Here is a 144179-nt window from a genome sequence, read left to right as displayed (position 1 = left end):
TAATCATCTCAAGTTCATTATATATTCAACATATTGTATTAATTTCCAAAAGTAAGTTATATAACAAAGTTAGTAAAATATATTTTATTAAGTTATTTTTGACTTAATATTTTTAGTTCCGATGCTATATTATCAGAAGTAATGCAAACAACTAATATTATACATCAAAGACAAAGTGAATTAGGACACCGTCTTCCACTTGGTTCATATCTTGCACTACCAATACAGCGAATTATGAGATATCATTTACTACTCAAGGTACCATGGCTATTTTACACAAAAATGTATGAGTGATTGATATGTCGAATAGATTAAGAAACGCTGTGAAACAATATGCTTTAAATAATTGTATTTTGTTTGTGTTATTAAAATAGGGTTTATAATGCTTAATTTTTGAAAATATTTAAATAGTTTTATAATATTATATGACAATATTTTTATTTTAGAAACTAGCGACATGTACTTTAGATAATGCAACTGAACATGAATTAATAATAAAAGCTTATAATAAAATGATTCTCCTCGTAAAAATCATTGATGAAACTAAAAATAAATATGAAAAAACTGGCCGTATAGAGAAGATACAATTAATGATAAAATATTGGAAGGATAAAACAAACGTAATATATTGCGTATAAAAAATAATTACATATTATATGAATAAAATAATCTTTATACACATAATAAATCATCTTTCGTTATAGATATAATAATACGAGTATAAAATTATAATACAATTTAAATCAACTGTAAAAATGTATTGTTCTCCATAGGTCGAGCTACCTAACAATTGTTTTGAATTGCATGCCGAAGGTGATTTAATGATCATGGGAACGAAAAAAAAAATGCATGTGATTCTATTGAACAATATGTTATTGATTGCCAAGAAACAAAAATGTGAACTGCTGAAAGCTCATATTTTGGTAATTTTTTTCATAGCCAAATTATTAACAACAATTTTAAAAATATTTCTTTTAGAATCGGAACATAATTGTTATTGAAAATGTAAAAAGAAGTCCACTCAGTTTTCGTGTATTATCCAATGCTGAACCTAAATTTTCGTATACATTACAGGTAAAAAAAAAAAAAAAAATCATTATTAACTATTTATAATTAAATTTGATTGTTGGAAATAAGCATAAGTATTTTTTCTACTTTTATATATATGGACATTTGTTTGTGTTAGTAAAATTATACAAGTTATATAGTATTTATAGATAATATGAAGTTATTGAGTCCTTAAAAATTTCGGAAAAAGGATTTACATTATAATAAAAGAAAATACCTGGTTCTAACGTAAATTAAAACTTAGAAATACGATGTTTATGTTTAAAATGTTTCATTTATTTAAATCAACAAATTGTAAATTTGATGAATTAATTTTTAATTAATTTTTTAATTAATTCTTAATTGAATATAATAATATGTAGTCAGGGATGGATCTAAAAATATGAAATGTGGTAAGGGGTTAATTTGTATTTACAGAAAGACAAAATACATTATTTTACTAAATACATACACACATATATAATATATTTTAAAATGATAAAATATGAAAAATTAATAAGTTCTTTTAATCAATCTTAAATTAAGGACATACATATTAATTATTTATTAGATAATTAAATAATATATTACACGTAAAATGGGGGGATAAAACCCCTTAGTCCTCTCCCTTTGGAAACTCGCTTGTATGTAGTTAATTTAGTTTAAAAGCAAATTTTTGTTTTACTTATCTTTTTATTATTTCTAGCAGCTGATAAATATATTAATTTAATATTCCTCCTTACAAAATTTTCAATTATACAATCAGAATTTGTTTTAAATAATAAGTAAAATTTTTTCATTTTATTTCAAAATTATTTTTTTATTATTTTTTTTATGGGCTTTAAAAATACTTACTGGTAATATTGAATACTCTAAGTATAACAAGAAGAATTCGATAGTATGTTTATAGTACTAGAACAATTTTTTTTTATCTTATATGTTGAGTTTTTCAATTTTTGTAGAAACTAAAATCAAGAATATATCAAAATAATATAAGTCACAATTTCAAAAGGCTCCGTCGAACAAGGTCCAAGAAGTTTATGCTCAATATCGGCATAAATCTTATGCTAAAGTTTTTACTTCTGATGATTCTCCACTAGATATCGTTTCAGATATAATATATATAATTTATTTCTAATTTAAATTCTGTAATTGTTTCTTTAATATCCATCCTAACCGAGGTTTATACAAAATGTTATTTCCATTGGTAATAATATTTCACTCATTGTCCTACAATTGTTCACCATATTATATCTATACATTTTGTTAATATGCAAATAAGCTAATTTCATAATAAATTATTATATAATATTATTCGCTTAATAGTATATATTATTTATTTTTTAAGCTGTAATAGTCTTGTACTGAAGCTATATAAATAAAAATAAAATAATTAGTCAAAATGCATTCGTATAGAAATTGATTAATAGCTGATTTAAAGTATTAATTTTTAAAATATTAAATATATTTAAACAGAATCTAATTTTTATATTTTATTATAATTTAGTTCTTGATTCTAATAAAATATATAATAATAATTTGTTCCAACTAGACAATTTATGTTCAATTTGATTCGCATTCAGTGTTATATTTTGATAAAATTCAATAAATTCAAAATATTATTATTATCGAAAATTAATCTATGAGTCACACAATTACTATTTAAGGGGTCGTATATAGGAAATTATAATAAAAGTTAAGACTTAGAGTGGTTTTCCTTAATGATTATGGTATGTTTCAAACTATTTTACGAATATCGATAAAATGGAGTATCGTTTTCGTAAATTGATTTAACTCTCTAAATATTATGACATTATTCTAATTATGATTAAACTTCTATTACTATTTTGGGATTTAAAATGTGGTTTGGAGTAATCCGTTTAAAACATCTACATTCACTATTTACTATAGTTTTTAGTTAATATATGGTTATATTTTATCAAGAACTTGGGTAGTTTTGCGTCATTTATCAGTTCAATTAACATGTCTATCTTTGCATTAGATATTCGTATTTTAATTAATTTAACGTATAATATATATATGTGTACAAAATGTATAAAATACTCACTCACAGGCTGATCGCTATAAATCAATAATGACAAAACGTATAAACTTGAAATTTGAAACACTATTTCTTTTAATATTCTAGATATGCTGTACAGCATATTACAGTGCTATAAGAAGACGATTAAACTTTTTTTGTCTTTAAGCTGATTTATTTTGAATTAGAATCGGATTTCCCTGCCAATTTGTAATTTTTAACAAACGATAATTTCAAACTTAATATAATGTTTTCATTCGTAGTATCATGTTTTTTTTTTTTTTTTGTTATGCATGTGACAAAATTATCATAATATATCGAACCCAGAGGCGTTCTCAGGAACTTTTATTGGGGGGGGGATATGAATATTTATTCAAAGGTGTTTACATCTAATATCAATATAATCACAATATAATATTAGATTACTGTAACCGTGGTCTGTAATCTGTTATCTGTTATCTGTATACCAATAATTGCATATTATTAATTTATTTAATTTTCTTATCAGTTAATCGTGAAAATCCATTTCACCTAAAAAAAAAAGGTCATGGGGGGACCCCCCCCCCCTAACCCCCCCCCCCCCGTGAGAACGCCCATGATCGAACCAATCGCATTATTAGTTTAAACAAATGCATGACATACATGTTATGTGAACTCGTATTCAAGTCTTCTTTTTCTTCTTTCTTTTTTTCCCTCATATTCAAGTATAGCAATAATTTTTAGTATTTTTAATGAACATTTAGTTTTAGTTTTGCTCAAAACGTAATTTTACGAACAATTGAGTTTGAAATAGTGCAAATATTTTCTGACGCTCCTCTGCGCTTAATTAAAACACTTAATTATATAATCAAATTACTTTAAACCAATATTAACTGTAGTTAACTATTGCTTGATAATTATTACTATTACTAATAATAACTACTACTAAATAAATAAATCACTAAATTGTTAGGTAATAATTATTTATTTATATGTAATTTAATTTAACTTATCATAACACTAATTCTGCAATCAAACTACTTCGAATCAATATTAATTATTCGAACTAATGTTATAATATATAATAAGTTAAATTAATTGTATTAAAGCTACAATTAGAGGTATTGAAAACGTGAATTAATACGTACGTGAATACGAAGTCCGTGTACACTTGAATGAAACATTGGTATTCATTTTTTTAAGAGTTATTTGCGTATTCACGGATATTTGTGCAGTGCTGTATTATATATGTTATATATTGTTAAAAATATGTCCAATGTTTACATTAAATTTGCAGTAGATTTTATATACCTATAATGACTAATTATTAAGTACAACACTAAAATTCATGAATACGTAAATATACGTATACACATGTATATAGATTTTTTACGTATACGGTTATAGATTAATGAATGTTAATCACGTAAATTCGTATTTATGTGTAATAGGGAGCTCTAGTTCAAAAGTAGTTAATACCTACTAAACAAATCTTTCACTAAATTACAAGATATTAATAATTTATTTAATTTTACTTAGTTATTATCTATGAACTATTAACTAAAAGATTTAGTATATGACCGTGATACAACTCGATCATATTTTCTTTATTATATATTTTCCGTCCTTTTTCAATCCGGACATCATCAGCTTGTAATCAATTTCCAACTGGTTTCAACGTTTAAATGCGTAAAAAAAATGTAAAACAAAAAATTATTCAATAAATTAACACACTCAAAAAATTTTAAATAAAATTCAAATTATGTACTAGCTTATTTATATTCATAAACGTAACGAATTACCTTTGTTTTATCAATGTGTTTTATACAACGGAACTTTGTTACATTACTGGACACCCTAATTTTTTTGTTTTTTTTTTTTTCAAAATCCTTTACAAGTCTAATCAACACCATGTAATATGCTATAAATAAATGATAAGGCCATTACAATGTAATTAATAAACTTATTAATAAACTTGTTTTTAATACATTGTTTTACAGGTGAATTTAATGGAGGAAAAAGTATTTTGGGTTAAAATGTTAAAAAATATGAATGCAGATGTCTTGAAACTTTCACAAATTGGTTTAGCTGAATTGATGGATGAATACTTTAACATAGTAGGTGAATACTTAGAAATATTGAAATAAATATTTAAAATAGCTTATTATAATAGTGTTTGTAAATTAACAAAAAAAAAATAGATAAGCAAATAATTATTTTTATATATTGAATTGTTTATTGTGATTTTAAATTCAATATTTTTTGTTTATATTTTTCAAATTATTCCTCATCTTACATGTACACGAAACCGAATAATTATTAATTAATTTTATAAAATATAGATTTTATTGCAATTTAAAACTTTGTATGAAAAATGTTTGTAAACTTAAATATTATTTTAAAATTATTTCTATTGAAAAATGTTTGAATCATTTAATCTTAAGTTGAATACGTTTTAACATACTTATTTATAACTCTGTTGAAAAAAAATTATTTTTCATCAATGGATATTATCATTTTAGTACTTATATTAATATTTAAGTATAAATTAAATGCTACACAGGCATTGTATATATAACTTTTTAACATAACTGGAGACACTTTTGAAAAGTTTTTCAAGTAAAAATAAATAACATTTAGTCAACTATGTCTAATATGGATGTAGAAATAATGATTTATATAGTCTGTAACATGTACCTTTAGACTATAATAATAAATTGCTTTTCATGAGCAATACTCAACAGTATTCCATAATGATTACATTTTTAGATCTCATGCATTATCCGTTTAAGGGTTAAGTTTGTTTGAATCTTGAAAAATATAAGTAGACCGAACAACTGGTTTTAGAGCTTGAAAAAAGTACTGGTGTCTAAATAACGAGTATTGTTTACCAATTAGGACGTGATAGATTTACTGATACCAAATAATGAGTCATTGATACCATATGTGTTTGGAAGTTTAAAGAATCCTTACGATTTCCTGTTGACTGGCTCTTTTTATATACATCACAGTTATAAAAATAATACTAATTAATTTTCTTAGAATATAATAAAATAAAGAATATTAAATTCGAATCCTACATACGAGTAATACTACATAATTTTCTCACGAATAATTCTAACACAATACAACTAACAATATCGGTATACATAGTAAAAAAAATTTATTTAAAGCTCCGAAAGCAATGATAATATGACATAATGAAACATTATTAAAATTACTTCAGATTGTAGACATCAGTAGATATATTTTACTAATTGATATTTAATTGAATTAATACATAATCTTAAAATTTTGGGATGTGTTTAAATATAATGCTGTTAATATAAAAAATATATTAATTTTATTAGTATTAACATATTAACTGTATTGATTCATCTCTACATTCGATCCCATAAATAGGTACGTTATATAATATGTATATATATTATGTATTAACCCCACGCAAAAACAGTTGATGTAATTATGTTAAGTATAATTATTGTTTGATGTTTAGTATAGTATTGGTTAATATTATTCAGGTTATTACTATAATACTATTGATGAGGCTAGAAATATATGATTTATGCCTATACAATTATTTCACATAAAAGATTTCTATTAAGTTTTTTTTTTTTACTATTACACATGTATAGTGATGAAAAGGAAGAAAATCATGGTAGATATAAAAACAGATTATTAATCTTTTGTTAGAGTATTCTAGTATCGTGTTATTAAATAAAAGGACGGATTTTATAATTGTGTTTGGGAGTTTTTTCAACACTTTTGTACCTATAATACAGTGCCGCAAAAACCGGGTGTGCAAAGTGTGCCACGCACATGGGCCCCAAGGTTTACATACATTTGGCCGCCCCCCCCCCCCCTAGTCACAGCCGAAAATAAACTACATTTTACAAATACACAACTATTTAATAATATTATATTATTATTTTATAATAAAAAGAAACTTTTTTTAAAATTCAGGTAAGGATGTTATAATATTTTAAAGTAATATAATCAGTAGTGCATTTAAGGGGGGAACGAAAGGGGTAAATTCCCCAAGCGGCAAATTTTTGGAAGCCAAAAAATATTTTTACTTTTATTATTGATGTGTTCATGTTTATTTTATTGTATATAATTAATAATAAATGTATTATATTTAATCTAATGAAAAACCTTGTATTGTTAATCATTTTGCATATAATAAGTGTTGATTCCGTTTTCTATGTTTAATATATATATAAATATTTTTAAGAAAGGAATATTCACTTTTAAGATTTAAAAATTAGGTTAACGTTAGGATATGTATTACTATAAAATTATCTAATTCAATATCGCAAGACAATTGATTTGTGATTTGTTTCATAAAAATAATTTTTTATTGCTTAACTTTGAATTTATTTATGTATATATTTATTTTATTTTTTTTTGGTAAGGGGGGAGGGTGGAAAAATTATTTTGCAGCGGGGCGCGTATATATTAAATGCGCCACTGAATATAATATTTATTTAACAATGAGTCCATCGAGTATTTGAGTAGGCATACAACATACCTATCTAAACTACTTAAATAAATTTACGACATAAATATTTAGTGAAATATAACATACAACAGTAGTAGGTATTTAATTTGATATATTTACATATATCATACAATAACTGATGTGAAACGTGTTTTAAAACCTAAAAAAATTGATATTTATAAATAAGTATAAATATATAAATATATATAAATAAGACGTACAACAAAAATAAATCCTAGGAAGGGGCCTAATATGATTACTGCACACGGACCTCCTATTTTGTAGTTGCGGCACTGTTATAATTAGGTACAAATTTAATACTTAATATTGTATTCACGTAGAATACAAGACAGACAACGTACAAGGGGTAATATTTTTTCGACAAACGTATTTCCCGATCGTAATCATAACGATTTGATAGCGATAGGTAAAACACAAAATCCAATACAACCTTTAACCACCGTTTCTGTGCCACGAAATGAAAATGTAAGCACGAACAAACGAAATTCGACTTGTCCTTTTGATTTCGACAAGACGATTCATCGTCTAAACGGTGGACAGGTGAGGCGAGTCTGCGCGGTCTCGCGAAACGCACTCGAAACCCCGGAACAGCGTAACGACCATATTCGCCCCCTCCCGCCCGATAACATTACGGATTAGTTCGAGAAACAACAGCAATTGTTCACGAGCTACGTACTAAAGTGCACCTTACGGTGCAGTGGCGTAACTGGGAAAAAATAATTTATTAACCATGATCAAATCCTATGCCCCCTTAGTTATCTTATAACATGTTAAATAATATAATACCTTTTTTCTTAACTTATGATAACGCAAATATTTGTATTGTTGGATTATCTTGGAGGGGACAAAACGATTTGTTCAATACTTAACGCTAAGACTTAAACAATTAATTACACTTGCCCCTTCCCCCCACTACAACGCCACTGTCCCGGTGAAATAACCTAACGCGCGCGCGCGTCTCTTTGTTCGGGTCGCGCGTGAAAAACGCACGCGAAGCGTCCACGGGGGCGTTGCACCGGCCGCGGCGAAGAACGAGCGCGAAACGTGGTAGTGGCGGTCGGGTTCTGCGAGACATGGTGGAGGAGACACGCGGCGGCGCGTCTCTCTCGGTCGGGTCCCCCGGCAATCACCGCAGCCGCCGCCGCCGCCGCCGCCGCCGACTGGATAAGCGCTTACCGTCGTCAAATCGGTGCAGTGCGTTCAGTCCAGTGTTGGTTTTGCGCGCGCACGGCGTTCTCACACGTAGTATACACACGCGCGCCCGCCGTCGTCCGTCAATAGTAATACGATTTTTGTATCAGCCGTCGTCGTCGTCGTCGTCGTCGTCCTTCCGCTGTTCCGTACACCGGCGATCGTCCGCGGCACGTTCGTAAACGATATCGGTCGACGCGCGTTACATCAGCGCGCCCGCTAACACCGTCGTAACAACATTGGTGCGTTGTATTAAATTTTCACGTCGATCGAGCGCGCGCGCGCGCCCAAACACCGCGGTCTTCGGGGGGGGCGCGTATAATTGTGTTGCACCGTTAACAGTGGTGTTCGCGCGAGAAACACGATCAAGTATAGACGCCGTCCCTCGCGTATTTTCTTTTTTTCTTTTCCCGAACCCGCCGCCGAACGGTCGTCCTCCTCTCGCCGTGCCCACCAAAGGCGCGCGGCCGTTATGCGCAGCCAGCGATCGTGATCACCGCCGCGGAACCATCGACTCGCACTGGACGCGGGTGCGCATGCAGATTAACCGACACGTGCCGCCCCAGCAGCCGTCTCCGACCCTTGACCGTCGAGGTCCATGCGACCTTTTCGCACGCACGCACCACACGAACGCCACTAAGATCTCGTAAGTACAAACGACGTTATGATATCCTCGTTCCTTTGCCCCGCACGCAACGGGCCGACAACGCGCTGATGTCTCGCATTGGTTATTGCTGTTATTGCTCTTTTCGTTGTTGTTGTTCTTGTTGTCGGTGGTGCCGCCGTCGTTGTCGTGTCGGTTCGCGCGACTCGTCGTCATCGCTACGGCCGTAATCGTCGCCGCGCTCGGCGATGTTATAGTGTGGACGATAATCAGAACACGCGGTTACGCCACACAGAAACTCTCTCCTACCATCACTGCAAATAATGGATCCGTGTGAAACTATTTTATTTTCTCCGGGAAAAAAAATTAAATAAATAAAAAAAAAAAAACCACCAGTTAATCATATTATATATTTTATTTGTTGCTCGTATTTCTTTTACACTACATTATTAGGTGTTATGCGCGTGTACGCATTCCATATTTTCCCCGTGTACGAGTGGACGCGCGATCAGTCCGCATACACAGAGGTCTTTAACTCCTTGGTCGGGTTTTAGTGTACGCGAAACGAACGTCCGCGGCTACGGCCGAGAATCGAGAGTCTAACCTGCAGCCCGTATAACAATAATATTATAGCGATGTGTATGTTTGTACACGATCGGGGAAACTCACTAGGTACGTAAATTATATTTCCGTTAACATCTGCGAGAGTGACGTTTTCGAATTTCGATTACATCCTCCCGTTTGTTGTACGCGCTTTTCTCAGAGACCATTAGTTCGGTTCATGGGACCGCGGAACACGTTGTGATATTATGTTGTATCGTTATTAAGAAAATTAAGAACAACAACTTCAAAAAAATAATAATGATTACAGTTCTTCACGATACACAATGTTAATGGTCTGGCGAAATGTAGCGGACAAGACAAAATTGAAATTTTATTCGTTTTTAATACGCCGATTTCGGTTTGTTAAAAACGGGTTTCGATTTATTACTTTTAACTGTCCGTTTAAACATCGTTTTAATTTGATTTAATAGCGCGTTAGCCGTAATTTGTATGTAATTCTTTGCCAACGATAAAATCTTCTCTCGCTTAACTATCGATCGTTATTTAACCTTAAACATAGACCGTTTTTTCCTTCCATAGAATTATCCTCGACAACTGAAAATATTTGTAAAAACAATAGCAATAATCAGTAATACTCATATTCTTATATACGCTGCAGTAGTTTGTAATACGCAATCCACGAATTTAAAGTTTGATGCTGTCTTTTACGGTTGGGTCGTAAAAAACTTGCAGTGATATTGTATTTTTGTTCTTTTTTTCTTCCATCGTGTCATGGTACCTATACTCTAACATTAATTAGAATTCAATGCAACACGCTAGAGCCATAGTAGCAGTCTATCCGTTATAAATCAACTCATTAGATTTCATGACTGGTCGCCCTCAGAGTGTATTGAAGCGAGTTAACGGTGCCGTTATTATGAAGTCACCCGATGGCAACGGATACCACCGTGGCACCGTCACCGTCGTGTGTTTGATATTGTGCAACAAGAATCAATTTCAATTTTTAAACACTGTAATCAAAACGATAGTGAAACTATATGAGTATATAATGTAGACTGAACACAATTGAATTTTAAATGACATTGAACGAGTTACAAAAATGTTAGTACGTATTAATAATACTGTCGACAAAAAAAAATCACGTCAGGTCAATGTAAACTGTTAAATGTTAATTATTTGTATTTATTGATATATTTTAGATCTATTAATAGTTTAGACGTATCTTTTATTCTCATTTTCCATTTTCATAGTAAAAAAAAAAACATTTTATAATTAGTCCAAATTAAATATGATCGTCGTCAACAGTTAAACAGTTTAAGTTAATATTGGTAAATAAAATAGGTACGGTAATTAATATTCTTAAAATTATGTACATCGATGTATTGTGTATTAAAATTAAATTAAAAATTAATTATTTTCTTTTTAGATTTTCTCTTTTTGAGGGAAAATAAACTTCTAGTTAAAACAATATGTATTATGTAACATAACAGCAAATATTTTTAATCTTAAACTTATATATTTTCATCAAGGCATTTTTTGATTTATTTTTTACCAAAAGCTATTTGCATCTAATCGAAATTTGTTACTTAGCAACGAGCTACAATTAATTTTACTTTTCGACCTTATATAACACCTATATAAAATTAAAAATTAAATTTGTTCGCTCAATATAATTGATAAATCGTTTTAATGATGTAAAAAAGAAAAAAAAAAGTTTTTAAAAAATTATAGAATTACTCAAATAACGCTTAATCAAGTAGGTATCAAACATAGCTTTGCATTTTTAAGTACTAATTATACGCAAATAAGGTCGTTCATATTATATTACATTAATCTTGTTTGTTTTAAATATAATGCGCAGTATTTTTAAATGTTTGCATTTTATTTATATGCATATTGTGTACATGAACCCCCTCATTACGTAGTAAATTTTATTATCATTTATTAACATCTACAAATTCCTATCGTGTGATAAATACAAATTTTGGCTGGCAAATCGCCATGGATTATTGAAAAAAAAAAAAATGAGTCTGATGTTTATGCTGGTTTTGTCTCATCGAACACTCGTTGGAAACGCAATAACAGGTATACGAGTTTACCACTAATTCTACCCCGATATTCAATCGCGTATACGCACGAGTTGTTTTAATGAACCAGTGCGTTTATGCTGCTGCTGCTGCTGCAGGGGCAACCTACACGTGTACACGTATGTAAAGATAGACGAAACTGCGAGAGGAGCCCACGTCATTTATTTTATTAATGCCGTTTAGCTACAAGATTGTTCATTGCATAAACATTACCTAATCGCACTATGTAATACTTCTCGAGATGTAAATCAACTCCAAGTTGCACTTTGATCTTAACGGAGAAGTTATTACAATATTATTAAAATAAAAATACTTGTACAAATGTTATATGCAATACCTAACATTAAATTAGTGTAAACTAACTGCAAAATTTTGCAGTATTATATTTTATGTACCAAAAAGCCAAAATCGCGGGGATGACAAATCTTACAATAGTTGAGCTGTTGTATACATGAAATGCTATAATTTTCATTTTCGGCAAATGTATTCAAACACCATTAAATGTATGTTGTATGTATTATTATGTTATGAGAACGTATGTGTGTATAATTTACGAATATGGTCACTGGTCGAACTATTAGTGGATTATTGTTTATTGTTTGATTATTGTTTAATAGTTTAGAATTATTCAACATTTCCTCGTTATTCATCGTGATCAGTCAGAAAATTTTGCTCGTTTGGAACTGATTGCAATTTTGAAATATTGATTTGGAATCGACAGGATTTATGATGTGTATTTTTTCTACTTAATGTCCTTTCTGTTATTAAATTTATTTATCTAATTTAGTTAATAGTATTCTGGATTTCTTTGAATCGTTATTTTAGTTTCATTTTTATTTTTAAAATAATATTTATTTGTTTTTCAATTGAAAATTAAAATTATACGTAGCGATTTTTCTTTAAATCATGGTTTGTTTCATAATATTATTTAATCAATATTCAAAGATTTTTACTTTTATGATGATTTATGATAATTCTATAAAATGTCAAGTCTAATACTATATTTTTGTATTATACTAAAATATTTCATTATAATAGTATCCTTAATGCATATCATTACTTATAAATACTATATAGCATAGCATAGACTTATATTAATATTTATTCTAATAGGCATTTATAACCATTGATATAACTATAAACTAATATATTTATATCAGAAATATTAGATACTTGTTTGTAATATATTATATAACTTTCTCGTAATTTTGAACAAAATTAAATTTACACAATTAAATGAAACCATGATAACATTCAATTTTTATTCCGAGAAGTTTTAAGAATTTTATATATAAGTTATAGCCATAGCTTATAAATAATTTTAAAAATATAAGTATACTACAAAATATATAAACGCTGTTGGTGAAAATAGTGATGAATTTAACGTAGCTATGCTAGAGGTTTTCCTAAACCTTGCAAAGTTCTTAAAACTAATTGTTCATTAATTAGTTTTGCTAGAAGACTTTAAGGTCATGATCAAATGTGAAGTTTATCATAGTGTTCATCAGCAATTCGTCTTAATATCCACCAATTAGGTATCTAGAAATTTTCATATTACGTTAATTTACAACATTCTAAAGTCTAATTATTCTCGCTGTAGACAATAGTTTCCTTGCGTTTTTATACATTTTTTTATACTTTCTTTTTTTATGGTTATATAGTTCGCAATACTTTGAACTCTATCTGTATTTGATTATAATATTGTTGAACCAATTAATAAAGTTATTGATTTTTAACTTATTTTTTATTTATTATACACAACCGTCGTATATTTTCCGTGTATGTTAATATGTTTGTCACTTTTATTATAAGAAATAGTAAAAATATAAAATAAGCAGTTAGGGTGTAATGCAATAAAAAAATACGTAGGGGGAAATTTATTTAAAAATTTTAAATTTCTAATATCGGTTATCATTTTATTAAAAATTAAAAATTTATACTTGTAAATGAAAACGTAATTTGTTATAAAATAAATTTAATACGCAAAATAGAAACAAACATTTAAAAAATATAAAATTTAGAATTTTCAATACAAATTTTAAATTTTAAAACATTACCATAATAGCATATAATGTTAAGTTACTACTAAATAATATGATTTACTCACAAAAAATGTATTTTTAATACTTAAATAAATTGTTGTTTGTATGAATATATTGTAACCTTAATATTAAGTAATTTCATCACTATAAACAACATTGTGATCTAATTCTTCGTTTGTAATTAAATGTTATTTAAACTTTTATCCTAAAAAAAAAAAACTTTTTATTTTATTTATTTAGTTGTAAGCGGATGTGAACCCTTTAACTTACTTAACATATAAATGTTTTTAATATTTTTAATATGTGTTTATTGATTAATTTAGTTTAAATATTTTCTTCAAATACCTAATTAATTCATATGATATAAGTAGGTACTGCATTATTTTTTAGTTACTACATATTGACAATCGTTGTATGATTTAAATAAGGAGACGTTTTCTTTTTTTAGTAATAATGAAAGTGATTCAGATTTAAGTTTCGTTTCGATGTTTGGTCAACCATTTAAGTAAAAGTTAAATCTTCTAATTGGATTATTTACAACTTATAATTGTCTTTAGACACTATCTTAGTCTATTTTTTTTTAAATGAATTACAGCTATAATATGTATTTTTCAATACCGAACTTAAATATTATTTTAACGGCCGTTTTAGTTTTATAAATTTTTATTAAAATAGTCATAAATTGCCGTGACCTGTTAAAGGTGAAGGTTTGATTAAAAAATGACTCAAGTGAAATATTATTTAAATACGGACTACTTTAAACAACAAAAATTATATGATATAAAAACGAAAGGTTTATATATAAGTTCATAATTAATTCTAAAAGAAATAGGATCACAAGTAAAAAAAAAAAAATATTTAAAATAATTACAATTTTTTTTGAAAAAGAAAAATTAATTTACGTGTTGATTAATATACCTACTCAACATACTTTACATTATAAATGTTTTTATTTTTAAAATCTAGTTATATGAATAAAATATTTAATTTAGAATTTTATATGATTTTTGAAAATAAAAATATATTTCTGTTGATACTAGACTATAAGTACTAGATACTATTAGTAAACATGTATATCAAATATATAATTTCTAAATAATAAACTAAATATATTCAAATTTCAAAAATCATTCATGATTTTTTTGATGAGGTTGGGTCAAATATTATAAGCATCCTTTGTTTGGATCCTATGTTAACAATACCATTCTCCAAATATTTTACATTTTAATGACAGTGTATGTGATTGTAAATTTTAATTACAGTCTTATAAAACAATGGTGAATTACTTGCTTATGTATTGTAATACTTAATATCTAATTGTATATTACATGGTATGTTCAATATGCCGACGCACTTGTATTTATTTTCAATAATTTAAATACAATTTTTGGATAACAGTGTTCATATAATTTGTAACCATACAATGCTGACTTTTCGAGAATAATATTTCAAACACAATCTAATAAAAATCGAAAGATATTCCTATTGCTATACTGATGTGTATATAATGATGTCATTATATTTTCTATATATATATGTAATTTTTTTTTTTTGTAATTATTGTCATAAATTATTATTGTTTTGTATACAACACTATGATGTAAACATTTCACATGTATTTACTATATTTACTATCATTTTTATTTGGTGACCTATTTATTAGTGATCGTTACAACTTTTACTTTCTATGTATATTTTTATTAACCAGCTGGTTTTAATACTTTAATTTTTTATAAATTATGGTTTAACTTTTTTACAATTTAAAGTAAGCATATTTCGATAGTTATTTATATGGTATAACTATGAAGGTATTTTAAGTTGATATTTAATGCAATAACGGTACCTCCCACATTCACCAATATGTGCATACTGACGTATGACGTCTAATAAGTTCTATGACAATGATATTGTTATAACTATAATGTTACGTTAGTTCATTGAAAATCTGTACAAAGTCTGTAGAGGTAGTGTTATTAACGTCAAGGCAAATATTGTATGCTGTGAGGGTATGAAACGTATAAAAATCTAGGTACTTTTACAATTTTATAGTAACTTTTTCGGTGTAAATATCCTTGAAATCTGCACAACCTTATTTACTGATTTATTTATGATTTTGTTATTAAATAATAAAAACTTGGTTGAAAACAGGTTGGTAATTAGCGCTTCTCTGAAAATCCAGTTGCCGTCCGCAAAGTGTATCACAAATTAATAATGATTAAAATTATGAGGTGTCTTCCTCGTATAGTACATTCGGCGTTATGTTTTTTTCTGCTTTATGAATAACGCGAATTGAAAGCGTGCCATGTTTAATGTGTCGCGCGATTATTTCTGTTCATACAAAACACGCGTGCCTTGACTTCATCTGCAAACTGTTGTTAATAATTATTCATAGCTGTTAATGTACCTATATTAGAACGCAACAGGAATTTGCAGGACGAAGGTGATTAGCAGGCACTTACACGTCAGCACACATAATAACATAGCAAGATTTTGTTGGACCCAAACGCATTTTTTCGCCCAAGAACTTGTCGATATGGTTCAGCGAGTACCTATAGTTTGCTTACCATATACCTGGTCAAACTGCAGTCGAAGGTTGGTGATCAACCTTACCCGTCGAGGATATCGTCAAAGACGATTCAGTAATAATTGTTCTGGGATTACCGCGTTCGTGTGCATTATACCTGAACAACTACATTCTGCGAATTTCAATCTGAATTTATATACTTACGATTACGTTGACTCATACATGATTTTACGCTTTCAACCTTTGTCCGCCAAATATAATTCAAGTGTAATATTACGTATCGTACCCAGCAGTCGTCGAATCGTATCACATGTATAAACATACATCACACAATAACCCAATGTAATTTTTTGTTTTAAGTTTTTTATACGATTAAAGAATTTTCCGTCTGTTATGAAACCAAAGTATCGCGAATAAAAATTTCAAAATAATTTCTAAATTAATTCATTATTGAGATTTTTTGTTGCGTGTCGAAATAATGCAGAAACTATATAACAGTTGTAAGAAGAGAGCGTTGAAATAAAGCGTTTTATAAAGCATTAGCGGTTTCGATGCACTTATAATGTTTCTGAATTAAAATTCAAGCCAGGAAATTTTTGTGAAAATTAAGAAATACATCAATAAATATCGCAGTAAGTAATTGAATTATACAAATATGTACAACGTACTTTAAAGTTTAAACAATCATTTGTCTAAAAACCGTTTAATTAATTTTATGTATACTGGAAATATTTAAATGTTTTATGTCATACATTTTTATTTATTTAATGTGGTTAGAGGGGGAGGGTAAGAAATACCTACGCTTCGGACGCAATTTCTGGAAAAGTATAAAAATTAAAAATTTGCATTTTATGTTAAAAATATATCGATTAATGTTGTATATTTTATTTACAAAAACTTCAACGTTCTATATATTAGTTGAAGCAATTGTTAAAAATAATGCCTACATAATAATTAAAATATTTTTAAATTAAAAATACACAAGGGTGCATTTAGAAGTTTTCCTCCGAGCGCAATATTTGATTGCTACGACACCGGTGGTTAAGATAATGATATATTATTTATTTTACAAGTCACGAAGTATTAACTATCCAGATTCGAGTCTGTTTATCAGTAAGGCATTAAGAACATTTTTTTTGTTTTGAAATCGTATGGGTAATTAAAATGAAATTAGATCATAATATTAAGTACTAATTAACGTCTGTACCGTTTTAGTTATCGGCGCAGACTAACATAATACATACGCGTGTACGCATAATATATCATCGTGTGTAGATGAGTACTGCGTATAATTCCCATCATAGATATTGTTTTATTTTATTGGTGTTATATTATTCTGTTCACACGAAAAAAATAAATAAATTCTAGATGGGTTTGCCTAACCTTTTGTATGAGCGGTATTAATATTACGATCATACAGTGTGAAGTTCGACGAAATTTTTACGTACCAACATCGTAATGCATAATAGTATACATACAGTATTGGCCTTCGAGGTGCGCCATTAAAAGATACAAATGTATCCTTGATCTGAATTAGTATCCTGTACTTATGTTACCGGTATGATGTAATGAATTTTTTTTTTTTTTGATACGATACATACGTCGTCCGTGTTTATCTTACAATATATTATTTTGTGTCGTTGCATTGATGGAAGTGGCAATAGTGTCGGCCATCGAATTGGTTACATAACCTTAAACGATCGTTCTGGATATATTACGATATAAGGAGAGGAAAAACACATCAACAGATCCGTCTGTAGACTTCGCATACAATCGGAAGCACAATGGGCTCATATGGCAGAACGGATAACGACCGCCTTCAAACGTGCGTGACTTGCTTGGATCATTTTATCTTGATCTTGTTTAGTAGACAATTATTACATATTATATAGTGGTTAGTACGTATATTATAATGATAGCTGCAGTATCATTATTGCAGAGCCCGGGTTTTCGTACACGTACCCAATTTATTTATTTAATATGTCATAATCCGTCAATTTCGATTATCGAATATGCGTTCCGAGTGATATAAAAACGAATTTATAAGTCTATTTCATTTTTTCCATAACATTTTTTTTTTAATACAGGGTATAATGTATAATATAAATGATACATATATGTATACGAAGTTTTTCTACAGTAATTCAATGATCTCGATTATCTTTACAAGTCTTGAAAATGTATTTAATTGATACGAGTTTCTAAATTTAAAAAACCGTATATCTCTACTCAGTTTTTCTGTTTATCCAAAAATTATAAAATGTCGATTGATGTTTTTAGATTTAAGCTGTGTTTATTTATTTACTGTTTATAGGGGATATAAAATAATTTAATACATTTTGACTTTTGCAGCAAATATAATAACTACAAAAAAAAAAAAAAAATTATGACGCAGAAAAATAATTTCATAATTTATTTGATATGGAAAGTTTTCTACATTGTTAGTGTAAAATTCCTTCCAATTATATTTGCAGCAGAATGAAAATGTTTTTTTTTTTTAATTGCTTGAAATAGTTGAGGTCAAAATATTAATAATTTATCTTCATAAATTTGAAAATTGATTTTACTCGTATGTATGATTAATGTTAGTATAGCGCGTAAATGAATATTTAAACAAAATCAATTAGTGTATTAGGGTTGAAACTTGTGTTTTTTATTCTATACAATTGTTTGACAATACAGTAGTCACTCGATAATTCGAAAAACTCCATAAATTGAACTAAACGCTTAATCTTCTAAGAAAACCTCTATAATTAGATGAAAATACATGTATTCCAGTCCCCTCGATAATTCGAAATGTCTGTTGGTGGAACTCTCTCTACAATTCAAATTTTTTTTCCAGAACTTAATTAATAATAATTATTAATTATTATAATTCGAATTTGCTTTAACGCGGTTATACGTATGTTCATATGTATGAAGTATATTCATATGTATATCTATTTGACGTGCTCGCAATGAAATTTATAACGATGGCAATTAAATATTATCGTAGTTTATAAATTTTATCGTACCTTACCTACCTAATCTGGACTTTAATCGTATCATTTTACCATATTTATGTCAAAATTGCGAAAAATTTTCGAGCATTCTGAAATGGACGAAAAAGGATGCGATACAATTTTCAATGCTATCAGTAAGTTAAATAACGTTATGGATCAGATTGTGGCCAACAATTTAACACAAAAAAAAAGAACAGATTTCTTTAAAATGTAAAATATAATAATATAATAAATAAATGTTACTTAACAAATTAAAAATATAATATATATTATATATAATAAATTAATGTAAATTAATAAATGTAATATAACATATAATTTTTCACCTCTCTTTAATTCGAATTAATTTTTTTCCTTCGATTATTCGGACACTCGATAAATTGAAAACCTTTATAAATCGAATTTTTAGCTCAGTCCCCTGAATTTTGAATTATCGAGTGACTACTGTAGCACTAAAGAAAATGTAACCAGGTTTTTTGAGAGTTACATCATCACAACTTATACTCAAATTTTAATAATTGTATGTTTTATATTCATGTACACAGTGAAATAAAAATCCATAGAAAGTGATCCCTAATTATTAGTATATATTCGTGTTTTATTCGAATGAAGTTTGTACTATGGTGAAATATTTTTTAAATGTGTATAAAAAGTGTTGTTTAATGATAACTTGGCTGTAAGCTATATTTGAACTGATATAATATTATAGATACTGTTTAGTATTGGAGTCTCGGTGGGTGGAGTGACTATATCTGTTAAATCATGTATTCATGTTATGCTTGCTGATAAAGATTAGAAAATACTAAACCATTATGTTAAAATAGCTAAAGCATTTGTAATGTAAAAATAAGAAGTTTAGGAGCGTTTATGTAGATTTTTTCTATTACCAATTCTATATGATGTTGCCAGACTTCGATTCCTACAACCATGTGAAATCTAATTTTCGTAAGGAATAATTATAGCTGTATAATACATAATTTGTTGATCATATATTTACTAGAAAAATATTTGTTTAAACGCAAAGGTATTGAAGTAATGGAGTCTTAGAAATTTAGAGATTGGTACATCATCGTTGGTATTATAATTTGAACATTACTTCTATTTATTTATTTCAGCTTGACAATTGTTAAAAATATAATTTATTATAAAATACAATACCTGTTAGAAACAGGTGAAAATACATTTCCTTTCATTAGATTTATTAAAATTATCACGAATAGAAAACAATTTTCTAAGAAGTTAAATGTCACGATGAAACTTTAGCATTTACTATTGAATTGTAAAATTATTTAATAAACCGCCTTAAATATAAAAATACATTTCAGTTAAAACAATAAATGTATTACTTGCACAGATTACAATATTTATGTTACTGCATTGAAAAGAAAACGTTAAAATATTGAATTTTTGAAATCTATATATTCTTAAGTTACATGTAAGAAATTAATTAATTTATATTAACTCAAACTTACCTACCCTCAGCTCAATTATTATGCTTAAAGGGGAGTTTGCAAACATATTATTAGTTATTACTATTATTATCGTTGTATGTAACTATTTGTTTAAATAAATTATTATTTTTTTTATTATATAAGTTAATTATGTTTAGTGTTTTACCATATCGGCTATATTATGTGTTGCACATTTATTTGTAAAATTACAATCATTATACCGAGCATGTTTTATAATCCTAATGTATATAGATAACAGCTCATTATACGTAAATAAATATTTGACTCGTTACGCATGATGTTATGGTTCTCAAAAGAAATTGTGGTTTCATCTAAATATCATCTCGGATGAGTCCAGTGCGTATAATCTTTTGCGTATAGAACATGACGTGCAATTTATATACCTAGTACATAATGTTATGTGGATTCAGTTATACGGGCATCTTTACGAGGTACCAAAATGTATAGTGAGTGAGTGAGAGAGAACAAATAATGTAGAGAGGAAGAGAGGAAGGGGCTAGAGAAAGAGTACGGATAGACAGAGAATAAGAGAGAGAAAAATCAGTTCACAGTGAAAGTTTTGTCCTCCAGTCCTGTACACACACTACCACTGTATATATATATATATATATATATATATATATGTATTTATATATACACACATGTATACGTATATGTGTGCACACTCTTTACCGCATATATACTCATACACACATACGTCGAGTGCGAACTATATGGAATTATTCCGATATAAGACCAGAATGGCACGCGTGATAGCTGACGCGTAACACTATTGTTCAGCGGTCCTGATGTAATCATCTCGCGGCAACGTATATGTGTATAATATACACCACTTTCGTTTAAAAAAAAAAATAATAATAACAATAATACTTTCTCAATGCCACCGCACTTCTTAACTAAAAATAAGCAAATATATACATAGTAATAGATATACAGATGTATTTATGTTTAGAATGACAACAACATTTGCGTTTACAGCCTCACCATCTACTGTTGCATGTCGTTATTGTCGACGGAACCACCCATGGTCTTCCTACTCAACGTTTTCGGTTTAACGTCAATAATTCCATGAAATGTTACGAAAAAATAAATTTATGTGTCATAACATCAAAGTTCACTAAGAAAATATTGTTTTTAAAGCTGTCTTATTCGTATAACTGTCATTAAAAATAGAATTATCCATATACCTCCATATATTAAATGTATTATCACGTCTAATAGTATAATTCGATAGGTAAAAAAAATTACCGAAAATTTTATTGGTTCTATCTTCCCTATTATAATATTATATTTTTTATTTAAAAATTTCTGTATAGATAAGTACTTATACAAAAGAGAAGAGAAAAATATTATGAAACCCCGATTTAAAAAATTATGAATTTAAAAAAAAAAAAACAACAACTTTACATCCACAATTATTTTACATAATAGTGCAATGTATTATTTAAATATATATTTTATAACAACTCATTGAATACTTATGTTGAAATACTAATAACAAATAGAATTTTGAAAAAAATAAATATATTGACATGTATTGTAATACAGACAATTAAAAAAATTATTTGTAATAGTGAAGATTTTAACGAATGTAAAAAACATTGACGAAAATGCTGGATTGGTCAAAAAGTATTATATCATTAGAAATTTTAATAGTTGAAGGTATAATCATTTTTTTAATTACTCAAAATTGATTAGCTAATTAAGTACAGTATTATATGTTTAAAAAAATAATTTACTGTATTACAGTAATACATGCATTTTATATATTATTATAAATTATTAGTACAGTTATACATATTTTATATTAAGTGTTTTATGAATTTAAATAGCTCGGATCCGGTAATGAGTAATAATACGATTTCTCGTTTATATAATATATTATAAAGATGTTATATTATTGTTTAATAATACATATTATATCTGCTTAAGTATTAAGCATAACAAGTATATAGTATATTTATATATACTCGTGTTATATACTCACATGTGTGTGAAAGTGTAACCATATTTTTTAAGGATCTTCATCGATTCGTGAAGTTTGTGGTCACCTATATATTTTTACTTGGAATCTAAAATTTCTCGTGCTATTAAATTAAAAAAATAATAACGTCATGTTTTAACAAATTTAATTTTTCATTAATAAAAAAAAAACCGTTTTTCTAAAGTTTTAATTTAATGAATTAATTACGAACCGAAATTGTTAAAATAGGCACATATTTTTTTTTATATTAATTATTTCAATCTAATACTACATGTGAATATAAATGATTAGTAACATTTCGAATCATACATATAAATTATAATTACAATTTCTAGAATATCGGATTTATAGAAATCATCAACGATTATAGTTTTTAATGTATTGTACCAACAAAGTATATGTTAAATTGAAAAATAATTTTAAATTCTCGAATGATTTCTTTTTTTAATTCACGAAATCGTCATAAACCAATTTCTAATATTTTATGTGAAAAATAAATAAATGTTATTATGATGTTTTAGTTTAAACGTCGTTTGTATACAACAACTAAATGTTTTATTGAAGTTCAATCGGTAGCGCACGCAGAGGGGGTTAAGGGGTTGTAATCCCCCCCTCCCCGAAATTTTCTCCGATGTCTAGGTTAAAATTTACAAATTTTACAAGTTTGAAATATGAAAAGCTAGTATTGAATACCTAGTATCATTGATTATACAATAGTCTATTATATTATCAATGATATTATTTAAGTCAAAATATATTAAGGATTTGCATAATTTTGTTAATTGTAAAATGTATTATGATGTTACATGTATGTGAATTCTGGGATTTTAATTAAGTCGTAATCAGTGCATTTAAAAATATATTTAAAGTGAAACTTTGCATATGATAAATAATACTCATTCTTCTTATATTACCGTATAGTTATATGTATTACATTATCTTATCAAAGTATTACATTTATATTATACGTTCAGTAATTATTTTTCATTGCAAGTTAATATGTTTCATTGTTGTTATTTGGTACATATATGTTATAAATTAATAATTTTTAAAAATTACAGTAAAAAGTATTGGTTATCAAATGAAAATATAGATATTAACATTTGAAAATTGCTGACATTTTATTATTTGATATCATAAACTAAAATGTGAAAGTCTTTTGTTTTAAATTAAATAGTAAAATATGATTATATCAAAACTGTATCTGAAACCGACAGAAAGGCAAAGAAGTGAAAATTACTATCATACATTATTATAAAATTAATGATAAAAAAAAGGTGTGTATGTTCAATATTCATGCATAAACATATATTCTATGTAGGTGTATGTAGTGTCAGTAGAGGTATATAAATATAATACATGATATATTTATATAGTTATATATTGTATTATATATTGTACGGAAATCAACGAGTATATGTTTTATGGTTTTGTAAGGTAATACGCACATGGAACATTATCTTCTGGAATTGATGAAACGCACCCATAGCTAAGAAGTTGACTAATTATGACGAATGGATGTCTTGTAATTATTTTATATAGACGATTCATATATTATGTGCATGTACATTTTAATTGATACGTTGAGGATGCGAAGAATGTTGTTTAGTGTTTGTATAACTTTAAAATATTGAAAGCGTTCTCACTTTCTTTTACATACACGTGGTTAATGAGTTCATAAATAAACATAGTGGCATAATAATAAATATTGTTCATATCCATTTAATATGTTATAATTAACTGTATACGCTCAAAATTAATTTTTATTCATAATTTTATAGATATTAATTGATCGAAAGACATGACGTTCCATTAAAATGTTAAAAATGTAAAAAAAAAAATGAACTCAGTTTAATAATATTTATGTATCTGCCTTTTCACATGTATTACTATTTATTATTAATTAAATGTAACTTTATGACTAATCAAGTTACTGTCGTGTGAAAAATGTGAAAGTGCCTTTTGATTATGTGTAGATTATCACAAATCGTTAGGACTATTATGATCGCCATGTTCAAAGTATAATTTTCATCTTGCACAGAGTAAACCGCAGGTACATTAACTTTGACGAGTGTAAACATATTTTTTGTCAATAACAAACCTCTGTAGTTACTACTGTGTGCTGTATATAATTCATAATAAAGACCATAGGGTGCACTCTGTGTCGATAGTTCATAATTTTAAAAATAACCATAACAATAAAGGTTAAATCAATTACTTGGGATTATTAAGTAGTTTTGACGTAGCAATTATGTTTAAAAAAATATTTTTAACCATACCTAATTTAATTTTAAATATTTACTGTATCTGCGTATATTTTTAAAATATTTTGATATCAAAAATATTTAATATTCATACAATATATACAGTATTTCGATAAAATTAGAAAAGTTTTCTTTCACCTAAATTAATAAAAATAAATAAATTAAATGCATTATAATTACGTATAGGTATATTTCGAAAGTAGTAGAGTAGAAGTAATAGAATGATACTGCATGAAAAAAATTCAAAATATATGTACTTATATCTTTACTAAGATTTAGTTCATGGCATATACGTATATATTAATATAAATTATTAATTTTTTATTTTTTTTATTTTGCCTTTGTCATAAACATTACAGAAAATTACAAATTATTAAAAGATAATAATAATGTTCGAATAGTTATAATAACTGAAATGTGTTAGCTCAATGAAATGAAATGCTTATTACGTGTTTAATGTCGTTTTGAATAATAAAAGAAATAAACAATGTTGTCAAATTTTCCATTTCGACATTATTATGTTATACATAGGGTTCGGGATTTATTGTACACAAATTTTAGGATATATGCACTTAACTGAAATATGTAACTAATTTTTTTAAAACATTAATTTAATTTTTTTTAATTAAATTTTTTAAATTTTAATGCAGACATTTTTTTTTAGTTATTTATTGACAAGAATAACTCTATAAGTACTATAATACTAGGCACTTTGTATGGTTGAATTTTCTTCATAATTTTCTCCTATAATGAAAAAGAGGTTAAAATCATAAAAAACTAACTTTTAGACTAAATTGTCTTTACATAAAACATAAAAATGATTAAATGTGCTATAAATAACTATTAAATTTTAAAAATCTGTCTAATATGCATTTTGCCTAAAAAACAGCAAATTTGTGTAATTCAGATTGCAGTTCGTTATATCATAAAACAAATGTATGTCGTACTCAGATTATTTTACAGTCATTATTAAAGAATATGCAAATGCAAAAATTCCCGAACCCTAGTTTTATGCATTCAGATTAATTTATAAGCGTCTAATCGTTTGCAAATTGTAAGAATGTATATTGTATTTGTTTTGCGCTTGTAGATCAGGATGGATGATAATACAGTACCAACAATTAAGTAATGACAGTACCTAAATTATTATTATTATTTTTATTATTATAACTATATTATTATGTACCAATGTAACGTATGTATCGTGATACATACGTTACATTGGTACATAAATAATTTTGGGTCAGTATGAAATGATAGGGACGCCCAGAGAGAGGCCAGTGTGATACATTGCTATCCTAAACTTTTTCATGTTAGCTACAAAATTAAAAGTTTTTTTTTACATAAAGCCGGTCCCGACTTAAATCGGTTATATTTTATTATGTTTTTTTTAACTAATAGTGAAGTTTTATACATAATAAATTCGTCTTGATTTTTATTATAATACTAATGATTATTATGAAATATGGGTAGATGAAAGATGCAGTGGTAAATTTTCTCATAGCTAATATTTAAAATTTTTTTTTGCTCCCTCTGAGCTATTGCTGCGGACGTCCCTGTGAAATAAGATTAGTTTTTAGAATAATCATGAATGTAAAGCATTTGTTAATTTTAGATGAAGCAATTAGTGTTACGGAAGATTGGGAGACCTGTTTAGAACAAAATGTATAAACTCTTAAATTACCATTAAATTGATGAGTAAATTAATAATTATAGTAATATAATTATATTTGATAATTAATAATTATATATTTTGTATAACGTATTTAATAAATAAAAACCTATTTTTACAAGATCGCTACACTTTTTCAATAATGTAGTTATAAATATTTACAAATTAATAAATCATTTTTTTTTCTTATACAATGAGTTGAGTGTTCGTCGTAAATAATTTTTATCACTCCGAAAAATACTGTTAATAATTAAATTTATTAATTCATTATTAAGATCTATGGTTTATTGATTAAATTATTGGGTATGTGAACGTATGTACTTTTAACCGAAGGTTTTCCACCAAATATGAAATACTATTATTCCATGAATATTAATAATTATCAGTGACGAGTGCAATTTTTTTGCTTATGTACCAATATACCATTTTAACCTTGGTCGCTGGATAAAACTATACCGTAGTATAATTTTACACACTAAACACTTTAGAGTACGGAATTTTTTTTCGTTTGTTATGGATATTATCGTTTAAGATTTTGAGAAAAGCAAAATAAGAAAAGTATTAGCTTAGGGTTTATAATGATGTTTAATATATCCGATAATACTACCTTCGGGTTAATGAATAACATATGAACATGTTTACCCAGAAACTGCTTTTTACACAGCAAACAGATATTCAAAACCATTTATTTTTCGATTTTTTTCAAAATTGTCCAAAGCATGTGGTAAAATTGAAAATAAAAACATGAAAACAATGTTGAATTTTCTCCGCAACCACCATGTTCTTTGTATTTCTTTTGATGAAAAATTAGTGATTTTATGTCTTATGGCTTGACTATTGATCATGTGCAAGTATTGTGTTTAAGAATATAACCATTAACCATAATTTACTAACCATAACTAAAATATATGTTATATGGATAAGCTATATTTTATCTTGTGTTTAGAACTGTTTTTAAAATGTAATGATTTATCTTTGTTTTCAAATGCATCCTACAAATAAATGCAGTTAATACCAGAAATGTAATCGACTATAGTTAGAGAAATATTATACATCTCGATGCTCGTGCAAGCACTGCACTGCATTGCAAGGTATAACCCGTTTCGTACGACTAGAAATTCGTTTCGGAACCTTTATAATAAAATATTGGAATCCGTCAAACGACAACGCGAACGCGTATTATGTACACAGGTAATTATCGCAATAGACATCAATTTCATAATAACTAGCGAAAAACCGTTCAAATTTTCTGTAATGGACCATAACGTCGTGGTCACTACGTCACTACAATAATAATAATAATATATAATATATAATATGCACACAACGCACGCATACATATAATTCACGATTGCGCTCAATCACATACACACACATTCACTGGCGCTGTATGTACGCATGTTTCACAAAAAGAGATTAAAGTCACGCGCACACACACACACACACACACACACACACACAAAAACACACATATAAGTACACACATATACAACGGGTCCACCCGTGTATTGTAAAAATGTGGTAATTGGGCTACGATGACGGCAACTGCGTGTGCTCGAAACTGGTAGCGTTTTTCGCCTTCTCTTTTTCTCACAAAAACATTCTTTCTCCGTTGCTCCTTGTTCGATTCCGATATAATATTATGTACGAATATATAGTATATACACGTTGCTCTCTTATATGCGGTCAGACTAGTCAAGGTTGTAATGGTCACACCCAAGTATATTGCAAATGCAATAATAATAACATAATATGATAATATAGAAACAGGTTTTTCGACTACATTGATTAAAACGGGTCCTTATTACATATATAATTTTGGTTTTGTGATTTTGGCCATTGTCAGAGCTGTGTCTTTTAGATTTGGTGCTCAGGACAAAATTAAAAATATTTGCCCCCTATTTTATTTATAATTAATCATAAATCATAATTTTATAAATTTTTGGCACCCCTTGAAGCTATGCGCCCGGGGTGTATGCTCCCTAGGCCCCCCCACGGCATGTCTCTGGCCATTGTTAGCGTCATATATCTCATGTGCTCATTAGTGCGCGATCTGAATATTATACATATAGTTTCAGTTGACGATTTTGAACGCTACAAAAACGTTTTTTGAACTTCTAGGGGTTTTTTCATAGATAAAATATTACACAGACACAACTAATGATCGTCTAACGATCATGTGTACTACATTGTTATGTACTGCGTTTATGTGCGTCTGGACTGGCGTAATTTGCGGTGGGCAGACGTAATAACGTTCTTCGGCATTTAACTAATACTATTACCATAATATATACCGTCTAATTAAGTATTGGCATACTAGTATAGGTTTGTGCAGTGGTTTGAACCATCAATGACAATAATGGTATTGTAATAGTGTTTTCGTTCCGTTTTGAAATGGAAATGGTGTTTTAATTAATATATGCGTTTAGTCCACATTTTTGGGTGGTAATCTCATGATCTGGTAGCATGGTAACATAATTTATTATCAATATTATCGATGATGACAGTGCTATTTTTATCAACGCGTAGGTTGAACGAGTTCGAAAAATCCACTTGGTGAACCTTACCTACGTACAAGTTTCAACGGTAATATTTTGATGTTTCTTCTCCGAAGAATACTATGCGTTTTTGTAATTAATACATTGTATTTAATTGTGATTATAAGTATTTTAGTTATTCAGCGATTTGATTTGATTCCTCGGATAATGATTAACAATTTTTTCCCTATTGAACAGAAATTTCTTACTCTTAAATATCAATATTTAATTGTTTATTTAAATCGTTATTACATATACAAGGTATTGAATGTTAAATAAACAACATTTTTTCATTTATCTATCTACTCATGAGAGAATATTTAATGATTTATAGTTGATATATATATATATATATAAATTAAAAGTAATGCTTATAGATGATGATTTATATTTTGATCCTTTGTTTTTAATATTATTTTTTTTAATGAGTCTTTCTTCTATACTTTTATTTATAAAGTTGATATTATAAATTAAAATAATGTTTTGTTAAAAGGAAATAGAATTTCAATTTGTATTATATATTATTTTGATTCATGCTTACTCACATACAATGAAATGTATTATTCTATCCGATGATAAGATTTATTAATTAATTTTTTTATATTTGTTTCAGACTGAAATGAGACGTCTCAAAATTATATTCATTTGTAAGCTGACAATATGTAAGTTAATTTAAAAATATATTATTATTTTAAATGCATTATTTTTGTATACATGTATAATTTATGTAATAATGCGTAAATATTGTTGAATACATTTTAATGGTAATTTTATTAAACACGTTGAATAAAACTCAACTATATTAGACTATAATTGTTTAGGAAAATTAAAATTATAAAAATTATTATTAAGTACCAAAAATTATTAATCAATGACATTTGAGTGGATTTATTTATTATGAAGAGTTATATTGTACATACAAATATCTGTCGATAATTATAAGGGATTAAAGTTGCAATCGTTCCGTAACAACTTACCAAATGGTAATTATGGTTTTTCGGTGCATTTTAAATGTATCATATTTCTTAAAGGCCTCAGTATACATCTCACTAATAGGAAGAACCTTGAAAAACGTATTGGTATGATTGTGAAAGTCATTCGAGGGCGTTGTCTGTTTTGAAGTTATTTTTTGTACCTAACTGAAAAGTGGGAATCAAATGGTATATATCTTGAGCAATATCGAGTTTTCTCTATCTCGATTATTACATTTTATACTTGTCGAGACAAAGAAGAGAACTGCGCTGAATATGTAGGTCCCTATAATATCAATCTTATGGTTGATGTTTAAATTTTTTATAAACATTTTGTTATATAATATTAAAAAAATATTTTTTTTTGCATAGACAGATATTAACTAACTTTAAAGTCTGTAGTTATTTTTAACTAGTATTTTACCGGTAACTAATTATTATATCATATTATGGTCATTGGTTAAATTTACATATCATATGTTTGTAATCAATGATCTGGTTTATAAATCACAAACAAATACGTTCGTGACTATGAGCTACATTATGAACAGGTTGACGCAATCACATAGACACCGTAGGCTATTGTCCTCGTTCGTGTGTGTAGAGTTGGTATATTATACAGTCTATGGAGTCATAAGCGATTTATTTAACTGCCTTGCATTTACACGAATTTACCCGAAAAACATATTTTATAAAATCCTCCGGGAAAAATTAAAACAATAATACAAAAATTTGTAATGGGCTAAACCGAACCTTAACATTAATTTGAATAACAAGTAAATATAATAATTTTATAAATAGTTTTAAATCAACTGATCCATGTTAACGCATAAAAATTATTGTAGTTGGCATCTGCATGTATTATATATTTATTTATTAGCTGGGTAGTTAATTTCAATAGTTATATAAATAAGTTACAAATAGATTATGGAAAGTTAAAAATGTCATAATTAATAAATTTTGATTGATTTACTTTAGAACTTAATGCGGCAGAAAAATATATAAAAGGTTGATGTTACTCTGATACATAAAAGTAGAAATTTAATTATATTACGTTACACTATATAAGAGTATATTGAGTATGAGACATTTATAAAAATTGTAATATAAAATGACATGTTGCAAAATATCGTTAAAAAACTTCACGTCGTATACGTAATATTTACTCCTATATAGTACATAGTACATTATATTTATATTTATTTATAGATGTATGGGAATATGTATTATAATATTTTGTATTTTATATTTATGCACCAATGAGATAAAAAATTTTCCATTACTTAAAATTAAAAAAAAGTGTCCTTGAAAAACTTTTTTATTTATATTTTACAAAGCGAGCCAGGCTTTTATTAACAACAAAAATCGTACAAAAGAATTCGTATTAAACATAATGCATTTTTTATGTATATAATTTATTAAAAAACGATTCAAATCAGGTTTGATAACTACTATTTAAGATGTGGTTCTTTATGATACTCGAATCTTGATTAATCAATGTAAATTACTATTTCCTAAGACCTCTAAATATGTATTTCTATATAATTAAACAATGTATGTTCTAATAGCTTGAAAATATTTACATTTTAAAAATAACTATGTATTTGTTAATTTAAATGCTAACACTAAAATAATGAATATTTTATATTAATCGTTTATAATGTAATAGAAGTATGTACACCGGATTGAAATAATTGATTTATTAATTGCCTCCGTTGTTACTTTAAGAATTTAAAAATATAACATGTTAATACAATTTTGTTATTCTCTATTACTAAATTTATATAATAACTCAAATCTGAATTGATAATTTCTTTATAAATTTATCATCTTTAAAGATCATACTTTTTGATTAATTATTAATTATTAATTAATTATTAATTATTCTATTTACCATTAATTTATGCCGATCATGAAATTTAGTCGTTTTTAAAAAAAATGTTGATTCTTTTTTTTAAATTATTAACTATACATTTAGTAATTGCAACTATTTTTACCATACTTTTTAAGATTTATGTATAAAAATCGTTTAGTTTAATTTTGCTTATCAGTCTCAAGTTGGTGCGGCTTAATGAAAAAGAGTTGAAATGAAAGAGTTTAAAAATGTAAAAACAAATCATGATAAAAGCTTATCGCTTATTTTACAACAGTTTAAATATATTAAATCGTTCATTGATTTGTTTAATGTTTTAGTTTCGTACTGTCAATACAATAATTTAATACTAATGCCAATAATACACTCATACAGTGTACATAGTAAACATCCATGGTTACATGAATTTATCGATCACCTTATGAAAGTCAATTGATTAGAAACTTTCCGCTGACGTTACAAATCAATAAGTGTTTACAGATACTATTTGGCAAGATTTGTACAAAGTGAAAATAATAAAAGAAACGTATTAATTAGATACTAATCAATACAAGAATAAATAATTCGGAAACAATCAAACACCAAATGCCGAGTTTTAATACCAACATCAAAATAAGGTTACATCTTCGTAGGTACCGAAATAGTTGTGGTTTCAATTACTCTTAAATTTTTTGTTTCATTCAATTATTTAACTTGTCACCAAGTAACATATCGTGGAAATAGACACCCAAGAATATTATTATTTTTAACATTTATATATGGCTATTATGACATTCAATAACAAATGTATACGCGTAAAATATTGACGAAGATTATCTTAAAAATGTGTTTATAATTGATGAATTAAAGGAATTTGAATAATGTTTATGAATATTTGTATGGCATTCACTAAGGAATTTCGAACTTATTTTATAGTTACTGTCCATTATCGTAGTATCATAAAAATAGAGTTTGATTTACTTTTTATTAATTTTTTACTAATAAATTACAAGTAAAAATAAAAAAGTAAAAAATACATGTATAGTGTTTATATGGTTTCGTTCATTAAACAAAAATTTAAAAATTTGATAATTTATCATACTCATATACTTTGATATCATCTTGAAAAAAATGATTACCCAAAGCAGATACAACATATCAATTTATTACTTTTGCCAATATAAAAATACTAACTTAAAAATAAATAACACGTTTTAACTTTTGAAGTATGTTAATATTAGTGAATTGGGTGAAATATTTGAAAAATTGAATGTGCTTGTTGTTGAAAAAATGGTTAATGTTCGAAAATATATTATACATATTATAGTGTAATGGTATTCGTTTTTTTTCCTTCAAGCAATATATTTCTACTGCTCGAGTTACTTCAGGCAATGGTATAAAGTCTTCTTAACGTATGAGGAAAAAAAATATTATAACTATTTGAGGAGTATTATAATTTGTATACGTGCTACTCGTATAATATGCGCACACATTTGGCATATCAAGTGCATTCACTTTGATTGAGAATCAAGGATAAATATTTTCTTTATAATTTTTTTGTGATAAAAATAGCTATAGTAATTGTTTTGTTATGATCATTTTTTAGTAAAAAAATATTTCAAACCTGTGACGCGTACATGTTTTTATTCTTTCAGTGTCGTCCTTTTCAGTCCTTTTTAAACATATAAAAGAGTTACGTCACTGTTGCCTGAACAGAGTTTTTTGGTATCTACCTATTATAATTACACGTTTATTGACGTGTGCTTATGTCGCAATATTACTGTCGCGGTAGTCCAAGAAACACACTGATATATCCCGTGAAATGAGCAAGTATGTATGAGTGTTTAGGCGTTTCCCAGTCAAGAGCATACAAATTTTTTAAAACTGATTCGTTGCAATACACTATCGTATAAATTAAAATATCGAATAAATAAAATAAATAAATAACATTAAATATCAACAATCGAAAACATTTACCACTGTTGCACTATATTATATATTTTATTCGCATCAAATGCTTAATTAAACTCCATCGAGAACCGTATAATTAGGTTCTTTTTCGATTATTTCTCTTATAATCCGTTATTGGCAAAACTAGGAGAGGGGGTGATTAGGAAGTATTAAACCCAACTAACACCCAAATTAGTACTTCGAGATTTTTTCCATATAATGTTTTGAATCAATACATAAATTTAAATAAAAATATAAAATAATTCTCTATATTTCTTATTGTTTTCGTTTAAATTTATTAAATATATGTTTCTTATATCACAATAATTCACTGCAGTATAAATTGAGCTGACTGATTAACCACAGTATCGGCATATTAAGATATATATATATATATATATTGAGAACATTAGTTTTGGAGTGGACCGATGTTATTACTATGATATAATTTTTATAATTGGTATTATTATTAGCAGTAGCCAATGAACGTATATTAAAACTTTTGAATACTAATAGTTTTTTGTTTTGAATTTTGTGCTTTGTGAATTTGTGAATACTAACTTTAAAAGCTTAATATATAATTATAGATATTAATAATTCTATAAGTCTTGATATAATTGAAAATGGTTAAACTATTATAAATAACTAAAAATTAGCTAATAAAACTAAAACTAGCTATTATGTAAAAAAGATCAGTAATTTTCCAAAATTATAAATAATTTTACGTTACGGTAGATAATTAAAAAATATCTATTTGTATAATATTCTGCAGGGTTTATAGTTATTTTTATTGTTTAGTAACCATAAATTCGATCATTGCAGATTACAGCACAAATATTGATGATTACTTATTGTGATTACTATTATGTTTACAATTATGTCGATTTATTGGCACATACGATTTTATCAATATTATACAATAACTTGCAGACACTGAGATGTAATAATGTGTTATACAGTTTAGAGAAACTAAAATTGGCTGTCCGAATAATGTATGAAAAATGATTCAGTGAAATCGAAATATCGTTATCAATCTAATATTTAAAATGCATTCATCATAATTGTTTGAGCTACATCATGTATATATAATGTATTACATTACATTATTATTAATCTGTACCAGAGCCATGCCCCCATGTGGGGGGGGGGGCAGGTAGAATAAGCCCCGGGAACATGATTTAGAGGGGCACCAAATTTTTTTTTTTATAATATTTTAAACTTTTACATAAATAAAATATACGATAAAGATTATTTCGTTTTTGTAATTATTTTGGACCATTACAAATTTTTTCTGAACAAATTTCCGACTGTGTTCGAGTAATAATAATAATTAGTCACTATAACGGAGTAATACCTAACTATTTTGTTTAATAATTACAATTACATTCAGCTTTAGTTTTTTGTCAAATTAATGTTCAAAATACGTTATAAAAAAAAAAAAAAAAATAGTTAAATTAAACAGGAATGTAATGCATTATGATTAATGATAAATAGAGGGTGAATATTTTTCATTTTGCCCTGGGCGCTAAATATTAACGGCATGGCTCTGATCTGCACAATTCGATAATTATGTCTACAATCATTTTACGTGTTATACTTCCTCAATTTTAAAAGTCAAATATGTCTTGAAAACTAAATAAGACATTTTTTTTCTTTTTTTTCGGTTTTAAAGGCCATCAAGGCTCATTACCACAACTTATACTTGCTTCTATCTGTCTCTATCTCTGTCTCTAAGTAAAAGTCATTTGAAATGATTATATAATTTAAATTAATTGAAACATTTTAATTTGTGTATCGTATCAACAAACAGATGATTTTATCTATACAGGTGTTTGAATACATACAATGTATCATTCATTGATTAGCTATTTAAATGAGGTATAAAACTATATAATTTCATTGTCTTTATTTACTGTAAACTAGCAAATCGTCGAAAAGCACTCTGTGTATAAATAAATCAAACCACATCATAATCAATCATTAAATAATTTGGAATTCAATAAAACTACTTTTCTGTTACTATGTTATATTTAAGCATGGATATAAAACTAAAATTAAGGATGGGATCATTTTTTCGGAAAAACAAAAAGGTAATATTACTTTGCACAATACACAATTAGAAAAAATTAAAGTAAATTCAATAATTAAAATTAGAATTTTATTAATAATCGTTAATTTTTAAAATTAAATAACTAAATTTAACATCCTTTGTTATACTGCTTACACATATTAATTTATAAATAAACACGAAAGACCTTGATGTTTTTTTTTTTTTTGGATTGGATTGGTCATGACTTTCGTGGTCCTTGAGGACCCGTACCGGGTTGCATTTACATGTGTCGCAAGAAAGGTGTGATTATTGTTGGATAAAAACTTTGTTTATCAATTTTTATGTTATAATTTCATTATTTTTAAAGTATTCAAACAAACATATCCAATGAAAATATAGAAAGCCATCTTGATTGTCATATTTGTAAAACATGATATACAATGAAGTTTAATTAATGACATTCATGTATTTTAATTACAGGTTTACTAACATGGTCCATATTTGTAGCAGATTTAGATGCACTACGAGGGTCGGCTGTTGTACTTCAAGCAAGAACGAAAGCAGACAAAAAAAATTCGGTGCGTATATAGTGTCTATTTAGAAATGTCGAGGTTCTTCAGATAGACGCCATTAGAATAAAAAAAAAAAAACTCGAAATCATATTCGGCAGTATAGTCGTGCTTATAGTTAAGCAATGAAACGTAATCATTATCTATTTAAAAACAACCTATTGTTGTGATAGGCGTGTAACTTGCCTTATCTGGATGAATTATTTAACCTATGAAAAATTTTAACAATTTTAATTCCGTTTAAAAAAAAGTGCATATGGAAATCTAGTCTAATGATATCATGTTATGAGTATATTATTACTACTTTAAAATATATTTTAACAAAAATACCCTAAATATTATATTTGATAGAACATTTAAACATATTTATATACCTACATATTAATCTACTATAGTCTACAGTTTAATTTGACTAAACTAATGATTATTTGGACCTTATAAGGTATAAGTATACTTTACTCTTGACATAATCGAAAATAAAATGTTTATATAAAGTCCAATAAAAATAATTTTCTTTGCAATTTTTCCTCACTCAAAAACCTTTAAAATTATTAGTAATTCAAATTTGCTCCACTTGGAACTTAAACATTTGAGATTCTACCGTTACCTTGTATTAACTTGTAAAGGCTTGTAATATTCAGTAAACAATGATTTATTACGATGCACATTGATTCAATTAATTTTACTCGTTTTCTACTAAACCCAAAGCAAACCTCATGGGTTCGTTTTTAAAGGTTCAAAATTGTACGCACTTTATTCTATAATATTCATTATGTGATTCACAGAAATTTTATATTACGTTCATGCTATTCATGATCAGTGTAACAAATTAATTAATTCGGTGTTGATCCATGTTGTTGTCATCGTACTTATATATCTGCAGTTTACAGCATAGATATTACTCTTATTTTGCATAAGAGTGTAAAATGTAAAAAAAATTAAAAATTAAAAATAAAAACAATTGATTTTCAAACGGTAACTGCGAGTTGTCCATATTATGATTATAATGTTATAATCAGAGCTCATAACTTATAGCTCTAAAAAAAGTAGTTATAAGCGGTATAAAATGCTCTTAAAAATATTCATATAAGCGCTTAAACATGCACTAAAAATACAAAAAAAATGTATCATGTGAAAAAACACAATTTTCACTTATTAAAAAAAAACATATCATGTATAAAAAAAAATGTAAACTCCTATTATTAAAATTCCGATCGCGTCGCTATATGTACAAATAAATACCTGTACATAATTTAAACCAAAAGAAGAAAAATTAGTTAATTAACATGAATTAATTACAAATATAAAAATTAATACTACTATAATTACTTTAATCATTAAGAAAAAATATTTTAAATGCTAAAAAACTGAAAAAGACTTAAAAAAGTAAAATAAATAATAAAAAAAAAAATAACACTTATACTTTGAAATATGCAAAAATATACAACATAAAATTTCGCATTTAGCTTCTTAGTTATCTAAAACAAATATATAGCTCATTTAGATATTTCTAGGACTTCTCAAAAAAAAAAATGTAAATGCTATAAGTTATGAACCCTGGTTATGATATTTAACCGTTAACACTTAGTGGTCCAAAAACGGGATCGCTTTTAACGTGTACAACTCGTCCAAGTGTATAATTATATGCGTTTTTGTGCACGAACCTGTGCAGGACCTGGATGAAGCAGCGGTTGAGTTGGACGAAAATGGGGAACAAATTGTCGAACTGAACGTGACTACGACTACCAAGCCCACGTTGACGGGCATACCGCAGATCGACTACGTGCACGACCCAAATCTGCCCAGAGAACTCAACGGGTACAACTTGTCAGAATATCCGTTCTTGAACTCGGTGCCCGAGGAGATCGAATTCAAATGCGACGGGTTGCACGATGGATTTTATGCTAGCGTGCCCCATAAATGTCAGGTAAATTATCGATTCTGTGCGTTGTACCATGAACCGACGATGACGTTATTATTGAGTCTTGAGAGTAGTAGGAGTTAGGAGTGTTGGAGCTTATCAGAAAAAATTAAAATATCTTATTTTCACCTCTCGGACGAGGCAGAAAATACAAATATGTATCATGATTTCCCTCTTCCCTAAAATGTTACCCTATCAAATAATAGCGTGTGAAACAATTTTCAAGCGAGTGCGAAATGTGCACGTACTTTAACGCGTTCATGTTTTCGTTGAGCTCTGGTAAACTTCTCTCGGAACGGACTATTTTTTTCCATCTTTGGCTGCAAAGCCGGCGTAAACTTATTTGACAAATCTGTTATAAATGTACCAATACGAATTGTACAATTTATAAATAACTATCGTCTGATTAAATGACCGGGGGATAGAAGAATATAGTGGTCCATATTAAAAACCTTATCGGATGTAATGGGAAGCTAGTTGTTTCAACGGAAAAACAATAATATCGATGTGTCGATGTACAACAATTATATATTTTGTTAAATGTCACAAACAATATTATATCTGATCCTAATACTGTTTTGTTGAAATATGCGTCACTGCAGCTCTACCATCATTGTCTGTTCGGCACGAGGTTCGACTTCCTGTGCGCCAACTACACCGCTTTCGATCAAAAGACATTCATTTGCCATTTCGTGTCCCAGGTGGATTGTCCAAATTCGGCCAAGTACTTCAACAGGTAATTTATGATAATTACGTATTTACAATAGTTATATCATCGTATCATAACCGCGACGACCACTGCGTCGGACGTACATCCCACATGAACGTTTTAATATTATACGTACATAGTATTGTATGTTGCATAGTATCGAACTATTTATCGTACTGTGGTTAAATTATGAACTATGAGACGTCGAATTATTATGTGTGGTCTGCGTATATGAATTTCTTAAATATACATGTATACGTTTTTTTTATTGTTATTATTTTTTTTTTTTTTTTGTATATACTTATTTTATTAAGAAAACGTGTAAGACCAAAAATACCACAGTTTAATCATACTAAAAAGAATAATTTTTTTTATACATATCATTATGAAAGATTAATGTAGGTACAACTCAATATCAACAGGCCATCAAGATTTTTAGTGGCTTTTGATAAACTCCTTTGTCTGTTACGATCTCATCAATCATGAGTTCTCTAAAGTTAATACTCTTTCATCGGCTTGTGATGTACAACCCCTTGTATTCTATCTAAACGCCTGTAATATTTTTTTAGGTTTGATTTGTTAAAGAGCAGCCTTCCTAAATCACAGTTTACTAATCAATTTAAAAATCGACTCACATTCAACTTATGTATATATCATACATTTTTACACTATTACATTATTAATAATTTTTTTATATAATTGTACAAACGTTATTTTTAACATAAATATTTTATAAAAATTAAAAATTGTTTAAATAATTTTTAACTAAGAAGGGGAGCAAAATGATAAGTTTGCCTCCTTAATATTTTTTCTTGAGAAACAACTGCCCCCTTGCGCCCCTCCAAATTCCGCCTATGCTCATTAGCTTTATTCATTTACTTACTTATTTATTTATTTAATACTTATTAAAAACTAACATTTCGTACGAATATACTGTAATATACAATAACAATGTGCAGAAATGAAGCGTTGTACAAAGCGGCCGAGACGACGACACTATCGACGACCACTACGTCCACATCGACAACTCCTGCTCCACCACCTCCGCAACAACAGCAGTTTTACCAGCCACAACAACAGCAACAACAGCCGTTCTACCCGCAGTATCAGCAGCAACCACAACAGCAGCAGCAAATGCCGTATGAAGGACGAAGGGCCATGCCACCCGGATTCGCTCAGGGCCGGAAACGCAGGCCCACATACAGAAGACGTAGGCCCGTGTATGAGTATTATTATGTAGACGACTATGACGACCAACAGGATTACTACGACGACAGCGTCGAACACATGCCGGTAGCAAAAAAACCCATCAGGAAACATTCTAGGTTCAACAGTGAGTGTTTTGTTATAAATATCATTATTGAATCACGGGTAATCCTCAAAGTGGCAATCGTCCCGCTTGTATACACACGACTTGTAGCTGTATATAATGTGCAGAACAGGTAACCTGCATTTTCGTTTTTGGTTTCGTCTTTTAGGTATTTTTTGGACTATTTACTATTATATGTACAACCAGCGATACGATAATATTAATATGCCTTTATTTATATATACTCATCGCGTGCAATTAAAAAACTTAAAACTTTAAAGAAACTAAACAGTTTGACGGTGAGCGTGCAAAACCGATAGGTTGACGAGTTATTTGAAATTCTTCAATAGATAGATCTAGTTAGTATATTAGTACAATACATATTTGATGGTATTATTTTACTGAAATGAAATACAAAATGTAAAATTATACAACGTACAGAACCTATTGTAATGATGTTTCTAACTGTTGTAACGTGATTAAAACCCACCGCGGATATCGACGCGTCGAATTATTATTATTCCCCTATTGTATAACACGCTATAACATAACAAGCCTGTCGCTATTACAAACATGTCCAATGAGATGTTTTCGAACGCATTAATAACAATATGCAATGTAGTTAAATTAAATATCACGCGCGAATACTATGTTCATTGACACAAGTGAGTAGTCGTCGTGAGTGTTTTATTAATTTTATTTTACTTTTTAAATTTTATTCTTTTTAATATTTTTAATAATTTTCTATTACCTGCCTGTATATTGTACAAGATACACATACACAAACATTTTTAAAGACGCTGTCTGTCGTTATACATACATTTCGCTGGAAACTGAATTAATTTGAAAAAAACATTTGTTTTTTAAAAAGTCTTATGAGTTACGTAGAAAAAAATCAAAATAGTTGTTATCTAATGACCTGGCCTAATGAGGATTTAATTTAAAAAAAAAAATTGTGAAACGTACAATATCCATAATTTAATATATACCTTTATATTTCTATTTTTAATAATATAAAAACGTATAATTGTCGTACGAATCGATTTGAAAGTCAGTGTTGTCTATATATTATATGAATAAATTATACTATTGCGTACACTTGAACATTTTCGATGCAAGGTCATAAAAAAAATTTATCTGACTAATAGAGTTGTATTTGTAGCGAATAGTTTCAAATTGACATAATAAAATTACAAATCCACACGGCATAATGAAATGCATGATTTCTCTTAAAAATGTTTAGGCGTAAGAGAAGATTGAAAACTCAAACTCGTTTCCTATATATAAATTATTAATAATGTGTCCCTCCCATTCGCCGTAGAAAATGTTATTCGGTGATCTAAAACCGTTTTAATAATATATCGAAAGTCTTTCACGCTCTGTCCGTATAAAAGTATTACAATAATGTATTATGTACATGTAGTACGTTTTTGTTATAACAAGTAAATGCCGTGTACCGCAGGATATGCGTTGTACATATTCGAAGTACAATCTTCTATGCGTATATACGTCATACGATGAGTGCATCCTTTCGGTGCAGTGCAGTCACAACACAACCAATTGAAAAACTATAGAAATTTCAAACAAAACGCAATTGAAAAATGGGGGGTACGTGATAAGAAAAAAAAATTGTACAAATAGAAAGTTTGAAGTATAAGATTTTTTTTTGTTATTTTTTAAAAACTATATCGTCCAAATAGCGGCATTGACGAGCAATGCATATATGAAGTCGTTCTTGTAAGTTTTCCATCACTCTAGTTAGCATATCGAGTGGAATCACCTCAATTTCTTGACGAACAGCTTTTTTCAGTTCTTCAATAGTTCTAGATCAATGTTTAAAATGACTTTTTCACATTCCTAGTCATAGTTTATTGTGCTTTATCCTCAGTAAGCATAGTGGGGCTTAATTTTTTTTGAAGATGGTGGCGTTAATTATTATTGTAATTTCCAATCGGTAATGCGAGATGTTGGAAAACTTTTTACATCCGAAAATGGAAGAATGAGATATTAATAATGACTTATAATTTCAACCAAATGGAGCTACAACTCATACGGCCCCGTCGTTCTTACGCCATTTTGTAAAATTTTGTAATAATGTTACATAGCCTTCTCGCTCTCCCGATTTGAGCCCATGTGATGATTTCTTATGGGAGTACCTTAAATGTTCATACGTCAACCTAGAATCATTGAAGAATTAAAGGAGGCTATCTAACAAGAAATCGTCGTTATTCTACTTGATATGTTAGCTAGAGTGATGGAAAACTTTCGAGAACAACATCATACGTACATAGCTCGTTAAGGCTATCATTTGGACGGTATCATTTTTAAAAAAATAACAAAAAAAAACCTTTTTCTTTTATTAATGTTTAATTTTTTTGTTACATAATAAACCTAACCTTTTTTTTTTTAATTATCCTCGGAAATGTGGGAGTCCATTATACCCTTACGTATTCTATGTGTTTATTAATCAAGAATATATAATCAAAGGTTTCTCGATATTTCAATCGGTTACATGTTTTCTCGATAGTACAACTGCAATTAAAATAAAATAATCGGTGAACGTGTACCAGTACATAAGTGTTAGACGAGTGAGTTATCTTATATAAACAAAACATAAATTCGAAAGACGAATGGTGTCCTGTTAAGATTTTGCCTATTTGTATTACACAAAAACACAACCTTCCGGTGTTAATTGAGTTTAACGTTTCAGACTACAAGCCGACGGATCTGGAAGCGGATTACCAGGAGAGCAGTTCTTCCGAATCGGATGCGCAGCCAAACGGTAATTTCAAACAAAACAGAGGACAGCAGCACCAGCAACAGCATCAAAAACAACCACAGCAACAGCAACAGCAGTACCAATCGCCGCAGCAACAGCCGCAGCAGCAGCAGCAGCAGCAGCAGCAGGCTACGGTAGTGACGAAAAACGTGTCGAACCAAATAGGATCGGTGTACGACAAGCCTAGGGCTCCACCAAAGATCCGTCGGCCGGTGCCGATCACCGAACGGGAGCGGTACGATTACACTTCCGCGTCAAAAACGGGCCAACAGCCAGTGGCCGCTGCTTCGCCGTCCACGACCCCCTCGACTACGACCACGACAACCACTACCACCACCACCACCACCACCACCGAAGCTCCGCCTGCAAAGTCCGTGGCATCCAAAGGCGCCAAGGAGCTGCAACGGCCGGTGATCGAAGAACCAGTCGAGTATTACGACGATGAAGAGGAAGAGATGGCCGAAGACGAGTACGCATTAGAACCGGAAGCGCCGGTAGCCATCAAGCCCGCGGCCGTTGTCAAACCCGAGCCACCAGTAAAGCCGGCCAAAGCGACCGCTCGGACGTCCGTGGTGACGACGGTCGATTACGACACGGTGGATCGCAGCGGCCGGCGGCCGACGTCGGTTACGGCCGCGCGACCCAAAGCCAATAATAAAGTGCTGGCCCCGGCACAGCCGCTACCGGTCGCGGCGCGCATGAGGCCGGCCGTGACTGCGTCAGCGGCGGCGGACGACTACGAGGACGAACTACCGGCCGCGGCCACGCGGAAGTCCATCGCCGCGGCGACCAAACAACGCGCGTCCGGTCCGTTCTTGGTCAGGCCTCAGAAACCGGGCAAAGTCCGGTCACCAGCCATGGCCGCTGCGGTCGTGGACGACGGAGAAGAAGAACCCGCGGTCTACCAGCAGCCGCAACGGCAGTCACAGAGGGTCAGCGTCCGGCAAGTGATGGCCGGGCCGCACAGGTACAGATCTCCGCAGCAGCAGCAGCAGCAGCCCGTGGACCAACCTCGCGCGCAGTACAGCAACAAAAACGTGAGGGCGGTACCGGCGGCTAACCGGAGGCCAATGCGACCCGTCTACGAGTACGCGGACGAGTACTACGACGAGTAAACATAGCGATAATATAATAATAATAGAATAATAAACGTGCGCACGACGACGGTCGCGGCCAGCGATGCGATGGCGTTACGAATAGCTATTAGCTGCAGCCTGCGGCCACTGTCGTCGGACGACGGGGAAAAAAAAAGGCTCATGTGTAATATTAAATATTAATAATGATAATGTATCATCGTGTCGGACACGTGGCGATACTATTATCATCTGTAGACATAAACGAAATATCATTATTATAATTATTATTATTATTAAATAATTAATTATTACAATATATTATATACATATATTTATATATATATAGTATGTTTGTATGTGTATAAATATATATATACACACGTTATTATGTGAAAAGTAAATGATTTTGTGTAATAAATATAGTATAACATTAAATTTTATTCCTCCATTATATATTTTTATATTACAATACATGTAATGTAAAAATATTGTATATAATTTCGAAGACAGTACGACATATACCGCGGTATACTACGTTATGTGTAATTGTATCATTTTTTCGTCTAGCCACCGCGGTGCACCCGTAACGGTGAAAGATTTAAAGTGATACGTGATTAATGAATATAATAATCATTCGTCCACGTCACAAAGTAGACACTATTTTTAAAGTGCAGACGTAACGAAATCATCGATGGACGAGTTACGCAAAATAATATGTAGAATTTCGATTGCTTGAAATCCAAAGAGTGAAGTTATGATTTGACTTGTAAAGAGTTTCACTGAAGGTATAAAAAACTATAGTTAGACGTCGTAACTATACAAAGCGCAAAGGGATATTTGCTGTTTGCAGATGGTTTAATAGGATGAAGTTATAATAATAGTTCTATATATAATTATAACCTATTATCTTTTCTTTAACCAGTACAAATTACTAAAATATATAAAATAATTCTTTGAATACCTAATACCAAAATAATAATATAATACTTTGAAAAAATATAACTGAAATATTCCGTATTTTATTATAACAATTTATTTTATACATATAATCTCGCTAATAACAACTTTAAACAAACAAATTTAAAATTTAATTTTTTTATCAACAAAGAATTTCTTAATCTTGAATTTTAGAATTATAACTAAGGTTCAGATTTGAAGACTATATATAATCAATAAAAAAAAGCAATTAAAATGTGAAAAAGGCATTACATTTATATGAAAAAGAAATTAAAAAAATGATTACAAAATTAAATAGACTAACTAGTTGGTATTAAATAAAAAATATATTATCATGTACTCAGGTAAGCTATCTTCAGTAAAACATTGACGATTTTGGCTTAAAATATTTTTTTACATAGAAAATTATCTTTCTATGTCCACCGAAATTATTGAGGCGTACTTCATACATAAATAATTATGACTAGGTATCATAAATAAGATTACTGTTAGCGACCTTTCACAACTTAAAAGGCCAACAATTGTCGCGGCCCACCGAGTTTTCCTCGGTAACTCGCCGGGCCAATCCACCACTGCCGAGCCCTAATTATTACCCATTATTATATTTATTTTATAAGTGTTCATTATATTTAGTTTATAGTACTAGTATAACACCATTTATTTGGACTAATTAATATCAAGTGTTGTCCGGATGAACAAATATTTAGGTAACTGAATTATGAGACATTAAAAGTATAATTTAACATTTGTGACAATATACAAATAACTAATTTCATAAATATGAGAAGGGACAAGCTATAAATATTTTAAAATTAAAAAAAGAAAAAATTGATTTGGTTTTTACTTGAGTTATTACATATGTTTGAAAAATTATAATATTTAAGTAATCTTCGTTTTTTTTAGAGGAGCTAAGTCCTTCAATGTCCTTAATTGTGACAATTGAGTGGTGTTCGATTCGTCGTGCCCTCAAACCATTTAAACGCCAAATGCAACGCATCAAAATCTTTAGAACGATACACTCCTTATTAAACTTCGGTGAGGCCTTTGTCAATTTAATTTTTCTCTCCTTCAGTATCATCTTCAAATACAGACTTATATACTTTATACCTTACATCGCGCCACCTGCTCTCTATCCAGCCACAATCCGGGTGACGATAACACCGTTTCGGCAAACACTCACCTCCCGCGTACACCGGATAGAAGTAGGGACAGCTGCCGGAACCGGTGACAAACTGAGTGACTTTACATCGATCTTTTGCTGGGACTGTCGTTTTTCAAACTACATCACAATCAATTTGCTGGACACCATCACCAGTAAGCTTTCCTGACAACCGTCCGTTCGTTCGAATGATAGTTTTTCCACAACCGTCTGTTGTAATTATAATGTAATAATAAATTATTATAATCTGTTGATCGCAACTATCCGGTCTCCATGTTTTTGACAATGCAATTTATTTTTTATCATTATTTAACTTTGAAACTTTTATTGTCAATATAAAGTTACCAATATCTAATGCATCAAAAAATATATTTTTTTGTACATTATTTTCAACAACATTTTGAAAATCCGAAAAATTATTACTAGTATGTACAGGTGCTCAATTATCATTACTAGTATAAGTACAGTAGTCACTCGATAATTCGAAATTCGGGGGACCGAGTTAAAAATTCGATTTATAGAGGTTTTCGATTTACCGAGTGTTCGAATAATCGAAGGAAAAAAATTAATAAATAAAATACATTGTACGATATATACATATATATATATATAACGTTTATTTTGACATTAACTTATCATAAATATAATTATGTACATTTTAAAATTTTTAATTGATATTTATTTATTACACATACATAGTATTATATTTTATATACATATTACATATTAAAGAAATCTGTTTTTTTTTTTTGTGAAAAATTGTTGGTCGCAATCTGGTCCATAGCATTGTCTAACTTAATAATAGCATTAAAAATTGTATCGCATCTTTTTTCGTCCATTTCAGATTGTTCAAAAAATTGACGTAATCCTGACATAAACAATTTTGCTTCTTTTAACGATATGACAGGAACCTCCGCCTCCTCTTCCTCGTCATCATTGTCAGAATTGTGCTGATTGACTGAAGTGGATTGAATAATTTCCTCGTCAGTAAAAGTACCAGCAGTTGCGACATTATCGTCAAAGTGAACAAATTCTTCAAATGATACGGGAACTTCTAGTCTGTTCCATGTGCTAAGCAGAACTTCAACCTCCTCACTTTGAACAGGAATACCTTCACCAATTTTCTGTCCATCCTTAATAAAACCACAAGTTCTGAAGCAATTCACGATGGTTTGTGCACTAACATTTTCCCATGCTTTGAGTACCATTTTCATAGCAGTGAGTATAGAAATTTTACATGGAACATCACCCATGCACGCCAACACTTCTCGAACAATTTCCTTTCGATACATCATTTTAAAAATTTTTATTATTCCTTGGTCTAGTGGTTGGAAAGTTGATGTAGTGTTGGGAGGTAAAAAATTAATTTTTATATTTTCAAGATGAGGAATATTATTGTGTGAAATTCGAATTATAGAGATTCGTGAAAAAAAAATTCGAATTGTAGAGTGTGCCTCACCGACAGACATTTCGAATTATCGAGGGGACCGGAATACATGTATTTTTTTCTAATTATAGAGGTTTTCTCATGGGACTTAGCGTTTAGTTCGATTTATGGAGTTTTTCGAATTATCGAGGTTCGAATTATCGAGTGACTACTGTAGTACTTACATTTTATTCATTATTTCCTTTGGAATGTTCAGCACGATTAATTTTATTTGCAAACAATTACCACATTAATGATCTTTGCGTACTGATAAAACAATCACGTTTTTTGTGTAATGCAATCGGTTCAGAATCATTTTTAGAACTTGACATGGTAAAATAGTTATCTGAGTGCATGGCAGTGCGCCGGCCAATTCCAGCAATGCCAGTGTATCTTTACACGAACTAATTCGTCCGGTTATTCTAACCCATATTTCTCTATTTCCTCTTAAGATAAACTTTTCAAATTTAAAACACAGATTAATCTCGAGTATCTTAGGACGCTATAAAAAAATGAGCCCTTAATATTGTACCATTTCAAAATGGGAGAATTTCAAAATTTGCAATTTTGTTACTGACTCTTTCACTCACTGATCATCAAAATTATAAGACACTTCCCGTATAGGTAGAAACGTGTAATTTGGTACAAAGGTAGGTTTTACAGTGTAACTAAAGATAAAAATCTAAAAATTCAATTTTTTTTCAAAATGAATGCCGCTTTAGAGAATGTATTTCTAAACGTATGAAGTGGCGCGCTTAGCACGCATATACATTTTATTTCAATCAGCGTTACAATATGATAATAAGAAATTGTTTGTACTTGGCTTATATATATATATATATATATATATTTATAAAACATAATAATGATTTCGTAAATTAATTTTATTCAAATACAAAATATAATATAATTATTCAAATACAGAATATTTTAATAATATTCATCGGTGTGCGGACGATAATTTTACGTGGTAACGTCATAAGAAAATATTGATGAAAAACTGAATATTCTTATGAATTGAATGGAATTATTAGTTACCGAAATAGCCACGACCGTATCGTGACGAGCCTCAAAGGAGTTTACTTAATTAATTTTGATCCCTGTCAGATGAAAGCCAAGGATAGTGCCATTGTTGAATATAACAGTCTAAGAACTTTGTATAGGGCCAAACTTAACAGACATTCTATCTAAAAAGTATCGACGACGAAAAATAAAAGACCATACATGGTTATCATTGCCTGGTATTGACAACGCTCAAGAGTCCAATTTCTCAGATCCTCAACGGAAACCCAAATGGTCTTACAATAGAAAATCTACGACATAAAAAAAAAAATAATAAAATAAAAAATTAAAAAAAAATAATAATAATAACACGTCGTCCACGATACTGAAGCCCAGAAGATAAATGATATCCCCAAAAATAACATAACGGTGAAAAAAAGCCAAGTTACAAAGTAGTGAAATCTACATTGTGGCTAAGTCTGGTATTTTTTAATTCATAACCTCACTGCACTCCTAAATTAAAGAGCAACACTTCTCTTTTATTTATATTGTTTAACACTTGTCCATTTTTTGAATGAGGCATAAAACATCATTATCGAATGTACTCATTTATGACTTACGTGGGTGATGGGGAGAAGAGAACTCAGAACAAAGAAAAAGGTTTAGATTTCTTTTCAAAAAAGACAGCGAATCATAGTAGGTAGTGGTACCTATTTACATTGCGGTCAAGTCTAGTTTATGTCTCAATCAGAAACTGGCCAAATGTTAAACAATACAAATAAAAGAAGAGTATTGCTCTTTAATGTAGGAGTGCAGAGAGCTTATTAATTAAAATATACCAGACTCGGCCACAATGTAGATTTCATTACTTTGATAGGCCGACTTTTTTGGGAGAGAGTTTAGAACTTGTTCTTTTTCCACCGTTATGTTATTTTTGGGGATATAAATTACACAAATATATATTTTTTAAAATGAAAGATGTACGATAACCGGAGTACCTAATAATAATAAAAAGAAACCATGTTATACTAATATTTGTCAGGTAGTCAATACCTGACAGTACCCTATACCTATAATCTGAGATTTTGACCAAATACTTTTTCGTGCAACGTGGTATCCGTTTAGCGGCACCGGTGAAAACGTAATATTCAGATAGACAGTCGAGTCGCAAAGGTAAAAAACAATTATTGTTTCATAAAGTTGTTAACGAGCGACAAACCTTATACACACTAAATGTCTCTAAAACTATCGGAAATACTCGTTTTGGTGAAAAAAAAGAAATTATCAATTTAGTCCCTTTACATAGTAATAATATTCGTAAATACGATTCGATAGTGCTTTTATTCTGTTTTGTTTAATCAACGTAGATCCAGTCCAAATAGAACTGGCCTAGAAGAATGTATTTGTTTGCGGAGCCATCAACAGCAATGTCTTTCGAGTTTGGGGAAGATTTCAGGGCTACATCGAATCCATGGACAGATACAATAATTAAATAGTCATCGTGGCGCGGACAAGAAAGTACACTCGGCGGCGACAAGTGAAAATTAACGAATTTACAAATTAAACTTCGAAATTCAGTTATTTACGCAATTTCTACTAAGTAAAACTTGAATTTTCATCAAGAATTTTTTATGGGTACAAAGTATTTTAGTCAGTTGCACAATATGAGTTTTTAAATACCCATGAATAATTCAAAATAAAAAATAAAGATATAATATAATATTAATATTGAACAAATCAAATTGTGAATATTTTTCCAATTTTACAATGTTAATTATACCCAAAACAAGCTCTTCTGCAGGTCTCAGACCTGCTAAGTTCTAATAATAAAAAAAGAAAAATCATAATTTGTACTTTATTGCTGTGAGAATACATTATATTTTATAGAATATTTTTTTTACATTTCATCAAGTTTTGCTAGTGTCATAAAATAAATGAATTAATTTTGGATACAATATTAATAGTGGTTCAAGTCATCCTTTTAATAAAGTATGAATTATAATAAGAAATATTACACTGTTATATAACTTATTGCAATACACTGTTGGTATATAATTGAAAAATCTGTACTTAAACAATTTAAATTTATAAAATATTTGTATTTTAATTGACTTGATTTTAATTGAAATAGAATGGTAAAGTTAGTATTTATAACATGCGTATAAAATATAATGTAATTTTTCACGGTATGCTATTTAATTCATCCCTGGATACATACTTGTAGAAGGTACAGTTGTTAACGAAACTAACAGATATAACATAATCTGTTATTATTATTACAAAACATAATTTTAATATGTAATACAATTAGTGGAGAAAAGCTTGAAAATCAATAACCAAGAAAATTTTTTATAATTATATTATTACTTCTTAGATTTTGATTCAGCAGAGTCATTTTCTACTTTAATTTTACTCAATCTGCCCATACCGGGCCTATAAATTTCTATAGCTGGGCGATCTTTGTTTCTAATGCGACGTTCAGTCTTGGAATCTTGGCGGCGATTATCAACTCGTTTACATTGAACATTTTTTTTATCTCCATCAGGCGAATATTTTTTATTATATTCATCCATTTCAATATCATTTTCTTTATATGAATCATTGTGTTTCAATGATCCACTAGTTTTATTTTCTATATTTTCTGGTTTTGGAGTTTCTAGTTTTGGGGTATCTGGTTTTGGGATATCTGGATTTTTAACAATATCAATGTCTTCTTTAAAATTATCTATGTTCACTTTTTCAGATTTCAAAGGAATTTCATCTTTCAAGTCATTATCAAAATATTTATTTGTATTATTTAGCTTATTTGTTTTTATTTTAAATTCTATTTTTTTGATTTCGTCATCTTTAGATAAGTCTTCACTTTTATTTTTTTGAATTTCATCACTTTTGAATTTATGACTGTCTTCACTTTTAGTTTTATCATCAATTTTAATTTTATGACTTTCATCATAATACTTTTTTTTTTCACCAATAAATCCTGAGTCATCTTTATAACTTTTAATCATCTTTCTAAAAATAAAAGTAAAATCAACAATATTAATAATGATAGGTATATGTTTTGTATTAAAAATAAATTTAACTAATTTAACTTAACATATCATAACAGTGATTAGTTTTTAGCCTTAACATAATAATATCATATACAATTGTCTAATCTCATTTTATACTCAAAGCAATTTTAAATGATATAAAAGATGCATGTAAAAGGTGGATTAATTACAGCATATTATTTTCACTTTCATCCAGTATTGAGTGAAATGTATGGAAAATCTATTTTTAAATATGATATAATGTAATTAAAATATAAAAACATTTTAAAATTAAATTTTAAATACCTAATAAAATTTAGTTTTCATATAAATTATTTTTAAACTCTCTTTTGTTGCCTGCGTATAACAATTGTATCTCAATAAATTAGAAGAAAACTCGAAACTTAATTAATTTTTAAGGTAATGAATTATAGTCTATTCTTTTTTTTCAAGGTATTAAAATCTGAAACCTACATATTACATTTCACACCTAAAATATTTATATTACACACTCACTTATCTACATAGTAGATTATATTTTTATCTTAACCATAACAGAATTGTCACAAAAGTTAAACTACTTAGATTAAATTGAAATCGTAAAGTTAATGATATTATGAAACTGTTGAACTTATTTAAAAATGTAATATCTAATCTAATAAAAAATAATTAAATGTATGTACTTTTGGCTTGTATCTTTTACGGGTTTTTCATCAATTACTCTTTTACTAATTGTGCTGATTTTGGTTACTGGTTTAGGTTTAATAAAAATCTCTTTTTCTACTTTTTTGAATCGACGAATATCTTCTTTTTCTTGTTTTTTGATAAAGACTTTTTTTCGGCGTTCATCTCTTTGATTTACCCGTGAACGTTGCCTATCATTCTGTTTTGCCAAATATTCAAGAAGTGGAGTACTTATATCTTGTTCTTGAGATTTATCTAGAAAAATAAAAACACAATTAGAATGAAATACATACAAAGAAATTTAAGTATAGATGTACCTTCAACAGATTCGAAAAAGTGCTGGGTTGTTTTTAGTGTAGTATCAATAGTTTTCTGTTCAAAATTTCGTTTAAATTCTAAGAACACTGGGTTTTCATGTATTTTACCCCAATTGGGATCCTTATCAATTTTTTTTTTTGGTATTCTCTGGTATGGCGCTAGTTCAACTATAGCCGGGTACTCATCACCTATAAAAGTATTGAAAATCAATTTTATCCGATACACCTGTCTAAATAATGTATTATAATACATAATTTAATTTTACTTGCCAGTGTCATCTACAAATACGTAACCATCAAATTTGTCAGTAAACATATATAGATCTTCTTCTTTAAGAAAATTAATATACACTCTTGAATGATGGAATGGTACTGCATGAGAATCACCAGGTATAAAATACATGTAATTGAATTCGGGTAAAGGAGACACTTCATTGAGGAATCGTTCTTCAGTCATAGTTGGGGGCAACCTTCGAACAATCACCTTTGGAAAATATAATGATTATTTGAAATAATTATATTTCATTTTTACTAATACATTAAAATTGCTAGTACTATTTTTTAACAATTAGTCAAATATAATCCACAACTCAAGACATCAAATTGTCAAAAAACAAATACTAAACTATAATTGATAAGCTATAGCTTATAAAAATTAATACATTATATTTGTACATTTAAAAATAATTTTTAGTTAAGAAAAAATGTAATAATGATATATACAGTAGATATTGAAGACCATACAAAGATTTGACTTTAGTGATCAATTTTCAAAAATTAAAATAAAAAATAAACTCAAAAATGTATGTAATTAATGTAATTTTAGTTAACTATTGTAATACATACCTACAAATAGTATATATTAAATCTAAAGAAAATCGTTTATATAAAATTCTATTAAATATTTTGAAAGTGAATATAGCAACAGAATCACAGCATGAAAAAAAAACCTACTTTCTTTTCCACTGATTTACGATCATCTTTAGATTTCTGTCTATCTAAAGCTTTAAAAAGAGACAACAAAAATTCGTCCACTTTCTCAGGTCCTTTGATTACTTCAGTATTTTCTGTAAAATGTATATTTTTAAACTCATTAATAATAACACGTTGAAAATGAAAGTAAAACAATTATCAATTACAAATACCTTTAATCATTTTTAATACATTTCCTTTGAATCAAAATTATACACAGAAAATTAAGTTCTCTGACTAAATTCACAGAATTTGATTAACTTAAAAGTAGAGCGAATAATATTTACACGCACTATGACTACTGAAATACTAAATAAATTGAATAACACCTAGAGTACAGTAAAAGATTGTTGCTGTTGTTTGTTGTTTTATTCTGTTATCATTTATGATACTGTTATCAAACCATAATATTTACAACAATGGGTATGAACATAGAGACAAATACTTCGTCATTTACTGTGTTACCACAGAACGCGCTGACAAATAGATTTGAATTAATTAATTCTTAATTTTATCAATTAATTTATTGAAAATATTTTACATAATTAATTTAATTTTTTTTTTCCAACCAAATCTATCCTTCCCTCATGGGCCTTTGATATTTTTATATTTTCTTCTTTAATATCACCGTAATAATATTTGGAAATAACGTTTGCTATTGGATGGGGGAGAACTTAAGCCTTAGCTGTTCAATGAATATATTGTGATAATATCAAGTAATAAGCGTACATTCATGATTTACATCGTTGGTTTCTCGTAGAACATAATCTACCTAATTGCAAATACCTACTACTAATAATACTCGTTTTTCTTTTATGTACTATTTCAATAACTTATAATATTTATACTGAGATTATATTTATAATATATAGTAGGTATACATTATACACTACATAACACATAGGAGCGGATATAGAAATGAAAAAAAAAAGGAGGGCTAGTAAAATGAGTTACTACCATAATTCTTTGTCGATTTGTATGAAGTCATTCTTACATCTAATTTGTTTAATATCTTATGTACTTACGTTCGATATGTCTAAAAAGGGTGGCTTTAGCCCCCATAGCCCCCCCCCCTTGTATCCGGGCCTGATAACACATAAATATGAATCCTAAATACAAATAGCTTTATAGTAAAATTTAAATTTTTGCAACTATATTTTACATACATGGACAACGATACATGGAGAATAACGCCGAATACAGTAAAATTTTATGTACGATTGTTGATTATTATTACATTATTGCTAATACAAAAAATTTCCTGTTTGATTATATTATACAATGGGATTGTTTAGGGGTTGTGGCACCCCTCCATACTATTATATAAATCACAGGTTAACCAGCAGTTATTAAAGGCCCTAATAGTGATGGGTTAGGATGGAACTGTTCGAATCTCGAACCGAAATGAACCGAACCCTTGATGTTCGGTTCGGTTCGAAATTCGAACTCGGCATGAAAAAAATTGAACCGAACTATCAAGCATCTTTTAATGTTCGAAAATCGAATTTGAAAATATTTGTCGAACCAGACTCACTGGTCACGATAGTTCAAAAACCAAATATTTGTACAATTCTTCAAGTTATTTTTTAAAAATAAAAATTTATAATGATTATTTAGAAATAATTAGACTATTGACGATAGAAAGTGAAAATCTGTAAAGGGCACGTTATATATTATTTATTATAATAATGCTATCATTAAAAAATAAAAATGTTATTTTTCCAGTCGCATGTTACACATCCACCCTCCGCCGACCAAACATTAACAAGTTGTTTATCGCCAATAGCAGCAGTGTATTCATAATATAGCTATTTTTGTTTTTTATCATATTTATTGTAGAGGTTAAAATCTATTTTGAGTAAATCCATGGTAATATTCCGATACCGCGACTGTGCTGTTAATAAAAACATGTTTACAACTTACGTCTTACATTATAAATTCTACTAATCATTCTATATTTGTGAATTATAGTTATTATTACTATTTATTTTATATATTATTAAAATATACTGATTGTATTGTCATATTACACTCAATACTCAATACTCAATAAATATTTTATAAGCTACAAGACAACACAAGACAACACGAGAGAGCACAATATTGGTTTTGAAAAATAGTAATAATAATAAGAAATTATCTAAAATTGAAATGTAGGTATTGTAAATAATACAATTACTTAGACTTAAAAATTAAAATGTAGAATAGGTAATACGAAAACTTAAAATGCAATAGTAATTAATAATTATGGTTGATTTAATTTGTAGGTGGTACAATATACATGTTAAAAAGTATTAAGTTCGAGTTCGAGTTCGACTTAAAATCATAATAGGTTCGGTTCGGTTCGGTTCGGTAGAAAATAAGAAGATTCGGTTCAGTTTGAAATCGATTTAAAAAATCAGGGTTCGACCTATCACTAGGCCCTAGATTAATTTACCTATTCATACTTATACGGTTGTGTCAACAATTATGATTATAAACTGTCATAGTATTTAAATCATAAAACATGTATAATAAGATATTAATTATGTACGATCGTATTGATAAATACGTATTGAATAATATAAATATCCTAATGATCATAATAACTTTAACAAAAGTATTGGTTTAGATCAGCGGTTCTTAACCTTTTGTAGATCACGGGCCCCTGATGAAAGATTTTTAGGAATTGCGGACCCCCTTACTAATTTTTTTTTGAGTACATTTTTTTCTTTTTTTACAAAACATCTCATGTTATTAAAACCAAAATTATAATAATTATTTTATATAATAAATTATATTAATAGACATAACAAAACATAAATATTTATAATATTTTTATTTGACTTAATTTTTCAGTTAATTTAAATTTATTTATTTTAGTTTTAATTTTTTTTTTAATATTCTAAAAATTTAATTTTTATTAGCTTCATACGATGATCGAGACACAAGTTTTACAACATCATATAATGATAAAATCTATCTATTAGGTACATAATAAAAAATATATGAAAAAAAAAAAATAATATTAAATCCAACAATATTATAATAATGCACTCATGTCATGTACTGATGTATGTTATGTGTTAGAGCTGCCTCGGACCCCCTACATAAGTATCACGGACTCCTAGAGGGCCGCGGACCACAGGTTAGGAACCGCTGATTTAGATGATTGATTTGGCTTTGACAAAACTTATAGCAATATTAAATATAATTTAAAAATATATAATTATAATAATTAATTCAATTTTATGACTTATTTATAATATTTAATAATTCATAATTAAAATTATGAGGTTAATTTTTATTTTTATTTTTCAATTCTCGCATAAAATCTTAATTACTGAGATTATTATATTATCATTATATTAGCCGGTAGTTTTAATCATAGCGTAGTTTAAAATGAATACTTTAAAAATAATATAAATAAAGTTGAAACTGGGAATTGCATAAAAATGAAAGAGTGAGAGCTTATAATAGATTAAACATTTGTAAAGTTGTGGAACAAATATTGGATGTCCGTTGATTTCAAATAGTTTTCTTCGTAGATGTGGTTGATATGTCAGATATAATCCATATCAAGTTGATTTTGTTGTAATTTCAATTGAAGCCGGAGAACTATGATATGGTGTTGCAGCAACTACATCAATTGAATACGTCGAACCAGGCTTTAGATCGTCTATCTGTAAGTTGAAAATACATTTTTATTAGACAAGTTTATAAAATATAAATATAATATTACTGATCTGTTATTGTAACTATGCGATTCACTGATAGATTCAATTCTGTTATCGTGATATCTACAAGTCTACACTCTACGGTTCAGCATCCTACATCTAATTGTATATTTTCAATAAGTGGGATCAGTGACAATTATTATGAACCGGTAAACTGATGCAAATGTAGAGATAATCAGGTTATAGAGTGTTAAATGGTCGTGCGTGTTGGTTTTTTTTTTGTAGTTATTACATTGAAAATGATTCAGAAAATAATTATTTTCGTATATAATAAGTTTCACACAAAATACATGTATAAATATTTATTTACTTTGTATTTTTATGTATCTTATATTATATAGTAAGTAATGATATAATTTTTTTTATTGTGCTCGGTTGTTGTATTATTAATATTTAGGGTTTGCGTCTACATAGAATTTCAACAAAAAAATAGTAATTTCTTATATAAACGTATTTTACGCAATATATTTCTATCAGGGCTTATTTTGCGTATTCGGAAAAGCTATATGCGCACTTGATAATAAACTTTGCGTAATTGATTTGTAATCGAATGTTATTTAGTGTTATTTTATACATTACATTATGATTTATGAGGAAAGTAAAAAGGACATTTATTAAAAAAAATATTTTGAACACGAATTTAAATTGTTTTATATCCTTTAAATAAGTTACATTTTAAATTACTTCACCTAAAAGCTACAAATATAATAATTTTTAACTATAATTTGACAGTATATTTTGAGATCATGGTTCTATTTTCTAAAATGCGTAGTTGATAAAAATCCTTAGAATAATCCCTGATTTCTATATCAGTTAGAACACATATACTTTGACTGTCAATAAACCAATTCTCAAATCGTGTATTGAATATGATTTTTACAAAATTTAAAAGAAATGAGGTTAAAAATTATAATTTAAGCTGTGATAAAAAAAAACAGCATAAATACAAAAAAATTAAATAAAAATACGTAATATAAAGTCTAATATAAAAAATAATAGTTGAAATATTTTTATTCTAAAAATTAAGAAAACAATTGCATAATACATTGTAAGTGGAATAAAAGTCCATAAAAGGACATTTATGTATTTTCATTTTTTTTTCAATTCTTATAGTGGGCTAAAAGTAAGAACAAAATAGTATAACAGAGTAAAACACAATAAAAAATATTCGTTCATATTTAGATCGTCTTGAGGTTTTATCGCATATTTTCGACTTTAAGTTCATATTCAATCAGTGGCGTATATAGGTTTTAATTTCGAGGGGGCCGATTATGTATTTGATTTTTGGGTGGAAAGGAAGGAGGAAGCACACTATTACGAAAAAAATTACTTTAACACTATAAGACTTCGCGACTGTCTTTACACCATCAGAGAAATAAGAAACTCAATTGTTATATTGATTTATTATTTTTTAAAAGTATTAAAACTATATTGTAATAAACAATTTTTTTATTAGAATCGCTCAAAATTCACTAAATATTTTCTTAAAAGAATTAACATATTTTATAAGTATAAAATTTTAAATTATGGCATAAGCAACATTCTCAGTGTCGCGATAAATTTTCGGAAACCCCCAGTATTAAGACATATCTATGTTAAAAATAACAATCTTTAACTATGGTGTTTTTCATTTCGGAGGGCCCCCCCCCCCCCATAAATACCCCTCTGTATTCAATAGTTTGTCGATAATCAAGTATTTCAGTAGATTTCTTTTTTTTGAACCAAAATTAAAAATATTTGATTCAATATTGTGAAAATTTGTATTAAATGGGGAAAAATAAATAATGCAAAAAATAGTTTATCTTTTCCAAATGTAAATGAATAGGATTTATATCGTATTTTATAGTGCTTCTTAAATATTGAATTTTTCGTCATTATGATGTAGTTAAGGAATGTAACGTTAAGTTGTTACCTAAGATTCATTATAAATACATACATTTGAAAATGTATGTATTTTTAAATTTTTATGAAATTACACACGTAAAAAAAAATTTTAAATAATTGCAAATTTGTCTGAAACATAACTAGGTATTCAATTAATTTATAATCTATAGTTATTTTTATTTTTTAAATTAATCAAACAAAATAAAAATATTAATTTTAAATGACAATACTTAGTATACAATTTTAATTATTATACAGTACAAGTTAAAATAGTCAGTCTTTCCTTTTAACAGTATTTCCACTTTTTTACATTGGTACACATTTATTAATGAAAATTAGTTCACTAAATAAATTTTAATTTTCTAAATCTTGATAATATTATATGCTATATATACTATATATTATATTATATTGATACATACATGTTCTTATTTAACGGGAAAAATAATATTATATACGTTTTATGGAAACTCGATAACTTAAGAATATTCATATTATTAAAACACGCTAATGACCTAACTTTGAATTTCATGATTATACCATATACATTTTTAATATTTACCAAATAGGTATAATTAGAGGTTTCTTCAACAACGTATTCTTTTATTTCTGGAATTTCACTTTCAGACGTGTCTTGGACGGTGATAAAAAATGATTTTAATAAGCCGTTAAATACCCACGGGATGTCCCACTGGAGTGTTACTGTGGTGCTTGTGATATTGATGCATTTTAAATTCAACGGTGGACTAGGCACTATAAAAATGTAAGATATAATCCAAATGGTATTTACATTATACTTGATCACAATCATTTGACTTACGTTTATCCCCTGGTTTATAGATGACTGTTGATGTTTCACTAACATTAAGGTTATCAGACGCGTTTACCTAACATATATTAATAATTGATTAATTCTTGACGAACATAAAATTAACCGTTTTACATGGTATTATGATTATTTTATATTTACTTTAACTTCATTAATATTCTTGAGATCCAAATCCTCAATTGTGTAGCAGTAAAACTCCGGCCAGTTGGAACATTTTTTTGGTTCAATATAATTTTCCTTAATAACATTTGTAGTATTGGTTCCATAAACAAAAATATTAAATTTCTCTATATTTTCAATATTTGAAACATTTGAGTATTTCCATCGAAGTCCAAGCATTTTATTTTTAACACTTTTTTTGTAAATCAATAAATCATCAATAATTGGTACTGGTTCTGCGATTAATTACAAATAAACGAATGTTTATAATTTTAAAACCATGAGATACTAATAAAAAAAATAATAATTCACATACTTATGATTTTAGTTGTAAAATTGTTTAAAAGAAAATATTCGGTGTTATAACCAATGTCATTAAGTGCGTACACTTTTATTTCGTAGTCAGTATCTGAATTAAGGTTGTATGTTGAATCGTAATAATATTCTTTTGTAATATATTCAAATGTTTGTTTGTTATTATTGCTCTAGAAGAACAATAGAATATTACTGTACAATACTTTAATAAACGAAAAAAAATAAAAGTTCTTATATACATATAATATGACAAAAAACCCTAAAAATTCTCCATTTAATTTTGCACAATTTTTCGGATCGATATTCCATTTTACTGTCACAGAGTTGTTTACAGTTTGTAATGGTTCAACGAGTAATGGCCTAAGTGAAGGCTCTACAATAATATAATTTTAAAATGTAAATCTTATTTAATTTATTCAAGACAGTTTGAAAATTTACTTGTAGCTGGTATTAATGCATAAACTGTATTTTTTCTTTGAATGATATCTTCGTTTTTGTCTTCGGAATGTAAAACCACTTGAATCATATATTGAGCGTTAGGAGTTACATCAGAAATTTCATAGCTTGTTTTACCACGAACCTCTTTCGATGTCCAATTGGCGTTTTTAATTTCATCCAAAGAACAACTAAATATTCGATTGATCTAAAATTTAATGAAAATGTAATTGGAAAATTTGATTGAGATTAGATTAAGAAATAATAATGCATAACGTCTATAAAACTAATCCTGTATAATTATTAAAATTATTTATATTAATAGTAAAAGAACAAATATTTATTGTATTATTTCCTTGAAATATATATAATATATTTAAATTATATTATAATGATGAAGGACCTTGATGCGAAGTCCTTAGAACGTTTTTAGAGAAATTATTAAAGAATTAATTATTATTACGTAACAAATTATAATCATTTTAGATACATAATGATTAATGTTCTTAAATGTAAATTACACTGATTCAAAGTAAGATTGTTTAATGTACAAGTATAATGAAAATTATTTTCTTACTATTATAGCGATTAGAACACTATATCTAATATATTTTACCGAAAAACTGATGAAATTTACCACTTTGATCCACTCGACCTCTTTCACTTACAATATTTTTTTCAAGTTTATAAAAACTAATACAGTACACTGTAGTGCCGAACTTTTTTTATATCACTGGGGTAAACCCTACTTATGGGTATCCACCTACTCACCAAAAAATCATAAATAGCAAGTATTGTATACCTGTGAACTACGAGTTCATACTACATATCTAGTAATTATATTATATTATGAAACATTTTACCGTACAATAATTACAATAATATATCTAGCACTCATTAAGTCTAACCACCCACTCACCATCTAAACAATTTCTGTGGTATTTGCCCCACTTGCCATACGTTTTCGGTGCCACTGACAGTACTGTCATTCAATGGTCCATTTATCTCACTTGACTGCGAAGTCTTACAAGACCTAGCAGTTTTGCCCTTTTTTTTCTATTAATATTATGTTTATTTCATAAAAAAAAAAATGAATTTATGTTATAGTTAATGTCAAGAAAATGTAGTTTAATCACGTTCTAGAATATTTTATTGAGTATTTTAAATTAAATGTATTTCTGATTGTAAATCTGCACCTGACAAGATGTTTAAGATTATATTAAATATGTTTCATGCATGTTTATGGAAATATTTTTTAAAATATTTATGATTAAAAACAAACTTAATTTTCTAAATCTTCTATATTATACCTTGTTAATGTAATATAAGCACAATAAAATTCGATTTCTATGTGATTCTAGAAATTACGATTATAAATAAAAAATATTCTAAATAAATTTATCGAACGCTGACCTTTTATATTCATTGTGTTCCAAGACCGTATCTAGAAATTTTTTTCGTGAGAGGTCCAAAACAAATATATTATAATTTTATTGAATTTAGATTTTAACTTTTGATATTTGTTTAAAAATTAGACAGAAAAATATTTAATCTTCTTTTATTAAAATTAATATCATATTTTCATATGATATTATGATATATAATTAAAAGCAGTCAATGATTAATTGGAGCTTAAGTCATTTATGTTGGTATTAAAAATGAATAATTATTTTGAACATTCAACATAAAACATTAAACATAAAAATATTGAAGAAATTTCGGGAGGGGGGGTTCAGACACTCCGGACCACCCTCCCAGATACGGCCTTGTTGTGTTCTATCAAATGCGATATTTGATTAATGTAGTCTAATTTTAATTCACTAAAATAAATAGTATAATAAAGGATGAATATATACGGAGCTACAACTTGTTTGCGCAAAAATACTCAACTCAATTGTGCTCATATATTTTGACTACCTGTGACGAAAATCCCTTGTATCGGAACTCGTTTGCTTATTATTGTCATCGATTTTCAAGTAAAAAATGTTGAATGTGCGCAAACGAGTTGCAGCGTATATACGGAGTAAGTGTCTTCCCAGTTTTTTCATAAAAGGTTAATTTTGGATATATTTTTTTTCTAATATTAATAATAGAACTATTTATAGTACTAAATACTCATGGTTGTTGTTGAATAAAAATATTCTTTACTTTATATTTTACTATGATTGGTGGTTCAATTATTGTAGAATTGACTTGATCATAATTAACGAATATCCAAGACACATGAATAGTATAATTTGTAATTAATTTGTTATTATTCTCAATGGTACTTGCTTGTATGCCTTCTATTCCAATGTCACGATTTTGGTCTACATTAAACAGTATAGTATTACGACATTAATATTAATTGTATAATAGAATCATTTACCTCTATATAGGGATGTAAAATTATAAGCGGAAGATGATGGTAGAGGGTTTGACAATACCCACGGAGTGATAATTAAGCTATATTCATAATTATCAATGAGGTCTTCTATATCATAGCTGGTATTATTTGTATTTTCTATAGTATAATTTTCATTGAAATTATCTTCAACATTTTTACTCTTCAATGTTAACGTGTATTTTGTAATTTTGCAATTTTCTGGCGTTAGTGGTATCTAAATATTATAAATTGTAAATAAATCAATTCTTATGTCATAATTGGTATTAATCGAATGAAAAGTTATTATAAATTAAATAAAACTGTTTAATATGTTTATAAGTAGGTAGATACATATACATATATTATTTAATTGTATCAATACTCACTTCATCCCATGTTATTTTTGTAGTATTTGATTCTTGAGTAACTTTTATAGTATAATCATTCGTTTTTGGTTCTGGAACTAATAATTAAATTTTAAATTATATAAAAAAAATATTCTAAGTGATGTATTTGATTAGTGGTCATTTTTAAGTTATAAGAAGAGTTATTTGTAGAAAATCTGTACTAGTTAGTTGGTTATTTACTTACTGTAGTTACTGGTTAGTACAAAACAAATCGTAACCTTAACCTTCCTCCCTAGATTCTAAGTTATTCTAATAAATTACATTATTACAATCAGATTACTATAAAAGTAAAAAAATAAAAACAAGCTTAACTAAATATATACTAACCAGAATATAATGTGTATTATGAAAATAATAATTTATGTAACAAACTATAAATTAATTTTAACTCTTAATAATATTAAAAATCAAGTCTATCATTAAAAGTAAAAAAGAAATCAAAATTCAATATTTTTGAATACTTAAACCTACACTTATATTGGCTTACTGTGTATCTAATATAAATTTAAAATACCTAAGTAAAGTTTGTTATAATCAATCAATCATGTTAAATTATTATTTATAGTTTACTAATATTAATAATTATAATTCAAATATAAGAATCCAGTGGCGGTTCGTGAGGTTCACATAAGGCGTTGAACAAATAATTTGTAAGATACCTATGTAGGCGAATAAAAAAATATTAATTTTGTTATAGGTAAAGTTACATAAAACGTAATTATCAACAATTAATTTTCTTAAGTTCTTTAAGTTCTTCGTCACGGTAAAATAAAAGTAAATTAGAAAAAATAACTTATTATGTATGAAATATAAAGACAAAATCTTGTTTCCACTATCGACGCGAACTTGGAATGAAAATAATAGTCCAGTGCTCTCATTGGTGCGGTGCAAATTACCCATATATTAATTGACCGACGTGTCTACGGTTACTCGGAGCACAACAAATGTGTATTCCGTTAATTATTTAATCCCTAATAAATGCTCCTCTCAATATGAAAAGCTGCAAGAACTTTTTTTTTTATTTAATATTTTTGTTAATTACAGACTATGTGCATAAAAACCAATTATAATTTACTACAGGAATCTAATAATTTTTTATACAATGTTTTTGGGTGGTTCACGTGCTCCATGTGCACTATAGTATGAGTTGCCATTGTTAAGAATCTATGCTAAGAAATAAAAATATTCGGTGAGATATCGAGTATAATAAAGGAGCGTTAGTTTGGAATCAATCAAAAAGACAATAATTAATAGCCATATCTTATTTAATAAATAGATGCAGTATTTTATAAAAATATTATAATCAAATTAATTTTTAATATTAATTAATAATATTTAAAAAAGGAATTTGAAAAATAAATGTTAAGTTGATTTTAAAAAATTCAACTATAACTATTTTTATATTTTTATTAACCTTTTACTTGTATGGCCATTTTAGCTTTTAGTACATTTTAAACAATAAGTATAACTATTAGTATTTATTAAAATTGCAAAATTATTTTTGCTTAATAATTAAATATATCAAATATTATAAAAACACTAAAAATATTCACGTTATAGGTAATAACCAAGTCTAACCATAAAAATGTTCAAAGTAACTTGTGTGTTAATAAAATAGTTTTGACAGTAAAAAATACTCACTTTTACATGTTGTCTTAGAGTTTACAAATGCTATATTTTGATCATTATAATTTCCATCGTTTCTAATTAATAGTATACCAATTGTGTAAGTTGTATCTGGCTTTAAATGTTTAATAGTTACTTCTTTTACTTCATTTAAATGTAATAGTCTTGATTTTGTATGAGTATATGTGGTATCTTCAGGAGTCTAGAATAAGATAAAAATAACTATTAAATAATCAAGTTAAAAATTAATGATTAAACAATTTGAAACTTGAAGTTAAAATGATTCTTCTATTCACTACTTCCTTAATAGTTATCTACTATCTCATTTTTATGGTTTGCATATTCAATGTCTATTGATCAATTTCATACAGAATAGAATATGTAAGAAATCAACGCATTCAAATATCTTATATTCAGAATTAATTAAAATTTACTTTAATTTATTTTTTTTTAATTTAAATTAAAATTTGTAATTTTTAATTGTTAAATTTTCGTAAAAATACTTTAAAATTAAAATTACTTTTTGCGCATGGGCGCCGGAGAAATGGGGGCAATGGGAGCATATGCCCCCACGGACATTTTTTTATAATTTACGCTCCCGTGACTAAAATACATAGGCCTTCTTCTACATTAATTTTTATGTTGAATATAGAAACAAAACTCAAATATATTTAAAAAACTGTTTGTTTTTAAGTATTAACATACACATACAGTAAACTAATAGTTTTGTTTAGAAATAACTTGCATGTACTATGTATGTAGTAGTTAATATTTTATGAAGTATATGATGAGGTATGTATTTAAGAATAAGATAACATGGAGACAATTACCACTTATTTAGAAAACAGAAACGATTTAATATTTAACCACAACACCCAAAATAAAATATCTTCTAGAATAGATAATCTTTTATTACGACTGTATAGTAGATTTGTAATCTAATTTATTTCAATTTGATTGCCAACAACTATTGTGATCGGACACAGTCGTTATAATATACATAATAATATACAGTCCGGCTCACGAAAAGTAAGCGTTCAAGGTCGATGGGTGGGATTCAAATATTGTTGGATCCAGGGATTAACCGTTTTGTAGTACGAACTAGGCGTGTTTAATATTATTGTTATGTATATGTTGTAGATATGTGTTATCAACAATTTAAAATACCGCGGCAAACGAGTTTGATGATCACAACAGCCACGGAGATCGCTGATGTCAGCGCTCACTTTTTGTGAGCCGGACTATAGGTATAATATTATACTTTCCTCTGTGTTTGTAGCTGTGCTCAGCCACCACGGTTCAAAAATTGTTCCGGCGCCACTGATTTTGCGTTAGTTATACTTATAAAAAAAATAAAATAGCACATATGTAAAATAGCTAAGATTTGAAAGATACCAAAAAATGTTAAAAAATGTGTGTTGTCTTTCAAAAATAGCACTACTATTATAAGTTAACAATATTATGTAATAATAAGCTATTACGTATTAAATATAATTTATCTTTTTACATAAATCACTTGAATGTATTGATTTTGTGTATGTGTGTGTGTGTATATATATGCAGAGTAAATTATTTAATATAATGTTATAAGTTAGTAAATTAAAGAAAAAAATACTACCTTATACAGTATTTGATAATAGTGTTTCAAGTTTGTAAGTCCTTTATCACTGTTAAAATTATTCAACTTAAAATTAATTTTAATTGTGATATCATTAACGTTAGCCGAAACTAATTCTGGTGCATTCAAGAGATACATATATTCTAAAACAGTTAAAAAATTAAAGTAAGATATGATAAACAAATGTTTTTATTACATGCATTAGTGATCTATATTAAACTATTTATTGCTTATTCGATTCACGGCCGAACACATTCAGCGGTAAATTGACCCAGAATACGAAAAGCAATTTGATTGTGCGCAAGTGCCCCCCATAAGTGTGTTTTTATATATAAATAAGCTATCTAGCGTTATATCTAGTGTAGAATTCAAGTAAGTGTTAAGAACAGTGAGCTAAACCGTTTCGAGCGCATATTCACTATTCGTTAGTATATGGATGTTAAAAGTACGTTTAAAATAATAAATTTAGGATTGTTATTATTATTAACTTACTTTCGATACAGTCTGGTGGTATATACGGTGATGGGCATCCTTTAGAACAGGCACCCGTGTACCGGTTACAAGTTTGATTAAAACATTTTGATGAACAATTTTGTGTACAATCATTTCCATACTTATGACTTGGACAGTCTACATCACAAACATTATAAAAATAACATTGCATAACATTACAAAGTTAAACATTATAGTGTATATATGTATCAAATAGTTGATACATAATTGTTAACATATTGCTGTGAAGTAAATTAAAAAGATAAAGTCTGAAATTTGATAGTGTGTTACTTGTACAGATAACGAAGAAAATAATGAAAAACTATGGGTATTGTTTTCAAACTGCCTACCCGGTTTAACAGTGGCTTTAGCCATGATTAAAAAAAAAACAATTTTTTTGTATTTGTAATTACCAAGGCTCGAGAGTCAAAGCATTTGCTTATTTTTATGAATTGACTTAAAATGTAGCAAAGTGCTATAGAAATGTATGTAAATTTATAACACGCACAATTATGAAATTTGAAAGTGCCTTTTTTTGCTTTTTTCAGTAATTTTTAAAAAAAAAGCTTATTTCCAGTTTTTCTGATTATTTTTGCTTATTTAACCAGTTTATTTATGTTTTTATTGTTTTCTCCTGCAAAGTCGTTTTTGATAAAATTTAAATTTAAAAATAATTCTTATCTTATCTACGTTGTCATGTAGTTCATCGCCGTCCAAGGCATCGTTGTATAGTTAACAAAGATATTCCAACATTGAAAATAGAACTGAATGTCAAACGTCAGAATGATTAAGAACAGAGAGAACAGTTTACATTTTATTTTTCAGAAAAAAATCCCTTAGAAAATCCATAAAATCCTTAAAGTCTTGAAAGTGTAGATTTATTTTTATTTTGTTTGATTTTTTAGTTAGAATTTTATAGTTTTTTTTTTTTTTTAATAAATATTTTTGCTTAATTTTAATTTTTTTAAATGCTTATTTTAGTGCTTATAATGATGTTTTTAAGCGCTTATTTTAATAATTTTAAGAGCTATAAGTCCCGAGCCCTGGTAATTACTATAGAAAAGCTTCATAGCCTTATAGGTATGGTTCGGTTTTGATCAATTTGAGTTCAAAACCATATCAAATTAATTATTATCAATATGTTTCAATCATAATAAATTTTTGTAAATTTAATTTAGATTCTTTTTTTGTTTTATGCACAGTTTATATCTACATTTATAAATAAATATATAGTTAATGTTAATATTATATAAAATGTTGAATCTGAGAGTCGTTAGTGAGCAGTTTACGGCTAATAAACAATGTACACCATCTGAAGCTCTACTCACGTTCATGTTATGATTATTTTTCTGGATTTCAAGGAAAAAAAACTGAATATAAATTTTGTCTTGCATTTGAATAAAACCCATAAAATCAAGTATTTTTATTTTACCCTGATAATGTAACCAATGTGAATTTCAAATTTTAGCCGTAATATTTGTATAGAGAAAACAAATTTACTTTGATTGCACAGTGGCCCCGTTAGACCAGCAGGACAAGTACAGCCAAAACTACTAGTGCACAAATACATTCCTTTACATCCACTTTTATAAAAAGAACAATGACTAGTACAATCAGCTCCATAAGTATTTGACCCACATCCTGAAATATAAAGCTATATGCATATAATATAATAAAATTGAAACAATGATTAATGTCAAAAAATCATTAATTACAAGATTTTATTATCTTAAGGATTATTAGTTGAATTTTTATATTGTTAAATTATGTAATATTAAGAAATATACTACAGTAAAATCATACCAATCTCACAGAGTTTTCCTTTAAACCCAGGTGGACATATACACATTTTTTGTGTTATTATTTTGTAACCTCCATTCAAACAATTACTTATTGATATATTATTATAGTTTTGTGTCTTTCTTATGTCATTTGCTATAAATAGAACACATTAATAATATTTTTTTGGTGTATAACATTGGCAAATAACATTTTTAAACATTGTTTAACTATAACATTTTAAGTGAGATCATTTTTGTATGGCCATTAAGAATTTTCAAGATAGCTTATATATCAAGTTTACATTTTATTAAAAGGATAATATACGTTAGATTTTCAAAGGTATATTTTTTTATGAGTTGTCAAAGTGAACACGTTTTTAATAAACTAAGTCTAACCATTTCATATTATTCGACTAAAAAAATTTTTCAAGTAGTATTGAAAGTATTGTAAGTAATTAGTATTGTTATAGAAAAAAATGTAGACCAATTTTTTCAACCAAAATAATCTCTAAAACGGAAATTATTGAAACAAAGCAATATTTACTATTTCCGTAAAAACGTATTCGTTTATACTTACTACTTCCAATTACATGAAATGGTAAAAGATGGTTCTTAAAGTTATCTCGAAATGTAGGTAACGTTATCTTTAAATCTTTTGCTAAAAAAAAAAAAAAAAAAAAATGCGATATTACTATATTTGTATTTTAAATTTTAAATTAGCATATTGATAACTTATTATAAATAGCTATTTTTTTTATTAAATTAATTAAATTTCTTCTTCTTTTTTTTACCTTTCTTCCAATTATTTGGGATCGTCTACCCGGTATATATACCCGGCTATCCAGTAATTAATTCATCAGCAGGGTTGGGATTTTCCAGCACTTAAAATTGCATAAATATATGCTATAATATTACCTTAAAAATCGCTAAATAAGGTCTAAAAATATTCAATAAAAAGAAAAAAAAAAAGAAATTTATTATTTAATAATTTTATACGAGCACACGAGACGAATGTGAACTGTATAAAGCGAATTCTACACTCGTTCGTTGATAATCGGTTTATAGATTATAGATATAATAGATTTAATAGAAATCGAAAAAAAAAATCAACAAAATCAGCAGATAACAGAAATTAGAATTAAATAACTAAAACGAAATTATTGTATTATACCTACCTATATATTATCGCTGTAATTGTACAGAGTTGCATCAGCGTAATCGGTCTATTTACTTAATCTATACATTTATAATTTAATTTAAAATTAAAATTAAAATTTTGAATCTTGAAAATTCGATTAACAAAAATCAAAAAACACGTTTATCAAAATACAATTTCATAAAATATGCCCGATTTTGATTAAAACAGGTAAAAGGCACAAAAGTCTCAAAAAATCCAAAAAGAAGCACTAAAAACTAAAAAACGTAAAATATGCAAAAAAAAGCAAAATAACATTTTTTATTTGAGTTCTCTGTATCATGGAACACATTTTAGCTTACTCTGCTGTTTTTTAAGCATCTCATAAGAAATATGCAAATGCTATAAAATTCCAACCCTGTTCATCAGCAATGAAAAATGGTTGAAAAATGTTAATCTAAGTTGCTATTTCTAACTTTTCCAGGTGTAAGTATTGTATACCATTTATCTGAGTAATTTTATAAAATTTCATGATAATAACTATATCCCAAAGTACATAAAACAATTTAAATCGTATAAAATTATCTAATTATTTAAAAAAAGAGTAAGATAAAACTATCAACATTTGAAATAAAAGTAATTTAAATTGAGTATACTATCAGATTAAAAATACCTCATCCGTATGCAGAAATAAAACATAAATCTATAAATGAATTACCTACATCTTTAAATCATTAAATTTATATTTAATTTGATGACCAGGGCTCATAACTTATAGCTCTAAAATAAGTAATTATAAGCGGTATAATATGTTCTTAAAAATATTCATATAAGCGCTTAAACATGCACTAAAAATACAAAAATATACAAAACAATGTAAAAAACACAATTTTCATTTATTATTAAAAAAACAATTTTCACTTATTTAAAAAAAACATATCATGCATAAAAAAAAATTTAAACTCCTATTATTAAAATTCCGATCGCGTCGTTATATGATGCAAATAAATATATAATTTAAACCAAAAAAAGAAAAATTAGTCAATTAACATGAATTAATTACAAATATAAAAATTAATACTACTATAATTACTTTTATCATTAAGAAAAAATGTTATAAATGCTAAGAAACTGAAAAAGACTTAAAAAAGCAAAATAGCAAATAATAAATTTCTAAATATGCAAAAATAAGTCTGCAAATTAGCACTTATACTTTGAAATATGCAAAAATATGCAACATAAAATTTCGTATTTAGCTTTTTAGTTATCTAAAACAAATGTATTGCTCATTTAGGTATTTCTAGGATCTCTCAAACAAAAAATATGTAAATGCTATAAGTTATGAACCTTGTTGATGATCAATAGCCATTATTTATTACTGAAAAATTGATCATGTGAATTTTTCATATTAAATTACTTAAAATATAAATGTTATATTATATTTATTTATACTTTAGCTAATTGCCGAAGTAACAATAAAAACTTTATCGGATTATAAAGGAATATATTTTTAATGCATAGTACCAATATGCATTATCTATTATTTATTTTACATACTCAACATAAGCGTGCGCAGTTTCAAGTAAATTGCACTAACTATTAATGCCAGTCCATTCTGTTTTTTTTAACAATCTACAGATTATTATTTTTTTTTTTTTTAGTAATTTTATTTCTGTAAGTTCCATTAAACTGAAGTAATAGGAGATTTATAATGATGCAAATTGAAAAAACAATAGTCACACATTTTTATAAAAACATTTGTAATATAGACCAATGAAGTAAATGAGCTCGGGTAGCTAAATTGTTAGATTTAACACGAGATTGGAGGCATTTGTGGTACGACTGTGTTGCCATATATGCTATATAATAATTTTTTTGAACTTGTGTAATTTAATAAAGGGTTTTCAAATTGTTATATTTTTGTTTATTTTGGTTTTGCTCTGTTTTCTTTTCATACCTACCATATTATAATACCAGAGATAAAATTAAATATAATGAAAAGACCACAACATATGACACAACGTACTTAAACAATTTAATTAAAAATTTATTATTACCAATTTCTGAGATATATTGCCTTGTAATTTGATATATTCCAAAATATATTTTAAATTCTGGGATATCTATTATTTTATTACCACGCTTGAAAAACATTATAGTATAAGTTTTTTCGAGTTCAAAATGTAAATTTTTAATAATCAATGTTGTCTTGTTTACCTGAAAAATAAATAGAAATTACATAATTCCATTATGACCAAAATCCGGAGTTTGTTATATTTAATTATATATGATATATATTATATTATGTTTTTTGGTACTTTTCTCCTATAGTAGTAAGTGTTAAAAGATGATAGTATAATTCTTTAAATCCGGCGTTTCCAACCTTCTTTTATAGAGAGCCAAATCTAAGATGGTACGCGTTAGAAACACGGGCCAACATTTTTTTGGAGGAAAAGAGAGTGGTAATTAAATTAAAGAATACATAGATTAGATAAGATTTATTTAGATTGTAATAAAATTTATATGTATATTTTATATTTATAATTCAGAATTTGTTTTATTTATAAGCGTATAAGTTATTAAATGAGAAGTTTGGAATTGCTCGTATTTTAAAATATATTGATAGTTGAAAAAATCTGTCCACATAAATTAGTGTAGATAAATATTAAATTAATTTTACGTGTACACTTTTTCAGACTTGGAATTATATTGACAAAATATCAGTGAACTTGTTGGGCCGGAATTATTTTTAGGCCCGTATTTGGGTAGGTATGGGTTACTTATAAAATAAAAAAATATCATAAAATGTTGAATCAAAAATTATAGGTTATTTGTCAACAAAAATAATGTAAAGAAAATAATGTATAAGCTAAGATGCATTAAAAAATATATCAAATTAAATTTGAAAATTATTTCATAAGTGCCGACTCATACTAAACAAATTCTCAAATTAAAAATCTAAAGCTCTAGAAACATGAAATGTATAAAAAGTATTTTAAGTTATATTACATACACACACACAGACACATACACATACAATGTATATGTCATACATGTACTATAAAATTATAAATATTATAAACGTATAAATATTTTAAATTCATTTTTAAAATTAAATAATAAAGATTTTCGATTGCAATGAAAAATTGTACTTGTAATTATTTATATTATAATAATATTGCATTTTAAACAAAAAGCTGTATTTTAAAAGTGCTTATTTATCATTTTAACTATAAACAAAAATAATTCTACTTGAATTTATTACATTATTTATTAGTTAGTATACACTCATACACACACACACGCACACACTTTCGCGTAGGAAGACTTGCTAGTGCCGCTGGCAAACTTAGAAAAAACGTTTTTTAACCAATTAAAATTTGTTATGATAATTTTTTTAACCTTTAATTTTACTATTTTTTTTAAATATACAATTTATATTTATAAGTTATTATTACAGTAATGAGTGCCCGCGAGAAATTTATCAGGGAAGGGGGCATAATTAAATCAAACACCATAAAGTATATTAAAAAATGTACTCTCAGCAAACAATAAAATATGTCAGAACTTTAGAACACTTTAGTCGTTATTAAATAAAAACTGAAGTCTTCGCAGTTGTTCAAATGCAAACCTTGTTATAAACTGTTCAATAAATTTTTTCCAGGGGAAGGCAAATACCCCGTCTTTACCCCCATATAGGCGCCCATGATAACAGTTTTAATTTAAACTTTGAAAATTTGCTTTTCTTGCTTTATGACTGATAAATATATCGATAATTTCTTCATATGAAATTTTTTATATAAATGTCTTTGTGTTATTTTCATAATTGTATCATTCAATTCACACGTAGTGTGTACAAATAAAAAACATCTACGTATTTAAAAAAGTATAATGGAAACATTTCGATTTGATTATAGGATAAAAATACGATTTTTGTACAATTGTGCGTTCCTTTGGGATACGCGTCCCTGGTGTAGACACAGTACGCACACCCTTGCTTCGCCACTGCACACACACACACACACACACACACATACTTTTTTTAACATTGTTCACGCATTTTAATTTAAAACCAGTCATACATTACATATATAATTATACTCCAGGCTATACATTAACTAATTTATTTATTTGTTTTTGTGTATAAGCTATTTATTTATATATTAATTTATGTGTTGTTAACTATTTGCTCATTTTTGTTTTATTTTATTATTTTATTATAAATTATAATTGTGCTATTGGCGTAGTACATTAACATGAATTTAAACATTGATTCCTAAAATATAAACTAATTTATTATTAAAGTAGAAGCCGCTTATTAGGAACACTGATAATTGATACAATCGCGTTATTGAAACAAACAGTCTAAGATCGGATCACCCATCTATTAAAACATTGTTAATCTATCGGATTATTGAAATAACACATTGGTTATTTGAAACAATAAGGTCCAAAGTCGTCGAAAAATTCCTGTTATTTGGCCATAATCAATATATTGCAATTACAATATACTTTATCTTATGTTGTTACGATCGATACCAGTCGAACTCTCGGAAAAAGTGTACGAAGATTAGATCGATGTGGACTCATACCTCGATGTTGCAGCGGTTTCAACAGAAGAAGAGAAATGTAAAGCGATTATGAATCCTTAAACAATTTAACATATGTTGTCACTGATGATGATGAAGATTAAACTGAGGCACCCCAATGAAGTAAATAATTAGTAGAAGCTCTAAGGGACCTCAGGAAAGCAGTCCTGCACCGTGCGGATGAAAAAAACTTTGGGCAACATTATTCTTACGAAACCATTATCATCAAGTTACATGACACAAAACAACATATAACGATAAATGCATATTTTATTTAGCATATATATACATATATATATATATATATATATTTTTTTTAGATAAATAGATAAATAGATAATTTTTTTCATAATAAATAAAACCAATTGCTTATTAGAAATAATTAATCTATTAATTAGCACATTTTACCTTGGTTCAAAAGAGTTCCTAATAAGCTTCTATTATATATTATTGATATTGCAGTTGGGAATAGTTTTACATTTTATAAACTATATACATTATTATTTTTCGAAAACTACATACGATATTTTAGAGTCGCAAAAAGATACTCTTGCGATCCAGTGATATTTTCTGGAGTCACAAGTGCGACCCTGTATGACCCCAATTTACGCCACTGGATTCAGGATACAATAAATTAAAAATACTTTTTATCATTATCTATAATTATTTGATGCAAATAATTGTCTTTTAAAATGTATACTTACACTACGTTTTAGTTCTGAAAAATATAATTGTTCATGATTTTCATCATATATATATATTATTATGTTAAAAAGGGCATTCTTGTTAAATACATATTCGATTGCCAAAGAATTAAAAGTCTTTTGAGGTTCCCATGTTATGTTTAAAAAGTTTTCGAGTTCTCTTTCTTCAATCGATTCCGTGTTTATATATTCCATTACATTCAAACATTCAACATAACCGTTTCCTGAAATGTCAAAAATTAAAAGCTAAAATAATTATATAAATTGGATTGTTTTGCTAATGTTCAGCATTTAAGGCACTTTCGAGATATAAGTCTATAATGTATCTGTTAAAGTAAAACTTGAAATTCGTCAAAACTAGTTTTAACTAGTCAATACTAGTTTTCACAAATCAATTTCGTCTAAACTGTTATTGTCTAATTAACCAGGACTTTAATATTATTACTATTTTTTAAATAGGTACAATTTATAATAAAAGTAAATTTGAAATAAGTATAATTTTTATTATTTATTTTAACAATGCTAACTATGTATTATAGCATTTAGATTTACATAAAAATTTATTTTTACATAAGGAGCGATTTATACATGAATTTTGAAGCAAGATGTTTAGTCATTACATAATTTTTTATTAATACCATTATTAGGCACTCGTATGTATGTTGTATGATAATTTATATTTGACGCCGGCCGATCGAAGTTATTTTAAATTTATTTCCGTAAATTATACCACGAAAAACGCCATAAATAAACTCTAAATACCATAATAGTTAGCCTTGTCAAAATAAAAATAATACTTATTTCTGATTGACTTTTGTTACAAAATTATACTTTAAAATTAGTATCAACATTGAAGTCCTGGTTAATTCTAGTTTTAACGAGATTTATTTGTGAAAACTAATATTGACTAGTTAAAACTGGTTTCGACGAATTTCGAGTTTTAACTGTAACATATCTAAACCTGCAGTATCTCATAAATATAATTTAAACGAATCGCTTAAATTTTACCATACTAGGAGTATTATTAGATACTCGTAATATAATCTCTTTTATTCTTAAGTTTTTATTTTAAGTTAGGATCTCAAAATTAAATATTAAATGATTAAATGGATAAAAATACACAGAGGACTTAAAAGTCCCGTTGGTCAACAAAGGGTTAATTTATAAGATTAATTAATATCGATATTTTTCAACGGACCAAATTTATTTTACTGGTTTTACGAAGCGAATGGATTCGATAAGACAATTACAAATATCTACGAGTAATAAATAAGATTGAACATGTAACTTGTATTTAATCAATCAGTATGTTTCTTTACTAAGGGCATTAGGTATTCCTTGAAATATTATGTATTCAATTTGGCAGATAAACGATTTCCCAGAAAACTCAATTAGATGGATTTGATAGTTTTTGCCCGTTCAGCAAAAAACATTACTCTTTCATTAGATTGAACCCAAATTACTTTCAATGAAACATGATTATCGAAGGTATATTAAGTCAATCATTTTCAACAACCAGTTTAATAGTAACTAGTTGCAACTAGTTAGGTGATTGTAAAAAAAAACCTTGGTTACATTGCAAATCTATATAGCCTCATAAGTATATTTGTTCTTAAATTATCATAAGTTCATTAGTTTAATCACCTGACAATGAACTGTGATAACTATTCGTTTCTGGATCACACAAGTCACCTGAAACAAATTAAGCCATATATTTATATATACAACAAATCATAAAGAATAAAAAAACTACCAATTTTTAACTTAAACTATTACATAACATTGCAAATTTATATTGTATAAAAATTGTGGTTGATAAGTTCGCATTATTAATTTGATGAATGATGCAATTATGTTGAAACGGCTTATGCGGTATTAATCAATAATTAATATCATATAGAAAATGGCTAAGGCGAATTAAAATACCTGTATTTGTAGTAAAAGTTTTGTTCCAATCATCAGGCACATATACATATTCAATAAATGTATTATCTTGGAATATTGTATCGTTGGGTATTTCTGTGTCATTGAGCAGATTATCTATTCTAATGGGTAATCCAATTGCGTTTGTTCTTGTATGAACTTCAATTGAATACTTGTTATGAAAGATTGAACAAAAATTTTCATTTTTAAATCCAACTATGATGAATGTTTAAAACATATATAATTCATTATTAATATGAAGTCAATCAAATTTTATATTACACTTAAAAAAAAAAAAAAAAATCCGATCTTATTTAACAATTTTGCCAAATTGATGGGTTTTTTTAGAGCTTATGTATGTAATAAAAATGATAACAAACCTTCATTGGAAATGTTGTTTGACAAATCCGTTACTTTATAAATCGTAGTAACGTCATAGTTGTCAACTGTAATAAAAAAATTTCAAATCAAATTAAGCTTGATCAGTGTTTATATTAAAATGCTGTAATTTAATCTGTAAATATTGGTCATATTATTATAATTATATAATTATTAAATCCATTAAATCATTTAAAAATATAAAAATTATTCATGACTAGAAAAACGTGGGTGCTAAACGTTAGGGTAAGGGGAGGGGGTTACGGGATCATTATATCCTAGGTCCCGGTCTACAAAAATTTAATGGGAGCCTCTTTAAAATATTTTCATTTATAAAATATTAATAAATGTAAATAATTAATAATTAATAATTTAATCAATTACTAAAATTAATTTAAAATTATATTTAAGCATTATTATGAATTTTCAGTTTTTCTAATTTTTAAATAGTTATAAACTGTAATTTATTATGGTTATTGCTGAATGGTGAAGAATGACATAATTTTATCCAAATTCACGTAGAAATTCGTTATCACAAATATCAACGCGACAACATAGTTCTTATTTTCTATGGTTGTTTAAAAATTATTTAGGAATAAATTACATTTTTATTAAATGTAGTAATTGATAATACATTGTTGAGAAGTTATTATAAATTGAATTAATTGTACCGATGCATTTATATTACCTTAACTGATTGAGATTTGTAAAACTATATTTACCAACATTTTGCAAACTTGAAATCTATTTATTATACTCATATACAAGCTTAAGCATAAACGAGTTAAAAAATAAAGTTAAGTTAATTTTAACTATTTAACTTAACTTTTTTATTTTAATTTTCATCGATTAAATTTTTAATTTTTTTTAATTGATGTAAACTTCATAAATAACAAGTTATTTTTAATAAAATTAATTTAGAAGTAATTAAAAAAAAATACAAATAATAAAATTATCAATGATGATATATACCACATTACATAACCATTTACTAGAATAGGAAATAAGAAATATAGTTAAATTTAACCAGAATTATTCAAGTAAGATATTTTAATTAAATATATATAGCAATAGGTAAATATTATGTTATAATATATAGGTGTATCCTATGTAAATAGTATACCATAATATATTTCGGAATACGGGAATATAATGTATGAAATTTGAGATTCTTGGAGGATAAATACAAAACTTCCTATAGTTCTACGTGCAATAGTGGATGGTTAATAATAATAATAATAGTAATGTCTTAAATGTTCATAGTACATAATAATGTCTATATACTTTATAAATATAACTCTACTGTAAAATATCTTAGCTTACAATCAATCAGGCGCTCCATATCAAATTTTGGAAATCTTTTTGTTAAAAAAATTTAGTATACAAATATATTTGTAAGGATCTTCAATCCTCGCACAAAAGTTATCGAACTCAAAAACAAATAACAGTATCATACAATATATATTAGAAATTAATTACTATTTATGGTTAAATGAAAGCGTTTAATTTTAACTTTCAAGTGATGAATTATATATATTATTAGAAACTTACTTTCCATATACGACAAGACTGACACCGTTACATTTGGGTTTTTTTCAACTATTTCATATTTGCTTAGTACATTTATTACGTTAAATGCCAAAACGATTATAGTAAATATAATTTTATAACTATTAAATAAATATGACAAACACATTTTTTTATTGTTTGGATAACATTATAGCATTAAGTATCTGAGTTTGAATGCTAAATTTATTCAAGTAAAAACTTTATTAGTGGATGGTTACAATGTATTATAGTTAATCAGTGTTTTTAATTGAGGTTCAATGTTCATAAATATGCACGTCTGTAATTAGTACAGTAATATATATGTTTATAATACATATAGAACAATAATTATCTGTTATACGATCTTAAATCTTTCAACTTGCAACGTGATTGATCCATACATTTTCATTAAGTAATGAAATAATTATTTCTCAACTATTAGCACTATTTAATCTGATTTATTGTTTAATAATTTTCGATACACAAATAAATATTTCAATTGAATTTAATATAAATATTTATACAGATATTTGTTTTTTTTTTTTTTATTTCAATTACATTATACATATTAAAATAATAATTTTACCATGGTCTTCATTATTTAAAAATGGTAGTGGTTACTTGAAAAGAATTATTAATGAAATTTCTCAAAGATAAACAAACCTCATAATCAAAACAAAATTGATTTTTCCAAAAAGCTATTGGCTAATATAAATTAAAAAATAAAAATTAGTTCTAACATATTAAATTCTAATAATAATATTAAAAGAGGCTACACTCTTAAGTCGACTGAAATTCAACAATTGGGAGAAATACATGGATGAGTGAATAATAACGATTTATTCTTCTTTTAAACTTAAAATCAATGTATCATTATTTTAGAAAAAAACGGTACTGAATGAAAGAGATCGGGTAAATCAATTTATATATCTTAAGAAAGTTGATATAATAAAAGAACCACATTTCTTAAAAAAGTAAGTTTAACATGTAATATTCCAACTTTTGCAAAACAAAATGTAATCTATAATTTGAGAAAATCAATAATTAAAGTGCTATATCATCATTATCATCATGATCATGAGCTTATCAGCCCATTAAATGCTATCGCTGCCATCACAAAACCTCTATCATATGTGTTGTCAAAATTTGATTCTTCCTTTATGTTTTTGATGTCTTGAGTTATAACATCCCTCCATCGGGTTTCTTACTTCCATCTTCTTACTCAACATTTTTTGTTAAGAAAATATATATATATATTAGGGTGTTCCTTAATTTTCAAATTTAAATATTTTTTTGGCTCACTCCCTAAAAACCTGTATATGCATATAAAAATGAATTACGAAAAATGTTGAGGCAATCAAACAAGGTTAACCCGTGCCGAATTGAACTTAAAGTTTGAATTAATTCAATTTTTGAATATTTATGAGAATTTTTATATTTTTTTTAAATATTTCGCAAACCAATGAGTAAATTGAAATTATTTATATTATATGTTTTAAATAAAAAAAAATTGTCTATAAATTATGTATTAACAAGTTTTTCATATCTTCTACTGTTCATGAGATATATTGACTTAAATGTATAGAAATACCATATTCTCAAAATTTTTCTGTTAAAACTAAAAATATTATAAATAATGATAATTATTTATTAGATATGTTATATAATCTAATATAAGAGTTTACATATTATTGTGGCTGACAATTTTGTAAATAACTTTATCGTATCGTATGTTTATCGTTTAATAGATAAGTTTATCTTAATCTTCAACAAAAGTCTAATGACTGATTTAGTACGAATCGAATAGTCGTGTTATGCGTATAGTGCGTTTAGTTTTGTGTTCGTGAACATTTAACTTATTTATTAAGTATCTTTAAAATAATTATTATTTATATTATTCAATTAGATTTGTACTTCAAACATGTCTTTAAAACTTCGAAAAGACGATCATATATTTTTAATTGGATCTAAAGAAACTCAAATTCTAGGTTCAAAATTGCCATCATTAAAACAAGTTTTCAAGGTATTTTTTTTAACTTTGTTTGATTGCCTCAACATTTTTGGTAATTAATTTATATATGCATACACACGTTTTTAAGGGGTGAGCCCAAAAATATTTTACTATTTTTTTTTTCATCATCTATAGCTAAAGAACACCCTAATATATATATAAACCACAAAAGGACATTCAAATATTTGGAAACTATAAGGCAGTGGTTCTCAAACTGTGGTACGCGAACCCCTTGGAGGTACTCGAGATTTTTTAAGGGGACGAGTCTGGCCAACAAACCTTTAAATTTAATAACTAATATTTTTCAATTGAAATTCGTTGAAATATTTGATTTCGTCAGTATTTAATTTTGTTATATTTTTAAAACACTTTGCTATTTTCCAATACATTTTTTTAACACTTATGATAAAAGTAAAAAATTTGATACAATACGGATAGTAAAAAATAAATTTTATACAGTTATGCTGATTACACCAGGTCATTCTAATATCAAACAAATAACTAATATGACAACAAAAAATGCAATATCTAACCCACTAATAATAACAGTTCAACTCTCAACAGAACAAGACGTAATACTCCTAACCAACTCTATTGTATCAATATGTGGCAAGTAAGCTGAAAATTTTATTATACGAAATTTTTAGAAATTAAAAAAGACGTATCCATATGGCTATTTTTCACAGACTTACCAACAAAATTCGAAGTTAGTTTAACAAAATTTCAGATCGGACACTCACAAATATCTCACGACCATCTCACCCAAGGAATTCAATTGTGATTTCGATGTATTATATAAGTAGGGCTGGGAATTTAATGTCCTTAAAAATCGCGAAAAATTACCAAAATTGACTTATAAAACTCACAAAATGCATTAAAAAATACCTTTAAAATTTAAAAAAATTACATTACATGAACATAAATATTTTATTTTACTTCATATATTAATAAATAAAAAATTATTCTTTTTTGTTACAATAAATCACAAGAGCGTGCCTCCTGTTGTTCCCCAATAAATTTTTGTAGTATTTTTTTCTTGTTCTTCAATTTGTTCTCTTCGTTGTACTCCATTAATATTTTGTCTCTTGATATATGTTGTTGTATGGTAAAACGTTTTTCAACAGCAACTTTTACATGCATACCTTACTCAACAACACTAATCCGTCGGTAGAAAAAATCTTTAATCAATAATTTTAAATTCAAAAACACCAATAATGACATAAAAACCTCTAATATGCTCTAAAAAATGAGAAAAATTACCTTAAAATCAAAAACACATTGCACATTGTCATAAAATGCAAAAAAATACAAAATAAAATTTCTTATTCTAATTTAAAAATACTTAAAACATGTTTGTAACAAAACGAGTATCGTACAGAAAGCTTCAGAAAAAAATGCAAAGTGCATCGAAATCCCAGTCCTAATTATAAGTTGTAATCGTATTATACAACACATTTGATGTTGTATGAAAAAATCAGCAAAAATTCAAATATTGTAGTTGTAGGTAACATACAAAACTATAACCATTAATAATTATATTAAAAATTACTTTTGTTGAGTTTGCTTAAATTAGAAATACTAATGAGAATCGATAAACTAGAGTTGTCGCCAAATATTTTTAGTGCTAAAATAAAATGTTTTTAAATATTGTAAAATAATAATTATTTGAGTAAAATGAAAGTAATAATCATTTAAATTTTGCCATGATACGTTGAGAGAATGTAACATGATCATCAAATGTTGGGGTTGATTCTTGCCTTGATCAAACATTTTTGAATTACTTATTAAATATAGAATGTGACATTACAATTTAATATTTTAGTAAATAGTAATTATAATTTAATAAAATTAGATTGAATTAGGAGGATCAGGATATTTTAAGTGCTTTGTTTAAGATACTTACTAAATAATCACATTGCTACAGAGATTTTGTGCTAGAATCGGAATAGGAATCATAATTTTTTTTTTGCCTTAATGCGGCGTTGGCTTCTGGTAATATTTACATTAGTATAGGTATTTAAATTACTTAAATTTTTTGCAATTTATAATTTTCCAACAGCTTTTTCAAATACATTTGCCAAAACATTCATCACAAACAATAATTATTACCATTATAATATTTATGTTCTCCATAAATTAAATTATTATCTAAATTAAGCAACTTTTAATTGAAGCATTGATTAAATATACTTAAATTAAATATAATATTTAATCATTGGTTAAAGTAATAAAATAGCAACTAAAAAAAAGTTAAAAAAATGCTAACTATCAGAATCATAGATTTTAAAAATAGTATATAGTAATTTATTTTATAAATATCATGTATTTTAAAATATGTGCCTATATATATATAGGTATATGTTTTGCATATATATTTTAATATTCCCTTAAATTAAAATTAACATTTCACTAACATTAATATTAAAATATAATTGAAAATTAATTTTCTTGACAGCATGAATCTAAGAATATGAAAATATTAAAAATAATAATATGAAATAGTATCATATGATGTGGATCATTCATGAATATCATTTTTAAAAATTAATAAATTACGTGCATAGTTAGAAGAAGGTTAGGGCAGAGAAAACATAAATAGCGAAAAGTAAGGAATTATTTTCGTTAGTGGATATACCTTTATAATATAATAAGTAATAATAAACATTAAAATCAAAATGCTTTACTTTATTATGTATAATAAGCTAAAATTTTAACAATAATGGTTGCTGCCAGAAAACACGATGGATCACCCGCTCACTGACGACACTCCTGCCAGTGTTAAAAGGTTAGATTAGAGAAGTAAGTCGCGGTATCACTTTATTTTTAGTCATTTGGGGAGTTTGCTGGGCATTGGATTGGAAAGATTTTCAGCTAAGATATTTGGATGGTCGAAGAAAGAGAGAAAGAATGAAGAGTTGTGATAACGAGCGTAGGATTTGATAGTGGCTTCTAACACGGTGTTCATTTTTAGGTCTCTGCGTAGGGTTTGATTGGAAACAGAGAAAAAAGCTTCTGCAATTAAACAAAAAATTTTATTTTGGGTTAAATAATAAAAAAAAAATCTTAAAAGTAAAGCAAACACAACCATCTCATTAATTCAAATATACGCTAAATTATTGAGATTTAACCAGAAATTGTCTAGTATAATGTATCAATATTTTACAGGGATTTATTAAGTACTTTTATCCGTGTGGGGGGGTTTTTATTAGTTAATTTCATCGATGTAACAGTTCTACAAAAAATGTCTGAATGAAAATAAGAGTGCAATATTTACATTAGTAAAATATCAAACATTCAAAACGACCGTAAACGTAAGCAAACAAAACGTGTAGGAAAGAAAAAAACGAAAATGACAGCGGTCACGTAGAATCCATTTTATGAGAAATGAAATAGATCGTGCGGAGATAAAGTCAAAAGCGAGTACAAAATGGTGACTATGATAAGTTGTAGATGACTTCTTCGGCCAACTGTACGCCGCAATGTTTGGTTGTCCGGCGTCGTCAGGGCAACACAATTAGCATTCACGTCTAATGGTGGTCAGAACACCGGCTACGTCTTTCCATTTCCATTAAGACCGTCGATCCCCAAGAACATAGTTACGTCGTACAGGTCAGTATATTATATTATATTATAGTTAATTCATAGTATATAATCGGTAACTAGTCTAAGCCGCGTGTTTCATAATAGACATGGAAACGCAACCGCTTTTAACTCACCTCGTAATATATGTTTTTACCTCACATGAACATTATTTTTAATCGCTATTAGACGACAGGTGTTTGTTTTCAGATCGTGTGAACATAAAGTTTACGCGGTTAAACATTGAACGTCAAACTTACTAGGCGTTGCGCGGTAGTTTCTTGATAAAAATCATTCATATATATGACGTATAAAGTTATATTATGTAGAAACACGAATTTCACCTCGTTTCGTAACGCTACTAGGATATTACATTTACCGCCGGTCGATTCATCTTCCGTTAGACGAGCCTCGAACGTTTGCGCGTCATACGAATTTGTAACTAGACGTCAAATCGTCTATACCATTCATTACCAGGCTGATTTGTTAATATTTCTTGACTTTTAAACGCCGATACTTTTGCATTAAATTTATATTGTTTATTTAAAGCTAATCATACTAGTAGCTTATAATTATACATTTTTAATGATGTATATTCACATACTACATGGCGCTAGTATAAGTATTTTATGCGTTGGAAAAATGTCCATTAGCTTCCAAACATCAAATATTGGATTCTAGGCGCATGGTGCCTATCGATTACAAGAGTTTACATAATCGTTTCACCTGATAATAGTATTTCAGAAATTCAACGTATAACATATAAATATATTATATATATATACAAATATATAAAATTTTATTTTATTATCTTGTATATTTTCACGTACATCACTATTGTGTACGTCTTCGTAATATACTTCAGATATTAGAGTCACTGCAATTAGAAACGTAGTTAAAAATTAATAATCGTAGCGTATTGATCTTTACTATTATGCTCACTATTAAAACGAATGCGATAAAGAATGGTTAAGCCGAGCAGATTTATTTTAATAGTAATGTAATTTATAGAAAATTTACAAATTCAATTTTTATTAGACATTCGTCACTAGTACGACCAGTGGCATAGCTGGATGCGGAGAGGAAGGAAAGGGTTGACTGTTCCCTACCTTGGAATTTTTTATTGGTGATATTTTAATCACGATTAAAACATATAGCATATACCTAATAAAATAATATAGCATTTATACCCGATATTTTTTAATCGACAAATACATTTTTCCATATTATTTTTTATTTGATGATAAATATTTTTCAATAACTATCATACACATATAATCAAGAATGGCGACATACTATTTTTTATTACATTACTAAGATATGTCCCTGATATTGTATCATTTCAGTAATATATTTATAAACATTAATTTGGAGAAAGTGTTTTTCACCATAGTGGATCAACTTAAATTGTAAAAATAAATTTTGATTTTTGCAGTAGCCTATATAATATTATTTAAATCAATAGTATTAGCCATTTTTATCGTACGGAAATAATTTTATTCTGAGTGATTTTATCATTTCTGTAGTAGGGTAATAATATTTATATTAGTCATTTTATTGCCATACCGGTTATCATAAAAGAGTGAACATTTCGCGATTTACAATAAAAACCATAAAACAATTAAGTATTGCAAGTTTTTAGTTTAATTATAAATGATATACATTAATAAGTAAGAATAAATAAATACATAAAATACATTTTTTAAAAATATTAATTTATAATGGCCTCCTAAACCCATTTTGATTTGATCTTTGTTTATCAACTACACGATTTAACGAACATACAATGTACATGTTATGTTTTTAATACTGAAAAAAAACTCAAATTAAAAATATTAATGGTTTTATTCTTTTTTTTTTTTATATCTAGAATCAGTATGTTAATTTTATACACATTATTTGCAGGTACATTATTTCGAGTTTTCGGGTCAAATCGTCGAGAATGCTTTAATATTATTGTTGGGTCGGGCTGTAAGGTAACTGACCACGTTAAATGCATATTCTACCACCCTCTATTTTAGCTTAGTTGACTGACACTCAACAATTGCGTTAAGCATGATTTTGATAATATTGAAAGTAAAATAAAAAGCACATAAGAAAATAAAAAAAGCCGAAAAAACGGGAATTTATTCGTTACAGCGGTGTTTTATTGAAGAAACGCGTATTTATCGTGTAAACATACATAATATATATATATATATATATATACTAAGGGAAAAAATAAAAATTCCCCTTCGACCTTTATATTTAGAGTGACATGACGCGGGAGGGTCGAAAAAAAGGGCTAACGACCGGTAGTCACGTGAAAATCGTTTTTTCTCTCTACTGAATGGACACAGGTCAAAGGCTTCGACCGTCCCGTGACCTAATTTGCCATCGTTACCCGCCTGTACTATCACATTTGCATTTATCGAACCAAAGTAGTTTTTACTCACACTCATACACACACCCACACCCATTAAGAAATCGCTGTTTATATTGCTATATAATAAGCTTGGTAATAAATTATTTAAAAATAATAATATAATAACATAATCGTGGCTCGACGAACAGAATAAACCAACTATATTATAATTATTAAATGCGATTAATGTAATCCACGCGTGGGCGCACTCAATGGACGGATACTGAGTATTTCGCTTAAATTGTAGTTTTCTTATTAGTCATTAAATTGTGTCTAGTAGGTATGGTTTAAGTTTAAAGATCAAAAAGTATCTAATAACTGCTATACAGCGTTTATACGGAATGATTTCAACAGTTTAGGGTGAGTATTTGACCCTTAAGTTGGCGAATAAGAAAAAGAAGAAGATGAGTTTTAAATTAATCCGCACAAACGATCGAAGTTAGAAACAGTTGAAAAATGTAACGTGAAAATGAATCATAATTTTCATAGGAAGAAAATCCCGGACTGTAGTGTTATTTACAATAATAATCTTTAGTACAAAACGTGATACGCCTAAATAATTTTACTCGTTTCGTCGGCTGATACATTCTGTAAAATGATAGCGGGTAATGGCTTCAAGGAATACCCGCAAAAATTTTGGCGCATTACTTATGCTCGTTTGAATCTTAGCCGCAAATGTTCAACACTTTATTCCGGTGTATTATTATTCTGCTTCGGACTACGTAGATGTGATATAAATGTACACGTTATTGTCTGCGTACGACTTGATAACATACGCGGCGAAGAGTGCAGTGAATTTAGTTTGGACCGTTTGCGGATTAAATGAAAACAAACCGAAGATGAGCCGTACGCGTTTGACGTGAAATAATACCGCTCTGTGCATATTAGGCGTATTATTTTAAGACCAGCGCGTGCGCTTTGAACGTATTTATAACGATTTCGTAAAAATACAATATATGGCGTACACGTACACACATGTAGAGCGCAGAAACTTACTTGACGTATATAATTATTATAATGTAGTAATTTATTTAACGTACGGTAACGATGATTGTATGCGTGCATGCGTGTGTGTTCAATCACAATCACGTTCGCGATTTCACGTTGTGCGTGATCGCAATAAGATATTTCACGCGTACTACAGCGCGCACGCGTGTTTCTTTCTTGCAGGTGCGATTATGAGGTATGGTGAGCACGCCGTAGCAGATGAGTGCCCGGACCGTTGCCGCCGCCGTCATCACCGCGTTCTTGGCCGCCATCGCGCCCGTACCGGTCGTCGGTAATTATCCGACGTTCGAGGGCGCCGCCGAGTTCAGGGACATGATGGTGCCGGCCGGCGCCCCTGTCGGATCTCTCATGTACAGACTAAGGGCTTCCGACCACGATAAGGATTATCCGCTGTATTTCCAAGCCACCGGTACGCCGTCGCCACGTTGTCCAGCGCACCGATTCTCTCTCTCATTCTGCGGCGCGCGCGCCCCGTGGAAAATAATCCTTGAGACCTCGGGTTGACGAGCAAGCGCACATTATTTCAATAACTTCAATTTCCGTACCTACATTCCAACAAAGTTCTCGCACGTCCTGTGGCCGGGAAGACGTTATTTCATCATCGCGAGTCTCCCAGGGGGGAGGGGACTGGTTGAGAACCGCTGTTTTATTGTTTTGATTACCGTTATTTATTACGACCAGGATTTATACTGGTATTATTTACGCTTTAAGATCCTTCGAAACGTATGCACTGTTAGATATACATTTGTGCCAATGTCGTCTCATCTCAACAAGTCATTGAAAATCGGAAATATGCACGCACAGAAATGAGTTATTGATTCGTACACTCAAGTTTCAAATGTAGCAGTTTTGATTTTATTCAAATTTTAGCTTTTAAAAATAAAAAGTTTATTCATTGTAAAACGTTGATAGTTTTTAAAAATAATTTAAATTCCTTATGAAGCAATATAAATATGTATTTTTTTCCTCCTCCGTAAACACACAACTAACCAAATAACTTACAGTTTAACTGAAAATGTATTGCAAAGTCTATTTTATAACATTTTAAAATGTATATTAATATAACATTTACATATATTTTTAAAGTAAAATTTAATTTAGCAAATATCGCTTTTATCGAGTAAAAAAATTCAAAAGCTTAAACTAAAGTTAAATCAATTAAAAAAGGCAGCCTAAACAATGTCATCATATACGGTTACTTACCACTCATGTCAATTGCGATTATATTCCTAAAATATGCAAGACATTTATTTTCATATAAAAATCAAACAATTATTTTTCTTAATATATTTTTTAAGTAAAAAATATAAAATGTAACTACCAAAATTATAATATTAATATCAATTAAAATTATAAAAAATAAGGATAATTATAATTAATCAGCTTAAATACTAACCGTAATCTATCAGAGTTTAATATTGCTCAATGAGTTTATTATATTCATTCCTTAAAATGTATACAAATAGCGTTTATTTTTTGATTGTTAATAAATAAAGCCTTTAAGCCGGGTTTACACGTAACAATAAATCGTTACAATGTAATTGACAATTTATCGTCGTTTTTATTATACCAATTTATCGAAATAGTGAATATTGTTTACACGCTACGATTTCTTGTAAACTCAAATTGTAGCCATAAATGGTTGTTACATGTTTATAACAAATATCGTTACGATTCGCAAAAATTGATGCCGGTCGGCATCAATCATCCGATCCAATTCCAATTCCAATAAATCGCTACAATATCCTATTTAAACGCAACGATAAATTGGAACAATTCGATCTTTACGATAAATTGCTAGTATTTATCGTTGCGTGTAAACCCGGCTTAATAAGACATTTCGTAAATAATGAAAAAATGATGTTCTTGTCATTTTACGATGTTCATTTTCACAAGCTGAGTGTCCATTTCACAAAAAGAATGCTTATGTTATACGTATGAAGATATATAGTGTATACGTATTATATGCACTAGTATGATAAGATACTTGGGAGTCAACTAATATTTCTGAAACCTCTACAAAGTTAATTATGAATACATTAATATTTTTTTTCTTTTATGACAAAAAAAGTATTTCAAGCTACCCATTTTCATAATTGTCGATTATACTCGATTGCCATAGGCTGTTGCAATTGACTGAAGATTTTATAGTTTAAGACTCTGTCTGTTTCTTCATAATATTTCCCTTCTCATTTTTATCTTCTATCTATAAATACATTTTTCATAAGTGCATTCTACATCATATAAAAAGCTCAATGCAACTTCCGAGATTTAATTTTTGTCTACGCTTTCCAATATTAATATATCCCTGTTTACCCATAGTCGCACTCTTGTGGTTACATTTCTTTTTGCTCAATTTTCCTCCTTTAATAGCGATCGACTACTTAATAATCTTTCCTAATTTCCTTTATAACTAATGCTGATTTCCATATTTAAATCGTTTCTGTATTTTGTTTCTTTATTATTCTAGGTTTTATGTTTTTTTTTCTCCTTTTTTTAATATCACTCTTATCCATCTTAATATTGTATTGTGTGCTAAAATGTTTTTTCTTATAATTAAAACACTTAAAAAAAAATCTTCAGATTTCGGCAGTTATGTGATAAGAATCGAAAATCTACCATGCCCGCCTAACACCACAGCCGGTTGTCAGGCGGATGTTTACTTAGACCGGGTGCTGATCCCAGGACAGACATTTCAATTCCGAATAACGGTGCGAGACACCAGAGGGGATACCACTACTGTGCCCGTTCGACTAGTGGCCACCGAAGCTCGGAGTGATGTCGAGACGATATTTCCTCACATCCCTGCCATCATCATTGTGCCAGAGGTGAGGATTTATTTCAAATCTCTTTGTTTTCATTGGTGTAAATAAGTTATTAACAATGTTAATATATTTTTTTGGAATATTTGAATTTTGTTGCGGACCAATGTCAAACATGAACATAGGACGTAAAAGTGAACTCTGAACTGGAATACGTGATCGTAAAAAAAAACTCGGAATCCCGCAAATCGGCCAGTATCGAACTTAGGGTGAGTGTTTAATAGTTGGATGATTGTCGTGCTTTTTACATTTAAACATGTACTATAAACATACTATAACAACAGATTCGTAAATACATTAAAAAGAAATAATGATTTATAGTTTTGACCAAATGTACACGATACTGCATTAATATTTGTTGTACAAAGTATAATACGTACAAATGAACAACAATTATGTTTAAATAAGTTCAATTAAACATATTTATTTTTAAATAATCTAGGTAGGAGGTCTATGGGATCTGCACCTCCCCGAAATGTTTGCAAATCGGCATATAAAATCGTAATCCTTATCATTTAAATCGAAATAAAATACTTTGTTATTAAATACATGTTATTCAAAAATATTTTATTGTATTGTGATACAAAAACGAACCACTACAGAACGATCGAATTTCGAGTATTATTATATCTCTGATATCTCGTGACGTTATAAGTAACAACTGTTATAATCATTTCAATTAAATTCGACCGATTCATTTTGATGTATTGAATTTTATGGCATTCAACAGCATAACTACCACTGCGGTTACATGTTATATTGTTTCATCCGTCATGTTTTCGAAGACCACTTTTATAATGCGCGTTTGGATTGTTTTGAAGTTAATCGATTAGGACGGGGTTTTGGATTTGGTTGCCGAAAAGTGAATCGATAGATAAAAATAAGCGGTGGTTAATTTTTGTAATTTCCCGTCGTAATAAGCACAGTAACGTTTATTGGCAACCGAACGGGTGTAACATTAAGTTTTGAAGTTTACGCTTCGAAGTGTACCGGGTTTATAATTTTTCAAGCACAAGGTCAGAGTTCCCGGAGATCAACGGTGCGCATTGTGCACAATCGCACGGTGGATTGTGCACGATACGCACACGTTTTTATATACACCTCGGCGGTGTACAGTTGTCCTGCAGTGTCTCGCCGATGGGATCGGTGGACGTGGTATACCGTCCGACACGTTCCGATTTTCTGGTGAGCCTCGTGCGTGGTTTATGCGCGCGTGCACGGGATACCGGCGGGGCTCACCGGGGCGGGGTGGAAAAAATAAGAAAAAGTTTTTCTCGCGTATTCATGCACGTATGTTGCGTGCGCGCGCGTGTGTCCGTAGGGATCCTCGGAGTTGACCATAGGTCGGTTGCGCATGAACAAGGACACGACCACCGGTACGATATCGGTGTCCCGGCCGCTAGACTTCGAGACCAAGAACATGTACAAGCTGCAAGTGGTCGCGCTGGACATGTACGTGGAGATCGGCAAAGATTCCAGAAACGCGGCGGCTTTCGAGGTCATCGTGGTCGTGGAAGACGTGCAAGACACGCCGCCGATATTCACCCGATTCGAAACAATAGTGCATCTGCATAACAACATGTCCATTGTAAGGCCACCACCACCATCACCACCACCACCACCACCACTACCACCTAATGCACTCGCACGCGCACTCACGCTTATGAACATTATATATTTATACGTTCACGTGTGTACGCGCACGCGCGTGTCTGTAACCGTATGAAAAAATAATAACAATAATATCGTATTGGATCGCGTTGAACGCCGGTAGAAATCGAATTCGATTAAATCGTACACTATCGTACTCGCGACCCAATGCGTACGTAATAATACATTATATTTCGATGGATTAGGAAGGCACGGGAGAACGCCCGCAGATACGTGGAGAAAGGATCCAATGGTACACCCGTACGAGTCCGCGGAGGCGCTTATTATAATGAATTTATACGTTCTCGAAACTCTCCGACTAATAAATATTAATGAGTAACGCGGCGCAAAAATATAACTATTCGTTATGCTTAATACGAAACATTCAAATCAAATACATAACGTACAAAACGAAATCATTTTTTTTAATTTGTACCGTATTTTTATTAATCCATTGTACTTCGTTGAACATATATCTCGTCATTATTTCATATTCACGTTGTTTTAATATTGAACGATTGTTAATACGGTTATTATAAATTATAATATTTTCCGATTCATTATTTCGTTATGAATCGCGCATCAAAGGGGACGGAATATCCATGGTAAAATGAAGCGACTACGTATATAATTTGTAGGAATAATCTATTCGTTTGACATATAGTCGTTCTTAATGACATTTCTATAATGGAGATTAGATTTGTGAAAAAAAATGAACATAAAGAAGTAGAGTGTGATAAAGTTGGTCAGCGATGAATGAAGCATGACTAGAAGTCGCGAAAAATGACTAGTAATAATATGCTAGAAAAGAGTTTAATGAATGCAAACGTGTCAAAGACGGTGTGACAATCGGTATAAAACAATTAATTTTTATAATTGAGTTGTGAAAGTCATTTTTGTTTATTGTTAATCGTTGTATGAACGATGACAATGGAGTTCGACTCAGTTAACTTCCAAATTACTTATATGGAATAGCTGTAATCATCAGGTGGTGTACCAAAGGACTTTTTCTTCAGCCCTCGTTCTATACTCTATAGAAATCAAACTGTCAACTTAAAAGATACCGTTTTAAATATATTGGATTCGATTACAGATTAATTAAAAATATTATACGGGTATAAAATACATGGCATTTTACTGAAAATAAAAGCTGTTCATATTCTTTATGTAAATTGTAATATATTGATATAAGTTCCTTCTATATTTGTCTATAATTTGATTTGATAGAACGTATCCAACTTATTTATCTAAAAAGGGGTGAACGTATAATGTGAATAGTGCATATATGTATATAATAAAAAATAGATAACTTGAGTTATTATTGATTTTGTTAATTTATTTATAGTTAAGACTAATTAACTATATCAGAAAATATAATTATTAACCTCTTTAAATTAAAGAATAATGTCACTTCAATTGACTGATCACAGGTGAAAGGTACCATTTCTTCGATAGTTATCGCATTCAAAAATAAAGCTTAATTTACGATTACTACAAAATATAATCAATATTGAATTAAAAATTAGTATTTGTTTACTATTTGTTGTAATTGTTTATAAAAAAAATATTAATAATTTCTTTTAAGACATCATTCACAATTTATTTTTATTTTATAAAGATTTATGAATAATTGTATTCTTTTTTACGAATCCAACTTTTTTATCGATAAAAACATGTAAAGGACATAGTCGAGAACGAATAACTTGAAAATAATTCGAAAAAATAATTTTAAATTTTTTTATTTTAATCTTATTAATAATTCCAGTGATTTATCTATCTTCCTTAATCATTATTGTGATGGTATTGGAGGGTTAAAATACCTACTTACATTTACCTTAAAACAATTTACATTATAAGTATTATTTATAAATGATTCTAATTATGTGACATTGTGACATTTTGAAACTTACATATTAATATTTTAATATTATAATATTTTTCTATTTTTTAATATATATATATATATATATATATAAAATTGTGATATTATACTCGTATTATAACATGATTAAATACCATCAGGAGCGTACCCAGGAATTTTTTTATGGAGGGGTCCAAAATTTTTATTTTATCTGATAATGGGAAATTAAAATACACTATACACTATTATTATACTATTTACTATTAAATCGTTGAGTATGTAAAAATTTCAATGGGAGGGATCCGGATCCCCTTTTGGGTACGCCTTTGAACACCATCTAACATTTTAAGAGACAGAAAAAACAAAATAATTATGACGGCTTAAAACTGTTTCATTTTAAGCATTTTTTCTTAAAAAATTTTTTCATCTATAACTTATAATAATATTTGTACTTCTGTGTTTGAAATCAATGTAAAAACTTAAAAACATACGTTTATTTTACGATTACTTTGGATTTTACAGGGCCATGTCATAACCAAAGTAGAAGCGATAGACGGTGACAGGGGTCGACCTCGTCGTATTAAATATGGTTTAGTTTCGGAAAATAGACCTTTTACAGTTTTATTCGAAATAGGATTATTCTCAGGTACCTATTATATTAGGCGTTCGTCAGACCCTCGTCTGGACGAGACTGACGGTAGCGAGTTTTATTTTTTATATTCCGTCGCAGGCGAGGTGAAGCTGAAGAGGTCCATGTCAGAGTTAGTGACAATAACTGGTGGCAAGCAACCAGCCGTATTAACCGTGATAGCAGACGAAGAAGTGACCGGAGCTAGAGAACCGCCAGCCTTGACCACCATGGCCGACTTGGTGCTAATACTAGACGACGTGGTCAACAGTCCTCCGTACTTCCATAACGCTAAGTAATATAGCGATCCACAATGTACCTCCAATAATACTAGTATTTTAAGACAATCACAACGCGGTGTGTTTTATAAACTTTCCCGGTCGAATGCAAGCGCGGACTGCAAGTGCAACGGCCATCGTGTGTCCTTACGCGTGTATTCATTGTAGTGTTACATTTTGATTGTTCGCAGCTACGCTTGCCGTTTGAACGAGAACAGCGGTCAGGGAACGACGTTGGTGTTCGGCGACGGTTACGTGATGCAAGTACACGACGACAATACGGTATGAACAGCGTGTTATTTCACACTGATATTTTTGGTGCATCGAGTGTATTGTTTTTTGTTACCCCGTCCATGTGTTTCACTTCACAGGGCAAGGAGTCGGTGTATGCGCTGACTTTGGAAAACAATAACGGCACGTTCGAAGTGATGCCCGCCGTGATTGACAGACGTAGCCGGTTCACCATAATGGTGCGCAACAATCGTTTGTTGGACTTCGAGAGCCGCCCGTCGGTCCATTTCGAGGTCAAGTATAACACTATATGAGTATGTAGTTAAAACACAATTTTTGGCTCACACGTGTCAGTTATGTTACGCAAAAGGAATTTAAGACGCCGCTAAGTGCAAGATTTTTCTATTATTATTATTATCGTTATTACTTTTGTATCGAAAACAATTATTTATCTATAGAATAAATACATGTATATTTCGTTAGAAAAAAAGCGCTGTCGACCGTTGTTGTGTATACACGACTATATATAGTCATGCATTTCAAAACAACTTTTTATCGACTTTTTAACCGTTTCAATCAGTGTAAAGCGAACAGAGTATGGATGAAAGGTGCAGGTTCTAGTCCTCCATTCAAATTTATTTAATTTCAGTAGGTAATTTTGTCCATTATTTATCCATAGCACTTGTTAATAACAACAAGTTAACTATATTATTAAAAAAAAAAAAAAATTACAATAGAATTTTAGTAAAGAAAAACAATGATGACACCGAGTTCGTATATTTACAGTGCTTATGTAGTTGTGTTTTAACGATAATCTGCACAACTATAGTCTATATGTTTATCTTTTATTGTTAAGTTTACTATTTTCTATGATTTTTATTTTATCTAGTGTTGGTTAATATTTTAAATTTTATTGACAGTCGAGTATGATTTTTAACAGTAAAAATAAATCGAGTACATATACACATATAATTTAAGTGTATTCATTTTTTAAATTATATCATACATAACAATAAATCTCCCTTCCCCACCATTCGTAATTCGGAACGACCCCGGATCATCGAATCCCTATAAATCTAACTATTTACAGTAGTCACTCGATAATTCGAAATTCGGGGGACCGAGTTAAAAATTCGATTTATAGAGGTTTTCGATTTACCGAGTGTTCGAATAATCGAAGGAAAAAAATTAATAAATAAAATACATTGTACGATATATACATATATATATATATATAACGTTTATTTTGACATTAACTTATCATAAATATAATTATGTACATTTTAAAATTTTTAATTGATATTTATTTATTACACATACATAGTATTATATTTTATATACATATTACATATTAAAGAAATCTGTTATTTTTTTTTGTGAAAAATTGTTGGTCGCAATCTGGTCCATAGCATTGTCTAACTTAATAATAGCATTAAAAATTGTATCGCATCTTTTTTTCGTCCATTTCAGATTGTTCAAAAAATTGACGTAATCCTGACATAAACAATTTTGCTTCTTTTAACGATATGACAGGAACCTCCGCCTCCTCTTCCTCGTCATCATTGTCAGAATTGTGCTGATTGACTGAAGTGGATTGAATAATTTCCTCGTCAGTAAAAGTACCAGCAGTTGCGACATTATCGTCAAAGTGAACAAATTCTTCAAATGATACGGGAACTTCTAGTCTGTTCCATGTGCTAAGCAGAACTTCAACCTCCTCACTTTGAACAGGAATACCTTCACCAATTTTCTGTCCATCCTTAATAAAACCACAAGTTCTGAAGCAATTCACGATGGTTTGTGCACTAACATTTTCCCATGCTTTGAGTACCATTTTCATAGCAGTGAGTATAGAAATTTTACATGGAACATCACCCATGCACGCCAACACTTCTCGAACAATTTCCTTTCGATACATCATTTTAAAAATTTTTATTATTCCTTGGTCTAGTGGTTGGAAAGTTGATGTAGTATTGGGAGGTAAAAAATTAATTTTTATATTTTCAAGATGAGGAATATTATTGTGTGAAATTCGAATTATAGAGATTCGTGAAAAAAAAATTCGAATTGTAGAGTGTGCCTCACCGACAGACATTTCGAATTATCGAGGGGACCGGAATACATGTATTTTTTTCTAATTATAGAGGTTTTCTCATGGGACTTAGCGTTTAGTTCGATTTATGGAGTTTTTCGAATTATCGAGGTTCGAATTATCGAGTGACTACTGTATTACGACTTGATAGACGACTCCTCTTGCTAGCAGCTCAACATTTTGCTATAATAGACAGCAGAGCCGTACCAAGCCACTTTTTATCTCGAGGCAGAACTGAAGCAATGCGCCCCCTAAGTTATAAGGTTGTCTCGCTCACAGCTTTTAATATGTATGATACGATTCGGAAAAATCTGAAAAATTTTAATTAGATTTCTATACAAGGTAACAAGAAATAACATTTCTTAAAATAAGTTAATTGTTTAATATTTTTGCGCCCCCCAGCTTCAGGCATCCTAGGCAAATGCTTCGCTCGCCTCACTCTAGTTACGGCTCTGATAGACAGTCTCGTTTAGTTCTGTTTTGTTTTTTTTTTTTTTTTTTACGTAAACCATTACTCGCGACTTGTTGTACACATCGTTATACATATTTCAAAGTTTTCTCTACTATGGAATCCACGGTCTTGCACCTGCTAGCTAGACGTAAAGTACAAAACTAAAATGTTCGTAGCGGCAGAGGTAACGTTGAACAAACTTAGTGAGTTGTCTAACGATGTTTACCACAAATCGTACAGCGGGTGGGGTATGTTGTGCGCGTGTCACATAACGGCGAAATGAAATGTCGGCGAACAGGTGGTGGCGACCGAACTGTCCGTGTCTAGCGGCGGCGGCGTGGTCGATTCGAACCGCTCGCGGATGGCGGCCAGGGCTTCGATAACGGTCTACTTGGACGACGTGAACGACAACGCACCGCGGTTCACCAGCGCCGCGTACTACGCTCAAATGCCGGAGAACGCGACGGCCGGCGAGCGCGTGATTACCGTCGAAGCCGTGGACCCGGACACCGGCCCGTTTGGCAGTGTCCGGTACACGGCCGTGTTGGGCTTCAGGAACTCGTCGCTGGTGCTGGACTCGCAGACCGGCGTTGTGACGGTGTCCAACGACAACCACGGGTTTGACCGTGAGGAATCCGCCGGTACGTATCATGATGTATGCACGACCGCCAAAACCATTGTCAGCAAAATATTTTCGGGTGATGATGGGTGGGAGGGACTGAAGCATAAATATGCTTTTCGACTTGCGAATTTTTAAAATTTCAAACCTTACGGGCGTTTGAAATCATTCGATTCTACGCGAAAATGTCGGACGGTGATATGGTTCGAACCCTAGCTTGACTCCCATCCCATCGCTGGTCACGGCCTTTTCGTTAACTACCGCTGCAGTCGAACCGCGCCACGGATATTTACGTCATCGTGCCCTCGAATGCGTCACTGCACTTCGCTTGCGGAAAGTGCTTAACCCACGCCAATGCCAGTGATACCGATCCATCTGCAAACATTCGGAATATATCATACATATTTTACATTCACTTACCATTCATCTAAGAAAAATTATTGCAATATACCAGGCGTGTCGGCGGGGTTTGATTTAATGCAAATACGTAAAATACACCTACCCGAATACCGCGAAAGCCACAAAGTTTATCTACTATCCTAGTTTATCAATTAACACGTTGTCGTAATCTATTTTTCTGTTCACCCATTGGTGTTTTACAACCCTTAACTCTCTCCCAATAAATACACTCTTGTAATACGCTCACACACACACATGGAATAACCCAGGGGTATACAAATTTTACCACTTACTCGACCACCCATCAACTAAAAAAGTATAGCACTTTTACTGTAAAAATACATTCCGCTAGCTATACATGTTAAGTGCTAGTATGCGTTACTGGCTATCGTATAAATACGCGACCGTACATGAAAATAACGATTTGAAATGTATTCTCCTATTATACGTGAACGTAATAGTTTAATTGTGAAAAATTTACTGTACGGTTTACGAATGTAAAATATAGATAAAAGTAATATTTGAAAAAACACAAATTCAATAAACTTATAATGCGGAATGCAACGCTTAATTAAAAAATTAAGAAGCTTGAAAAGCATTAATTTTAATTAAAAATGCCATGGCTCGTTACATGACAAATATTTAAATACTTACAACAAACCATAAAATGGTACACAAAACTAGACATCAAAATGTATTCGATGAAAATAGGTATAAATAAAAAAATTGAATCATTTATATTATTATATTTTAATGTATTAGTTGTGCGTCTAAAAATTGGTATCTACCAGAATAATGTTATAAGTGTACCAAAATATTTAACATAAAAATCATAGTATTGTATATTTAGAAATGACAATGGATGTATTTGCGTTCAAATTGTGATCGTTAATACAATGATGATGATAATAGTAATAATTAGTGTAATTGGCTGTTGCGTACATAATATACCTGCGTGAGTTCACGGAAACCAAATGAGAAGACTGTTCTACAAAACGTCTCGAGTTATGGGAAATAAAAACTGCATTGTATATTATATATAGTAGTTTTGCGCGCTAACCAAAACAACTCGTTTATGAAATAATAATAAAAATAATATCATAAGAGATTTTTGAACAGATAACGCTAGTCGTCTCATAGTGATACCAATACACAAAAATAATAGACATATTATATTACGTTCGTAATGAAATCTAAGTTTCAATCCGACACTGGCATGTATACTAACAACATAATAATATTCCACTCGTGAATCACATAGTAACGAAAACCTGACGAGTAGAGGACATTATATAATAATAAAAATCATTATACGTGTACATTGGATTCGAGTTCTACCTAGGGCTGGCCCAAGCAAAAATAGTGCACTAGGCAAAACGCCCAGTATGGACCATAATATAAAGTAATATAATAACTTGCCATACGAAATAAATAAATATAATAACTTTAGATAATATTATTATATTATATAGGTAAATGGTTTTCACGAATGAATTAATTTAAATATTTTTCTTATAAAACACCGATAGAACTAAAAAAATAGTCAATTTTGAAAATGCCGTCCCTACTAAAGTGCCGTTCTAGGCAGGTGCCTAGCTCGCCTATACCTTGAGCCGATCTTGGTTCTATCTTATTAATGGTTTAAAGTTAAAATAGCACAGGATGAACAGCTTAAAACATAATGCCTAATCATGTCCATATAATGTCCATTTAATATAATATTTTTTACAAAGAAAATTATATGAAAAATCTTGTATCCAATTTTCAAACCTTGAATATAGAAATTGAAAATTATTTGAATTTTTGTGAATACATTTTTTGACATTAAGCTCAATTAAATTTTAAAGACTTTTTTTTTTGTCAAACCAAAATTATTTCATTTACAAAAAAACATTAAAAAACACCAAGAAAACATAAACAATTTTCTATAAATAGCTATAAAAAAAAATATTATTAGAAAATTATATCATCTAGAACAAATGATGATAAAAGACAGTATTTCATGACTACAATTATTATTTTTTGATATACAAAAAAAACAAAAATTCGATTTTGTTGAAAATTGGTATATCATAAATGTTTTATATACATATATATATGTATTATATACATTTTCACTATTTTTTTTATAAAATTTTTGGTAAATAAAAATTATCTCATTTATGATACAAATAACCTTTTCTATCAAAAATACTTATAGAGAATTATTGATAAATTCGAAAAGTGATCTCTTAAAATTCAAAATTAGAACCTATTTTTCTATCTTTTATTTTTATTTGATGATGATCTAAGCAATTTTTTTTGTCAAAATCTTCAACTAAAACAAAAATATTAAAATAAATAAAACACATTATGGTTGTTATATCTGTATGGTAAACTAATACATTCCTTTCACTCAAAACATAAAATATATGTATAAATATATGTGTAACTTATACTTTCTAAATTTTAATAATTAATAAATTATAAAATTACTACACTTATTGTATCTTATTACTGAATACTTTAACTGACAGCGATCCTTTATTTGTAGAATATAGATTGACTGTAGAAGCTCGAGATATGGACGGAGGAGGTCTTGCAACCACTGTACCACTTGTTATACATGTGTTGGACATAAACGACGAGACACCAGTTTTTCAAGATACACCTATTCAATTCGTTTTAACACAAGACATGAGAAACTTTACGGAACGAGCTTTTATCAAGGTAAATTATAGAACTAATGTTTAAACTTTTTCATTATATTAGATTCGAGAGATCAATGAAGTATTACGTACAAAACAAAAAGTACTGCTAAATTATATTTTAAATAACATACAAATATACGAGTATATACATTTATATATATGTTTTTTCAAATTATTTCCTTTGGTAATAAATACATGACATTCATATTATTGTTTTTAATAATTTGACATAAAATAAAGCGAGTTTTCAAACTAAAACTTTAATATTATATGTTATTGCGCTAAAATAATATATCCTTTATCTTAACACTTTGATTCATATAAATCAAACCCCATGATGCTCCTATATATAATATTGTTTTTTTTTTTACTTTTTCTTCTGTTATAGGCAATCGACAAAGATGCTGAAGCCCCGAACAACGTAGTACGTTACGAAATAATAAACGGCAACTACAACAATCGCTTCACCCTGAATCCAGAAACCGGTAAGGCTCATAGATATGCATATATGTATACATACAAACACACACACACACACATTTGAACATTTATATATATTTTTCGATGAAATATTATCTTATTATTATGGTGTACCTCACAATTTACGACTCTTTTGTGTCCCAAGTGTATTGTCATGTCTTGTCGAGCTGTGGTTCTGAGGGCTGGTATTTTAGACTAGCGACAAAAAAACAAAAAAAAAAACGAAAATACACTTTCCTCTGTCTCTAACAATTAATCAAGCATATTTTTTTCTTTCTCGGAATTTCAAAACATAGGTGAACTATTGATGTCCAGCGGTTTGTACGATTCGAGCAGAACTCGAAGGGACTCAACCAGCAGTACATTCGTCGTGCTCACGATCCGAGCTTACGATTTAGGTGGGATTTTTAGAATCCAACTATTTGTTAGTTAAAGTTGATTATTATCACTGGCTGCTATACAATTTTTATAGGTGTACCCCACCGGTGGTCCACGACTCAGGTGAGAATTTATCCACCGTCTTCTGGAGCCAGACAAATGTCGTTTTTGATACCGGTTACCATGGACATGGTTGCTATTCACAGTATGTTGGAACGTCTAACTGGTGGCAAGGTGACCATCAATACGATAAAGCCCAACTACGATATCGTCCAACAAGGGTCCAGTGTAGAAAAGTAAACTGCTTATTATTTTAAGAGTTCTACCCGAATTTTTTGTTCTTTGCTGTATTATATAAATAATCTATCACTGTTTTATTTTGTTTGTACAGAAAGATTGTGACCGCTACCGTTGTTTATAACACCAATACCGTGATCGACATTGAAGAATTTGGTAAACAATCTGACCAATGCAGTGATAAAGTTCATATGGCACAAGTAATTATTCGTTATTATCGAAATTTTAAGATGTATTGGATTAATTAGATGAAGTGTAATTTGGATTTTATTGCATTAACCTACTTACTATACTAATAACAATATTTTAAAATTGGATTTATAATAACGCAAAAAATGAGTTTTTTCGAACAGTATCATAACATACGTTCATGTGTTTTGAAGCCAATTAATTCCTTGATTCCAAATAAATTTAAATGATATTTGAAATTAGTATTTATACATAACCAATTGTTATATATGAAATAATTATGACTGAGATATGTATAGTATTATAAAATAATACTCTAGCTATTAAGACTTATGTAATTATTATTTGTAAAAAATGATACATCAAATATGTATTTAAAGAATTTTTATTTAGTTGGCTCTTGTTTCATTAATTAAATTTAAATGATTTGTAATGTAGTTACGTCTACTCAAGTTTTTCATATTTCAATAAAATTTTGATATACGTAATATGTGTTACTAATATTTTTTCAAAATGGGCAGTAAATACTAATTTATAAATTAAATATTAGAGCACCTTTAAATTTCGTTTTTAAATATCAAAATAATATAGTTCTAGATTATTTTAATATTAATTATTTAACCAAAAATCGGAATGTTTGCTTTCAGGTAAATAACCACAGCGATAAGAACCTATCTTTTTGGTTGAATTTATTACTATTACTAGCCATATTATTGGCAGCCTTATCACTGTTGTTTTGCTGTTGTTACCAACAATATTTACAGTTTATTCATCAGTAAGTATATCTAAGAATTGTTAAAAAAGAAAAAAACGGGGTTTAAAATTGAACAGTGATCGGGACGATTGAATTTAATCTTCGATTTTAAGAATAATATTATAACGATGATATATACATACATATTTATATAACCAACATGTTATAATATGTAGACCCAGTAAGGTTTTAATAGTTTAGTTCTACCCTAATGGTCTATCTAACTCTTGCATCTCACCCAAAAACTATAGGTATTAGGTTTTTTCCATTAAACGTTATCAATAAATCAAGATGGGTGATAAGATTAATGTGGAAAAGATTTAAAAACATTAATCGAATAAAAATCATAACAAAACAAATTTAGCTTCTGGTGCATAAATTATCAGATGTTTTTACCCTTGCTTTATAATGCTTGAAACCACAAAATAAAGGGTATTGATCATAAAAAATCTTCAACAATATTTTTTATTCCCTATATAATGAATAAAAAATTATCTGTTGCATATTTCAGAAATATTTAAGTTTAAACAGAAATAATATTTTATTCAGATTATAATAATTTCGTATTGTTTCATTTTCTTTTCAATAATGATTTATAAATAATTGTTTATAAAATCTTAAGATTAATTAAATTTTAAGTGGTTTCTGCATTTTAAGGTAAATACGTTTAGTCAATTATTATTCTTGTAAAAAACATTATTTACTATTTATGAACTTATTTATACATTTTATGTAATATTACATTTAACAAATTAGATAACAATTTCGTTGAAATATTTTTTAAATTATTTAAATAAGTAACTGTCATTTTAAAACCAATGTTATCAATATAAAATTATGTTAAGGTAAATGATTAGTTTATAATTATTATATAAAATGAATGCATTGTAGTATTATAATGTGAGTAGACAATAATGAATAAAATATTATTATTAAAATATATCTACTGGAAAATATAAATGTCTAACCATGTGTTTTACATTAAATAAAAAAATACAAACATATGAATGTGAATGTGAAGTTTCTTAGGTGTTCGTTGTCGAACAAAACTTCCAAATGAGTTCGGAACAAATCGATGGCAATTATGGTTGAATAATGATTACTATAAATCATTGCTGTTGTTTTTAATGACTAGTAAATGACAAAACGCTAACAACGCTAGTTAAGTTATGATAATTTTTCATGAACCCAAACTCATTTAAACATGACGAAATGTTAATGTAATGTTTGTCGATTATTTTCATTTTTTTTCACTATAATTTGTTTTTCAGTAAACTCCATCAGGCTCATCGTTTAGAGAACAAAGGCATCCAAGCACCTTCGTTAAATTCGAGTGATTTCACTGAAGTTGATACTAGACAAAAAGTATATATTTTGAGTGAAAAGCCAGTGTCCCCACTACGAATAGCGAAAAGGACTAGAACCAAAGTTATACCGAATATTGCTAAGAATAAAACTAGTGCGGAATCACTTCTATTGGAAGACGTCGAAGGTAACGAATATAGAATCTTGGATAAACGGCGATCTTGGTCCGACGAAATGGCTGACACTAGACAAGAAATGTTTTTTAAACAAGGCAACGCGGAAATCTTGAGGATCATGTCCAACGATTCATTAGAAGTAATGGACTCGGCATCCAATGTTGGTGCATTCAACGTGTTTGACGAATTAGCTGGTAAAAGAGCAATTATGAACAAGTTTTTAAACAGTAAACCAGACGAAACCACTGAAAATCAAAAAGATCAATTTAATGAAGACGTTAAAGTCAATATAGAAAAAACACTAACCGAGGGAATAAAAAAAGAAAACATCGAAGAAGAACAAAATAAAATGGCTGCGTTTCAAAGAGATGTATTATTGACCAAGTAAGAAAAAATTTTAAAATGATTTCTATTAACTTTTATGTATATTTTTATTGGTTATATTATACTGTTAATGTCATTAATTGGGTCTCAGAATACTTTATAATCAAGGCTGTATCTATGAGGGGGGGGGTCCAGGGTGTCTGGACACCCCCCAAAATTTCTTCAATATTTTACGAATGTTTAAAATAATTATTCATTTTTAATACCAACATAAATATTTTCAGTCAAAAATGACTTAAGCTCCAATTTATCATTGACTGCTTTTAATTTTATATCATAATATCATATGACAATATGATATTAATTTTAATAAAAGAAGATTATATCTTTTTCTGTCTTATTTTCAACCAAATATTAAAAGTTAAAATCACAATTCTATAAAATTATAATATAAATGTTTTGGACTCCTCCTGAAAAAAATTTCTAGTTACGGCCCTGTTTATAATACATTAATATTATTCAATATTTACGATGACGTATAGTCTTTATTTTACGAAGCATACATAATATTATGATCATAGGTATGCTTCAATATAAAAAATATAATAATAATAAAATATATAATAATTCATGGGTACACTTTAGATAAATTTCTCTGTCGTAATACATTCTAAAAACTTTACACCTACAACGATAACTAACATACTCGCATTTTCAACTCACGGCGAAAAATAAAATACTACTATATCGGCATATGTACTCTATATAATTTGATAGAACAACTTTTATTGTTCGACTAAAAACATCTTAGTATCGTTTAAAGTGCATACTTTGCTGTTGATATCAACCGGATAGTCGGTTTACAAGTCATATCAACATATGGCTCCTCCGTTGCTCTCGAGATCACTTTTCTAAGGATTCTAAGTATATTTTCATATGTCCTTTTAAACCTAAAATCTTACGAGTTTACTAGTTCTTCCACTGCGGTTTTCTATCTAGTCGATCATCACAATAGGCATCGTCGAACTGCACTTCTTACTTAAATCAAAACACATTCGGTAGCAATAAAAACCTAAAGGTAATGCTTGAATTGAACTTGGTTAAAAAAACAGACTACTAATCTACAGTATATTTGTATTTATTAATTTAATAAAACAATCGCATTATAATACTTATATTTTAATGCAAAATACAGATACTAGAACTACAAACACTCGTTATTGTAAAATAAAAAACTAAGTTCAAAATGTAACACATAACATACTCAGAAAAAAGTCCTGAATGGAATTTGTTAAATCATGTAAATTAAAACTATTATAAACATTGATCTCGAAAAATAGCTTATTTCATATTATAAATGAACTAATTTAAAAAAACAACTCATTTATATTAATATTATTGTTTAATCGTTAAGTATTTGAACCGTATACATTTTCTTATATTTTGAGCCCGAGTGCAATAGTTCAAATATTTTTCTAACCCGAGTGCGATTCGACTTTATCCAGCACGATATAATTACACCCCCCCCCCCCCCCCCAAATGAGCAATGTCACTCGTTCGCTGCAGTACACATAAATATATATAGTTTGCCGACGTCGCGTTTTGCGTCGACCCATCCAACTGCTTCCCAATTGTAACGACCACCGACTAATATCCGCTTGGATTTAGATTTCTGGCGGAAGAACAGCAAAAGCTGATGACCAAGCTGGAGACGAGAAGTCTGCCGGGCGCGAACATGGCCACGCAGACGGAGACGCACACGGGCACGCAGACGAGCAGTTCGTGTTTGCGGCCGAGTGACCGACGGAGCCGCAGCAACGACGAACGCGACTGTTCAAGGTCGGCGCACTGTCCGCGCAGGTCGTCCAGCATGCCACGCAGGCACCTGTTCAACAGCCCGATCATAGAGGAGACAGGCAGCGGTTCGGGCGCCAGCAGCGGGTTGCGGTCGGCGACCGTGCCCAGCACGTCGGCGGTGGCCGCACGTGAATGCCGACGGCCGCACGGTGGTCCGTTCGCTTCGTCCTCGTCGTCGTCAACGGCCGCGGCCGACGTGACGGCGGGTGACCAGCGCCGGTCCCGGTCGTATTCCAGTCTCCGGGAACTCGACCTGGACAGGCAGCTGCAGTACATGACACCGTCCCTGAGATCCAGAGCTCTGGCCCGGAGGCGGCTGTCCATGTCGTTGCCGCCGCCGAGTGGTAGAGGGCCCAGGGCCAAGCAAATGTTGGAGAAGAAGAGCGTGTTCACCATCGCCTACGGTGACGTGGCCACGCAGAAGATCAACTGTAGCGCCGACTCGTCCACCAACAATTGGGATTGACTTCCAACGCCGTTTAGAGATGAGTGAACGGTCGTCTACTCGTACCTTCCTACCGACCTACGTGTACCTGTCCCGTTCAACCGTCTTATATTTCTGTGAACGATAACCGAACCGAAAACTTTATTAGTGAATTATTATGTAATACAAGTTGATGTATAGTATATTTTTTAGGAGACTTCTACTTTGTATTCACAAATGCATCGAACCTTTTGGTTTTCGCTTAAGCAATAAAATAAAAAAAATAAAAACCGTACGTCGTCGTACCACGTAACAGATTACGCGCTACAGGTCTCAAACGATACTTTCGACTTTTAACAACTTGTATACTTTTACTTACGCACTAAATGTGCATATAATTTTCAAGTCAAACGAATTTTTATGAGTTATGTTTCATCAATGTATCACAGAGCGTTAATCGATTTCATGACACGTAAGTGGACAGGAGGTTAATAAACTAATATTACTGTTACCGTCTAGTTTGGAATTCCTACAGTACACTAACCATTCGTACGGGATGCTAAAAACGCACGCAGCAATTTTGTTTATCATAAATAACAAAAATAGATGGCAAGAAGAACCTTACAATCAGCTGTAAATAAAAGATATCAATGTTTATACGCTGTATTCTTTTAGAAACCAAAGAAAAAAACAAAATGTATTGTTAAGAAAATATTTGTTTAGAGAAAAATTAAGCAAAACCAATTATTGACGTATCAAATTAATAATTAACTAATAATTCTATTTGTGTACGATGTAACAAAAATCTATAATTTTTTACTGTATATTTAAAATAAATAATATATAATACGTAAAAAAAAAGTGTTAAATTTAGCATAAGTTTTATATATAGTAAGCAGCATGTACCTAATAATTAAAGATGAGGACGAATGTTTCTCGCTTGTAACTTTTAGCCTTTTGGGGGAATTTTATAATTTATTTCTCAAAGTCAACAAATATATTCGCTTATATTATAAAAATATATAAATGTTCAGAATCACTATTGTATGATTACATACTTTTTGACTCTAAGCACGTATTCAGAATCGATTTTCGGGAGTGGGTTTAAAAATATTTTTAATACGTGAATAAAAATACATAATATTATTATTATCTTAATGATAATAATATACAATATCAAATATATAATAATGTATACAAACTATAATTGTTAATAAAAAAATGGTTAAACGCAATTTTAAATCATAAAACAAAGTCAACCTTGTAAGGCATTCTGGAAAATGTATCAATCATTTCTTCAACATTTTTTGAGATATCTCAGTGGGGGGGGGGCATACAATAGCAAATGCTCCACTCTAAGAAACTTTAAAAAGTCGGCAATTCTTTGTCCGATAATCAAATGCTAAAATCGGTAAGGAGTAAATTTTTATTTACTATTTTATACTCAGAAATCAGATAATATTCTCTTTTAAATACATGTTCATGGTTTATTAAAAGTTAGGAAACACTGGATACTCCCCAGCTTATGACAATCGTTATAACGCAAACCTTATAACCTTAATTTTCGGTATATTATATATATTTATATGTGATCTTTATAAAACAGTTTTCGTGATATCGATACCATAAAAATTGAGCTCATAAAGGCGCGTACTGGCCCACCGGGATGTCAGGAAAATTCCGGTAGGCCCTCTCAAAAATTATAAGATCTAGACCCCTTACCAAATAGGTACCTGTAGTTTCAGTTAAATTCAGTAATTTTATTATTTTTAACAATTACAATACAATACTGATGGACAGTCGACTTCTTAATTTAGTACCCAATGGAAAATGAGTAAAACATGCAATTTTTCGAATAACTTAATTTATTTGCTTTTGATAAATATGTCTGTTACCATTATTTCGATTATTAAAATCATTCGATTATTTCATTTGATTATTCCCATTACTAGTTGTAACATCACCAGTAGAATCGATAAGTTATGTTGCTGAAGTTCGGCCAAAAAACGACCTGTACCAGCTCGGGAATACAGTAAATTTAAATATATTGCAATTTTTTTAGGCATATTTCCAATTTTGTTTTTTCCAATAACCTGCTTGATGCATTAACCGTTTTTGTAACTAAAAAAAAACCTATCTGACGTTACATTTGTGGGTCATAAATACATATATTTCTTAAAAATATCATATAACTCCCCTTAATAGTAAATGATCGTGAACAATTTGTTTTTGAGTAGAGAATTTTAATGAGTAATATATATTTTACTAATGAATATTACATATATCGTAATAAATGAACGGATCATTATCCAGTAGCTAATATAAGCAAAACAATTTTATCACACCTACCTTTTTACTAGATATTGAATATCAGGAGCTCCGTCAATGAATTTTTTATATCGGTTGAAGTCAAAACTTTGAAATTTTTACTTTTAATCCACACGATTTTGTTTTTGACAAAACTTGTAATTTTAAATAAGTACCAACGTTAATATTATGTTTCATACTTTCCATGCTTTTAAGCATTGAATAAATATACCATAATGTTGAAGGTTTAATTTCTGAAGATAATTTGTTAAAATTTGTAAGAAACACATTTTCCAACAACGATTTGGTTTTATTTATTTTTCTCAATTTTAAAAGTTTTTCATAAGCTATTATATATCTTTCTTTTGATTTTTCAGGCAATAGATTTAGTTAAACAGCATTTGCCATTTTAGCCATGCATGGTGAAGTTAATGGTTTACTACAACTATTGTACTGATTGTCATTTTTCGTATTTATGCTTGTTTGCGCGCTTCGCAGTCAAACCATCACTGGTTCGATTGTGTGACGTACACACGTCGTTTGCAATAAAAAGAACACTTAACAAGGATAATTAAGAAAGTATATCAAATGCCGGGATAAACGGGCCAAAAGCGCCACAGTAATATTAATAAAAAAAAATAACAATAAAATCATATATGCTCCAAACGCGTTGTAATAATATAACAAAACAAATCGTATAAAAATAAATATAATATTTTTAACAAATATAACGGAACATACCTTGGACGATCTGGCGTTCGAGTGGTTATGCCCACGCGACCATGTTCACACGTGCGACGAACGCCACAGCCGGCAGAAGAATCGATTGATCAGTGGCGTCGGTTTCGATTTACAATAACTGGCTTCTCCGTGCACGACGATAAGCAAAAGAAAATTTTGCAGACACGAGTCAGCTACGGTTCGAACAGTCGTCAGACACACGAAGTTGTCTCCGGAGATAGCGACTCCACCGTGCTATGTCGCAACCACAAAAACACACGGTCGGTGGCATGGGAAAAACGACGAGTCGGACATTCACAGAGAAAGTGTCGGAAAAAAGTCCCGGAGTAATGGCCTCCACGGACCGGTGGTAATCGTACACGATAACACGCCGATCGAAAATTCTCGGACATCAAACGCCGACACCGTTATCGGGTGCTCCGGTTAACACGAAATGGGATAATTTGAACGGCGACGTGACACGCGAACGATCTCATTTTCTAATTCGAATTATTATATAAATCGCACAAAACAAATTTATCCGTAACGTCCAACGTACTTGCGTGGGAACAGTGAAAATGAAATATGTTTAAATGTTTATGCGTCATGCAAGGAGGTTGTAATATGTGTATAAGATTTAACCGAAAGTTTATATTTTGTACGGACCATGGTATACATTTAAGTTTCTGGTTGTGCTGGGCCACCGCTCTTGGAAATGTCCACTTTACTACATGGAGTTATAGGGATTTCCACTTTCCCTCCCCCTCGCACTTTTTGGGATTTCCACTTTACCGCCCGCCATTATGGAATTCCTATCTTACCGACCGCTGGACGGATAAATGTGACATTCCAACGCTTCGACCGTGGTCGAAAACCAAATTTTCGGTACAGGTGTGACAAAAATATTATATCTAGAGAGTCATGTTATAATTTCGATTATAATTTCGAAAGCAATTCAACAGCGGACGAATCTATAAGTAAGGGAGCAGGTTTTGGAATTTTTCAAGAATTTCGTGGAAGAATGAATGCTCTGCAAACGTTTTCAACGCCTATAATAATACACAAAAACAGTAAGATAATGATATATATTGGAATAATAGTCTTGAAAGATTCTTCCGATCTCGTCAAACATTTCCGTTCTCTCTTAAAATAACAAATATATACTGTTACCATAATAACACACCTCCACGAAAACAAATAAATTAATCTTGTGTCATCGTTATTGATATACCTAAGTTATTTTGAGTAAATTAATTAATTACTATATTTAATGTTATTATTTAATTGGGTAAATTGAAACGTTTCATGTTCTTTGTTTATCATCATGACATCATTATTCATTACTAATCTTTACGTGTTTTGTTCCGAAAAAATATTTTATTGATAGTCATCGTCCATAAATATTAAATATTTAAATATATAGCTAACCATAAATTTTTAAATATTATTAAGTCGGCAAATTTAATCAGTTGCCCCACTCTTTCAAAAGTTGAAATGACGCCCCTGATTGCAGACTATAGAAGTTCTTTATCGGATACCGATTTTTATTTTCCATCCACACCTTCAATTCTGATACTTAAATCTTAAATCTTAAATCGGTGAAAAGCTTTTGTGATGTAAGAGCATAGGCGTCACTAAGGGGTATCGAGGGGTATCTTTGCTACCCCAGAAATGTTTGTAGTGTAGCAAGGGTATCTTTTTGCTACCCCAAAAAAATCATAGAATTTAAAAAATATATTCGATGTTTATTATTCGAGTGTGTCCATAGACTATATTATTGTGATTGTATCCAAAATAATTATATTTTGTAATAAGTCCAATACGGACGATAAGACTCTGTATACACTATATGTCATACCAAGATTTATGAATTTATGGTTTATAGTTTATTTATAGATTTATGATTGACTAGTTATCATATTAAATCTATAAAAATAATTTTTTCACTTTCTAAAAATAAACTTTGCTACCCCAAAATTTGGACTTTAGTCACGCCTATGTGTAAGAGCGGTGGAATGGGTAATCTCCAAAAAAAGTAAACGGTGCGCACGAAACCCGCTAACCAGCTACCGGGTGACTGTTGCCACCGCGGCAATATAAGAGACAACTGTTGTAAGAAGACGTTCCGTGCAATATATTACGTTTAATTGAACTCCATCAAGCGGCAGCCGACGTTATTTTATACACGCGCACGCACACACAAACACACTCGTGCGTATAATATAATATTTTAATGTATACATTCGACCGGTTTGTACATTTATTGTCGTCCGTCTTCGTCGTCGTCGACGTGTACAGAGATAGGCCACCACCACAAGTACTATTTTCGTCGTTGTTATAACATTATCATAACGTTATTAAAATGTACGCGCCGATTTCGCTGTACAATATAATAAAAATGTGATGCGATTGTGTTGGACCGGTGAAAAGAGGAGAACACTGTTACAATAATAATAATAATAATAATAATAACAATAATGATATTATGTACAAGCCGTGTATATTGTATGTAATAGTTTTTTTACGGATATATTATCGTATTAATGTGTGTGAGTGTGTATTCTCATCGAAGAGATTTTTGCACACAATGCTATTTGTTTTATGTATGTGTATACGTATGTATGTGTTTATGTGTGTGTGTGTGTGTGTTTTTTGTTTTATTTTTATTTTTTATTTATTTTTTTTTTTTTTTGATGTACCGAATACTAATCAAGCGGAATAGAGAAGAAGGAGGACGGTAGTTTCTTCCGGAGGCGGCGGCGAGGACCGCCACGAAAAAAGAGAAAATAAAAAAAAAAACGCACCCGCTGCGAGCGCGCTAAGACAAAAGACCCAAAGGAAAAGCTACACGGGCGCTCGCGGCCGGTGCAGCCGACGAGAAGTCATTGCGCATTGTCTACCAGAACCGTATACGTACATCCGCCACGAGGTGTTACCGCGCGTATTGGTTATATTAACAGTGCGCAACGTACAGATTCAATTAAGAACGCGTGCGCTCCGCGGTACTTGCGCTTGCTGCGGTAAGTCGACTTTGCGCGGTGCAGTCCAACACAACTTGGTACAATAATAATAATTATAATAATATATACGTTACTTGTACGTATTATTATAATGCACGGCGTTTGTGTATTTATAACAGTATATGATTTATACCCGCAAGCCTGCTGCACGCGTGTAGGTAGGTCCACGTACGTGTCCGTATGCCTACACGATCGAAACTTGTGCGCACGAAACGAGCCGATCGAATCCGTACAGGCCGGACCAGATCGAATTTTTGGAGGTACATGCTGATTAGACGTGTTCGTCGCGAATAGAATAAACGCGTTTGACTTATTTTAAATTAAAATCGTAATTTTTAATGATCGAGAGAAGAGTAAACGAATTAGTGATCTTTGAGGTACTTTACATTTCATCGTTATAATATCAAATACGTTGTACGTTTACACATTTTTATTCGCGTCGGCAATGATCCCAATGACCTTTATTTGCGCTCAAGAGTTTCTAGTCTCATATTTTTTTCTCTTCGGTTACGTTCATGTACCACGTCGAGCACTACTGGTATGATTCTTCATTTTTTAAATAAACTCTGTATAGTGTGTTTAATGTTACTATTTCAAAAACACGCAATTTTTTTAAATCACGCTATTCACAAAAAATCCTGTTGTTGAAATCAATGAGTATACGTACGCAAAATTTGATTTAATTGAAAAATACATCAATAAAGTCAACGTGAGAAGAGTTATGTCGTGGGAGATTGATAAAAAGTCACAGATGTTACATCAGCATTTGGAATATTCAACTTTGAGTAAACGTTTCCATGATTTGTTGAATCTAATATTGACGCGATATCGAGAAAAAAAAATGAAATTAAAAAATACTACAAATAAACGGTTTTTTTTTTCGGCTGATTATAATGACTAAAAGATTTTCAGTTGTAATTGACTTTACAAGAATAACATTTCAATTAATAAAAATATGATCTATAAACCAAAACACAACTAGATTAAATAATAATAAAAACATACACATTTTGTTATCATTTTCAAGGTACAATTTTGTGTGAATAACATCTAGTGGTATGTGAAATAACTATTCGTACAGCTCTATATTTTATTCTGATCGACGAAATAATAGTATCATAGTTTTCTAATTTGTTCCATAAGTATTTATGATATTTTTTAGTAAAAGGTGTTTATTTAAAAAAAACATACATACATAAAAAAAAAAATAGCATTTTGATATTAATTATTTATATAAATACGAGTATTAGGCTCCATAGCATAGGTGTAACTACTCGTATAAAGGATATATCACAATAAAAGTTTGACATTTGTAACCACAAAAATATTATATTGTTAATTTATCAGTTATAACGGAAACTAATGATTTATGATAATTTTGATTTCCATACAGTTATATCTATGTTTATGAAAAATATATTATACTTTTGGTATCTCTTTTTCTAGTGTAGTAAAATGCAAATTATTTTTCTGTCATGCCTCGGACTGTAAGTTGAAAGGGACCACAATGTGCTGCCAATTTTTTTTCACCAAATAAATATATTAAAAAAATAAAATGTTATTATAATTTTCAATAATATATAAATAAACTAAATTTATTTTAATTAATATTTATTACAAATAACTAAATCTAAAAAAAAAAAAATGAAATTTTTGGTCGAACGGCGCTCGGGCTCAAAAGAGATATTTCAACAAAAATATCATGCATTTGGAGGGGGTTTACGTAAGGCATTTTTTTTTTTTTTTAACGTGTATAGTGGTAATATAACATTTTTCGTGTACAAATCTTATTCATGAAAAATGTTCAGCTAAATCCAACAACACGATTAAAACTATTTTTATGCACGTATACGTGGACGTTCATAGTGGTCATAGTGGAAACCCGCCTTAAGTTTTAACTCCTGTTTTGAATGAATGCAGTTTGACCACTAACTGCTTTTCACCCCAATGTAGTGCGAAAATTACCTTTTTTCGACCAAAGTGCAATTCCACCATCTTGTGTCAAATATATTGAAATGCTCATAGAATTAGATTATAGCAGATCTTGTATAAATAATAAATATCCTTGTAGATTAGTTATTTTTAAATAGTTAGATTCGAGACTTATGTGCAACGGAAAATAACCATTCTTCTTAGAATCTTAACTTTATTAGCACCTGTTGTATGTGAAAAAATGCACGCGGCAGTTCAAAAACGATTTTATGATTTCATTATACGAAAATTTTGCAATACACGTACATAAGTATACAGCTTAAGAACATACGAATTTAATGTTTTCATGATAGGAATACATTAATAAATTACCTTGTGTACACGTAAGATTTACCTGCATTTTGTACATTGTTTATTTATGTGAGAAGCGTACACACAAGATCAATACACGCGAAATGCATGCTTGCTAATTATATTATTACAAACCAGAGGTTATTTAATTAGTAAACGTATGTACGTGGTACATAGCATATATTAACGAATTCCACGATCAGCCAATTGCTTTTTTTTGGCCAACTATTCATTTCCACCAAATAACTTTTATTGGCTATCACACATAATGTATTATTAGTGTATTATAGCGTATATATTAGTATTTATTTTTAAAACTTTAAAATGTTCAAATTTATTGAATTATTCAAACATCAAAACAACAATGCTATATTACATATAATGGTATTTGGGATAATGATAATAATAAAACGTATAGCATATAAAAAAATATTATAGATACATAATTGTTCAATAAAAATATAATTATAATAAAAATAATAAAATTTGCTACTACTCTATACTTAAACCATTAGTTTTATATAATACGGATAGCATACTTTTATTGATTAACTATTATTTTCAATCTATTATCATACATATATGTAGTTAAGTTCATTATATTTATCTTGATTTAAATTAACTGAAATGTATATTACTACACAATTTTGTTGGACATATAACATGAAAATCGCTTGAAAAGTAAGGAACTCAAAAATATAATACTTATTTTTGTTACAACTATTATATAGATATAATATAAATATATTCAATAAACATACATTTTTATACCGTTAGGAAATGTCTCTCTCTATACATGGAAGTTTATGTTTACGGAATGATCATTTTAATACTTATTAAAATAAAATGTTACAAGTGTAATATTTTGTACGTATTTTATTCCATGTGGAAATACAATTTGTGTATGTATTATTATAATTATTAACCTGTTATTCACAATTCTTAGTATATGTTAACGTGAGTAACCGAATTGGTTCCCATTTGGCCGATTGGTTCCCATTTCAAAAAGGTATTTTATTAGGTATAGCCGAATTGGTTCCCATTTGTGTACAGGTAAAATAGTGCCAATTTTAATTTTTAAAATAATTTACCTACACTAAAAAAAAAAAAATAAAAAAAAAAAATCCAGCGGGCCAATGCATAGAGAGCAAAAAACAAAATTTTAAATACATATAGACACAATTATTATATCGATAATTAATATAATATATAATATAATATATTGTATATAATATTAATACTATATATAATTATATATAATTAATTATTATTATATCGATAAGATAGAATATAGAAATATAATAGACTATAGATTACTAAAGACTAGCAAATTACTAGCAAACAGGAAACAAATAACAAATACTTGGAAAATTGTATGACTGAGTACATTTATGAGAAGATTACGAGAATTGAATATTTAATGAAAGTTAGCTTCAAATTTGCAAATCAGTGGTTTTAAATTGTATTTATTATATTTTATTATTTGTATTTCGTACACCTAAGTGATTACTAGTTGACTTCTAAATCAACGATTTAAAATTATATATATTTTATTATTTTTTTTAACACACATTAACGTACATTGTTAACTAAGCCTACTTTAAAGTTGACAATTCTAAGCCTGTAAAATTGAGAAGGAAAATGTGCGTAATTAAACGGGAACCAATTCGGCTATACCTAACAAAATACCATTTTCAGACGGGAATCTATTCGGCACGTAGGGTTGGATCTCGGGAACCAATTCGGTGCCAGCCGTGTTAATACCTATGAAAAATAATTCAGTCACCTTCTACATAAACGATTAACCTTATTCTGTATGATATAAATATATTATGTATATTTGAAACACCTAAATGTGATATTAAACGAAAAAAAAACATAATTTGGAATAATTAAATTTTTTATTATTTTTATTGTTGTATTGTTCGCTTATTGTTATTTTGATAATATTTTGTAGCTAAAAAAATATAGTCATGAAATGAACGAGTTATAAACGCAAAAACTAAAAGGACTAGCCCACTAAGCTACTGATGTCCGATATCTTGGCCGAGTCTGTCTATAAAACATAAAATGTAATAATACATGTACTTACCGAAAATGTGATCAGCCGCAGTGAATAATAAACGATATAGTTTAATAATGGTGATTCTAATTAAATTGAGCAGTGACAGGTGTTATTAATAACAACAGTTAGTAAAAGAAAATAAAAAAAATTCACGGTAGGTATCAAAATATTAAATATTTTGATACCTACCGTGAACATTTTTTTCAGAAATAAGTATCATTTACTATCGTAGTTTCAATTTTTAGTACGTACATATATTTCTAACGTTATATAAATTATATTACAATTTATTGTTTTAATTATTTCTTTTTTGTTGTTAAATAAGAATACATAATAATAATGTAAATAATATTTAATAATTGATATACTCGTACTTCAAAAAAATAAAGAATATCTAAAATAACACTTTGATTAAGTTGGGGGTGTTCATTGACACTACTTCAAATTCTAGACATTGGACTTGTTATTATTTATTAATTATAACTATTATTTGTATTTTGTTCACAATTTATTGAGTCACTATTAACCAAAGAGTAGATAATGTTGGCATTGATTGCTGGATTTGGAAATAAAAATACAATAATAGTATTTTAATTTCCAATACACGTTGAAATTCGATAAATTTAACCTAACCCATAATCAAACGAAAAGTTTGGCACGTATGTTATGTACGCCGTGAGAACACACCTTTTGGTAGCGATGTGTAGAGCCAAAACGAATATTTAACTAATAATGATAGTTTTAAATTTGTTCACTGCGATACTGTCTCAATTAAAAAAATATACACGCAATCAGATGCACAAAAAATAGTGAATGCCACGGTTGTTCGATCAGCCGCCAAGTTAACGGGAGTAACGCCCTTTTTCTCTGGAATATAAATGAGTACACATTGTGTATGGGTATGTAATGTATAATATGCGTTTACGGTTCTGGTGAATCCGTGCTAGGAATAATATTTTATGAATTTACAATAATATAATAATTTTGTCGTTTGTACGGACATAATTCAAGTATGCAATATAGGAAAATAGTAGTAATTTGTGTTAAATTTTTTGTATTTTACATTTTTTAATAGAAAACGTTAAATAACGTTTTTTTTATTTGAAAACCTTCCTCATTCTTCGATAAAATAGTATTACATTTGATTTTCAAATAGAAGATTATACTATTATTTTCGAACATATAAGTAGGCGTATACATAAATCTCGTAATATCAGTACATTAAATAAACGACAGTTAAATAGTTATAATTTACACTTTAAGTTTGAGGAAGATTTAACGTATACTTCTTTTAAAGGACTGACTTTTTTCTGAATATTGATTCATATTTAATATCCGTCTACATGTACAGAAGAGTAATTTCACTCTCTTTCTCTCGCTCTTGAAATATAAAATTATTGAGTTCGAAATTTACAAACCAAAAGTTAATACAACTCTAATTAATAATCCAAAGGATAATATTATTTTAATTATGAAAATATATTTTATGGTATTTAATAAAAAGTATAAAAAGTATAAACCTTAATTATTAACAATTTCCCAGTAACAGACTTGTATAGTGTTTCACGCTAAAAAACTGTTTGGCTATGGCGCAACGTAGAGGCAAGTATATGGCCTACGAAAAATGCATGGGTACATAATGTACCTATTCACTTATCTATTATTTTTCAGAAGAGATATTCACCAGAAATCGACCGGAACGTTACGTCGCATAGGAAATAATGTAGACCGTAGAGCAGGTAAAATGTCATTTTTACCTGTGTGTATTTGTGTATGTAATAAAACTGTGTGGTAAGTAACTTATTGTGTTCGTTGCGCAATATTTTTGGTGCAAAGCGTACAAATGTACACACAAAGGCGGGTCACCTCTATCGGGCATGACAGTAGCTTCATCAAAAGGACCCATAAAACGTCAATGTCCCTTATATGCGTTGAAAACAATAAAATCGTATAACCGTAATCGGAAAAGAGAGATAAAATAGACCGTTCGAATGTATAACACATTTTATAAACCGGGGTTTACGCAATATTGATTTATTGCTTTAACAGTTACGTCTTTGAAAGATGAATACGCTGCCGCCGCTGTCGCCGACTTTTATGACAACAGACACACGAGCAGACTTATCGTCGGGTTTCCTCTTTCTTTTTTTCTTTCTTTTTTTTTTCGGGGGAGTAAATATCGGCAGGCCTTCACACACTATATGTATATGCGTATTATATTAGGCGACAATTCAATACGTGACGGGATCCTGTTACGGTGTACTTACACGAAATCAACGAGTTTTAAACACATAACAGAACAACACGATATCCATGTATACCGATTACACACGCACATAAAATTACACTACACCAAGAATATTAGAAAACCTGTAACAGCGTTTTGTTTTTGGAGTATATTTTTCTCATCGTGTATCCACTGTAAAATCGTTTTTGTGTTCTCACATTTGTACATAATTTTGTCAAAAAATTCTCATTGACTTTAACACGCATATTCTATGTTATAACGTGTAGTACAAGTCGACAATTACACGTTGCATATTCTAACTATCACATTTCAGATACTATCATAATTTACGATTTACCCCACAAGAACATTGATTTATATAATTATAACTGTTATATTATTAAATGTTTGTGCTTATTTTATAATTTATACTATCAATAAATTACAGCATATGCTATATATTGTCAACTAACTTATTCATTGTTATAAACCTCTTAATATTTGAATGCCGACTAGTAACTACGGTACGCGTTAGCGCATTCGTGTTTTCGACCTTAGCTAGTGTGTTATTTTTGTTATTAAGTTAGTGTGAATAAATTCATTACAAGTTTTTTTAATCGATTCAAGGAGTAATATATATATATATATATATTTACATTTAGGATTTAAATTATTTCGAGCAAACATACTGCTCAACCAATAATACTATCGAATATCTCAGTGATCTATCGGCTTAACCAAGTGGGTCACAGCACCATGATTGAATTTATTGACATTTCTGAGTCTAAATCCTTCTCAAAATTCTTAAAGAGATTGTCAGCAAATATTTTACGATATACATCAAGACTTTTTGTGTTCATATAATTTCACTAAAACCAAAAATAAAAAAATTAAATGTATACCAAAACAATAAATTGATAATGTATATACTTATACAAGTACATGAACGATGATATACTACAATACTATATACGGCCATGAACAAACGTCTTACATAAATGTATAATTATTCTTATTTCCCATTGTTTGTAGAGTTACTACAATCAACACACAGTAGTATATGTATTTATAAAATATCGCAAAGATAAGAAAGATTAATGCCGTGTGACTGACTTCTGTGGTGATTTAACTAGATTATTAATTGTATAATTAGTTTTGAACTGGACCAAGCATGACGGCATGATACGAAATTAAATTAAAAACATAACATTCTTGCACTTAGCCGTGTACAACAGTTATTACTCCTGGTGAAATAAAATTTTAAATGATATGCAAAAACTATCTATTAATCTTATGTATTTAATACATTTTAAGTTTTTTTTTTTTTTTGAATAATAGCTATTAATTAAATTTAGTTGCTACGCGATTCTCTCAATTTAATTGAAAAAAAACCGCACAAAATGTGTTGTAAGAAGAACAAATAACGAGAAAAAACAAAATATCGACGTACTTCATTCAACAGGTTCATTTGACAAAAATGAAATTATAGTATTTTTTTTAGATATTATAATAACGATGGATGTAACCAGAGTTTAAAATGGAAAAAAAAAGGCAGGAGGGACTCCAATCCATATATCATTCTCAGCGTTCCATATAGTCCTATACAATTATTGGATAAATTAATTAAATAGGTATAGGAGTATATGTTATGAGGTGTTATTGGTGAACAATTTCCTCTATAAAATAAAAATAATATTCATAGAACTAATTATGTTACGCATCCCCTCTATATCGTACTTTTTGCATTATAAATAATATGAATAAGGCTGATTTATTTTTTGATTCATTGTCTTATTTTAAGAATATTAAAATTCTACATTTTTTCTATCTTATTATTTAGTTTTGTTTTCTATGTTATAAATGTTTAATAAGTCTTAAGTTTATATGTTCATCATATTCACTACGTATTCAATTAATATCTATCTATGTAACTTACTCTTAAGTATTTAAGTTCCACTGTACTATTTATCTTAGTTAAATTATCTCACATTTTCTGTAATTACGCCCTTGCGGCGTTGAAATAAATAAATAAATAAACTATTCATGTGCTGTAAAAATGAACGAATTTGTAAACTAATTATTATTTGAAATAATTGATTGTAAATATCTTTTGATAAAATAAAATAAATTGAAAAATCGTATATATAGTTATATATATAATTTATATTTAATATTAGTTAATTTTGTTTGTAGAATACTATTTAACACCTAGCGAGATTAAATTAATTTAAATTAAATTACAAAGTCAATCATGAAATTAAATCATAATAAACATAAATGTTATTAAATTTATTGTTTCATATTTGTACTTATTAATCATAATTTAGGTGGGTGGTTGAACAGATGTGGTACCTGGGGAGATCCAGGTAGGTTCAGACTCCTAACTTAAAATATCTGGCCCTAACACTAGACATTGGTTCAACCTTAAGTATAATAATATAATAATTTTAAATAAGCAAAAAAATATTGTAATAGTTCACCATAGAAACACGTAAATAAGTATTCGATAATAATAGAAATACTAATTAACTCTAATATTATAATATTATTTGATAAAATTACCCACAGCCTAAATTCGTGCTAATTATTATATTATTTGTATCTATAGCTAATAAATGTAATTTCATTTTTATTAAGCCCGGCCTTATAATTTGTGGGCCCCCTATTAGCCCTTCCCAGTAAAATATTCTCGCACAGTCAATACTTGAGTAATTAAACATACATTTTGATAATAATGAATTAAAATAATTAGTAAAAAGAAATTATTTTATAAAATATGTATCACATTTCCGTATAATCAATCGTACCGGGGTAAATATATATGTCATAACCAGGGTTCGTAAGTTCATGCCCTAAAAAATGCCTAAATAAGCATGCATTTATGTACTTAAAATTGACAAAATATGCTTTGAAATATACCTTAAAAGTTAAAAAATATGCATTTATATGCACTAAATATCTAAAATTATGCACTTAAAACATGCTTACTTAAAAAAATCATAAATAATTTTTGAAATAACATGAATTATCCATTAATTTTTTTATAGCTATATTTCATTTTTTTATGTCATAATTAAAAAAAAAATTAGATTTTAAATACTATTTAATACTATTCTTGAGTCTTCATGAACTGCGTATGATGTAAGTCTTTGTCAGTAATTCATTTTAAACCTGAAACTTTTAAAAACAAATTTATTCATTAAATGTACAAGTATCAAGAAGATAAGAAAAGAAAAAAAAAATTTATTTTTAATTTTATATATATTTTCCATTTAGAGTTTTGATAGATTCTAATAGAATGTTGTATAATATGCCCGATAAAATAGAAATAAGCATAAATATGCCAAATATACAAAAACATGCAAAATTAGATTTCACATATCTAACTGTAGTATCTTGAAATGGATTTATATATCATATAGCAATAAATACAACTTTGCATGATTGATATGCAAATGCATGAACTTACGAGCCCTGGTCATACCTATATCGTATTATAACAAGTTGTATTTTTAGAGTACTTATTTATTGTATAATTTTTTATACTTATATTTTAGAGTATATTTAGATGTTTTTTATATAGTTTATTTTTATAATAAATAATAAATAATTTTATAATTTTATTTGAATAAAATAAATTTTTTTATTCAAATGACATATTGTATTTTTTTTATTACATGATTTTAATTATTAAATTATAAAAGCTTAACTCTTATTTTAAAAAAAACATAAAAAGCATGCAGAAAATAAGAAATATAAAGAAAACAGAAAAATAACAAACAGAAAAAATTAAAGAAAAAGAACAAAAAAAAAAAAAATTAGAATAAATAAAGAAATAAATATTAAACTAAATTAGAAACCCAGCGGATCTTATAATATTAAAATAATTAAAACAACTGGAATAGAATTAGAATTCAGAACTAGAAGATCTAACGGATAAATATTATGTTGGCGAAGAAATTTAAATAGACTGAGACGAGATTTTAAAAGCGAAGGACATGTCATTAGAATATGCGAAAAATAGCCCTTAACATCACCATTATGCCGAGTACAGAAAAGAGAGTGGTTTAATGATAGGTGGAATGCATGAGCCAGGAGAAGATTATAACCGAACCTAAGACGCGAGGATTGAGCTATATGCTGCCTAGATAATGGTAGATTATGAAACTAGGAATGAGAAGGGATTGAGGGTTGAGTTAATATGTTAATATTATGTTAATAATTTGAGTTAATATGTCTGTACCAAGAAGCGAAGTTAATTGAGAGAGAGGACCATTTGCCAAGCTTGTTTATAACACTTAAATAGGAAGGGAAGTAGATCAGAAGGTGGAATACTGAAGGTTGGTGGTCTGGTGATGGATTTGGAGAAGACTATAAGCTTATCCGCTATCTCATTAATATATGTACCGGAATGATTTGGAACCCATAACAATTTAATGCATTGATTAAAATACTTTAAAAAGAAAATGATTGATTTTAATAGAATGTCAAAAGGAGAAATATTAGACTAGACTTGAAGGGATTGGAATTAGCTGAGAAAATAGCTGATTGTGAATCTGAGATGATAAGAAAGACATATTTTAGACATATATTTAGATAAACAATTCCAAATAAAACGGACCAGACTTTTATATTTTGTTATATAAAACTAAATGCAAGATAATAATACAATAATTATGAATCAAATTAAATCCATTAAAAAAAAAAAAAAAAATGACGGCTATCCGCTATGGGCCCTTTGACTCTGTGAGCCCCAATGTTGTGCACCGTCTGCACCTACGGTTTTTACGGCACTGGATCGGATGCTGTCGAATCGCTAACAAACCCCCAGTTCACATTATAATTGATTCGTATATTATATCGAAGTTTCTAGTGATCATACTTTTGATTCATTAAATCTGAATCGTTTACTTAGTAATCCATAGAATATCCAACTCATAATAACACGTGACATGTTGACACATTTTAATCATGAATAAATATAAAAAAAAAAAATTGAAAAACACCTAATACTCGAATGCCAAAATGCCCACGATCAGCGAGTATAAAAAAATTTCTCGATTCAAGAGGATTTCCAAAAAAAACACCAAAATCGACACTCTTCAAACGACGACGGTCCCAGGTACGCGAACCGGGCGTACGTGCGAACGGGTTTTCGACAAATAGCCCCATGGTATTTTCATATTTTATATTGTCACACGCGCACGCACGTCGGATCCGAAACCTAATGCACTCGTGTACCTGTGTAACATAAGTGTATATGGTACACGCGCGCATTATACAATCATAATAACACTGCACTGTACGTACTACTACATTATGTGTACACATGCCCGCGGGGTCGACGTTGTAACCACCGCCGCGTTCTCTAACTCCTACCATTCGAGATTTGTATTTCGCTTTTTCTCTTCGTCCTCATCGTCGTCGTTGTCTTCTTCTTCTTCTTCTTCTACCACTTCTCGTATTCGTTCACGTAACGTTGCCGCGGTCGCTGATGCTGCCGCCGCCTTCGTCGTGTACGATCGTCCGTGTGGGCAGGCACAGGTGGCGCGGCGGTGGTGCACAGGTAGCCCGGGTCTCCGGGTACGGTAGTTTTAATATTATTATTATTATTATTATTATTATTACTAGGTACGCGTATAGGCTCGCGCGCGCGCACAGCACCCAGAGTAGTGTTCGGAACGGGCGGCAGACAGCGCTACCATCGTGTCGTTGAAGGGCACCGACACCGTCGCCGACGACTCCCACTCGACCTGATCGCCACCGGTTCCCCCTCTCCGGCCGCACACGTCGCCCGCACACCGTTCCGTCGCGGTAACCGACCGCGCGACGCAACCAGTACCGACAGACGCTGATCAGCGTATCTGTTCACGGATGTTTTTTTTCCTCCGCCCGTTACCCGAGTCCGTCTCGCAGTGTAGTACGCGCCCCGCGCAAGTGCGTCGTCCCAGTGCGTCTACCGTTCGTTTACCGCCACCGCATTCTTTCGGCGGTTTTTTTTTTCCAACTCTCCGCCGAATATGCATTTCAATAAGTTCTATCGGTATTCCATCGTCGTTCGGCCCGGACGGTAATTATTATGACTTGACGAAGTGTGCGCGAGTGCCTTTTTTTTTTTTCTTCCGCCCGTCACCTCTACCCGGTAGCTTTGCTCCGTCGCTGTGGCGTGCGCACATCTATCATCGGTTTTCCCGACGTCCGACGTCGTAGCACGTAAGTGTAAACCATGCCATGGTAAAATATTACTGCTGTTATTATTATTATTATTGGTATTATTTTCGTTACGATTAAGTTCGGCGACGATAGACATGATGGTGTACACCCCATGTAATAAAAACGGTTATCGTTAAAACGCTTGTCGCGCCGTCTCATTATGAGTTGGATACGGTTTTGCCCGGGTGCAATCGTGCGACAGTGGCCAACACTAATAATAGTTTTCGTTGTTATCGACGGTGCTACTCGGCCAATATGTACGAACGATTGTCGTCTTATCGGTCTTATCGTAGTTCTGTAGATCGATACGCGCCACTCTCCGTCACTTCACCGCACATACTAAATGGGCTAAATGGGTGAACCGCTACCGATTGTCACCGTCTCCGAGCGCTTTGTCTCGGCGTATTAACATCATTCGAACGTCACCATCGTACATCGACTTCTTTGAACCGTGCACGTTCCGCTGGAGAAGTGGGGTGGGGGGGAGGAAGTCGTCCTTGATTAAGTCGCGCGTGCAGTGGCAACGGACGTCGATCTTTCAGGCGGGGGTTTTCCCGTAACAGTACGAATGTGCCAATTCGATATTCGAAATATGTCGAAACTAAAATTAAACCATGATTTTCACTAATATTATCCGCACTGTGCACGTGTGCCGGGAACCCGCAGGTAGGTGAGACATTATTCCCAGAGAACACGATTGAACAAATTATTGCCATTCAAATCTATAGATAGGTGATTATTTCCAATAATTTCCAATTAAATCAATCTTGAATTTCCTCCGGATGTTTTGGAGGCAACTCAAGTCGGTCCCTATGTACCCATGTGTCAGAATGCCTCCCATAATATGCCCATTGCCCATCATCTGTTCTACGCTACTGTCTACAGATTCGATCTAATCAAATATTGATGTTGATATAAAAAATTGAGCCCAATTTTTTTTTCTAGTCGCTTATACGCAAGGCGAACTTGTTTGCGATTTGAAATTTTATCAAAAAGCGATTGGTTAATTTGAAGCGATAATTCGTGGTAGTTGAAAATCGAGTTCATGTCCCAACAAATCGCTTTTAATATAAGTTGAAAGTTCTGTTAGAGTAGGTTCATTAACACAGTCTTACATTATCAGTAAATTATACCACTTTTTTTAAATACGAAATCTTTAATATTTATTACTTGGAAAAATATTTGTCTCTTATTTCTAACTGTTGGAACCATAGGAGTTACTACTCAAAATAATAATATTAAATAGGCGATTTGACATACTGAACACAATTTATGTCAATTAATCCTACCTAATTCTAGTAAACTTGAAAGTCAGTTCTAGTTAAATTTAAAAAAAAAAATTTGTTCAGGAAGAGATTCAACAAATTATTGGGAGGCAATCCTAGGCAATTCGAGTGTAAAATAGTATCCAAGGCATAGTTTATCCTAATATCATATAAACATTTTTATAAACATGTCACATATTGTGTACACATCAATATAGGTATGTAACTTGATTAAGGATTATATCGTATGCTATATATATTTATGCTATTGTTGACGTGGGCAGGGCTACCGTTACTCACGGAACATCCCTCATGTACAATAACTTATGGGAGGTGGGGCTAACTCAATAAAATATTTCCCTTTAATAATTTAATGGATGTACATTAACATAAACAATGTACCATAACTTTTACTTATAATGTTTTATAGCTGAAATTTTCGTAATAAATTGTAAATGTAATAATTTAAATAATATTCATAACTTATTTTATCTAAAAATATATGTGTAGAAAGTATCTTTTAACTTAAGAAAAATCATCCTTAATATTCATGAAATTAACCATGAATGCAGGATTTTTAATATTTTAAAGGAAATTTAATATAAAAAAATTAGCATAGTAAATCAGCCCTATTTTAACTCTGAATTAAAATTGATTGAATTTGGTCTTCATGGTGTAAAACATAAAATAAATAGTACCATTATTTCCAAGTTTTTTTTTCAAACGGCCAAAATTATTTAAAAAATCGAAATAGGTACCATTTTTATCAAATGTCCGGTATTTAAAGTGTTGCATGAAACTTTGAGTATATGCCATTGTTAATTGTAAAAATATTTATAGAAAAAACTTAATGTAAAAAGTTACCGGATACCCAACGATGACAACAGCCCTCCTCTAAGCCATCGATGGAAAACATTCGTGCAGAAACAAAACCGCTTCGTGTTATTGTACTATTATATTATTCTATCGAATACCATTTCATCTTGTATACGATTTTTAAGATTTTAGCTCATGTTTGCTCCTCGTTCCCGGCAATGTTCATATGTCCGGTGTGTGCAGTGTTTGTGTACAAACAACGATGATATTTTTCCTCTTTTCGACCTATTCATCTCATGATGGGCAGTCCCTCCGGACACTGCACAATTTAATATCAACAATAAAATGTCAGCAGTGTACGTTGTTGCGCGCACGTCCGATTCGCCAATCTTCTCTCTTTCTCTATCCCACACACGCATACACACACACATACACATTGAATGCGTTTGTTATTTATTGCATTGTGTGTCAATCGTCAATGAAAAAACACTTCTAAATCGATTATTTGCAATATGTATAATACGTGCATATACATATTTATATATTATATATTATGATTTCGATGACAATAAAAATAAACTATCATCGTCGTCCGTCGTTTATTCGTCGTGGTCACGGAGCCACCGAAAAAGGTTTAAGTACAACACAATTCTAAACATTTTCGCAATCGCGGTTAGGAACGAGTCTTCATACGTATTATGTTTAATATGCGATATAGATGTAATTTTATTTTAATTGAGTATAAAAAGTGTACAGGTATATATGATGACTACTGTGTGTGTTGAGTGTGCGGTGAATCATTACAAATATAATATTCTATGCATGCTTTCTTTTCTGTTGCATTACGATGTATAATTTCAGCAACTTGAGATTATGCGTTTTGACTGACGTGGTCAATCTAACATTTTGTCTATCCAAATGAAATTTGATCGTCGAATATGTATTTAAAATTTAGTGGACGATTGAGAAAAGAAAAAATTTGCATTAGTTTTTTTGTTTCCGTTGGCATTTCATCCCGCGTGATTTACATACCTATTGTATTTAAATGCTGTTCATCGTATCGGGACTCACATTTTGATATTTGTAATTTTAGATAAAACATTCACCTTCGGTATATGTTTCTTATTTTATAACAACATATGATAACTAACTATGGTTTATAATTTGTATTTATTCAGGGGCGTAATTAGGGAGGGATTAGGGGGGTGGATCCCCTCCCAAAACTTTTTTTTTGTAATTTTATTTTATTTATTATATTGTGATAATATGATTATTATCATTATTTTTATTATTACGATTACTATTATTATTATTATTATTAAAATTTAAATCATTAAAAACTTTGTTCTGGTGGGGGGTGGTTACTGTATAAGGTGTACAGATTTTGCTAAAACCTATAATCCCCCCCCCCCAAAAAAAAACAAATTCCTAATTATGCCACTGTATTTATTACCTATATTATACTCGTTTGCATATTCGTATCATGTCGTTTAATAACAAGTTATAATTTTATATTCTAAAATGTGAACTTCTGTTCAATAACAGAATCTAATCGATAACATTTGGCATTGTATCTCCTACATGTGTGAAACACAAAATAAAAATCTCGATTAAAACTATTATTTTTATCAAACATATTATACGGAATACTCTATGATATACAAATAAAAATAATAAATTATCCAAAAAGCATGAACATGAAAGTACAAAACTAGATATAAGAATACTGTGATTTAAATTTAATTTTTATGTTTTAGAGGCTAGCTAGGTATTACAGTATTAATTATTACTTATAATTGGTAGAAAATTTATAATTAACTACCTATCAAATATTTTTTAAGTAATTTGAAACTGATATAACGAAAATAACTTAGCAGATTATTATGAATATGTAGCTCCATATTTTGTTGATGGTCTCTCGGGTTAATCGGATGAAACTATAAAATGTATGAAATAGACTATGAAACCAACAGTATTCTATTGAAAATGAATTGTAGGTGTATTATAATAGTTGAGTTATTCTAATTACTTAAGAAATAATTAATACTGTAATACCTATCCAGGCGCTAAATAAAAAATAAAATATTTTTATAATAAGATATTTTTGTATATCAAATGAGGTGATAACGGTTTTTAAACAGACTTGAATCAGTTAAGACGATATATAATACTCGATTTTTATAAAATTTAAGAAAAAAGTAAAAATATAATTAATAGTGAATTTTAAGCCACCTTTTTTGTTTCAAACTTATTAATGAATTCGTATTGCATTATTAAATCGGTCGAATACTAAATAAGAACGTATAAATTACTATGTAACCAGAATGATGTAGACAGAAATTATAATTCAAAATATGATAAAAATTGTTGAAGTATAATAGTATCGATTTATTGACGTTCAATGTTAAAAAAAAAACAACAAACACATGAGTATCCCTATCTATTTTATTAATATGTATTTTTATGCTTAAATAAAATAAAAATAAAATACTCTATTTGAAAACGGTGGTAGGTAAGTATAAATGTGGCGTTTTTTAAAACTGTTTTTATTAACGTTAATATTATCACGTAAAATACAACTTGGTACACGAATATTGCTACGTGTACACACGGACGGTTAAGAATACAAAAACCGGTTGTCGTCGTCGTCGTCTGTACAACGAAACATCGACGGCGAACTGACGCATTGCGCATACAAGCACAAAGAATAATAATAATAATAATAGAAGCGTTTGTTGCGCGTGTCCAGTCGACACAACGAGCACAATAAAATGTTTTATTATTTTAATTTTAACGCAGCACAACTCCGGCAACGAATAACCTATGGTGTGTGTTTTCAGGCGATTAGCATAATGTCGAGCGGAAGCAGCGGCGCGAAATCGGCTTCCGTCGGCGGCGAGGGTGTGAAGCCCGGCGTGGGCTCGGCGTTCGTACCGGTCATGCCGTCCAGCGGATCGTTTTACGGGCATCCGTCGATCGCGTCAATCCCGACCCCGTCGTCGGCCGACTTCTTCGCCGCTTCCATGATGGCCGACAAACACAAGGCACTCCAACACCACCATCTGTCGCTCCAGCAACAGCAGCGACAGCAACAGCGGTCGCCAGGCATGTACGTGCCCAAACACAAAACGCAGCAACAGCAGCAGCAGCAACAACAACAGCAACAGTCTTCGTCGTCGACGAACGCTGCCGCTGCTGCCGCGGCCGCTGCCGTGTCGCTGCTCCACCAGCAACAGCAGAACGAGCTGATGGCCATGGCACTGGACAAGAACAAGGTGTTACAAGCAGTCATGCATCAGCGTGGCTACCCGCATCCGTTCTTGTTGAACCCTGGCGGTCAGTACGGAGGCCAACCGCCACCCTCATTATTCGGCGGACCGACTTCGGGCGCCGGTCCAGCCGCGTACGGCTCAACGGCTGCCCGGCCACGAGTCTCTGCTGTTGGCGCTGGTGCTGGCATCGGCCGTGCTTCCCGTCCTAAAAAGCAATTTATTTGCCGGTTTTGCAACCGACAGTTTACCAAAAGCTACAACCTGTTGATACACGAGCGGACGCATACGGACGAGAGACCGTACTCCTGTGACATTTGTAAAAAAGCGTTCCGGAGACAAGACCACCTGCGCGATCACAAGTAAATATTTATTATTATTTTAAATCTTGATTATTATCACAGTGATGCAGGTCAAAATAAGTGACCGTTTTGAAGGGATAGGGGTTGGGTATGGAGATTATTAAATTTTTCCAATAATACTGAAATCGGTTGAATATAAATTGCTACTTATCACATGATCACATGTTAACTAAAGTTGTTACTAAAATTCGGAACCTTCGATTTCTTACCGCAACGTATGAGCTTCATATTTATATAATTCAATGCGTCACCTATTTTGTGCTATGCGTGTTTGTGATTTTAACGCTTTTTTTTAAATTGTTCGTACTCACACATTTCAATGAAACATTTCTATTTCGAGCTGTATCTAAGACAGATAATGAATTTGTAATATTTTTTACGAATCTCGATCAGATTACGAAGTATGGTTAGCGGTCCTCTTTTCGGTTGAAATGTTACTTTCCGTTTTCGACCAAAACTGACCGTTCCCTTTTCAGTCATTAATGTTTTATTTAAAATTTATAATTTTAACAATTGAACTTGTACAATTTTTATATTTAATAAAATTTGATTTTTTTTTTTAAACTATTACTGTGTGAAAAAATAATAAAATAAAATAGTAAGCAATAAAATATTATATTACACTAGTGAATAAAAATGAATATAATACCTATATAATAATTATTATGGTAATAAAATATGCCTTCAATATAATACTGTATATATACTCTATAATATCATTCTTATTAAGTATTTGAATAAAAATATTCACATACTTTTCATGTTCTCAAATACGTATTTTAAATTGTTATGAAAAAAATACTTGGACATTTTAAATACCCAGAGTATCTGTATTTAAAATCAAATACTAAATTTTATTTCAATTTGATCACATTAAAATAATAAATTAATTTACCAATTATTTATATTGTATTAATTAAGATTTATCAACCATTTATCCTTGTTGTTTAAATTTAATCGATATTTATATGTGGCATATTATAAAAATTTGTCATACAAACCTCTTCCAGCCAATTTCATTTTAAATACCAAAACCTAAGAACCCTATTTATAGTTTACAACATTATACACTACTATCACTAAAAAAAATATAACATACTACATTACTAATCATAACAATTAACAATTTCATAATAAAATTGGAAATTCGTTTTATTTTTATTTTCCAATTACATTTTAATTCTAATCATTAATAAATAATAATTAAATAAATCCTATAGCAGGAGTGGGCAACTGACGGCCCGCAAGCCTTTTTTATCTGGCCTATGGTATATTTTAAAATTACATCATACAATTTTAAAGTTTATCGTCGTCTATACTCTAAATTATCGATATAATAATTGTTATATAGTATTAAACATCATTAAATGTCTAAATGTTATTGTATGTATATGTATAGCTTTCAATCATAGCTACATATGTATAATTGCTAATTTAAATTCATATTTTGAATGGCCTTTTTTTCTATGCTCTGGCCCGCTATATTTTAATCTTCTAAAAATTGGCCCTTTAGTAACTCTAAGTTGCCCATCTCTGGCCTATAGGAATCCTGAACTATTTTATTCATTGCAGCCGTGAATATGTTTTTAAAATTCTTTTATATTTGTTTTATGTTTATAAGGTAAAAAAAAAATAACGTTATGAAATTTTTTGAGTATTTGAAAGTATCTACGAATACTTTTTTTTTAGTATTTTTATTTGTATTTGAATAATTTTAAAAATATCTTTGACAAGACTATATAATATAGCCTTTGGAGGTATACTTTGAACTCGTTTAAATCATATTATATCAAACAAATAAGAATTCTGGTTTATTTTTATTTCCAAAAAGCCAATTATATACGAAATTAGACATATTTGAAGACCATAAAAATAATTAAATTTGTTGAACAAAATTATTTATTAATTTAACCAAGGTAATAATATATTTTATTTTATTTTATTAATTTTTCACACAGTTGTATGTAATCATTTTTATCAAAAAATCAAATTTTTGAACATAATCATATTTAATTAAATATACAAATTGTAAATTTCAAAGAATACTGTATGGCTAAACATGGAACTGTAAGTGTTAACTGGAAAATGCAATGCCCATTGGATCGCCGTAATTTCTTGTATAAACGATAAAAAAAATACACACATATAAAAATTATAATAAAGTCTTCTGATACAAAATAAAAAAAATCAACCAGCATATAAGATATTCGATCGGTACTTTTTTATTTTACGTAAATTCTCGTAGTATATTAGGTTTCGATATGTTCTATTTTTTCTCTCTCATTTTAATAAACATAATATTATATTCGTACATGTGACTTTCCTCGAGAAGTACATCTCGGTGACCCTGGAGCATATGGTGCAGTGTTCGCGGTCACCTCCATCGCATAAAATCGGTAATAATAAAATCGACCACCGCGACGTGGTAACAAGTATCACTTGGTTTTTTGGAACATGAAAACCGGTCTATGTGTGTTAATTAAGAAGTGTAATAACGATCACGACCGACGTACTTGTTGCGCTTATGTATATGTGGCCTGTTGGCTAAAAGTGGAAGACTTTTATACATAGATAAATAATAAATGTATAAAAAAACTGAGTTAGCAATTTTTCCTCATTTAAACCGATAGCGATTCATTATAGAATTGTATTATTGATTCTACTCGTTCTGTATATAGAGTTCTTTGGCGATTTTCCTCTCTCATCGATCGATTTCGGGTACGACGATGAAATCTTCCAGCCTTCAAACTGTGTTTACAATAAACAGGTTAAAGTATTTTTAGATCTCAGCAGAGTATGCCTAAGAGTAATTTGCCGCAATGAACTCGATTGTCTACAGGTTACACCGCTCTGCTCTACGTATATAACTCAGTGTATGTAACTCAGAGATTCCATAATATATTGACTATTACCATATTATTATTGAAAACGATTTTTTCTATATTCTATCGCCGGAAGTTATTTTTACGATTTTTAATTTTTTAATTTGTTTTAGCATAATAATTACCGATAAACCTTCTTGGATTAATGTTTGTAAAAAAAAAAAAAACGAAAAAAAACTTAGCACACACTATTCCGTATGTACGCACTTGATATTGCGGGTGTATTATAGTAAATTATAAGCGCGCGCGTTCCGTCTTTTGGTGTGAGAACGGAGGATGACCTCAGACCGAATAGCCATGTACAGTGTGCGCGTGTGTTGGTGTTGGTGTACAAAAGTCGAAACGCCTCCCCCACTCCCCGACCGCGGTAGAAGTGGTCCGAGATTGTATTCCGCACGGCAGTGTCATGTTTGTGAGAATAACTTCAGCAACACCGCCGCACGACCGCAACAACAACAACGACGATGACGACGACGACGACGAAAACGACTCCGGGACGGGTTTTAATTAGAGAACCAGACGCCGCGGCGCAACGACCGTCTCGGCGGCGGTTGCGGCCGGCGTGCTGCTGCCGCTGCCGCTGCTGCTGCTGCTGCTGCTGCTGGACCCGATCTTCGGTGGCGTATTATACAACGATGTACGCGCGCGATTTCCTCTCAGGTGCGTGTTCGCCGCGGAGGCGGTGGGTGGGATTACGCGCGCACGCACCGCGCTCGGACGACGCAGGTCCGCGTTTACGGACCGTGATTTTAATACGCGGTGGGTGTATAAGTGTATATGTACACGTGCGCGCGGTGGCGGTGCGGAGAGGATGATCTGGTTTTATACGCGACGGAATGCGGTGTGCCGCGCGCGCGCGTCGTCGTACCGCAACTACGTGTGTACATCACGGGGGTACGTGTGCGCGTGCACCGCGGACGCGAATACACAATACACGATTTTAGCGGGCACGCGCGTTCACGAGCGCGTGAATCGCGCAAACAGTTCGTCGCGGTCGAAACGTAATGATTGGAACGCGTGCGCGGTGAACGTCTGGCCGAGGGGACATGAAAAAAGAAAGAAAAAAAGCAAATCTGCGCAAACCCAGTCGGATAGGGCTGTTGGATATTGTCGTCGGTGTTTGAAGGGCTCCAAACGATGTTGTATTCGCACCTATACGTAATATACATACGATATACATATATGTGTGTATATTTTTACGTACACCGCAGGCGAATTCCGAAAAATAACAGTTCGTTATTAGTACGTGTGTGGATGTGTATTCAGACTATGTATAGACCTTTTTTAAGACCGCCGTCGTCTCCCACACCCTGCGGTTTGCTCTCTTTCTCTTTCTCTCTCACTCTCACTGTCGGCCCGCGTATTATGTTTTATTTGACGTACCTAGAATTATGCGCTAGAGGTTTTTATATAATACCAATACGTTACAATAGTAATTTCGAACGTGAATAGTACTATGAACATCATAACATTTCACTTCGAATTCCGAGTATCGAGAGAAACCGGCGGATCGAAATGCGTTCTCGTTTTTTTAATTAGATAATAAATCGGCAAATCCCCTGACATTTTCAATTCCACGAACGCAACAGAAGAACGTTTGCCGTGTTACGCACGTCACTGACCTCCGCACATCAATGCAGATCCATCTTGTAAATTACCTATATACATTACAACGAAACATACGCCTCGTCCTCCGTACACGCGACGTTGTAATAATTCGTTTATGATGTATTTTATCGTCGCTTAGTGGTGCTGAGAAAAATCGAAATCCGTCGTTTTGTAATTTTTATCCGGTGTGTCGTGTGTGGAACGCACGCACCGCCGGCCTCGCGCGTATACTACGTGTACGTCACACGATAATAATAATTATGGTAATATTAATTTACGACGACAACCGCGCGACGGCGTTTGCATGTACATATATTTTAGGTTTGTACGCGGTATAACGGCTCGGCGGCAATTCGACTAGGGACCCCATGCTGACTCGACACTCCTCGAGTCCGCCGCAGGTACTCGCGCACGCACTCGCAAGTTTTTGATATTAATCATTTACTCCCTCCGTTACCGCGAATTTTCTGAGGAAAGTAAATCTTAACCGAGTACCGTTTCATTATTAATATTTTTCTTATCCCTTCCAGACAATTTTATTTTCGTGTGTTAACGAATTTTTATTGAAATTTTTACAGTACCTAAAGGTACATCGATCATACTATACATATTATACGTAATATATTTTAATTTCAAATGTATTTTCGCATTCCATATACATAATACTATACATTGTAATATTATAAATTGTAATAAATGCGCGCGCTCCACTGTGATCCGGGTTTAATGTTATGCACTGCACACGTGCGTACCGATTTAATTACAGGTTTTTGTTTTATATACACATATTATAATGTTATACTTTGAACACGACCGTTTAATGTTTAAAAAATTATAATACATTACGAGGCCCGTCGCTTGCGAATAACCGCTAATGGCCTAACCTATAACAACCGCCAGTTTTTAATTAATATATATATATACCCATATCCCTCCCCCCCTAGGTGTACCTAAATCGTACACATGCCACCCGGTCAGCATCTATATAATGTATTATTAATTGTCGTCGACGTCACAGGGGACACGTCTATAGGATTTTCTATAAATATAATATTTATACATTTTTGCCTTGTTTGATGACAACAATCGTTTGTCAATAATTCTGTGTCATACCGCTGCGTTCTTGACGTACATTAGTTCGTTATTATTTTTACTTATTTATATACTGTAGTTTTTGTGCTAAGGTTTCTGTGTACACGGAAGAGACGGACGAAGGAATTTCACACAAAATCGACCGACTGTGATCTTATACATGTGTTAATGATTTTTGTCGTTGATTTAACGTGATACTACTCTTCCACAAAGAACGTTATCGTATTATAGTAACATATTCGTTATATTCGGTATGGGCCTCTGAATTTACTCAAAATAATATAATGTATTCGCATTTAAACGCAGTGAAGTCTAGAAAAGTCTTCGTCTTCGCCCTACCACTCTGTACCGACCAAATACGTTTATTTATTATTATTTATTTTTTAAGCATTAACGTAGAATTTTAAAATCGTTGTTTATTATCATTGTCCTTTAAAAAATCTATAAAAACCAAATAGTGGTATTATGCTCGTAGCGCGCTTTAAATGCTGCTATATTTAATGAACGTGCGCGTGCGTTCAAGTCTATTCTCGTCGCGCGTTCACATTTTACTGCGGTCTGTATATTGTTTTTTGTTGTTTATTAATTTATTTTCTGGTACAATACCTCCGGTGTTCAAATATCACAGGGCCCAGCGGTGTCTTAAATTATTAAACACCTCCGTTGTTGACGTTCGTTGAGCAATTACTGTGCTCAAGTACCCATGACCCATTATTGTGATTTTTTTTCGACACAATCGCTACGACAATACTTGTTTTTAAATGTGTAGTAGTACCATTATATTTTACATCGTATATCTAATTGTAATACTCCAAAGTTAAGTTATAAATAATGTCAAATATTCAAGTATAAATTAATGTACCTATAGGTTAGGTATACCTATATTTTTACTATGTGTACCACATTAAATATTTTATCGTCATATTGCTTAAAGCTGAAATTAATATTGATGAAATAAACGTCGTTCGTGATAAGGCTAAAATAAATATTCGTCTCGTCATTTTTTTACATTTCGCATAGCATACCACAATAGATGCTGTTGTTACGTTACCATTATAATTATTATTATTGTTAAAGTAATCGAATGGAACAAAAATTAGTAAACTATTAACACTCGTAAACGAATATCATTGTACATTAATAACGTTTTCGTTTATTATACTGTTGTTTTTATCGTGTACTGTTTATTATCGTTGTCATTTTTGTACGAAGCGATATGACGTTATTTTTTATTTTTTCCGCAGCCCGGGAGATCACCCATTATTCACGCGGCGCACTCGCTCGTATCTGAAATCAGAAAACGTGATAAAATTCCGTGGAAACTCCCGTGCGCACGGCAGCGGTTTCGTGCGCTCTGCCTCGTTCCGCGCACGTTCGGGTATTCGCAGGTTCGTTGTTGTCGGGGAAGACCTTGCGCTTGAAACACGCTCGCACGACAACGCGTTACTGTATACACCGTGACTGCGGTGGTGGCGGAGAACGTAATTTCAAGCTACTCACGTTTTCCTCTCTTATTATTTTATATATATTTTTTTTCTTCGCTCTCTCCACCGCCGCAATCCTTTGCCGTAATGTGCGCACACTGCGACGACGATGACGGTCCAGACGCGTTCGTGACGCAGTGACACATGCGCGGGTTTGTGTGTGTGTGTGTGTGTGTGTGTGTGTGTGTGAGCGACTTAGGTTCGATAAAAAATAAAAAAGTAATAGTAGTAGTAGTAATAAATGCGTAAAATGTATTCTATATGTATATATTATGCGCATTTATAATATGTGAAAAAAATGCGAACACGATATCGGGTCTGCAGTCGTGATTATTCCACACCGTCGTCGTGAGTGTAGGTATAAATTTGCTGCAGACGTGTATCGTCGTCCCGAGTGCATATTTCTTTATAATATACGCGTGCACCTATTGCATTCTTCTCACTGTGACTAGAAATTAAATCGGAAACGTTAACGCTACTATTTTATATAAATTAATATTGGTTGTGTATATATAATTTATATTGTGTATGCGTGCTTGACAATCGAAGACGAGAGGAGTTTTTCTTTCGTTTATATTATATAATGTGCCATATAAACAATATTGAATACATGTATATCAATTCACTTCGAATACAATGTCATTCCGCATATTTTATTGTTTATTATAATATATTTTTCTTATTGTTTTTGTAAATTTAGATATTAACAAATCAATCCGTACCATGTAAGAATATTATATCATAAACATTCGGTTCATCAAATTTTTACAGTATATATTGGAGATAAAATAGAAATATATTAATGTGGTTCAATCAAAACTAATAAAGTTGATAAAGACGTCTTTTTTTTTATAGTGACCCAAGTCCGAGTTGACGCGCGATTACGTTGCTTTTCAAAATTTTTCATTATTGGAATAGTATTGCTGATGGGGGGGGGGGGGGGACATGAAATACCAAACTGTTTTCCTTGTATTTTCTCATCTAACGTAACACATTACACCACCTACCTGCCAACAATCTACCTATAAGTGTACAAACACGTGAAAACGTGTGAGTTTGGTAGAATTATTTATTACTCGTGTGACGAATTGTGTCGGCCAACGTGACGCGTCGTGCGAGCGCATGTACACACACACACACACACACACACACACACACACGAATATAGATGTATGTAATGTAGTAGGATATGATTTTTTTCCCATCACCCTGCGTATTTACGATCGTCTCCGGTCTAAAACTCACAAAGGTTTGACAGAAGCATTTGACCGGACCTATAGTATCTATTTACAATGGACCTTACATACACTCCGATTGACAGCAGGACACATGACTGTATGCGTACGCGTAGTGCATTGCCTCGCAGCGTGTATACCCATCTTTTTTTCTTCAAAAAGACTTAATGCTTCTGCCAGCATGTGGCGGCGGTGTTTGTTATATATTATGCGAGGTTATGTATGCGTGTATTATAGGTGTACCTACTTCAGTGATTCATATTGAAAAACTACCATAGAACTGGTCTCGTTGAATATCTGAACCTAACGTGGGTCAACCCAATCGTTTTAAAACGTGTTTTTTTAATACCTACCACGTATGTAAGGTGTAAGGTAAATAAGATCAATAACAATTTTTAAATTTAGACTGATATCCATAGTATATTGTGTTAAATGTATTTGATAGACCGTCAAATAATAGAATAGTAGTTAAACTCCAAATAACAGCTTTACGATTACAACTCAACACTATGTGCAAGGTGCGTGTAGAATTTTTGATTTAAAAAATTATTGTATTCTTGTTGTTTTAAAAATGTATTACCCTTCCACCCCATTATTGACAACATAAAAAATGTTTTGTTTTCCGAGTAAACTTTCGTTTTTGACATCAAATGATAGCGATGAAAATGCACGGAACACTGCCAAATGAACGACCTGCACGAGTCGTCTACTAAAACAATGGGAAAACAAAATCTCTCACCTTATGAATGCATATAGTACGATATATTGTACTAGAGTTCTCATTGCGCGGTGCTTTGTATTCAGTTCAATTCGTCGACGTTCCAGTGTAATAATAGCAATACCAACTCTATCCTTCACTTGCAATAGTGTATATGGTATGTATAATTATACGTACATAATACGACGTGTTGTGTATGACGGATATACCGTATTGTAATGCACATTATATCGGCAGCCAAGTGTATATTCTGTTGTGAACGGGTATCGTCGCGCGTGATTAATGACTTGACTCGTAATGGTCGTAATCGTCCCCCAAGTCTTATCACTGCCACGTATACGGCGTACATGTTATACGTAATATTATGATTTATACGGTCGGGCTTTATTATTACTACGTCCACGTAATATTTTGTAGCCGTTATACCTATATACAACGAACAGGACGTGTCACGGTCGTCCGAGAATCAAAAAACCGGATTCGAATCCATTAATAATTATTTTATTTTTATATAAACTTAATGTCTAATCGATTTATGCGTTCGTGTAACGGGGAGGGGGAGGGAGAAGCGCGCGCAAATTTTACTCGCCAATTGATCTGCCGCGGTGTATGCAGGATGTTGTGTAGGAAACGCATGCGTTGCTCATTGTTTTTAGTGATGCCCGGGCTACCGCGGCCTCCGCCATCACCATGATTTCCTCTTCCATTTGTTTCCAAAATAATAACAATATAATTAACGTTGAAATAAAAAACCCAGTATTTTCCATTCACACGTCGCCTACAATGTGCGTACAATTCTCGGCGCGCGCGCCTACAATACTCGTACCGGGATAGATTATTTTCATCTTTTGAATGCGACTTCGTTCATTCGGATATGGTGGCGGGCGCGTATAGAAAAGAGATAATCTCTCTTCTTATTTAATAATATTTTAACTATAATATAATGAACGTGTGGTGGTGGTGTTGGTTAGCCATTACGACGGAAGTCGCGTCATCGCCAACGAGTATACAATGATCGTGTGGGCATGACAACGACTATCCGAATCATATGTGTAGTATATGTACAATAAAAATTATTATGAATATTATCGTATTCTTAACGCTGACAACTCGTCACGACGCGACCCCCGCATGTGCAGAGGAGAGTACCTATGAGGACAATCGCATCGGTGCACAAACCCGCGCAGTAGTGGTGTTGGAAATAGTTGTCCGATGAAGAGTATATATCTTTGAAGAAAGAGAGACAGAGAGAGAGTGAAATAGTGAAACGGAGAGTAAAGAATTTTTTTTATTTACGACGCTTTTAAGCTGTTCAAATACATTCTATGTTATGTGCTTTAATGCCTTTTTATCATATTATTATTATTATTATTACTATGTACGTACATATAGGTTTGTGTGTGTGTATATATTCACTAATGGTTTTTATATACTCATTTATTTTTATTTATTTTTTTTCCGTCTGGCTTTCTTTGTGTAATGTTAAGTCTCGCTGTGAGTATAGACGAACAGAACCGGTTTCCCGCACACAACCG

General features: G+C 29.8%; 6 protein-coding genes across 9 annotated transcripts in view; 4 read left to right on the top strand and 2 right to left on the bottom strand.

The window, feature by feature from the left end:
- The window catches only part of LOC112692502 (pleckstrin homology domain-containing family G member 1-like), an 8290-nt gene extending 3076 nt beyond the window's left edge, over positions 1–5214 (top strand). The window contains exons 3-8 of the mRNA XM_025567172.1: positions 1–51; positions 117–258; positions 447–620; positions 774–923; positions 979–1074; positions 5068–5214. The exon at positions 1–51 is cut by the window's left edge and continues 66 nt beyond it. Coding sequence (XP_025422957.1) covers positions 1–51; positions 117–258; positions 447–620; positions 774–923; positions 979–1074; positions 5068–5214 — 760 coding nt within the window. The remainder of the gene's footprint in view (positions 52–116; positions 259–446; positions 621–773; positions 924–978; positions 1075–5067) is intronic.
- Positions 5215–8767: 3553 nt separating this feature from the next.
- LOC112692522 (myb-like protein K) lies at positions 8768–45057 on the top strand. The gene is made up of 7 exons (XM_025567207.1): positions 8768–9426; positions 30146–30194; positions 36836–36933; positions 38597–38851; positions 39448–39581; positions 40514–40887; positions 43574–45057. Exons 2-7 carry the CDS (start codon positions 30152–30154, stop codon positions 44755–44757), a joined length of 2088 nt encoding a protein of 695 aa, XP_025422992.1. The 5' UTR covers positions 8768–9426; positions 30146–30151; the 3' UTR covers positions 44758–45057.
- A 6113-nt stretch (positions 45058–51170) lies between these two features.
- LOC112692526 (regulator of nonsense transcripts 3B) lies at positions 51171–54631 on the bottom strand. The gene is made up of 6 exons (XM_025567211.1): positions 54441–54631; positions 54250–54362; positions 53566–53779; positions 53296–53484; positions 52978–53233; positions 51171–52274 (listed from the first exon to the last, which is right to left on the bottom strand). Exons 1-6 carry the CDS (start codon positions 54448–54450, stop codon positions 51626–51628), a joined length of 1431 nt encoding a protein of 476 aa, XP_025422996.1. The 5' UTR covers positions 54451–54631; the 3' UTR covers positions 51171–51625.
- Positions 54632–57691: 3060 nt separating this feature from the next.
- LOC112692547 lies at positions 57692–80373 on the bottom strand. Its single transcript, XM_025567244.1, has 22 exons — positions 80175–80373; positions 78626–78691; positions 78249–78461; positions 77967–78014; positions 76323–76546; positions 73087–73246; positions 70472–70552; positions 69917–70048; positions 69614–69754; positions 68114–68251; positions 67622–67764; positions 66019–66205; positions 64357–64433; positions 63974–64205; positions 63754–63914; positions 61609–61813; positions 61410–61543; positions 61172–61340; positions 60838–61091; positions 60688–60754; positions 60430–60620; positions 57692–57929 (listed from the first exon to the last, which is right to left on the bottom strand). The coding sequence occupies exons 1-22, from the start codon at positions 80317–80319 to the stop codon at positions 57825–57827; spliced, it is 3273 nt and encodes a 1090-aa protein (XP_025423029.1). The 5' UTR covers positions 80320–80373; the 3' UTR covers positions 57692–57824.
- A 1743-nt stretch (positions 80374–82116) lies between these two features.
- On the top strand, positions 82117–109876 carry LOC112692528 (cadherin-86C-like). Of its 4 annotated transcripts, none has more exons than XM_025567216.1 (19): positions 82117–82194; positions 85633–85791; positions 89336–89582; positions 91757–92001; positions 92121–92204; positions 93317–93583; positions 96029–96152; positions 96237–96429; positions 96604–96694; positions 96784–96936; positions 99485–99827; positions 102738–102913; positions 103283–103379; positions 103671–103772; positions 103847–104048; positions 104144–104249; positions 104886–105013; positions 106264–106857; positions 108466–109876. In XM_025567216.1, the coding sequence occupies exons 3-19, from the start codon at positions 89372–89374 to the stop codon at positions 109118–109120; spliced, it is 3771 nt and encodes a 1256-aa protein (XP_025423001.1). In that variant the 5' UTR covers positions 82117–82194; positions 85633–85791; positions 89336–89371; the 3' UTR covers positions 109121–109876. The 4 variants fall into 4 exon arrangements, with proteins under 4 accessions (XP_025423001.1, XP_025423000.1, XP_025423002.1 ...); XM_025567215.1 differs by having other exon boundaries at positions 82118–82194; positions 85627–85791; XM_025567217.1 differs by lacking the exon at positions 82117–82194 and adding an exon at positions 87667–87737 and having other exon boundaries at positions 84904–85791.
- A 17602-nt stretch (positions 109877–127478) lies between these two features.
- Positions 127479–144179, top strand: part of LOC112692516 (protein bowel-like) — a 21435-nt gene continuing 4734 nt past the window's right edge. Inside the window, exons 1-2 of the mRNA XM_025567197.1 lie at positions 127479–127913; positions 132835–133625. Coding sequence (XP_025422982.1) covers positions 132847–133625 — 779 coding nt within the window. The 5' untranslated portion in view covers positions 127479–127913; positions 132835–132846. The remainder of the gene's footprint in view (positions 127914–132834; positions 133626–144179) is intronic.

Source organism: Sipha flava, unplaced genomic scaffold, assembly GCF_003268045.1.
Source record: "Sipha flava isolate LNK unplaced genomic scaffold, YSA_version1 74_pilon_pilon, whole genome shotgun sequence".
NCBI classification, from domain to species: Eukaryota; Metazoa; Arthropoda; class Insecta; order Hemiptera; family Aphididae; genus Sipha; species Sipha flava.
The sequence above is the reverse complement of the archived record's forward strand: the minus strand, read 5'-3'. Positions and strand labels throughout refer to the sequence as shown.

Coding starts and splice junctions, on each gene's coding strand:
- LOC112692522 (XM_025567207.1), top strand. CDS start 30,152: ATGAGACGTCTCAAAATTATATTCATTTGTAAGCTGACAATAT. Junction 38,852..39,447: donor GCGTGCCCCATAAATGTCAG/GTAAATTATCGA, acceptor GCGTCACTGCAG/CTCTACCATCATTGTCTGTT. Junction 39,582..40,513: donor TCGGCCAAGTACTTCAACAG/GTAATTTATGAT, acceptor AACAATGTGCAG/AAATGAAGCGTTGTACAAAG.
- LOC112692526 (XM_025567211.1), bottom strand. Junction 53,780..54,249: donor GTAAATCAGTGGAAAAGAAA/GTAGGTTTTTTT, acceptor TATTTTCCAAAG/GTGATTGTTCGAAGGTTGCC. Junction 53,234..53,295: donor CTTTTTCGAATCTGTTGAAG/GTACATCTATAC, acceptor TTATTTTTCTAG/ATAAATCTCAAGAACAAGAT.
- LOC112692547 (XM_025567244.1), bottom strand. CDS start 80,319: ATGTGTTTGTCATATTTATTTAATAGTTATAAAATTATATTTACTATA. Junction 76,547..77,966: donor TTATCACAGTTCATTGTCAG/GTGATTAAACTA, acceptor TTGACATTTCAG/GAAACGGTTATGTTGAATGT. Junction 60,755..60,837: donor AGAATATTAATGAAGTTAAA/GTAAATATAAAA, acceptor AATATATGTTAG/GTAAACGCGTCTGATAACCT.
- LOC112692528 (XM_025567216.1), top strand. CDS start 89,372: ATGAGTGCCCGGACCGTTGCCGCCGCCGTCATCACCGCGTTCTTGGCC. Junction 103,380..103,670: donor CACCCTGAATCCAGAAACCG/GTAAGGCTCATA, acceptor TTCAAAACATAG/GTGAACTATTGATGTCCAGC. Junction 103,773..103,846: donor GATCCGAGCTTACGATTTAG/GTGGGATTTTTA, acceptor CAATTTTTATAG/GTGTACCCCACCGGTGGTCC.